Source organism: Clarias gariepinus, chromosome 3 (genome assembly GCF_024256425.1).
Source record: "Clarias gariepinus isolate MV-2021 ecotype Netherlands chromosome 3, CGAR_prim_01v2, whole genome shotgun sequence".
NCBI lineage: Eukaryota > Metazoa > Chordata > Actinopteri > Siluriformes > Clariidae > Clarias > Clarias gariepinus.
This window is the reverse complement of record NC_071102.1, coordinates 24,374,521-24,486,197: the sequence shown is the minus strand read 5'-3', so window position 1 is coordinate 24,486,197 and position 111,677 is coordinate 24,374,521. Positions and strand designations below refer to the sequence as shown.

Genomic DNA, 111,677 nt, shown 5'->3' with positions numbered 1-111,677 from the left:
TGAATACAGCATTTGTGTGTGTGTGTGTGTGGTGTTCAGTATGCATGAGTGTGTAATGGCAAGGCCCTTTATTTTTTTTATCCCTTTCGGCGCCTACATGGGAAGGAAGGCGTCTGTCCGGGAGACTTTATAAATATGGTTAAGAAAAGGCTTTTGGAGTGTGGAGCTGAGTGGATGTTAGTGTAGGACGAGTGTTTCCTTTGTGTCCAGACGGTGACCTTTTCCCAGCTGTTTAGTGCCATCTAGGATGAAGCCTGACAGCCATTATAGTGTAGTTTTATTTGCAAGTGTGTATTTTTGTACAAATGACAGAGAGCATTTAAAAAAAGAACAATTTCATGAGTAACCAATAAAAATAAGTGGTACAGTATCTCAGAAACAATAGAGGGACAGCTGGTCATGTTTGGATGTGACAAAGATTTCTACTTAATGTAATGTACTACTTTTTTATATTGTAGTTAGTTTTTTGTTTTTCCCAGATAGCCTTCAGCATCAGGAATGCTCTGGAGGCAATGGTGCACCAGGAAATGATACAATACACAGAACATTTCAAGGAACGCAGTCAAAGTGCAGTAACTACATGCACAACTCCAAATATGTTAGCACAAGGTCATATGAGTGGGAGAGACAACTCTGAGTTTTTTTTTTGTTTGTTTTTTTTCCCAAACAAAAGAAATCATGTTGATGATGTTTTATTCTGGTTTGCTAAAATTGTTAATTTCCCCAGTGTATGAAGACTGTATGTATTTTTTTTATATTGTGAATCATATTCTTTTTTTATAGGCTTTTTACCATATCTTTTAGTTTTTTTGTTCAGTTCATTTCCCTGTGTCTACTGGCTATATAAAACTGTAGTTATACAAGAGTAATTTGTGCTATCCTGTGTCACACAGATTGATTGGGATTCTTTTTTTTTTCTTTATATCTATATTTCTCCAAAGCTTCTTCATGTCAAGGTGGCATGGTGGCATTAATTATAGAATTAGAATATAATATATAAAAACGTAGCTGTAGAAAAAATAAGAAGACAAAATATAAAAGGATTTAGTGATTAGCACTGTCGCCTTCCAGGGTCAGGGTTCGATTCCCAGCCAGGTTCGATTCCTGCATGTGCTTGGTGGGTTTCCACTGGTTTTCTCCCGCAGTCCCAAAGACATGCAGGTTTGGCTAATTGCCATCCCAAACTGCCCGTACCATGTCCAGGGTGTACCCTGCCTTATGTCCTAACTCTCCTAGGATAGGCTCTAAATACAGGATAAAGCCGTATAGATGATGAGTGAGTGATTGCTTTATCCCAAGGTACTTTTTTAAAATTCCTATAGAAATCCAATTTATTTGAATTAGGCATCCACAGAGGCTGTTACAGTTGTTGTTGTTAGTCTTTCGGCTGCTTCCATCACAGGTCCACCACAGACAGACCGACCATCGATCCACACACAACTAGGCACAGGTTTTACATCCTAACTAAATCCTTCCATTTTATCCGGACTCAGGACCGGCACTACATCCAGTGGCTGGAGTTTGAGCATTAGGTAAGAATTGAATCCGGGCTCGGGTGAAAAACCTACCATTTCAGCCACGAATGCTCCACAGTGTCTATTAGTATTCATATCAAATTCCTTAAACCTAACATAGTATTGATGGCTGATAACTTTCTTACCTGTAATTTGGTCATTACATCTTACATGCATGCATACTTGCACACTCCCCGGACATTTCTATTTGAATTCTATATCAATTTCCACACCATATTTGTTTCCATATTTGTACAGTCATATTGCCTTTATTTTGTACAGCTAAGGTTTTTAAAATATTTTTTTCATATTTTATATTTTTTCTTCTTATTTTTTCTACAGCTACGTTTTTATATATTATATTCTAATTCTATAATTAATTTCCATTCATAATCTTGATTTCAATGCATATCATACTGTGTATGACTGTGTATGTGAAATATTTTATTTTATTTTATAATAATAATATTTATTATTTTATATTTATTTTTAATATTTGTAATTATTATTATTATTATTATTATTATTATTATTATTATTATAAAGTATGGTATCAATGCAGCCTGGGTTAAAAATAAATAAATAAATAAATAAATAAATAAATAAACAAACAGTTTATGGAGCTTCCTGAAATATATCTGACCGTTGGTGTAAATGGTTCATGAGCCAATGGTTTGTTAAACATGACAAACAATAGCTTTATTTAATTTTTTGACCCACATCTCAATCAGACCTTTTGTTCATGAGAATTAGTATAGACCGTTTCATAACCCAGCTATGGTTGCAGTATTCAGGTCACTGCAGTGGATATCCCCTGCACCTGTTCCTGTTTGATAATCTCGACTTGGCAGAAACAACATGGGATTTTTATTTTTATTTATTTATTTTTTATTCATAGTTTCCACAGCTGGTCCCAGGTTTTCTTGCAATTACATTGGAGACTCTGAATAATTAGAGGAATAATTAAATCCCACAATAATGTTAGCTGAAAATATGCACTGGGTGATTATCATCAAAGGATATGCACGCTAATGACCTGGAGCTGAGTGATTCCAATGAAAGTCGTACAGAATAAGGGGAACAGCAGTGCATTAACTTGTCAGGGCAACCAAAGTGCTGGCTGGTGTTCTTGTTCTGAGGACAAATATTTCATAGAAAACTAAATTATAGTTAAAACAAACACCATACAGTACCCATTGTGATCAATACAGTGATAATTTGTCATAACTTACAATTTGTCTTAATTATTATGTTCTGGAAATGTACTGTATGGATAATATTTTCTAATATTCTTATATAATACATAATATAGAAATAAAGATATATTCCATGTATGTGAATATTGGTTATTCTCTCCACATCCTCCATCTTGTTTTACAATGATTCCTATGACTTTATTCAAGTTGTGTCACTACCTTTTATCGCCAGTCAGGGTCTCACACTTGATATCAGAATTTCAGCCTTATTTATTCTTTGAAACAAATGATAAAACATAGTATTTTCATCTCTTAGTATACATAAAGTTAAACAGAATATATGATTCTATTAAAATAGTTTCTACATAAACAATGTTCTTATTTTATATTGTTCCATAATAATAATAATCCGTGTAAATGTAGATCTACAATTTTCCCTTTTACTGTAATAAAATATTTTCAAATTGATTCTATGCCCATTGGTTAAGAATAATACATTGTCAGGGTTTGATAAATATGCATTGGTCTGTATCATAATCCCCTAAGATTGATAAGCATTTTTCTCTTTTAACTTACAATAAAATATAAAAATATTCTTCTTCCTTTCAATAATACTCCTTACACCTTTTGCCTTGTACATTAGTGTGCATTGTTCTTAGTATCTATTGTCCAGTGTATTTTGTGTATACTTTGCACTCATCTCACAAGATGATGTACTGTATTTGCATTTAATGTGTACTTTGTCACACCATGAGCTTGAATTATTGTGTGTTACACCATATAACATTATGACCACAGTCAGGTGATCTGAACAACATCACCAGAATCATCGCCACTCAAGGCTCATGCATGCCCCATGCCTCATCCAGCCAATGAATACCCAGTGCATCAGAGCTGCCACACATGAGGCCCACCAGGCAAAGATGCCCAAGGCCACCACACACCTTGGTCTTCCCACATCCCAATCCGATTTAGAGCACCCATGGGATGCATGTACTATTCCAATCCACAGAGGCCCCACCCCACAAACCCTGGTACCTAACATCACAGCACACCATTGAAGGCCCGGCGGAAAGCCACTCTGGTGACAGAAGGGCAAGGGCAAGGGCAACCCAAAACCTAGGTGGTTTTACTGTTAATGTCTCATCAAATGTTATGGCTGATTTTGTGTATGTCGGAATGACATCAAATCCCTGGAGACTTGGCTTAAAATTTCTGAAATAAACTTTTTTTATATATAATAAAAAATTATGCCATTTCATTACAGTGATAGAAACCATAAACCACAATTAGTAACTCTATTATATTTACAGGGGTCTGGTGGTGCAGTGGGTCACTTTGCCATCTCATAGCTCCAGATTTACAGTATTAACCTAAGCACAGGTTACTGTCACACTGGTCCTGTGTCCACATGCCTCCATGCCTCTCTCCCAGTGTTCCCAGGATTGGCTTTAGATCCACTGCTACCTTTGACCAGCATAAAATGTTTCCTGAAGATGAGTGACTTTTTATAATTAGCCTGGACTTACCTGGACTATAAACTAACTAGTAGCAAACAAAATTTTTGAAAAGCTTTTAATGTAAAGAAATGTTCTGCTGCAAATCCCATGGACTGAAAAGAAGACCAAAGATGCTTTGAAAATAGTTGGGAGGTCAAGAGAATTCCTCGTCAATTACTGTATAAAAGAACAATGCTCTCTTTGAATAGATACTTATTGGAACAATTAATGGCAAAAGCTAATTGGTGTTTCCAAATTACCTGTAGTGTAATTGCCATAGTCAACAAATACAATGTTCCCTAGTTGGATTGCAGAAGTTCCTCGATAAAGGGATGGATGGATGCAAACAGCAGTGCAGAGACATGGTTAGAGAGTAATGACGTCCAATCTTCAATGAGGGAATTGAACCTGAAGAAGAAGAAAGAACAAATGTGTCATGTTGTTGGAAAGTACAGCAATAAAACACCTCACGGAAAAATAAAATAAAACATTGCCAGTAATTTATAAATACTAAAGAGTTTCTAGGAATATGTAGTTAAAAAGTTTAAGCTAAAAATAAGCTGATCAGCTTTACTGTAATAATTGATATTATTTCAGGGTAAAGCCCATGTACTGTACATGTCTGTCTGTCTCTCTGTACGGCAGAACTCGCTGTCTAACTTATTAATTCAAAGAAAATTCATTTTGTAAGGTTGAATATCTTAAACCATGTTTACGCCAAGTTGTACTTCTTTCATCGTCAGCCAAATACACTCCCTGTTCAGTAATCGGAGAGTGAATCACAGATGAGAATCCCAAAAAGTAAAGTTTTGTCTTAAAATGACTCCAGCGTGTTAAAATCTACTTACACCACTTTACTATTTCAGCAGTAAAAATATGAACTAATCCCAGTAGAAATATTCAGCTTAGCTTTTCTAATTAGTATCTATTGGTGCAGGTAGTTGTTTTTCATTGAGAAGGTAGCTTATTAGCAGCTCAGTTTAAAGTAGATTATTCAATCTGGCACATAACTGTTCATAACATCGCTTTTACTGTACATTTCGAGTTGACTTATGGTGCAGGTTAAACTTCAAGCAGATATCTAAGTACTGCAAATTAAGTTTCAATTAACTAGGATGTTCGGATTTAAGATCTGCCCACAGTTTGAAACATGCGCTGTCAAAACTTGTATTTTCCAATATGCCACAAAACTGCTCATAACTTTAGTTCTACTCTACATTTTTTATTTCCTTTATGGTGCAGATTTAACTTCAGGCAGATACCTAAGTACTGACAAGATTTCATTGAATTCTGGTCCTCTAATGTATGAAACATAAAGAGTTTTAAACCAATGTACAGACAAAACATTTCCTTTATTGTTATAGACTAATTGGCTCTACAAGGAGATCTGTGAGCACATGAGGTGAGCACATGAGGTGAGCTGCACAGTGGGGAACATCTCTCTCTGTGGTGCTGAGGTTCACCTGGGATTGTGCGCAGACTCCGTGGCGCTCCACATGGCAGAGCAGCGCTGCGCTGAACTACCTACAGTGTACCTTCTCCACACTCAGACTCGGCTCAGCACATCCCGACACCCTGACAGTCTGTATGCTTTTGTTGTTGTTTTTATTATTAATATTATTGTTTTGTTTTTTAGGTGTGTGTTTTGGATCTCGATGCACGTGGGAGCCTGCCAAACTTTTTCAGCGTTTCCACGCGCGCTCTCAGAGCGCGTCCGCTTTAATGTGTCTCACACACGCAACTTCTCTCGAGTGTTTTTTTTTTTTTTTTGTCCCAGTGTGGATAAGACTTTTGTCGGCTTCTGCGCCGCTGTGACTCGGATCTAACAGCTCAGAATGCACAGCCGCTGTTTGGATGGGATGTCCGAGATCAGACGGAGGTCCGAAGCCCTGATGATAGATTTCTTTCACTTTTGTTCCGGACAACTTTTGCTTCGCGCGCACGTGCGTCCGCGCTCGAGCATGCTCCGAAGATAGATAAGTCGCTTCAAAGCGAACCTGCTCTTCGGCCGTTTTATTCGTTGAAATCATTCAATTGAAATCAAATCAAATTCCACGCGACACTTAAACCGTCGCTTATGGCGCCGCTGTATCGGAGCTGAGGATCGCCGCGCTGTCCCGTGAGCCCAAGGCAAGGCAATGCTGGCCAACCCGTCCAACAACGGCGGCGTGAGGATGCTCGCTCCCTCCGCGAGCGACGACGACCGGCGCGTGGAGTTCGTGGCGCTGGCGGCGGTTAACACCGAGCCCCCGAGTCCCGAGCGCGCGCAGCCGTCACAGCGCACCGGCCTGCTCGGAACCCCGTTTCCCGCTCCACCCGGACCCCGAGCCGCCGCGTCCGCCTCCAGCAAGCGCTACCGCAAGATCCAGAACTGCCTCTACAACGTGCTGGAGAGACCCCGAGGATGCGCCTTCATCTACCACGCGTTCATGTGAGTCAACATCTGTTCACTGAAAATGGGGGAAAAAAATTATATATATATATATGTATAGTCGAGCTGATAAATAATACCAGTGCCGACAATAATGTGGAGCATCAATTTTGCTCCGGCAGCAAGAAAAAAAAAAGAAAAAAAAAAAAAAGCTGTTCGACTCAATTGCACACCTGCCGCGCTCTCACCTGGAGACACTGACACTTCTGGAATTGGAATATCCTCCCAGAAATCACCAGCACTCAGCTTATTAGCACTTCTTTCTGTCCCCAAAACACATAATCAAGTTTGCACAACCTTTTTTTTTTTTTTTTTTTACAGCAAAATGCATTCCCATGCTCACTGAGCAAGTATAATTACAGTCAGTTTATTATTATTAGATGCACAATTTATTTTCTGATATCAGTCAGAGTCTGAGTCTAAGTATACACAGCTGCACAACATTTAGGATTCCTTCAGCCAGAACACAGCACTGATGCTTTTAAAAAAAAATTTTTGTTCATGTTATACATGTAACAAATAATAATAAAAAATGTATATGCCAAAGAAGCTGCTTCTGAAGTTTATGCAGCATGGATCTTTTTTACATTTTATATATGTGCCAAATTTTTAGCTTTTTGTCTCGCTTCAAACAATGATCATTTAAAATTTTAATCATTCATATTTCTTTGAGTATTAATACTTAAATTGGTGCAAGCTTCAAGAAGCATATGACCTGTGAAAAGTTTTGCTTAAACAGTTTTCTGATATAAATGCCTATGCGTTTTTACAAATAAAAAGCATTAAGTGTTATGAAAAGCGGTTGTATATGATCATATCTAAAAATTCACTTTTTCACCTAGGTGAGACACTTTTTAGCACCGATCCCATGTTTTGGCCGTTACTGTACACCTGATCACTAAGATCATGTTGGCGTGACAGTGATGGACTTTGAGATCCTCTGCTTCCATGCAATATCCCTGTTGTTTCCCTCACTAATAGGATAAAACATCAGGAAATCACATCAACGTCTTTCAGGACAATATCGATCCCACACTCAGCCCTGAAAAACACATCTTACATCATTCACGTCAAACATACAGACATGTAGAGCTTTATTGTAAATTTGAGGTTTGTATGTGCTTTAGATTTATACAGTTTCTCTAGCCAATATATTACTGGCTGATGGAATTCACATCCACACCATGATGTCCTTTCATCCTCCACTTGGTTGTTTAGACTATATATTAGTCAGCAGTTATGGTACATTTCACTGGCCTATTAGGAGCACGTCCGCTGCAGTTAAGAGCATATCAATCCCGGATGGCATAAACAGACTGATGGGTGGCACGCACATGAGGGAGAGTGCACATCTACTCTACTTCAAACGAAGTCAGGTCCAAGGAAGCCGTCTTTATTGCTTGTAAAAGCAGATAACAGTATAGTGTGCTATAGGCCACCCATAGATTACTAACCTTATATAATATACAGTAAGGAAAATCAAATCTTGGTACACTTATAGCTGTGTGTGTGACCTTCAAACCATATATTATGCTGTTTTAATAGCATAAATATCATTTCCTTAATAAACGTAAAAAAAAAATTCCACTAGTAGAAAAGTAAATGTCTCCACAAGTTCAATTGTGTTCTGTTTTTTTTTATTTTTTATATCTCTCCGTAATCTCTCACACCTTTGTGCGAGTCTGCCCTTCACGCGAGGTGCTTCACTAAGCACAGCACGGCCTAAATAAAGGCTACTAAGGTCATCTCATGAGGACATTTATTTCCTGATCATATTTCATATGATGATTTTTTTTTCTCATCTCTGAGCTTTCAATTAATTTCATTTCGAGTACAAAATTAATAATGTTATGGCAGCCTACATATGATTTATTCCTAAGTAGATTCTAGAGATTTAAAAGTTCAAACATAACTATAGGATATATACAGTATAAATAATATAGGAGGGACAGAATGTACAGTACACTATATTATTTATCCTGTATATTCTGTACCACTCACTGTAGTGTAAAGATGGTAAAGAATGTACACTATATGGATCAGAGTTTGTGAACACCTGACTATCACAGCCTTTACCACATCATCGGAAGTAGACATGTTGTATAGGATTTCTTTATATACTGTATGATGGCATTACAGTTTTCCTTTCCATGCAGTGGAAGAATTCGAGTGTCCTGCATGCTTTCAGACCTTGACCCCAGTGACCACCGTGAGTCCCCACCTTTAATCTCAGCCTTCTAAGAAAAGCAAAGGTCATAATCACAGCGAAGAGATTTTTTAACAATCACATACAGTATGTTATGATGGTTAAAGGTCCTCCAATTATATATCATATAGTCTATTATCATTGGTACAGAAGGGAGGACAAAATCAGACACTGCAATTCTTTTGAATGAAGACCAGTTACCGCAGTACATCCGCTATTAGTCATAGTAAGCTATCTACAGGACAATTGTTGTACAATTGTTGTGATTACAATCCGTCCCCTCAAAGGGTCTTGCCATTTGTCCAGGAACAGAGAGGGTTCAGTCTGCAGTGGCTCACCTACTGGAGTTTAAACAAACCATGCTGTCTGTCACCATCTGTTTACATCTGTCCAAATCCAAGAGAGGACAGCATACAGCACTTCTCTCTCTCTCTCTCTCTCTCTCTCTCTCTCTCTCTCTCTCTCTCTCTCTCGTATCCTAAAGTTACAGTAAGTGAGTCATGCACTGGTCTAAAGCTTTAAACTAAAAATCCATTAATAGGTTTACTTAAAATTTAAATGTCTTGTGCCTTATTCTTTATCATGTCAGGGATGTTCAATAAAATCAAAATCAAATTTACCTTATAAAAAAAAAAGAAAGAAAAATCCAACCACAGGTATTAAAACATACATTTATACTTGTTCCAGGTGCTATTATCCAAAAGTGAGGCAGTAAGCAATCTAAACATCTAGTTATGTGAGACGCCATACAGCTAAGTACCCAAAGGAGAGAGATACTAGACACAGTAGTTAAAGTAGTTATTCGGGGTGCAGTTGAACTCCAAATCAAACACATTTGGTTGTCCTTAGTTAGGATTCAAACATGGCACGGTGTGTCGGCATAGGAAACCAATCAATGATTAGGAATGAAATCAATGACTCCAAGATGTTACAGCCTGACATCAAGCTAAATTCCTGTTACAACACTGATGTTTAGTCCCCATATACTGCTGCAGTTTGGTAGTTATATACATTTGAAATGTATTAAATAGTGTGCCATACTTGTTACTCACTCCCTCATCTTCTATACCGCTTTATCCTGCATTAAGGGTCGCGGGGGCCTGGAGCCTATCCCAGGAAGCTTAGGGCACAATGCGGGGTACACCCTGGACAGGGTGCCAATCCATCGCCAGGGCATCATACTTTTTATCTGTAATAAAAATGACAATAATATGGAAAAAAACAAACGACTACTGTGGTCAAAGCCCAGGGTATTTTAGCCATTAGTTTTTTAATTAATTAATTATTTATTTTTATATAATGATATATAGAGCTTTTTTTTTTTTTTTTTAGGATTTGTCAGTAAAGAGTGAGTTAACCTTTTCGTTTAGCACAAAATAGACAATATGGTAATCAGAATGTCAGTGCATTTTAACCAACTATACAGTACAAACATGACTGAGCAAAAATAATTAATAAAAAATTGGTCATATAGGCAAAAAAAAAGCACATGATCACATGGTTGTTTTTATTTGTTTCTATGACCAAATATATAATAATAATAATAATAATAATAATAATAATAATAATAATAAGCTTATTTTGGGAGTGTTAATTTTTGCAAAATTATTTAAATATTCCAGTACTGGTAAAATTTACATGCTATAAAAGTAACGATAACTTTTGTTTGACATGTCCTGAAAATTCAAAGACACAGTTAGATGTCTCCCTATTTACACCTGTTGTATGTCTAAGCACCTTTTTTTTTATTGTCCTATGCTGTGTTAGCCGGAACGTATCTGTTCCACTTGGGTTTTAAGGGTTAATTTTTTAGAATAAATTCAGTTTGATCCTGTGACATTATAAGAACAATAGTACAGTAAAGTACGGAAGACTCCCCAAATAGATGCTTGTAAAATGACTTACAAGTGAATTTTATGACATAACAAAATGTTTTTTTTTCTTTTGAGTTCATTTCTAATTTATTTGCATTACAGAATGGATTTCAAAATGGATTTTTTGAAAAGCAAAAACCACTGCATAAACACAATATCACAAAAAAAAAAAAAACCCGGCGTACTACAGAGTCGCTGTAACGCACTTGCTACCACATAGTGTATTTGTGTTCCGAAGAATATTTGGCAGGAATCGGCAGGAAGTGCTTTATTTATAACTGGTGTCTGAAGAGCAGCGCATTAAATCCGAGTGTATGCCTTCGTCTACCTGAGACGTTATTACAGCCGAGGATGTCCTAGCTTTGCTCAGCGGTGCGTGTTAATTGCTTGAATTAGCTCTTTAAATGTGAACTGTTATTTGTGTTCCAGAGCTCAGCACTGCACCCGCAAGCTTAAAAACCGAAGTGTCTTTCGCTCACTTAACCTAGTTTGCGATTAAGCAGCGGGTGTAAATGTCTCAGGCGCTTAATTAAGTCTGTGAGTGTGCAGCAGATGGAGGGAACGCTCTCTTACCGGGTAAAGAGTAGCTCAGAGGGGCTGTTTCCCCTACATGCGAGTGTGCTTTTTTGCTGTTCGGTTTCAGCTGTTGCACAAAAGACTCAACTATTTTGAGCATGTCCTTCCAGCGGACCCAACGCGGCACAGCCCCTGTTTTAATTACAAAGTCTGGCTGTAGAAATGTCACGTCGAAGAAGGACTAACGAAGCACTTTGGTGGAAGCAGATTAAGCAGCTGAAGATGATGTGCTGTGGTTGTGAAGCTGATCTGTTGATAGGACACCAAAGAAGGGAATTCGTGACTCATCATAAAGGTTTTTAAACAGAGTACGACTTCCTGTAAAGGTTGTTTAAAAAAAATCACAAAGGAGATTCCATGTTTGTTCAGCATAAAAGTCGGGGCCACTTTAGCTGTTTAGAAAGCGGGATGGGGTTTTTGCGCGGGGTGGGGGGGGGGTGGTGGTTGTGGGAAGGGGGCTACAGCAACATGCTTACCTGGTAAACCAATTAGACAGATTCCCCGTGATAAAACAGGAGCATGTTCAGACCTCATCGTGGGCCTCATCTGTTTTTCTTCACACCACATATAGAAAATCACATGGTGTTGTCAACTGACCCTTAACACACAAAGCTTTTGTAGGTCACGTTCTACTCCTGGCCTGAACTCCAACCAGAACAGAAAGCTGTAAACACAACCGGCCATCCTGAAGTCCACTCAACGGCATGCTTTGACAGAGATCAGGTTTCCATCTCAAGTATTTATTAGGAGGAAGGCGGCCTTATAGAGTCTACATGTTCTCTCCGTGCTTGGTGGGTTTCCTTTGCGTACTCCGTTTACCTCCACAGTCCAAAGACATGCAGATCAGGCTAATTGGCGTTCACAGATTGCCTGTAGTGTGTGAATGTTGACCGGAGGTCCTACAATGGTTGTACAAATGGGAATAAATACAATCGTCACTATTGGCCTTTACAGTCCCTTTTACAGACTTTGTAACAAACCAGCAAAACCAGTTATCCCAGTAGATCTGTACTTTACCAGATTTGTAGCTAAACAAAAAAACAGCTGTCCAAAAATAACTGTCTCCTAAAAAAACTGTCCCATGGTGGCGCGGTGACGTAGTGTTTAGCACCGTGGACTTGTAGCTTCAAGGTCGAGGGTTGGATTCCTGCTTCAGGTCTGTGTGTATGGAGGTTGCATGTTCTCCACATGTTTTTTACTTTCCAAAGACAGTAGACCAAAATTCCCATAGCGTGCGAGCGTGTGTGTGCTTGTGTGCCCTGCGATTTTATTGGCGCTCCGTCCAGGGTCTACCTTGGTGTAATGTAAATGTAAAACTTTAAATGTCTTACACTGTGAAACTTGCATCATTTGATTTTAAACTAATAAAGGTTTACATAAAAGTAAGCATGTTTCCCCGGGTACAAACAAAGCATCATACAGAACGGAGCTGCATGTATATGAGAAGCCTACAGGACGGGATCGCTGTGCTGTTATGCTCTTTAATAATGCATTGTTTGTGCTTTTAAAGACATTACTCAGCAATCAAGAATCAGATCAGCATAGGACCCTCTTCTTTTAGGAAGGTCATTGATTTTTCTCAATAGTGGCGAGCGTGTTGTTAGGTCTGGTCTTGAGCTTGATATTACCCAGAGATATAATGGCAGATGACTGGAGTCAGGCTTAATTACAGTAAGCATGGTTTGGGGAAAATGTTTACTTAAGCAAGACATGCTTAGCTTTATTTCACTTTTTGGACCGAGCTTTAAACAGATAACAGAGTCATATAAGCTAATGAGCTTAATCGCAACGCTTAAGGTTTGCTCAGGGTAATTTGGGTTATAAATATGTATATTAAAGTTACAGTATTAATAGTATATGCAGGAAGTGGAAAATATACCACATTTACATTATGGTATTGTGCAGACACTCTTATGCAGAGCAGCTTACATTTTTATCTCTTTTGCATCTGAGCAATTGAGGGTTAAGGGCCTTGTTTAAGGGCCCAAGTGGATCTTCCGATTAATTAAATAATATTTTGTTTGTGCATGTATAACCAGCCTAATTACTGTTTCTTATTTAAAGGCACTGCTATGCCTGAAGTATCAGGTATTTTTGATGATCCTGATTTGACATTTAACTAGAGCTGGACAGTTAATCACATGAAAGTTGAAATTGTGATTATGGACCTGTGCAATTATTTAATCGCATTTAGGCTGTGATTTATTACAGGCAATATATACGCATCAGGAATTTATGTACAGTTTGTCAATGAAAGTTATAAAAAAAAAAAAAACTGTGTGTGTGTATATATATATATATATATATATATATATATATATATATATATATATATATATACTGTATATATATATATATATAGTTATTATTATTATTATTATTTTATAACTTTTGATATACACTACCGTTCAAAAGTTTTAGAACCCTTTTTAACTCCATGATGGTTCCTGATTTTTATTTCTTTCTACATTGTAAAGGAATGCTGAAGGCGTCCAAAAAATGCATTAATCTCCTTTGAACAGATATTGAGATATTCCTGCTACTTATGCTCTGTAAAGACTTCATAACGCCTCTAATCTAAGAAGCTGTTAAATGGTAATTTTTTAGGCTGATAACTCTAAATGAACTTCTCGTCTGCGGCAGAGGTAGGTTTTGGTCTCGCCCTCCTGGCATGGCCTTCATGAGAGCCAGTTTCATTATGGTGTTTGACGGATTTTGCAAATGCACATGACAATACTGTTCTTGCAAGAACTATTACAGAAAGGCTGACCTTTGTGTCTTAAAATAACAACTATCACATCAAAAGTTATTTAAAAAAAATTATATATATAATAAAAAAAAATAACTTTTGATATATATATATATATATACTGTATATATATATATATACTGTATATATATATATATATATATATATATATATATATATATATATATATATATATAATTTTTATTCATTATTTTTTTTTAAATAACTTTTGATGTGATAATTAAATATGGGCAAACATCCTCTTAATGAGATCATTTGTGCCATTATATGCAGTTAGCCTAGATACACGTCTGAACACTACATTGTACAGTTAATAGTCCCTACAGTTTAAAATTCCAATTGTGATATGTGTATAAATAATCACAATGTGATTTTTTTTAAATCAAATCGTGCAGCCCTACATTCACCTCTCTTTCTGTGCAGATATACCACATGGTACAAGTCTTCTGATAAATGGTTATTCCAAAATGATTAATAATCCAGTCACTCCGCTCTCATTCTTTCTTTCGGTTTGGGGAGAAAGAACATTTGCACGTTGCATGTTTTTCGTGCCCTTCTTCCAGAGTGCCTTCTTTTAACTTTTTCTAATATACTCATGTCAGTCCAGCCGAGATGGATTCTGTTTATGAGAGCATCATCTTAAACCCTCATTATTAATACATGAAGAAGTAGATGGGCCACCACTCGTGCACAAGAGGAGATGATAATGTCTGTCAGATACAGGGATTGATCAGACTCCCAGCCGGACATGCTAATGAGCCTTGAATACTATGCTGGCCTAAAGAGTGGCCAAATTTCAGGTGTATATGTGTGTGTGTGTGTGTGTGTGGGGCACAATACAAAAATCTCAGGCCAGTTGAGTGAAATGTGTCACCCAAGAAGCCTATAAATAGAAAGAATGCTGTTAACCCGTGCAAGTGTGCTGACTCTATGGCTTTGTCCTGCTCAATCAGACCACAAATCCGTCTCAGCTAACAGAGGAATTTATTTTGCAGACGGGAGTATAATAGGTCCGAACAGCTCACGAACTGGCTGTTTGTCCCGTCGCCTTTAAAAATACACTAATAGAATATTATAGGTTTGGTTTGTCTTTAACAAATCTAGGAAAGAAAAACATTCTGATCTTGTATAGTGTTTACTTGTTATATTTTCCGTCCAAGCAGCTGCACAGACACATAGTGCTGTCTCGCAGTCAGTAAAAATAATAGACTAAGTTCGCGAGTAGACGTTTGATATGATAACGTAACTTTATATCAGGTTGTAAAGCACCAACACTTATACACACTCACTCGCTCACTTACTCACCTTCTATACCACTTACACCCCTATACAGGGTCATGGGGGGCAGGGAGCCTATCACAGGGGACTCAGGGCATGAGGTGAGGATACACCCTGGACAGGGTGCCTATCTATAGGAGGGCACACACGCACACACTCTTACACACTATGGGGAATTTGGAAATCCCTGTTAACCTACTTTGCATGGAGGAAACCAGAGTACCCGGAATGAAACCCACCAAGACCAGGGAGAACATGCAAACTCCAGGGACACAGATCTAAAGTAAAGAATATAAAAAAATGGATTAATAAATACAATTCATGGCATGTCATCTGTCTTTGCACAGGTTTATTTATTGTGTAAATATACTAGACAGCTAATTAGGTGTCCTAGTTAGTAGGTGCCCCCTACATGTCCCATGTCCTGTATGTACTGTTGTTCCACGGTCCTGAATTTCATTGTGTGTTGAACATCTCCGTTTAAACCCCATTGTTTTATTGCTCGCAGCGGTGAAGTGTGTAAATTACGAGCCGTTATGAAGCCCCATATTTCGTCATCATTCTGGCCTCCTTTGTCGGCTTTCCTCCCCGTTATCTCTTTCTCTCGTGCAGTTTTTAATTAAACCCTTTAATTGGAGATGCCGAGGATGTTACACTACAAGTCGCTTCGCGTCAGCAATCAAACAGCCTCTGGGGTCCTTCCGTCTGATCGGTAAATAGCAACGGTCGGGTCAAATGATGCCCAGGTTTAACATTACCGAGTACAACTTTAGCTTCCCATTCACTACACACAGGAGAGGAAGAAAAATGACCACTGGTTATCTGCAGACATCCTGCATCCAAAGTGTCATCTGATGCTCGTAAGGGATGTGATGATTATCTTTATCATTATCTCCAATCTGACATCAAACATGACTCTCTCTGTCTCGCTGTGTCATTATCAGAGATACAGGATCCCAGATTAGGTCAGGGGAAACGTCGCCGTCCACACTCGAGATGCACATACGAAGCTGAGGACTAACTGAGCAAGAAATGAGATTAGTGTCAGAGCAAATAGATTGAAATAATGCAGAGCAGATGATTTGGTGGGATTAGTGGAGCTGGAGCCGAGGCACCCGGGGGAAACGAGCGTAGCCTGGTACATGATCATGTGCAAAGCTCTCACATGACTACAGAGTGTAATCTCAGTGCATGTGATTCTGCAGTGATTCCTAAACAAGCTTGATGAATCTCAGTTCTATACATAATCCACGTCCTTATTTTTATTTGAGCATAAAATCAAACGCTCGACATTGGCTCCAGTATGTCTGCGTTTCCACGACTTTATAGGGTCTCAGTGGTTTTCTGATGAACTTAACCCTGCAATCCGCTTTCACCTTCCTGAATGACGATGCTTGTTCTCTGTTACGCCTTTCCTTGTGCCTATCCCCATTTCTGATTGAAATGTATTGTGTGTATTGTGCATGCTCGTTCTAATCCTTATTCTGAGCAGACTTGTGGAGCCACTTTCCCACCTTTATATCAGAGAATGAGCATTCTGTAAATTCAAATTCAAAGTTTATTTGTCACATACACAGTCATACACAGTACGATATGCAGTGGAATGCTTATACGACCGCCAGTGACCTTAAAAAATAAAAGCTTATAGATAAGAAATAAATATGAATAAAAAGAAATACAATAAAATATTAATGAAAAAAAAAATTCATACAAATAAGGTCATTTACAATATACACAATACACAATATAGCAAAAAATAGAATTTTTTTGTGTAATTAAAGAAAAAATGAAAGTAAAAATAACTGGGGGGGGGGGGGTGCAAATATGCATAAAAAGTGCAATGATCCAGAAATGAAAATATAAATATGTAAGTGTGCAGGAATGTGTCCATAAGTGTCCATGAATGTCCAGTCAATTTTGGATGTTTAAAAAGATGGTATTATTCCTGTGTGGCGTTGTGGTTGAGAGACCTTATCGCTCGCAGGAAGAAGCTCCTGTTTCTTCAGACTTTACGTTTGTTATGTTGATTTTTCTTTGTCTGTTTTAGCTTATTCAAGTTCATCTATCGAGAGGAACATGGGGTATAATGGGGTATAATGGCCCACCCGGGTCACATGGGCCAGCCATTGTTCTGTCATAGATGTCTTTTGTGGTCAGAGCAGACATCTGAATATAAGTGTACTTCACAGGGTGCTCCCTACTCCCTGCTCCGTTTATAGTAAATGTCGGTGAAGGGAACCTCCCTCGCCAAAACTCCACCCTGCAAAGTCACCAGCGCAGACGTCACTTCCTCCGTGCGTTACCTTGGTAACATAAGCATCTGTCGCTGCTGCTGTGGAAATTTCACACTACAGACATTAAATATTAAATATTTATTGAAAGAAAAACTGACATCATTATAAAACATAATATTTAAAAGTGTTTAACTTGTAAATTGATTACTAATCAATAATAATAATAATAATTGATTAAAGATGTACAGAGATTTTTTACAGATCAATAGCATATATAAAGAATATCTTGATTAAATTAAAATAGATATTTTTGTATCTTTTTAATATGATGTCGTCGGCATCGATAATAATGACAATAAATAAATAAATCGTTCTTCAAGCTCCATAGCGAACACATTCGAACACTTTCCTTCCATGCGGTTTGGGATCACACTTAACATGGCCAAAGTATACTTCGCAGGGTACTTTAGGCCAATTGGAACGCACTTTAAGTTTATTGATGATTAAGTGGAGTAAAATACAACGTAAAAGTTGTGGAGGTGTAAATAAATTTCCATCTTTATATCAGAGAAAACTGTTCCTGTAACTTTTGGGTAGTTATTCTATTATCTACCATTTAAACATGTGAGACAGGACATGTTGCATATGCATGATTTATGTGAGATCCACATGATCCAAAGCAAATTTCCTTAATAGTCTCACATCTTTATGAAAGTCTTAGGAAAAGAGTTTCACAGACCATAAAATGCATTACAGCACTGAGTCAACTCGTACAGAATATTAGGTAAAAGTGAAAGTGCAGTGGCAGCCGTATGGACACGCTGGATCGATATACACGGGTTTGTAGGGCAAAATCATTCAGAGGTCTATTTTGATGTATCCTTGCAAAACATTTCAATTATAAGCCTCTTGAGTTTGAACAGCACAGATTTCCCAAAGGTAGGGCGCATGGATTACACACCGCTCCGGTCCAGGGGTCGACACAGCGGACCACCTGATCGGACCTCAGATCCTCGAAAATCAACAACCTAGAGCCTTAGCCACCTGATCCACCACTTACAATGATTATGTGGATTAATGTTTTTTTTCCTTCTTTTTGTATGATGTTTTAAAGTTATTGCCTTGTGTTTAAAACATTCAAGAAGCAAGCTTGTTGTTGATCCCAGAAGGGCCCATTAATAACGTTCAGAAGCATTTCAGAACTGTTGACCCTTTCAGCCAATGTTGTACAACCCATGGGGCTCAAAAGTTTAAAACCAGTCTCAAAAACTATTTTTATGAGCTAAGTGTAAAAATTTTTTTTACATTTGTTCATAAAATGTTTCTCAGGTTGAACATAAGAACTTCTTTGTTTCACAACAGTACTAACCAAAATGTGCCTTTAAAGTGTAAGGTGGTCATTATAGCACACAGCTTCTATGGGTGAGGTTGAGGGTTTACTATAAAAACTCTACTGTAAACTTATACAAGCCCTGTACTTTACCCACGAGCAATATTTTCCCTAGAGGATCTGTACATTTACTTGACTTTTACAGGAATTTTTTGTCCAGTCTACTTCTCAACAAAAACAAAAATCTTTCCACTCCTACTCACCTTGTTCCACTGATCCCATGATCAATTAGGATTGAAGCTACAATTTTCCACAAGTTATTCAGTTTCACAAGTCACAAAAGAAAAAAATGTTTAGCCGGGGTATAATTAAGAAAAACTCAGATATACAGTCTAATTCATTCATCTACAGTAACTACTGCTAGTAGGAACACTCTGTATGCTTACTGTATGACTAACAAGAATTATATAAGAATTATACCAAAAATATCTCTGTTTTTCTAATTCCTTCCCCACATTTATAACATAAAGCACTGTTGTTGATGCATTTAATGAACCGATCATAATGTGACACACACACACACACACACACACACTCTGATCAAGGAAATTAAGAGACTATTCACTGCCTCTTTCATTAAATAAGAACACACTAAAATTGATTATTGATTATTTACCAGTAAGCGTGACAGGATCATGGGCACCCAAAGCTCGCCCACCCCTGTGGCGACCAAAAGCCGATCCCAAATGCAAATGAAAAACCAATGCAGCACAAATCAGCGAAAAAAAGTGACTGCTGGCCATGATAGAATGGCACCAGAATGCCCAGTGAACAAGCCCAAGGCCACCGACCCAGCCTCCAAACTCCCCAGAGATCCGATCAGCACCCAGCACCCAGGGGATGCACAGGATGAACAAGTATCAATCCATGGGGAGCCAAAAATCACAGCCCTCAATTTTTTTCGCTCTGCCAGACATAACAGCGTACCCCCAAAGGTCTAGAGGAGTCATGCCCCGAGGGGCCAGAGCTGCCCCGGTGGCACAAGGGGAACCCGTACAATATTGCTGTTGTAATGTACGGGCTGATCAGGGATCGAAAAGACTCTTTTCTGTTGTCTGTTCCGGCACTCAGGCGGTGGAGTGAACTTCCTCTAGATGTCCGTTACAGCTGAGTTATTGGACATGCAGACCTTCCTAAGAGTGTTTGAACTGATTGTACTTTGTTAGTAACCTAGTAACCCCGTGTGAGGATCTATCCAACAGTGATGGAAACTTCAAAGCACTTTCGTAAGTCGCTCTGGATAAGAGCGTCTGCCAAACGCCTAAATGTAAATGATTAAAGCCAGTGACGTTATTGCATCAGGAACTTTCTGAATGAACATTATTCTCTTAAGACTAAAGCTGAGATTGCCTTTGATATGATAACACGATATAACAACATGCTAACGATGTTTCCATTGTTTTAAATAGATGACGCACATACTTTACACCCTGTATTCGGAGTGGGCACCGTATAAGACAGACAGGCTTTGCCATGGGCATTGCCTTAAAACTCGCCTTGGCTGAATTTCGGTTCCTTGTAAACGAGCTCCTTTTGGCTGCTGGAAAAGTCCTGTCATGCACGGGAAGTGTTCAGTACGTCAGAGGCGCAGGTGCTCAGGCCTGCACTGTGTCGTCCCTCTGCTTTGATTTCTTGTAGAAGCACACAGGCGTTTGTCCTTATTACGTGATGAAACACGATGTCGCTTTTTGCCTCTGTTTATTTGGAGTGGCCTCCTGGCAACATTGATCACTGTGGTTTCCCTGAACAGGAATCTCTCACTCTCTCTCTCACACACACACACACACACACATAGACAGCATTAACCTACTCAGCTTGTTGAACCTGCATGGAATAAAGCTACAAATGGGGATAGCCTGACAGACAGTTAGCACCACTTCTGTGCGGAGCTTGAGCTGCTGAAAGATAAAGAAGAGCTGCATATAAGGGAAGGTCTGTAGAAAGACCAGCCACTTGACAAAGGGTTGGCAGCGAAGGACAGAGTAACACACGGATTTGTCCTTGTCGTGCCGCTGAAGTCCAGATGAGAGGTGATGAGGCAGATTCATTTCTCCTTTCCGAGCAGAAATGTTTCCTCTTGGGGCGTCCTGTCTCTCCCAAGATATACAGTGGCTGGTTTTAGGTTTCAAGAATAATGACGAGCGTAAGCTGTTCCCACACTCCGGGGCGTTCACGCTGTAATTTACACAAACTGTGTCTTGCATGTCATCTCTGCTCAGCCTTTTAATCCTCAAAAAAACAGAACTATTTGCTAATATGAGTAAGAGTGTAGGGGTTCTGGGTGCAGAGTTTTTTAGGGTTCTCCTGTTCCTAGAAATCCCTCTTCGTGATTAAATTGAGCGGCGTCCGGATTGTCAACGTCACCAGGGCACCAGTATGTACCCGGTCTCGTAGCAGCTTCTAATACTTTAGAATAAAGCAAGGACGTGAACGCAATTAGAATCGGCCTGACTGTATGGTTGCCATGTTTTGTAATATGACCCGCACCAGGGCGGACACCTCTAATCTGCAGTAATCTATGTTTACGTAAAGGCTATTTTAGTCCGTAAGACTCAGATACCAGCTCACTTTAGCACAAACATTGTGGCTTTGCTACGTTTATTTAAAGTCCACAGAGCCACCAGGTTACCTGCGGACACAAACCAAGGAACCATCACATGCTCGCGGATCGAGTGGCTTTTTTTGTTTTGTTTTTGTTCGAGTTTGAAAACAGCTAGCTTTGCGTTAACATTAACTTCAGTCCAAACCGCTGACTACACTTTCAAGCGGATTTATTTATTTATTTATTTATGTATGTACTTTTAAAATGTGAGTGCACATGCGATATTATTTCCAGCCTTCTTTTTTGATTAGCGAGTCGTCAGTGCTGAAACGGTTTTTCCTTCTCACTAACTTTGGATTTGCAGACTTGAGCAAATGTTTTGCTTTAGGTGACATGTTAGATTATGTAATGCACTTGATTATTATTATTATTATTATTATAAGCGCTACTGCTCACTCAGAGTTAGCCACTGCTCACGCAGGGTCAGCTCAGTGGTTAAGGCATTGGACTATGGTTTTGGAAGGTCCCAGGTTCAAATCCCATGACCACTGTTGGGCCCCTGAGCAAGGCCCTTAACCCTTAGCTACTCAGATGTGTAATGAAATGAAATAAAAAGGTAAGTCGCTCTGAATAAGGGCGTCTGCCGAATGCCTAGATGTAGATGTAGCGACAAACCACTGTAAATGAGTTACAGCCACAAATGATGCCTGTCAATACTCTGCATATTAAATAACACATTTATGACAAATGAACAACAACTTTTTTTTAAATGTGTGTTTATATCTACGCTGCTTTTATCAAAATATCAAAACATGTATATTTCTTCTATTTTTATATATTCATGTGTAAGTCATGGGCGGCTTATGGGTCGGCATTGTCGCCTTGTTCCCCCTGGGTCCGGGTTCGATTCCCGCTATGAGGTCCGTGTGCATGCAGTTTTTAAGTTCTCCCCGTTCTTGGTGGGTTTCCTCCCACAGTCCAAAGACTTGCTGATTAGGCAGTTTACTCCGCCTCATGCTCGAAGTCTCCTGGGATAGACTCCAGGCCCCCCCACGACGCTGTATACAGGATAAAGCGGTATAGATGATGAGTGAGTGTAAGTCATGTGATACTAAAATCTAAAGTTTATGGAAAAAATGTAACAAGCACATTTATTGAACTGGAAGGAACTAGTTTTTGCAACGTATTACAAATATGATATCTCCCGAAATAGTAAGCGTGATATCTATTGTATAAGCATTTTGTAATGTTTAAACAGGACTTGCGGGGATGAGACACAGAGTGAAATTATATACAGTGTCATGTGCTGCTGCACGGCCTGAGAGATCTGGACGGAATAGAAACTCTTCGGAGAATTCGGCATAATTGATGATTATTTGTATTCATCTGCTTTTTAATCACAAATTTAAACTTTGTTGATACATCTTGTAACGGATGATCTGATCAGAAAATATCTTCTGCTTTTGTGCATTTCTATTTTACCTGATTCGCTAATTGTATAATTGTACTATTAATATTGAATTTACTATTCATTACAATTATGTGGTTTTACTAGTTATGCTTATGCATTTTTAATATCATGAGATTTCAAGAGAGGTTATATGTTTGTAGGATTTATATAGAGTTTAATAGATTCCCTTATGTTTAAAGTAAACTCATCGAGCACTTTATTAGGTGCACCAACTCGTTTATCCAATGTTGTAGCAGAAAGTCAGAAGCTTTGGGTAAAATTTCACATCAACCATCAGATTGTGGAGTGAAATCTGTTGAGCGGTCAGCACAAAATGACTGGACTGGTTCAAGCTGATCGAAACCTTGTAGTAACTCAGAAAACCACAGAGGTGATGAGAATGAGGCATCTCCAAAAAACAAACCGTCTTGATTCTGTTGAAGACCGGAAAAACATAGCTGGGTCTGATGAGTCTTGGTTTCTTTTGAGGTACGTACACAGATGTTAGGGTCAGAATTTGGCACCAGCAACCTGAATCCATTAACATAACCTGCTGTGTGTCAACAGTCCGGGCTGGTGTGACGCTGTGTGGAATGTTTTATTCGCACAATTTGGGCTTGTTAATACCAAACAGCAGATTTGAGCATCTCTTCAATGCCAGGATTTAACATCTTCTAATAGCTACCTTCAGCATGATGATACACCATGTCACACAGCAAAAATCATATCAACCAGCTTTCAGGATCATGAGAATGAGTTCAGTGTACTGATCTCTGGATGTAGATTTAGGATGCGGGAAATTCACATGCACCTGAAAAATCTGCAGAAATTGTTGAAGACAGTCCTGCCAACAAGGACCAGAATTTGGATTTGATATTACAGTAGTACTATGGATGGGAATCACCAGGGACTACCTGATACTGTGAAATATCTCCATAGTTGTTCCCGGTTTTAATTTCTGTCTACATTGTAGAGCAATCCTGAAAAGTGCAATAATCCAAAATACACAATAATCTCCTTTGAAAGAGTTGATATTAAGATGTGTCTGCTCTGTCTTATGTTCTGTAAATCCTTTATAACGGCTCTAATCTGAGGTGCTGGTTGTTAATTGGTGATTTCTGAGGCTGGTGACTCTACATAAACTTCTCCTCTGCAGCAAAGGTAACGTTTTGATCTTGGGAAGGTCTCCATGAGAGCCAGTTTCATCATCATGGTGCTTAATGGGTTTTGCAAATGCACTCGACATAATACGGTTCTTGCAAGAACTGGTCCAGAAAGGCTGACCTCCATGTCTTAAAGAGAGAGAGATTCTTACAATACCCTGGTGCTGATACAGTTTCCATGGCAATTCACGACTTCATAGTATCACGACTTCATAAATACCCCCAATTCAATATTACATTTTTTCCAGATTCCGTTACAATTTGAAATAAACTCGGCAAATAATTTGCTTCTACCATTCCTGACGTTGTGCTGACTGCCTGCATATGAGTAGTTTAGAGTGCACCACCTTGGATGAAGGCACCCCTGGCACCGGGTACTCCCCACCATGGAGATGTATCTCTGCCAGTTGCTTACAGGATCGGGTTGCCAGCTCAACGGCCAACTTGGGAGTGAAAGGTCGAATGGTGCAGCCTGGCAGCATCAGGGCTAGAACCGGAAACCTTCTGGTCGGTGGTCCAACACCATAACTATCCCACCTGAAATGAAAACATATATCTAATATCCAATTTGACCCAAGACAAACGATAATACTTGGAGATACAGCGAGACTAGATTAGGTGTAATGGTTTTGCTGGTTGCTCTGATGCTTCTCCTTGTCTTCCAGCAAACCTCCAGATTTCCAGTGCATTCCTGTATTTCAGTATGATTTAAGAAGCAGACCACTTACCCTAATAGGGAACCCCTGTCAATAGGGAACTCTCCACTCAATCATACACACTACCACCGGTGTGTACCCGTCCTTTCCTTTCTTCCTTTTTGTCTTTCTCGCTCTGTAGCTTCCATTTGCTGGTAGGCTGCAGCTTCATGTATGGCCTAAGTGTTGTTAAGACCGCTTTAATTTATAATGGCAGGTTCTGTAAACATGTGGCAAAACCTCTCCATGGAGACGGCACTAAAACAAATCCATAATATAGAGGCGTATTTATAAGGGCCGACTTCCCTGCTCCTCACTCATGAGTCTGGCATTTGTGTGTGTGCGAGTGTGTATATGGTTGTGTCTACTATACACGAACACGCACTTGAACTCGGCTGATGTATGTCTCGTGTTTTGAAACGGCTATATTGCTTTCTGTGAACTGTAGTAGGAAGCTGATGAGCCTCGAGGGCCCACAATGAAATGATACGGAAACGCGATTCATCATTTTGATGCTCAGGTATTAAATTTGTTTGATGTTCATTATGTATTTTTCATTTTGTTCAGCGTAATTACTTACACCTGAATTACGTATAATTACGTACACCTGCGTCCATCTGTGCTGAACTGTACAGATACAGTGCGCTGCATACTGCAATGCTCGGGAAAAGCTTCAGATTTATTTGGGCACGCCCATGCTTATCCTCCAGAACGCCACTTCCTATGCATTTACTGATAATTAATTTGGGTATCGCGCCGAGGTGCATTCCTATCTCTCCGTGTCCCCTTTCCAGGAGCCGATCCTTTCGCTCTGTGTTAATAGTTTCCATTAGGAGAGAATAGAGAGCGAAAGCTTTGCCTAAAGGTCAGCCTGATTGGACCATAAATACCACATCAGCAGCTCATTCTCCATTAAAGCACACATGATTTTTGTACTGTGCACAGCACTTGGTGTCATCGAGCCATAAATTTCACACAGTTTCTGCGAATAAGCTTATATACCTTTATGAACCTTTATATAAACACACGGTTTGTCAGGCTAGCATTTCCGGAATTGTTATTAATCTTTTTTTTTTAATTTGCTGAAAGTTTTTTTTTTATTATATGCTATAAATCTGTGACATTTTCAGCCTAAAATTAAAGGATATGCTTACAAAATGCAAACAATAATAACTACAATAATAATTACTATTATTCTTATAGTTATTGATATTATTATTATTATTATAAATACTATTATTGTTTTAAATAATAATAATAATTATTATTATTATTATTATTTTATTAGTTTATTTATCAGTATTGAATTTTATTTAATATTTCTGTTACCTGTCAGCCAAAACCTGGTATCGGTGCTAAAAAATGTCTCACCTACTGTAGGTGACAAAAATTCATTTTCAGACAGCATTTTATATATATTTAAAACCATTTTTTATAATACTTAATGCTTCTTATGTCCTGATCCACACTTCTTTTTTTGTAAATATGCATGCCCTTTATATTTGTATCAGAGAAAAAGTAACACATTTGCTAAATAGAATGTCATTCCCTTTAATGTAGTGTCCATAATAATAATAATAATAATTATTATTATTTTTTTTTTTTTTTATTTATATAGCGCCTTTTCAGAGCTCAAGGACACTTTACAATGAATGTAATGTAACTTTAAAAAAAAATGCAAATCAAATTTAGATTTCACAGGAAAAGACCTAAACCTGAAAAAGTGCATTATTCTAAAATGCTAAATTATTAAGAAATTACAACATGAATTTGACATGGTTACAGACACTACAGATTTTTTTTGGAAATAATTTTGCACTAAATGCTTTAATTTAAGCAACATTTTTTTCTTCTAGAAGCTTACACTAATTTTAGCATTAATATTCATATAGAAATATAAATAATTTGCTATTTAAATGATTATTGTTTGAAGCTGAAAAATTGCCATTTTTGCAGCACATATAAAATCATCTATCCAAAACGACAAAACCTTTTAGGGAATTTTTTTTAGGGAAGCAAGAATGTTCACTTCCTTGTTTGAGAACTAAAGAAGTAACTTCTTCAACACACATTTTTCACCACCTGTAGGATTCTAGAGGAATGGCACCATTTTACCACCAGGAATACAAAGATATTTACAGTAAATGGAAAATATATGTAGAAAAAAACAATTTTGGAGTCGATACATGAATTGCAACACAAAAGAATCACGATACGTAACTGAATCGACTTGTTTCCCATCTCTAATGTATAATGTGTTGTAAAACTGTTTGTGTCCTGCAGTTCGTTAAACTGTAAAACCTGTTTGGCTCTGGGTTACAGTGTAACGAGTTTATGTTTTCGTCTCATAAATTTGGTTTGACACACAGAGACTGTTCTGTGTGCTCAGGATGTGTGTGCGTGTGTCTGGGGGTTTTTTAGAGTCTGACAGTCTGGATGGTTAGCCAACAGCTAGTACTCTTTCTTCCTTCTTCCATCTTTTAAGGTCTTTAAGGGAACGCTGTTGTTGCAGATATGCTCGACAATTAAATGTGCTTAAAAAATCGAGTTCTTGTTGTGTGCCTATAGTTCATGTTTATGGCTCTTACACTCAGGTGATAGTTCATTGATGGTGATGGTAACAAACCATAAGCACTACCTCTACTCACCATGCATGTACCATGATGTTTTATTCAAGGACCAACAGAACCCACCTCATGTGGTAGGAGCAAGAGGAAAAAAAAAAGAGGCACACTTTTGGAGTGGCTGGAGGTCATGCACCCAATGCAATTTTAGATGCAGGGTTACACAACCAATGCTCGAACCATCGCCCCCCTCACTACCTGCCCCAATAAGGATGTCAGTCTGCTTTGTTGCACTGCGGATGAAGTCCTTCTACCCTCTTTCATTTTTTTCATCAGCATCAGTATTCATTCGCCTGTCTTCACGCGTATATAAACTTGAGTAACATCCAATTTGTTGGCCCCACCCCCTTTTCAACTCTACTGGGAAATCTTTCCACAAGGCTTAGGAGTCATGTTAGACCAGGAAGGGGACATCCCCAAACTGTTTTTCCAATTTTCCAAATTGTCCATTAAGAGTTCCTTTCACTGGAAGTAAGGGGCCGAGCCCAACTCCTGAAGAACATCCCCACACCTGTTCCAACATGACTGCGCACCAGTGCACAAAGCAATGTCCATAAAGACATGGATGAGCAAGTTTGCTCTGAAAGAACTTGAATGACCTGCACAGAGTCCTGACCTCAACCTGGTAGAACACCTTTGGGATGAATTAGAGCGGAGACCTCGAACCAGACCTTCTCGTTTAACATCAGTGTCTGACCTCACTTATGCGCTTCTGGAAGAATGGTCAAACATTCCCATAAACACAATCCTATACCTTGTGGAAAGCCTTCCCAGAAGAGTTGAGATAGCCAACATTATATTAAACCCTATAGATTAAGAATTGGATGTGACCCAAGTTCATACTGTATGCATGTGAATGCAGGCGAGCGAATACTTCTGGCAATATAGTGTATGTGTAACCCTTATCAACAGTGACTGAGAAGGTAAATGTAAGATTTCATGAAGGTGAATAAAATTGGGCGGCACTGTGGTGTAGTGGTTAGCACTGTGTCGACTTGCACCTCCAGGGTCCGGGTTCGATTCTTGGCCAGGCTCGATTCCCGTCTCTGTGTTTTTGCATGTTCTTCCCGTGCTTGGTGGGTTTCCTCCGGGTACTCCGGTTTTCTCCCACAGTCCAAAGATATGCAGGTTAGGCTAATTGGCGTTCCCAAACTGCCCGTAGTGTGTGAATGGGTGTGTGTGCCCTGCGATGGATTGGCACTCGGTCCAGGGTGTCCCTTGCCTCGTGCCCTAAGTCTCCAGGGATAGGCTCCAGGACCCCCCCTGAATACAGGATAAAGCGGTATAGAAGATGAGTGAGTGAGTAAAATGGATCATCCAAGGTATCATCTTTATCCTTTAAAATAGCATTGTAGAAGAAACTACAAATAGCCAGACTAGGACCAAGAACATATTATTTAGATGACAGACAACAAAACAGGAAGTTGGAAATGGACTATTTTGAAGATTATTACAAACTTTCAGTCCACCACATTATGCTCACCACATTCTCCTTGTATATAGTATTATGTAGTCCTGTATAATGCATTATCAACTTTAATAGTTTAATTGTCAAGTCTCTGATCAATACTAGATTTTATCCTCTCTTCTAAATGACCAGCCATCACTTCTACAGCATGATAATAATGCTGCTTTCAATGTACCTTGGAAGTGCTGTTAGAGAGAGAAACTGGAGCTTCCAAATCCAAATCAAGTTGTGATGAGTAATGTATCCCAGAAGGAATTTTTGGTTGTCACAGTGTTGCGGTGATGTTAATTTGGCGATATAATGGACATTAGGACAATGTTGGAATTTGGTTATTTTGGAAAGTTTTAATTATTTTAATCAAATGATATTGGAACAGCATTGACTACATGACAATGGGCTCATCGGTATAAATGCTTCAAATAAAGTCACTAGAGGGCTCCCACATCAAGGCTACTACTACCACTCAGTCGGGAGTTTTCTCCGAACCATGTGACGCCAGCCGACCACATCTTTTCGAACTACTTACTTACGCACCGTTGGGAGTGGCGTAACACACTTGGAGGACAGCGCTATCCGCTCCTTCCGCTTGCGTGAGCTCACAGACGCCCTGATTGGCTGTAGAGCCGTGATTAATGTGGGAGCACCAAGTACCTCTCATCCCTCCCCCCTGAGAGAGCTCGGCCAATCAGATGAGACCTCCGGCTGTGAGAGGTTACAGCATCACCTGGAAACCTGAACCAGCAATCTCCGGATAATAGGGCGAGCACTTCACCACTGAAATTAAGGCTTTCATTTAACATTGTCTTGACGTCATGTCATGTCAACTTTCAAAAACAATGTTGTCCCGATGATAAACGCCATTGCACCGTTGTTCAACTATACTTCCTGACATGTTTCGTAAGGGTCAATTTATTGGGCTGCATCAAGCAAAGAAAACAACTAAGGAGACTTTAAATGACTGGAATCGGGTTAAGAGCTGTCTGGCACATTACTGATATTTGTAAGGACAGTTCTCACTTCGCTAGAGAAATCGGATCGGAAAAAAAATTGCGAAGGGAGATCGCGCTTGGTGATCCTGCAGTGTAAAAAATATACCATATATAATATACTAATATATTATACTGTAAATGTATATAATGTACAGTAACTCTGGCATCTTTAGTTAACATATTGTTCCTATAATTACGGTACACTATACATATACTTCTACTACACAATAAAAAGCAAGAAGAATGATCTGTCAAAAGCACACTGCGTTTCAAGTCATGGTCTTTGGAAACATCTCTGCGTTTCAATACCCTTCCAAGGTGCTTCATCAGTGCTGGGTGCTTGCTTTTCCCCCTCACTCAGCAGACGTTCTGAAGCCCCTCAGATAATTAGTGGAACATCACCAAGATCAACCTGCCTAGATTTATTCCAAAGGGTATTCTCCCGCCTGCAAATAATGTAATCTGGCTCTAATGTCCAGATGCTTCTGGAAGTCTTTTATTAGCCAAATGTGTGAGCTGAGTGTTGTGCCTAAACACTACAGATGCTTCAGGATACAAGGTCAACATCTGCTGGTGACTCAGAATTTTACATGATGGATTTTTTTAAACTGCAACATTCATTTTAATAGAGTAAAAAAAAAAAAGGAACAGTCACATCTAGGTTCTAGGCAGGTTCACACTGGAAACCTGAGTTCGTATGTGAAAAATTATAATTGGGAGTATTTTTGGGTGAAGAGTGGGTGTAGCTGTTCTAGATGTCATTGCAATTTTGATAATCACTGATTAGTCATAACGTTAGAGAATTTCCCACACATAGAGTATACGTGACACGGTCGCCCTGAGTATATTTGCCGACCCTTTTTAAAAATCTGTCCGGGTGAACGATGCCATCTGGGATCACTTAACTAGTGTGGTGAATGGTTCACTCTGGCACTAGCAGAATAAAGAGGTACGGGAGTGGTAGCGCGAGAGCGGTGTACTGAGAGGCAGAAAATGCAGTGGATGCCGGCTGCCGTAAAGGAATATGAATAGCCACATCTGGAATACGGGAAATACAATAAGTCAAAAAACAAAACAAAAAAACCCCACAAATTATTATTATTAGTCAAGACAATCACAAACACATGAGATTATGAATCTATTTCTTTGCCTATGTGACCCATATTTTTTTATTTTTTGCTCAGTCATAAAAAGTAAATAAAATTGAGTTAATCAAAAATTTCACTCCATATTGCACAGTCCTACCCCTATACACATTGTAATTTGTTGTATGTACATGTAATGCCAGCTCGTTCCATGGGCTACCAGCGCAACTATATTTCATTTACATTTGGAAGACACCCACATCCAGAGTGACTTACATTTTTATATAATTACACACCTGAGCAGTTGGGGGTTAAGGGCCTTGCTCAAGGGCCCAACAGTGGTAACATGGTGGTTATGGGGTTTGAACTTGCGACCTTCCAAACCGTAGTCCAATGCCTTAACCACTGAGCTACGCCTGACGCCAGATATTTCAGACCCGTGGGAAACAATGCGCTGCCTAATACTGTGTTGGTTCCCCTTCTGCCACCAAAACAGCCGACCTGGCAAGCCATGGTCTCGACAAGACCCCCCAAAGGTTGTGGTATGTTGCACAAAGACCCGTACGCTCCCAGGTGAAGTTTCAATGGAGAGAAAGCAAGAAAGGCAAGAAAGCAGCTCTGTTTATGTGATATGTTTTAAAGTAACACCAGGACCCAAGCTTTCCCAGAAGAACATTGCCCAGAACATCACTGCCTCCGCTGGCTTTGCCTTTTTTCCCATAGTGACTCTTGTTGCCATCTGTTTCCCAGACAAGTGACACACACACACACACACCCACAAACACACTCACACACACACACACACACACACTCACACCTGGCCCTCCACATGATGTAAAAGGAAAAATGATTCATTAGATCATCAAGATCATCTTCTCACACTGCTCCACGGTTTAGGTCCTCTGCTCACATGCTCATTGTCAGCATGGCCACTCTGACTGGTCTGCAGAACTGGTTGTTCTGATACCTTTCTACAGTAGCATAGCCAGCGCTAACTTTTTTTGCAGTATGTTGTGAAACAGTAACTCTTCTGGGAGATCAGACCAGACTGTCTACCCTAAACTCCACACGTGCATCACTGAGCCTTGCAATGTCACCAGTTCACCAGTTGTCCTTCCTCGAGCATTTTGGAGATGCTCTGACTCAGTCGTCTATTTGATCCTTGTCAGAGTTGTTTAGATACTTACAGTAGTTTTTCCTGTTTCGGGCACATCAACTTCAAGAACTTGAATGTTTACTCGCCGGCTAATATCGACAAGTGGCGTTTTAATTAAATAATCAATGCTATTTACTCCACCTCTCAGTGGTCGTAATGTAAACTCTAATGAAGTTACGCTAGAACTCTAATGGCGTTTCCTCAGAATTAATTTGTCATGAATTTTGCATGAGGTCAAGGCGGGGTGGCGTGCGATGCCTTTTAAATTAAATATTTGCCAAGATTTTTCCTTTTCAGTGAAGGATCTTAGGAAATCTGGTAGAAGATATACAAGTAAAAAAAGTATTTGCATTAGAATGCTTTTTACAAAGCAGTTTGTTAAATATGCATATATATCGACAATGCAGCCATTTCAATAAACTTAAGATTCATATTCTATTAGTATACCTGAATAATTTATCACGCCCTAAGTTGCTCTTTAAAATACCCAGATCAAACAAGTCATTTACATCACGAAAGCGAGTAAACTACATCAAGACACATTTATAAAAACACATTCGTAATGAACTGTGAAGTACATATAAAAGTGTAAAAACATTCCCAAATGCATTTTTCTTTTTATTGTGTATTTACTCGGTTGACTAATGCTTAAACTATAATTTACTTTTGATAGAGATAAAATAAACTTTATGGGTTTACAGTGTTAATATTTATTTTATATGTCATAAAAACACATTCTGTTTACACTTTTTTTTTAATACTTTTATAACGATGTGTTTTTAACACAGGTAGAAAGCTGCCAGGCTGGTAAAATATATTTTTTTCTCCTTCAAATATATTCTGATCTATATATTTAACAGTATTAATTATATATACATGCAATATTTCTTATTTGTCATTACTGCATCATTATTAAATAAAATCAAGGTCATTAATGGAAAATATCTAACTCTAGGATAATTACTTAAAAAACCACTGTAATAAAATAAAGATTTTTATTGATTTATTCACATACAGCATGGTTCATATACAGGATCAGAGTGTGGTCATTTTGCTTGTTACTTTATTTGAACTGGTTCTTCGCCACGTCCGTTGAATGAAGTCTGTTCATTAATTTTAGGAACTGCACTGTACATGCTTTTCTTGGAAAACTTTAGACATGATGTAGAATAAACAGCCGTGCATGAGGAGCGGTATTGCCGTAGTCATGTTTTGTAGAGACAGACATAACAAGCAGCGGGCTCGTTTCAGACAGCAGGCCGACTTTAGTAATGTGCTTTCTTTTGAACACTGACCGAAGAGTCGGTGTGTACGGGTGATGTAACTGTCTTAAATGCTCTGTGTTGTGTCTCCTAACAGCTGCTGTAGTGCTGACAGGCAGGCTAGTGTAGCCCTGACTGAACCCTGAATAGACACTGAAGCCTTTCATGTCAACCAGCGATACTCTGTTTGAAGTCTTGGGCGAACACATTTATCGAGTGTGCTTCTAGTAATACGCCGAACGATAACAGTAATGCGAAAAGAACACTGAGCATCCTCTCCAAATGTCTCCTGTGTGTTTGCAGATAAGCTTATCAAACGAGTGTTAAAAGGGCTACTTTTAAAAGGTCAGTCGTTCCCACCTGCTGGTTAGAGGGCACTGTTGTGGCATCCTCGGATCTACTGTTATGCGTTTTCTTTTCTTACGCCACATCATTTTTTTATAACAATTCTTTTATTCACAGATCAAATGAAAAATAATTTTTTTGTTTCGTTTTACTGACTGTAATTTCAATAGACCAGGCTGTTCTAAGCTCTGTATTTACCCGACATTCTTGCTAGATTAACCGGATTAATCTTTTGCTCCCCGGGAAAGCTTATTATAATTCCTGGTTTACGTAATAAAGAGAAAACTTTTGGGTATTTGTGCATTTTATGCACTTTAAACAGGCGCACTCAGTTTGCAAAGGCAAAACTATATTCAGAACCCAAAGAAGACCAAAATAACACTAAACACCATAAAAAGGGAATCTGGGGAAAAATTCTGAGGTTCACACTAGGGACCAGGAGGAAGCAAGGATAAGGTGGAACTAATTACAAGAAGTGAGATTGATGTTCAAATATGCAAAGTGAGAAACCAAGAGGGTCAAAAAATAGAAGCTTTGATGTAACAGGATGTATATTAAACTGCTAGCGCTGTGCTGACTCACAGCTCCAGGGTTCCAGGTTCATTGCTAAACTCAGATGATGATGATGATGATGTCTGTGTGGAGTTCCTGTGCATGCTCTCGTCATGTTTGCGTGGGTTCCCTTTTCTGGTCTCCTCCTTCCTCCCAAATGCATGCCAGAAGGGTGATTGTCTCGTCCCTGTGCCTGGGGTTGACCTTGATCAGAATAAAGGTCTTGTGTGTGAGTATGTTTATGCAGTTAACAATATAAGTAGTGGTATTCAGTATCGACTACTAATAAAGGAACAAAAATCTTTTTTTTTTAAATAAAGTGGTAAATAATTATCTAAAAATATGCTGATTAAAATATATAAACAGCTTAAATTACAATCATTTTCTGTCTTATTATTCAATTACGCATCTTAAAATACAGTACATCGGTCAGTAAAAAAATATAACTCACTCACTCATCACTTTTATCCCGCTGTACATAAAGGTACGGGCCTGAAGCCTATCCCAGGAGATTTAGGGCACGAGGCGGGGTACACCCTGGACGGGATGCCAATCCGTCACAGGGAACACACTTACACACTCATTCACACACTACAGGCAATTTGGGAATGCCAGTTACCCTAATTTGCATGTCTTTGGACTGTGGGAGGAAACCGGAGCACCTGGAGGAAACCCACCAAGCGCGGGGAGGACATGCAAAATCCGTGCACACAGACCTGAGGTTATAAGAGGTCAGAGGAGAAAAACTCAAAAAACTGCCTTTACCTTTAACTAAAGTAAACACAGTGTCAGCAAAAAAAAACAAAAAAGGGGGGAGGGGGATGCAGAAATGGTCTCCATACATACTGTAGGCGAAATTAACAATTTTTAACAAAACATCCGTCAGTATACAGTATATATACTGTATATATTGCCATTAAATAATAATAATAATAATAATACATTTTATTTAAATGGAGATTTAAGTGCAGCCTTACATCATGGAGGATAAGCGCTTTGGAATGAATGGGTCTTAAGTTGAGATTCGCATTTGGTTGGAGAATCTATGTCACGGATGTTTTCAGGAAGAGAATTCCAGAGACGAGGAGCAGTACGGCTACAGCCCTACATTCCTGCCTGTTCTTGGTTGACCAGATGTGGTTTTTAGCTGTTGTAATCTATCCACCTCAAGGTTTGACCTTTTGTGTATTCCAAGACAGTTTTTAGCTCAGTACAGTAAGTGTCCCTCTACTTATTGAGTGGCAGCATGGAAGTGAAGCGCAGCTGATTCAGGGCACATCTTATATCAGGACTAAAAAAAAACAAGTTCAGTAAAATGATCAGCTATTAGTAGCTTTGTTATTATTATTATTATTATTATTATTATTATTCTAGCAGCTCTAAAAAGGCATGAGGAAGTGGAGATTACGAAGAATAATCACAAAGTAATGGATAGATGTGAACCCGAGTCCAGGTAGCCTACAGTAGTGAAGTGCATTTGGATGCAAAGAACAAGGAAGGAGAAGGAACGAGCCAGCAATGCATTAGAGGCCAGTACAGCAAGAACCGATGCATTAGGAACACCAGGGTGTGTGATTCAACTCATAGCACTAAAAATGGGAAGCCAGCATCAACAACAGGACTAAACTGGCTGTCATACGATTTCACTGCCGTCCTACACCTCCAGGGTCCGGGTTCGATTTCCGTTTCTTTGTGCATGGAGCATGTTCTTCTCATGCTTGGTGTGTTTCTTTCTGGTACTCCGGAGGCCACAGTCCAAAGACATGCACATTAGGCTAATTGGCGTTCTCAAAAATTGCTTGTAGTGGGTGAGTGTGAGTGTGTGTGCGTGTGTGTGTGTGTGTGCCCTGCCTCATGCCCTAAGTCCTCTGGGATAGGCTTCAGGCCCCCCGCGACCCCGTATACATGATAAGCGGTATAGACAATAAGTAAGCGTGAGTTTGGATATGATACTCGCCATACTCGTTCATGGAGAATAATTTTATGGACAGCAGCTTCCAGAAGGCAGGCGTGTATTAATATACAAACCATATTGGGTGACTGGATCTCTGTTTAAAGAATGAAAGGAAAGGTGTACAGGACGGTGGTGGGACCAGCGATGCTCTATGGCTTAGAGACAGTGGCACTGAAGAAAAGACAGGAGGCAGAGTTTGAGGTAGCAGAGATGAAGATGTTGAGGTTCTCTTTGGGACTGACAAGGATGGATAGGATCAAGAATAGGTTCATCAGAGGGACAACCCACGTTAGATGTTTTGGAGATAAAGTCAGAGAGGCCAGATTGAGGTGGTTTGGACATGTTCAGAGGAGAGATTGTGAATATATCGGTAGAAGGATGCTGAGGTTGGAACTGCCAGGCAGGAGGTCTAGAGGAAGACCAAAGAGGAGATTTATGGATGTAATGAGGGAGGACATGAAGTTAGTTGGTGTGAGAGAAGAGGATGCAGAGGATAGGGTTAGATGGAGGCAGATGATTCGCTGTGGCAACCCCTGAAAGGGAACAACGAAAAGACAAAGAAGAAGGATCTCTGTTTAGGGAGGCCATGTGCTTCCAGACATAGGACATAGAGACAGCAGCTGGAGGTGGGAATCATCGTGGGTACTCTTGAATAAGCAGATGGATAAAACATCTCTCAGAAAGCCTGTGAAAACTAAAAAAGGAAAACTCCTTGGAAGATACAAAGTCTGATCCTACCAGCTGTACCACGAGGTGTGGTAGGCGATGGTCGCTCAGTGTGTTAAGGCTCTGAGTTACTAATGGGAAGGTCAGAGGTTCGAGCCCCAGCTCCACCTGGTTGCTTGAGCAAGGCCTTTAATCTTGCACTCTGACCAATGCCTACTAACAAGAAGCTGGGATACGTGAAGAATAAAGTGCAGTAATGTATAGCTGACAAATAAATGCTGAACTTATCAGTGTATAAGCAGTTGTGGAAAACATGTATGTGTTAAAAGGGGAGAATCATTTAACTCGACTCTCATCCAGTGAACCTGTAAAGTGGGGGTTGGGGGCGGGGGGGGGTTGGGGGTTTGGTGATGGGGGCAGAAGGAGAGAAGGAGAATGCGTTATAAACTAGTATGACTTAAATCAGCTCCCTCGCCTCTCACACAGAGGCCCTGACTTTACTTTTTCTTTTTGCCCCATGTGTAAATAAAAGCATTATATTTTGCAGTGGTTTGGATTTTTTTTTTTTTTTTTTTTTTGAAGAGTGAGGTTAGCGGTGCATTGAGTGGTGAAATGTCAGCACATAAATGCTTTAGCACGGGCAAACTGATAGAGAATATTTTGTGCATGGTCACAAGGGTGTTAAAAAAAAGCACAAATACCGAAATCAACATTGTTGTGTTCGTATCAGTGTGGATTTTGCGTGAGTTTGCAAAACACTATAAATCCAGCTCCTACAGTTGTGTCACAGTTAATACATCGTCAGGCAGTGGTGTTCGAACGGCAAACTCGGGCATTGATTCTGGTTTCGTATCGAGTCATACCGGCAGCAAATTTGAGCGAAGAAAAAACCTGAGCGTTGAATTTTCGGCTGCTCCTGTCCGATTTATTTGATTATCAGTGCTAAGGTTATTCAGTGTTGACCGTTGTACACACACACACACACACACACACACACACACACACACACACACACCGATCAACCTTATCATTATGAACAACCATCTAATACACTGCCTTGTACAGTTCAGTTTTGCACTGGTGCTACATTTGCAGGCCCATGACAGCTTGTTTGTGCTGATGGTGCTTATGGTGCCTGAGTTAAAGCTTGGTGATAATTGTCTGTGCGCAGTAATGATATTGTCTGGAAATGTCAAGCCTCTCAGCACCTTCCACGAAACAATTAACCACGCTTACAGCCCCTCTCCCACTCTACTCAGCCACCTCAGCAAATATCAATCGCACAACGCTGTGCCACAATAGCCTGCGTTAGTGCACATTGTCCTTTCCAACCAGAACTGGATACTGGGGAGAGTGAGAGCTCCCATCCTGCTCTAGAGCTCTGAAGAAGGCCACAGTCTTTTTGGAAATAATGGTATGTTAACACAATCCCAATTCCCCCAAAAAGTTGGGACAGTATGGAACTTGGCAATAAAACCAAAGTCATATGTAAAATCCCGTCACCTTGTACTTACATACTGTATATATTCAAAACTCTATTTATTGATTTACCGTGTGAATGTAATTGTGTGGAAAATACAGTATGCAGTCATTTAAAATCTGCTGACTGCAACATCCTCCAAAAAAGTTGGAACAGTGGACTGTATACCAGTGTGTAACATTCAAATAATTTAATAACCAGTTAATAATACATTTTAAGCATTTGGACACTGAAGACACCAGCTGGTTAAGTTCAGCTAGCAGAAGTGTCGCTTTCTTTCATTATGCAGGCTTTCACCTACACAGTTAGTTATATAGGGTCTTTGTTGCCAAATTGCACACTTATTCTCAAAGAATGCACGACATATTCCCAACAGGCCAGTCTAGCATGCATATTCTGTGTTGAAAAGCCATGCATGTTTTACTGTATCTGAGCAGAATGCAGCTTTGGCATTGGCCTGCTGGAAGATACGGGGATGTCCTAAAAAGATGGAAGGATATGTTGCTCCTATCTTTTTTCTGAATTAATGCAATTTAAGTTACTGGCACACCACCATACTGTACCATGACCGATGCTGGCTTTTGGACCTGACATGATAACAGCTTTCTATGAAAACAACAAAAACAAGTAGTATCTGATGGATGCATCTTCATTATGCTTCCCTTCTTACCCTGATGCCGATCTGAACTTATCAGATCACATGACCGTTTTTCATTGCAAGTCTAATCTTTATTCCCCCTAGCAAATTTTCTCATTTGTTCTGATTAGTCACCAAAAGTGGTTTTCTTATGGCTACACTGCTGTTTACCATGAGACTTTACCAAGCGTTTCCATTTATGATTTTTTTTTTCCAACCACATTTTTTTCATAAAGTTGACAGTCCAGCACTTTCCTTCCAGGTTTTCATAAGGTGTTGAAGAGATAAGTAAGGGGTAAAACACGAAAAGATGGCCTGTTCTCCCAAAGAGGATCATTTTAATCTAACAGTGTCTTAATAAATTGTCTTATTACTCTTCTATTACAACAATCTGCCAACAATTACATTTTCCATTTATTTAACTATTACGCATTGTTACGTGTTGAAGTGTCTTATTACACTTATAGTACCACAATCTGCCAACAACTTACTTTTTCTGTTTATTGAACATCTATTTATCCTATTTATGTCCATGAACCAGGTTAGTTCCTCTTGTATATTATAAGTTGTTTCTTCGCAAGACAAAAGAACAAAAAAAGCAGTTTCACTTATTGAGAACTTGTTAGGAATATTCTCTGTCTTTAGAGCTACTCAAGGCAGAAAACATTTCTTACGACTATAACAAAACATTGATGACGCTGACTCCTTCCATAAATATGTCTAGAAGTACATAAAGCTTCTATATCTCATAAAGCTATATGGTTTTCTTTAATTACATAACAACAGTTTAAAAATTCTTTTTTATTTGACTTAAATAATGTAGAGCATGACTTATTCAAATCCATATGAATTAGTCGTTATTATACCGTAGAAATAATGTATTAGGACAAGTGGATTAATACATACCTGTGATGTCAATTAAAGCTTGTGCATATGATAGAATTCAAATAATTCAACAGCAATCCAGTTTGAGAATTCTCCAGTACCAGGATATAATATAATATCTGGTACTTTATGATAAACAGATAAAACATATCTTATTTATCTTTTCTTTTCTTTTTTTTTTTTGCATACATGTGATTTTTTTAAAAGCTTGTCCAGGCCCTAAATTTCATGTATTGCTTTTTGCCTTTTTCTGTAATACAGACTTCTATGAACATGAGGCTTCCATCCTCTAACCCAATGACGACTGTTCAGCACTTTAATACTTACCTGCTTTATTAGGATGTAGTAATATTTGTTTTCTCTCATGGGTCCATGAAAGCCTTTAATAACAAATTCTGCCACTCTTTGCTATGGCATGCTCTTTATTTTTCTTCCTGTATTTTGGGTCTTGCTTGCCTTGGAGAAGTTGACAGTCCCTGAGGACTTTGCTCAGCAGGGATTAGTAAAGCAGGAGCTCCGGCGTGTGCCTGGATAAATTTGCTGGCTATCGCTATTTAAGGTCTGCAGGTGCTATTTATAGAACTTTCTACTGTTACCATCTTTTCCCTACCAAGACAAAACCTCTCTCTCTCTTACGTGTGTGTGTGTGTGTGTGTGTGTGTGGGTGCGTGCGTGCGTGCTTGTGTTAGGTGGGTGTGCGATCCTTGTACACCTTCCTGTAAAACACACGGTGAATACGTTTCAGCACATCTGTTTACCCCCTCATCGATCATGCCCGGATAAATTGTCCAGCTAAGCACTATGTAAAACCCTATTCATCATCCGGCATATTTAGACAAATGTCCCATGTCTCTCATCACACGTACAATGAGTTTTTGTACATTAATAATTGTTTGAGAGCCGAGAGCTACACTGCTTGCCAGAAACGAAACAACACAACAACCTTTAGATTAGATGAGAAAACAATACAGGTCTCAATGTGGACAAGCTGAACCATTTTTTTTTTTTTTTTCTGCAGGTAGTACATTCTAGTATACAGTACTTGAGACTTTTTTGGAAAGGAATATAAAGCAATTAAACCTGTCAAATAGCATAGCTTGCTAAGTCAACATAGTGTTATATAAAAAACTGAGTAGAGATGCTACATTTTGTTTAGGTGTAGATCATCCTGGCTCTGTCTTATACTTCGTGTCTACCTCTGGCAGATGAAACAGAAAAACTTAATCAGCTATGACGCAATCTTTATTTTGGAATAAAAAAAATTAAGGGAACGCTTAGTCCCGGTTTGACTTGAACGCCCCTCATATGTGTATATAAGATTCAAGTCTGCGCTTTATAAACTCTATAGATTACTGCATGAATACTGTATCAACCCTGCATAGGTCAATGATCACTCAATGATCACTCACCCCTATACTGCTTTATCCTGTATACAGTGTGGCAGGAGGTCTGGAGCCAAACCCAGGACTCTTACGGCGTGAGGCAGGGTATACAATGAACGGCGTGCCAATCCATTGGAGGGCACACACAAATACTCACAAACTACGGGTAATCTGGGAACGCCAATTAGACTAACCTGCATGTCTATGGACTGTGGAAGGAGACTGGAGTACCTGGAGGAAACCAAGTACTGGAAGAACATGCAAATGTTCTGTGTACAGACCCCATGCGGGACACTGGAGGTGCGAGGAGACAGTGCTAACCACTATGCCACCGTGCCGCCAACATGAATGATAACCTAAAAAAATATAGGAAAGCCCTGTCGGTGTATGTTAACGGTACTGTGTATTTGGGTTTTTGGGTATATATCAGGTAGAACGAAAATTATCATTATGTTTATAACATGTCAATTTTACCAGTACTGGAATATGGGAATGATGTCGCAAAAATGTACAACAAAAAAATGGATACATCACTCTATACTGCACAACCCTGAGCACTGTATATGTTTATTAAAATAAATAACTAAATAAAAACAGCATGGTTTCATGAAACATAGTTTCATAATAAATTACCCCAGAAAAATTACCCTAAGAAAGAAAAAATCCAGAACAAAGACAGAAAAACATTTTTATTATAATAAATGATTATATTAATTTTATTATAAATATCACTTATTTAATGAATTTTTTCTCTAAGTGTGTCCTTTTACATGTCAACGATCGCTAGTCAGAATTATTTGAGCACGTTCTCTGCCATTTATATACAGTCAGTGATTCATCTTCAGTGACTGTTTTATGTTGGTCTGGGATGCCACACAGGTCGAGAGCGTGATTAGGGGAATTTAGTAGGCCAAGTCAACACCAAGAACTCATTGTCACATTCCTCAAACCAATCCTGAACCATTTTTGCAGTGTAGCAATGTTTAGTAAGGTGATCTTAGACACACCAGGGGTGTGTACTGTATATTTGTCACTTACCTGGAAAAAATATTGCACATGGATGCACTATGGGAAGAAGGCAAGCCAATGATCCTTAAGGCAAAAAAAACCCTTTGGATTGTCTTCTTCCCATAGTCCAAGTGTGTTCTTTTTCTCAGGTAAGTGATGAATACTGTATATACACACCTGGACTCAGTTCACATGACGTAAAAAAACATGATCCATGATCATGTGCTCATGTCCACATTGTAGTTGTTTTCAGCAGTGGACAGGGCACCAGCATGGACATTCTGAACTGGTCAGAGACTTCACAGCTCCATACACAGCAATCTGCCATACACCATGTGTTCTTTCTTTCTTAGAAAGCATTAATGTTTTCAGCAATCGATGCTATTAAAGCTCTTCTATGGGACAAGCCTGTGTCTTGGGTGCCCATGACTGTATCTCTGGCTCCCAGTTGTCCTTTCTTGGACGCCTCTTGGGAGATACTAACCACTACATACCAGGAACATTCCACAAGAGCTGTCGTTTTGGAGATATACTGATGAAGTTGTCTAGTCATCACTTTTTCACCTGTGTGATAAAACCAAGGTGGTTTTAATGTTATACAAGCAAATTATAATTGGTTTGGGAAATGGCAGACCTGTCTCTGCTTATTACTCCCAAAGAGTAATTCAGGAGGATTCTGCACTCCAGGAATCCATGTTCACTGTGCCAAGCTGTGTGTGCCAAATCTCTCAAGCAATTAATCATCCTAATCAATCTTTAGACATATTTTTTTGTGATTTCCAGGTGACTACAGTCTAGCTTTAAATAGTGTGCTGGGATTTTCATAATAATTCAGTTCATTCAAATTAATAGGACATGCAACACATCGGCGATGACTTGTAGCTAAATATTTTATTTGGAATTTAAACAGGTTTTAGAAGTAAGATAAGCAAAGTTAATCTGAGGCATGTACCAAAAAAGACTTTTGCATACTATTATGCCACTACATTCTGTACTGTATATACACTGATCCACTATATACTGTACTTATGGACGTCCATCTAAAATTGAGTTAGTTCCCCTTTTCGCCCCCAAAACAGTTCTGATCCATTAAGGCATGAACTAGCTGACAAACAAACAAACCACCATCATCATCTTCATGATCATCATCATCATCATTGCAGCAGACCGAAAATTTAATATATAAGGTTCGTGGAATATTGATATCATCCTGATACTTACAGTCAGGCTGTGCTCTTAATGCTGGAATCTACTGTAAAAATCTTCTCACTTTGACCTCCAGAGACTGTCATTTTGCTGATTTTGTAGATTTAATTCCTGCTTCTTTTTTTTTCTTTTTTTTTTTTCCAATTGGCATGTTTTTCTTTCTGGAAAAAAAAGCTTGGGGAATATGACTGAAATTTGCCACTTAGTTGAAATGTGAACCTTATCAGAAACTGATCGGCTTTTGGGCCCTTCTTCCTCTATCTAGTCTGATTTCTGCTGATTCAGGGCTCCTATTGTCTTTCTTGGATCATTTTACCAAATATCTCTTAGGAACTAATGAGGGGGGAGGTGAAAGCCCAGCGGAAGAAAGGAGTGCGTGTAGAGCTGGGGCATGACCACCTAGTCTTGTGATGTGATCAGACACATACTCAAACACACATGGTGATGGTTAACAAATTTTTGCATTCTGTAGCATCATTGTTTTCTACATTGTTTCGTACATGTTGAATGATCCTGATGCTCCTATACTGTACATAAATCCGCAGTTTGACAAGCAATTTACGTGGCATGAAATATTAATTTCTATGAGGAACATACTGTACCGATGCATGTGTACCTAATATGTATAAATTATTCAGTACATTTGAGATGTCCTTTAATGATTTTTGGACTCGTAAGCCACTGGTTTTAAAATGGGAAGCATATCCAAGGGTCCTTAAAGCCAACCAGGTGGTCTGTGATTTTAGTGCTCAGATTTTTACATACACTTATCATGAACATGAATGTCATGCAATATCTTTGCTTGAAATTTCTTTTATTTTTCCGGGACAGCATGATTTTACGATACGCATTTATAATAGAAGAAAACCCGTTTCTATTCGTTTTGGATTTCCTGAAATCAGCACAGGGTCAAAATATAAATACTGGGTTAAATATATACATACGGCACACTTATATTTGATTGAATATCCATTATTAAGTTTCACCTTTTGGTAACCATCAAGAAGCTTCTGATATTCAAAACTGGTTTGATATTGGACCACATTCCTTGTCAGAATAAGTAGAGTTGGTTTTCTGGCTCGGACCTGATTTTGAAGCAGAGTCTATGAATTTCCAAACAAAAATTCTAAAATTTCTAAGTCTCCAAAGGCTTGTCTTGTATTCCTGTTTTTTTTGTTTTTTATCATTCCTTTTACAAAGCCCCAAAACATGATACTATCCTGAACTTTTGAACAGTATTCCAGGGATTAAATGCTTCACTTTTGCTACTCTACTGTAAATACACTTCTGGTCCAAACCTTCTTCCAAAGGGCATTTTCTTTGTCCATCTGGTCAGTGGCAAATTTTTTCCAGCTTGAAGGAACTGTGGCCTATTTTTTGAATGGAAACCTTTCAATCCATGGCAGTGTAAATCTCACTTGACTGTAGAAGGTCACACTGGTGTTCCAGCAGCTACCCTGTTCATGGAAGGCTGTGTCTTGGATGTTCATGGGTTAATTGTTCCTGTTGGTAAAGTAGATACATCTCTTAATGTTTATACCATTTGGCAGAAGTTACATTTGGATCTTATTATATATATACATGTTGGTAAGGGCCTTGATCAAGGACCCAACAGTGGCAACTTGGTGGTGCTGGGGTTTGAACCCAGGACCTTCAGAACTGTAGTCCAATGTTGAGAACCACTGAGCTACACCTGATCCCAGTGGACCCCTGTATTGAAACCTGTGTACTATTCTTTGATCTTGGACTCTGCAGCTGTTTAGAAATGGCCCTAAGAGACATTCATGTGTAAATTTACCATCGCCTTTCTCAGATCTGCACAGAAGTTTACTAGAAGTCATTAGCCTAATTAACTCATCTCTAGAATTAAATGGGCAAAATTCAAACATTCATTATTAACAGAAAAATAAGATTAAATTTGATATTTTTCTGTGTAAAGAAATCATAAGTAAGAAGATCTAAAGTTTCAATAAGTTTCCTTTGGGTGCTCCGGTTTCCTCCCACACTCCAAAGCCATGCAGATTAGGCTTAGGGTGTGTTAGGGTGTTAGTGTATAAATAATAATTTACAGCTTCCTGCTCCTTCAGAAGCTTCACGTATGTTAAGCACTGGATACATAAAGGTTATATAAATATTAGATGGTATTTTATTTCAATTACCTCAGGTGTGTCTTCATTTAGTGTCTTCTTCTGATTGAACTGTGTTTCTATGATTTGAGGAAGCAGGTAATTAAGGGTATGAATTGCCGTAGTATCCCAGATATTGTGACTTCTTAAACATATGATCCTTTAGTTAAAAATGAACACAAATATTTGGAAATGTGAATAAACAGCAACCTGAATCATACGTCTAGTCTTTTTCTTTCTTTGTACAGTCATATTACATACCCAGGAATGAAACCAGCTGTGGATGACATAAATGATAAATGGGTCGGATGTCTAAATAGAGCGTGTTTCTCCAGCAGTGAGGAGATGGTGTGCTGCTTAACGATAGTCTGGTCCTGGTGGATCTGGCATTGGACTCGTATGTGCCGCTGTGCAGCTTATGTGATCTAATTCCAAATGTTCCATCATGGACGGGGAGCGCTGATCCACCAGTGCAGTCTTTGTTTTAGGGGGCTACAGCTGGAAACAGCTGGAGCAGCCTGGGAACATCAGTGACATCCCAGAGATTCATGCAATGTTAAGCAGCTCCGCAATAAATTTTAGCATTTGCGCTAACTGATTAGTAAATCGTTATTTCATGTGTAAAAATCAGGAATCAAAGTTTGTGGTCAAACAAATCGTTTTTATTTAAATTTTAATCAAAATTGTAATAATTTCAAAATATGTTAATACTTGTAATAAGTTTATTTCTGTTTTTTTTTTATTATTAAATTTATTCCAACTTAATTAACAGCACTAACTAACTTTGGTTGATAACTTCATTTAACAGTTTTTATCTCTGCATATTAAATTGTATATATTCAGTATGTTTATTTACGAATGTATACGATAACGTGGTTTGTTTAAAAACATGTGCTTAATACTTTTTGTAGCACATCAAAGTGAATTTTGAAATATGTTTTCAAAGTAAATGCATAATTTACTTTGTGATTGATTGCTTTTTATTTTATTCATAAAAAAAGGCTCAAAAATATACACACCCTTAAGTACACACCACAGCTTTATCCAGGCTGTGGAGTTCTAATTTCTTCTGTTATCTATTTTCCCACACACGCACATTGGACATTTCCACTGAGGTCCATGGCCAGGGCGCTTGTGAGCACCTGTGTGTATGCGCGCGCGAGTGTGTGTGTGTGTGTGTGTGTATGTGGAGCTCAGTGCCAGCTCAGATTTAAGGGCTGAGCCAAATGCGCAGAATCAGTGCTGATGAATCATTTTTCTGGGTTTTATCCGAGTCCCTTTTATGCCTGTGTGTAATATGCTGGTTTATTTTACACCTTCATTTATTCATGTGAAGTTATCCAAGAGCCTTAAAAAGTAAAAAAAAAAAAAAGGCTATGTTGGCTGTGTTGATGTTTTAGAGTAGAAACCAGATCTTGCCCTTGCGGTCATTTGTAGGCATTAAACTGCCCTTGTCTTTGTGTGTGTGTGTGTGTGTGTGTGTGTGTTGCAGCTTCCTGCTTGTGTTCAGCTGCCTGGTGCTTTCCGTCTTCTCCACTATTCCCGCTCATCAGGAAACTGCCAACCAAGGCCTCTTCATCTTGGTAAGAAGTAGCGTACTTTAACATTGTCCGCTTTCATATGCATAGAATTAAAGAAACATAAGCAGCGTAATGTGTGTTTATCCTACACTTACCTGATTGGAAGGAAACTACCAAACAGACTAATTACTTAATTCATGTCTACCAACTGCTTTATCCTGGTCAGTTTCCGGAGTCTGTCCAGACACACACACACACACACACACAGGAGCTTTTTCATGTACTTAATCCTATGATATGTTTTTGGGAAGTGGAGGAAACCAGTGAACTTGGTGGAAACCATATAGACATATGAGATCATGTGAAACTCCACCCAAGCAGGAACTTGAGCTCAGTATTGAACCTGGAGCCGTGAAGCAGAAGCTTCACCGTGCCACCCATAGCTAACTGACAGACAGACAGACAGTCCAAATGTGATTAAATAATTAAAGAACCGTAGATGAATGGGTTTACTTTTTTTTCTTTCCTAAATAACCTTTTTTTTGATTGATGGCTCAATCTGTGGCATTGCGTAACAAAGCATTCAACAGAATATCTGTTAAAATATTATACTGGTAATCTATTGTATTTTGTATCGTCTTAAACCAGCAAAAATATTACACCTTATGTCATGACATTGCTAGTACTGTATCTTGCCTTACCTTAAGAAGTAATTTTTCTAAAGTAAAGATCTTGTTTTGTCTCCAAAGTTGGTCTCGGTCTAGTTGCTTTTTTTTCGCGTGCACACTGTCCCACTATGGCTTCCGAATCCAAAATGCAAACGAACACCGTTTTAAATATGCGAGAAAGCTTTTCTGCGGAACAATGTATATACCTTTAGCTTGTCGTTTTAGAGGTGTGTCCTAAACCGTGGTGAATACAAGGCAGTTTTAATTAGCAAGCAGTATAGAATATGCCTTGGTTGCATCTCCTTTTTGCAGCACATCATTTTTTACAAAGTGCATTAATATTTAGTTGACAATTTTTGTTACTCCGTAAGCATAAACAAGGCATTCATTAAAAGAATCGAAGTTTTTTTTTTAAATTTGTAAATGTTTTATTTATACTTTATTATTTGCAATAATGTCTAAAGCTTAAGACTGATTGGCAGGTTGCAGGATGCGCAAGTCTATCATGTTTTTCTTCTGCCTACAGTATGCTTAATTCTTGTTTTTCCTGCGGGCGTGTTGCACACAGAAAGAGCAGAGTAAGCACGGCGCAGGATTCAGGTGTCTTGAATTCGTAATCCTACCAGCAATAATATCCATTTAGCCATTATGAAGTGCTTTTGCAGGGGGTAATGGAAGCTTTTCTCCTGCTCTGTTCCCCTCTGATGATGATAAAAAAATAGAAAAAAATGTTGCCTGGCTTCTATATCAAAACAATTACCCTATGGGGTCAATAGGATGCCTATACAGCATGTGTCTGTGTATTTATATTTAACCTTTATTGTTTATAGTGCACTGTCAATCAAGCGTTTGTTTGATGTTGGATCGGAGAGACCTGGGCATATAAAATTGCAGTAAAGTGTTTTTATTAAAACACAAATCAAACAAATCCAATGAACAGGCAAGGTCAAAAAGATGACCGAACAAAACTAGAAGGAAAAAAAAAAACCTGGGAATAATATATATATATATATATATATATATATATATATATATATTTATATGAATATATATATATATGTGAATCTGGATCTCGCATACTGTATATTTGGTGCTGTAATCCATGCTGGTCATATTTCTATGGCCCTATGATGCATTGTGGGTTGTGAGTTCCTTATTCAGTAGGCGTCAGCTGAAACCAGCACTGATGTGACATGTACAGTATAAATACATTAATGCGCAACTAAATCCAGAAGGGTTTTCTTGCGCTTAAATTGGATTGCGCATGCATTCCAGAGCAGCCAGCTTCACAGTATCGCTGTTGTTCTTTCGATTGCTTTCGTTAAGGTGTTTGTAAAAAAGGACCATCTGATCCACACATTCAGCGTGGCACAGGATGTCCTTCCTGACATATCCCACTCATTAAATGGGATGCTCTGCATCCAGTGATAGAGTTTTAGGCATTGGCTGGGAATCGAACCCGGGCCTTCCACTAAGCCGCCAATACCCTGACCAACATCGTATGTTATTGTCAAAAAGAATTCAAATTCAAATTTTGTATTTGTCACGTACGCAACCATACATACTATGAGATGTGGTGAAATGCTTATAGGACTTTAAACAAGGAATAAAAAGATAAGAAGACGTAAATTGCTCTAGAAAGAAGATAACATATAAAATAGAAGTATATAAAATGTATAATGTAAAAAATATCAAATGTATAAATTATACACTGAATTACACATGGAATATAAAGTATAAGAAATTATCGATCACCACTAAAGCCAATAGTTCTTTTTGCTCCTTCTTGTTCTTCCTTGTTTAAGTGTCCTAAGTCCCTCATTGCCGCCTATATACTGTATAACACTCAGAACAGTCCATATGTTAAATTGTATACGAGAGGAGGAGGGAGGGAGCGTTTTTATAAACAGCATAAACATCCTATTACAAATAGTCGGTACAAGAACAAGCGTGGACAAATTAAAAATCTATCAGCTAGCACAGCGGGGAAGTCAAAGCTCAGTGTCAAGATGAGTTTTGAGACATTTGGAGGCGTTTGAGGAGGTAAAACGTCACCATTTCATTATGATCCTACAGGGGGCGCACTCAGAACCATTACACATTTTCATCACGCGTTGTAGGAGTGAATTATTGGCCAAGTTTGTTTAGAAATTATAATTATTGCGGTTGACAGAGATATGTGCTGCTCAGTAATAAAAATATTTGCTTAATTTAATTTAAAGTTAAATGTTAAACTTTTGTATTTAAATTTGTATTGTTTAAATGCTGTGCTATAAACGAATGTTATAAGGAACGGGCTATGTTAAATTACTCATTCAACTTTTTTTAAAGGTTTTAAATAAAAATCTTTAGAAGAGAATGTAATATTGAATCGGAATATTTATAAAATTGTGATTTGAATCGAATGGGCATTAAGGTATTGTGATAATATCGTATCAGTTGGTGACTTGTGATTCCCATCACTACTCTGTACAGTATAGGAATATGAATGGGAATAAGGGGATGGTGTAACCTTGGGGTAAAATAAAAAGGGGGTGGTAAAAGTTTTTGATGTATCGCATCATGCTCATCATCTCAACATAAAATCATCATATTATTGGAAAAGTTTTCAGTTCTAAGGTCAAATATTATTTGATTCTGGCGATGGTCAGTATTTTTTTTTAACATGTTTTGTGAGCAGGACAGTTATGTGATGGCTTGTTTGCTACCCACCTGCATAATACTAATTATGAAAAGATTATCTTTTATTTGTGCATGCCACATTAATAATTAATATTAATAATAATTAATTAATAAAACTAATAATTAATAATTCCATTAAAAAAATCTACCACTAGCCAGACCTTGTCTTTGCTGGTGTGTGTATTGTATAATTGATTAACGAAGCGAGATGAGGTTAAAAAGTAAGCGCTGTATTGCAAACATGTTTTTCATGATAATATTTCTGTAAATCATACAAGTGAAAAAATATCAGCTAACAGTAATTAATCATTGTTTGTATTTTTTGCTCCAGAACTAGAAGAAACTTTTCTGTAAATAATGATCGCATTGTAGTATCAATGTTTTTGGGTCTTTTTTTTTTTCATCATAATTCTTGATTTATTTATTTGTTTTTACATATTTTTAAAAAGATGAAAGAAAAAGCTTTGCACTATGGGTGTCTTCTTTGCCGTGTGTCCTGTAGGAGTTTGTGATGATCGTGGTGTTCGGCTTAGAGTACATTATCAGGGTTTGGGCCGCCGGCTGCTGCTGTCGCTACAGAGGATGGCAGGGCCGTCTCCGTTTCGCGAGGAAACCCTTCTGCGTTATAGGTAAAGCCTGGATTTACATCCGATTATGACCTTTCACACTTTACTCTGAAAAGTCTTGACCTTGCTCGCTGTCTATGTGCGTTTTCCCTCCACGTCTGTAGATTTTATAGTGTTCGTGGCGTCGTTGGCCGTGATAGCGGCGGGAACGCAAGGAAACATCTTTGCCACGTCGGCTCTACGCAGCATGCGCTTCCTACAGATTCTGCGCATGGTGCGCATGGACCGCCGAGGTGGCACCTGGAAACTACTCGGCTCTGTGGTGTACGCACACAGCAAGGTAAATACACACACACATGTACACACATAGGCAGTTAAACTTCCCTTAGCCCCGTTTCAGTTTCATTCGTTTCATTATGGAATTTGGCAGATGCCGTTATCCAAAGCGACTTACATTCTTCTCTTATTTGTACATTGTTACATTCTTATCTAATTGACCAGTTGAGGGTTAAGGGCCTTGCTCAAGGGCCCAACAGTGACACCTTGGTAGTGGTGGTGGGATTTGATCCTGACACCTTCCAAAATGAAGTCCAAAGCTTTTTTAGTATAGAAGAACCATTTTTTATTCCAAATGTTAACTGGGAAAACAACATAAGCGCTTCCACTTAATAGTTATATTAATATTGGGTTATTTTATGGATTTTTATGTGCTAGCAAATCAGGTTTTGATTTATTTCACCAATCAAATCTTTATTCCTAATACAGTCCACAGATTGCACACAGAATTCTAAGATAATAAAATTTCTCACTGCCATTTTTGTATTGAAATATTGTATCATCTGTTGTTTTAGGAGTTAGTCACAGCATGGTACATCGGCTTCCTGGTACTGATATTTGCCTCATTTCTGGTCTATTTGGCTGAAAAGGACATCAACACAGAGTTCTCTACCTATGCAGACTCCCTCTGGTGGGGAACTGTGAGTACACTGCGATGCCACGTTGTGTGCTTGAGTTCTTTCTTGGCACGTGTCTCTGAAGAAGCACCAGAACAAGAATAAATATCTGCTCGCTGACGTCTTATCCTGAGTGCCTGTTTTTTTCAGATTACCCTCACCACAATAGGCTACGGTGACAAGACTCCACACACGTGGCTCGGGCGGCTGCTAGCAGCCGGCTTCGCCCTGCTGGGGGTCTCTTTTTTCGCCCTGCCTGCAGTAAGTGCACCTGGACCTCCGATCTCAGCGTTTATATTATATATACTGTTTTAAAGCCTTAACCACTGAGACAGCTCAACTATACCACAACTAGCAACTTCTGATACAAACACTGAAATATCACCATTACAAAATTGCATCATTGTACCTTGCACCATCAAGTTTCGGGGTCTGATTCCCTGTGCTTGGTGGGTTTCCTCCGGGGAACTCCGGTTTCCTCCCGCAGTCCACAGACATAAAGATTAGGCTAATTGGCATAAATAAGCGTGTAAATGTTTGCATTATGCCATGTGAAGTATTGGCACCCCATACATGGTGGACTCAAGGGCTCAAGGCCCCCACGCGACCCTGTACACAGGATGAAGCTGTATTGTATCCGCTTACTGGTTATGGTTTCACCTTTATCCTTCAGCTCAGTTGTACCCTGTATTATACAACATTTATTGTAAATATGATTGAGTTGGTTAGTACAGTACTTTATTGGCAGCCCATTTGAAAGTCAAATGTTTTACATTTGTGTAATACCTCTGTGTCGTTCTTCTCAGGGGATCCTCGGTTCAGGTTTTGCCCTGAAGGTGCAGGAGCAGCACAGACAGAAACACTTTGAGAAGAGGAGAACTCCAGCAGCCACCCTCATACAGGTGAGGAGCAACAAACCCCTGCCTGGTCATTCTCACACAGAGATCAGGCCTTTACACATGTGTTTGTGTGTGCCTGTGTTTGTTAGGCTGCGTGGCGTCTCTATTCAACAGATGCTCGTCATTCATATCTCACAGCGACCTGGTACTTCTATGACAGTATGCTCCCTTCCTTCAGGTAAGTACAGTCTCAATACGCCAGCAGCCACCTGCAGTCAGGGCTTGCTGTTTGTTTGTTTGTTGTGCGATCTGAACCGTTTCTTGTAGAAGCCCGGTAAATGATTCACTATTAAATGATTCACTGATTCACTGATTCAAATGGTAAATGATTCACTGATTCACCTGAGCCCTCAAAATAAATATTAAAGCTTATCCAGTCATTTTTGTGTGTGATTTTGTTGTATTGATTTCATGCAGAATAAAATGAAAGTAAAACGGCCTGTTAATTATGTTTAAAGCCACTACATCAGGTGATATCCAGGGCTTCTTTAAGTTTTTTGAGTGTAAGACGAAAGATTTTTCAAAATTATTATTATTATTATTATTATTATTATTAATAATAATAATAATAATAATAATAATAATAATGTTAAAATGCAGTATATTATTATAATTATTATTATTATCATTATTGTTATGATTTATAATTACTTATAATAATAATAATAACAACAACAACAACGAGTAGGTTTTTAACAACTATTATTATTATTATTTTAAAATCAGAATAGCTCCGAAATAAGTTGTTTAAAACCTACTTGTTTTTATTATTATTATTATTATTATTATTATTATTATTATATACTTCTCAAATTTTAAACTTGAGAAAAGCCTCATAATCACTTTAGTTCTTTTATGCAGTGGCCCCAAAATGGTGACAGATTGTGTTTTTGGCAGTTAGAATATTAGAATATAATAAATATTATAAATAGTCAAATATTGATTTAACATTAATTCACCTAAAATCTAAGATCCTATAAAGCATCTAATCCATAAGTTATTAAAGGCAATACTTTGACCCAGCCATTTGCTGAATTTAAGTGTAAAAGGTTATTTATTCATACATCTTTATTTGATTAAAAATATATATTTATTCAATAATTAATGTCAATTGTTGTTGGATATCATCTGAAGATCACTGAATCAATTTAATTTTTATTTGTTTTATTTTATAAACCTATTTTATTGTAGGTTCGGTGCCTCAGTTTAATTTAACATGACACAGTGCCATTCTGTTCAGTCTAGCTGACTCCCTGAAAGGACCCGAACAGGCTTTATTTACAGTATTATAACACTTAATAAACTGCCATTTAATTTTAATTTCAAATAGCCTTGATGCTTTTACATAATTTTTTATATCCTTATTTTCACATTCATTTTTATCATTTATTAAAAGATTATTAAACCCCTAAATGAGCCACTATGAGCCACCCTCATTTATTCATATTTTGCATGCAAGGAGAAAAGGCTGAAAAATGCATTTTTAATGTAGTCTTGCGGAATACTGTAGTTCTCCAGGCTTAGTTCTCATTTTTGGCATGTTTTTGGCGCTTATTTTTTATTGATTCATTTTTGCTTGAAAAGAAAAACGATGCTTGTTTTTTTACTTTAATTTCATCTACATTATTTAATTTAATTAAATATAAAGAAATGAGCGGTGGCTTACAGTATATACTGTGAATATAAAATATGTCTCATACCCCTAAAATCAACATTTCTATCTCTTTAAGTATGTATTTGGTTAATCATTTTGCTTTGATTTTTGTTTTATTTTCGTTCGTCATGCTTTTTTTTGTTTGTTTGTTTCGTTTATGTTTGCTCATGGGTCAGAGAGTTGACGTTACTGTTCAGTCACCTTCAACGGCAGCGAAACTCCAAGAAGTTTCTCCACAACTACCAAACTCTGCTGTCAGGGCTTCGGCCCTACAGTTCCCTCTATGTGTCGGGGGACAGGTACGCTGCTGTCCATCTCCAAAATACACTCATACCGAACACACACTATGTTGAGCCCATTCATGCATACATACATGATATCACTAAAATAAAAATAACCTGTTTGATCACAAAGCAAAAATGTTTCAAGCGCTACATTATTCAACCTCAGAGCTATTCGGAACATTACATGTGTGTTACCATCGCTCAGTGTGAATGCTTTTAACATTTTACTTACATGACTAACAACTCTGGTATTCTGGCATTCTTTTAATCCTGGTATATATATATATATATATATATATATATATATATATATATATATAGATAGATAGATAGATATATAGTTGTTGTTGTTGTTGTTGTTGTTGTTTTTTTTGCTGTACTGTAATTTTTTGTACGCTGCTTAGTTTTTTTTTCTTTCCACTACCATATTTTATGTAGTATGTTTGTGATTGCTGTGCACACACAAAATGATTGACAGGCATGCAAGGACACCATTATGCCTTATTAATGCTGTTGGTCAGCAAAGTTGTGTAGCCGGGCTTTTTTTTTTTTATAGCTGTCAGAATGTAAAATGTCTAACTGTTTTAAATTGCACAATACAGATTTAAAAGAAAACTCCACCCTGAAACACAATATACATGTTCAGATTCAAATGATTAATGTATTTACCGTATTCATTTGGTTGATGCTTTTATTAAACTATGTTAGTAAACAGTGTCTTTTGAGCAATGTTCATGTTCAGAAGGTTCAGAATGCAGTCCTGTGATATGATTGATTTGCACATAACTATACATTCGTTTGAATACAGGGTGGGTGAAAAGTAACTAAGCTTTACAAAATTGCTAATAAAGTTTGCATATTTTAAATCTATTGAAACAAATTGTACATGTACTGCTGTTGGCTTTAAGCCCTTCAGTGTGCCAGGCTTTGTCCTGTACGCCTCTCCTGTTGCGTAGCCTCACAGGGGGAAAAAATAAATAAAAATCACATGGAGTTAGATCTGGACTTCACCAGCCAACATCCTGGAAAACGCTGGAGGACGACACACTGAAGGACATGGAGGTATGGATTCAGGAGGTTCCCAGCAATATCCCAAACCACTTCCTTTAGAAGACCTCGGCCGTTTGAGGAAACTGGTTGACTGATTTGCTTTCCTATGTAATACAGTACATGTACAATTTGTTTTAAAAAATGTGTTTTAGAAATATAAACTTTATTACCAATTTTAAATGCCTAGTTACTCTTTACCCACTCTGTAGTTAGTTTTACCCTTTTTTTTAAGCAGAGAAAACAAGTGAGGGCCAGTTTCATTGGGCATCACTATCGAACGGCATTATGGGTAGTGAAGTATTGTTTCACCAAAGTGAACATAAACCTACATGTACTGTAAATGCGAAAGTTTATACGCAAAAAGGGAACTTGGAATTTCATTATAAAACCGACCATAACTTTTTTTTTTTTTTTTTTTAAACACCATTTTTATTTAAATTATTTTTCAGGGTGGATTTTTCCTTTAATCTTGTAAATACAACGTGGCAAACATTAATTTCTCCATACATTACTCACCATTCTTCTTATCCATTTCCTTTTCTCTCTCTCATCTACTTGTCATCCTTCCCTTCCTCTACAGTATAAAGAATTCTGGAGTCACAAGGTTTGTGGTCAGATTTTGCGAGGATTTTGATTTCGTCTCCTGGATAAAGCTTGTTGGCTGTGCTTTGCTGTGCATTCTCAACTGTATTGTCTTTCTTTATGCTGATACAGGAGATGACTTTTCATTAACGGATATGATTTCGATCAGTTAGCGTTGTTATGCGTTGCAGGTGTTACATCTGGTCACTCAGTAAGACGTTTAACCTTCCGTAAACAGGCCTTGATATGACTCACTTTGACATGTGGAAGAACATGCATGCTATCCCTGCCTGCTAATGAGACCTGCCCTTTGTCCTCTTCTTGGTAATTGTATTACCTGTGCTTTAACCTAATCTTTTTACCCCACATTTATGCCAGCAGCTGATCCCTGGATAGTTTTACCGGGTTGAAACGTGTTTAGAAGCCTAATTAGATTTAGAATGATTGATCTGTGGACTACAGATTTACCCAACCTATTGGAATATTTATTAGTCACTCCTCTTTTAACAAAGCTGCACTTGGATGTCTGTTATCAGCTAATTACTTTGTTAAAGTGAAAGAAATCATAAAAACATTTCATTTTGTCTAATTTTGCTTAAATATAAAAAAAAATTTAAAAACAAGCCATACAAACAGCTTAAGGACACTGATTATATAAATGGCCGCACAGTGGCTTAGTGTTTAACACTGTCGCCTTGCACTTCCAGGTCCTGGGTTCGATTTTCGTGTCGGGTCTGTGTGCATGGAGTTTGCATGTTCTCCCTGTGCTTGGTGGGTTTGTACAAATGGGAATGAATTCAATGTTCACCATTGGCCTCCACAGCCCCTTATTGGACTACAGAGGTTCCTAGATGGATGAATGGATTGATGGATTATTCTGTATAAACACACATTCCTTCTCTAAACCTAACGCTCGTTAAATTGGCATCCACAACCGAATCAGTAGACTTCTAACAGTAATTACAGTCCTCCTGGAAGTTGCTGTAGGATTATTGAGAAGCTCTGACTCAACAAACGAAACATCTATTGTCAGATTTTGTATAGTACTTAACGATTTATAAGGAAGGCTGACATGCTACACCGCTGCTAAAGTGGCTACGACATTCAACTGCATTAATAAACATAAAATAAAATAAAAAACTAAATGTGTTTGGTTATTAGTGTGAGAAAATAATAAAATTATGCTTTTTAACTACTGTGAAAGAAGCCATTTTCCAGACTATGCCGGTTTATTTTTGTGAAGATTGCATATTTTTTTCCTGCATAATTTAAAATACATTTGAATTATTCTATACTTAAATGGTTGCTATTTCAATTAAATATACACTAGCTGATCACTTTAGGATGAACACCTACACAGTATACCATACAGTACGTCTGTTCATTTATGTAAATGTCCAGTCAGCCAATTATACAGGCAAAAGTCATAATACATGGGAACAATGTGTTGATTGATTAATAATCTTTATGTTTTCTTTCACTTTAAAATTATGGATGATTATTTCATATGATTATATGATGACTCATTTCTTTTGAATTAGCTGATAATAGATTTAGAAAAAGAAACAAGTGTAATTGTTGTGTCCTGCCTTGACCCACTTCCCCTCACAGCCCTCACGCTTTGCCCCTTTGCCTTGTGTGTCTCCTCAGTCAGCTCATATCTAAAAAGCGGGGTTTCTTCCGGATTCACGGTGGCTGCAAGCGGAGGTATCCAAGTCACTGTGCCTGCTACACACTAGGCACGTCTCGCCTTTGCCTGATAGTTTCAGGGCCTTACTGGTCCAGAGCTGCTTCGCTCACTGAGCCCAGAGACAAACAAGTGCTATGTTAACAAAGAATTTACGGTTTATATAGATTACATGCGAGTTCAATTATACTGTAGTTCAATCCCAGATTAGAGAAATACATCGGCTGCAGGGTTTCATCCCAGTCATAGGAAAGTCCTCAAAATACGGCAAATAAAGACCAAGAATAACTCCATACAGTAATTGGAATCCACAGTGACTTCTCTTTTGGTTGGAAGGAAAGCCCGCAGCCACAATGGGCCTTTTCTGATAAGATTGAACATCCCGTTGAGGTCCCATTGAAGATCAGACTGGCAAGCACCACATAGTAGCGTATAAAGTTCTAATTTTATTAGCAATATCATTATTAAAAATACACCAAAATGTGTGGACATTTCACCATCACATCTCAAATGTGGTTCTTTCCCAAACCGTTGCTCCAATTTTGGAGGCACACAACTGTATAGAATGTCTTTGTATACTTAAAAAATAAGATTTCCCTTCACTGGAACTATTCAGCCCAAACCTGTTTCAACATGACAGTGATCCCGTCCATTAAGCAAGCTCCATGAAGACGTGGTTTGCCAAGGATGGACTGGAAGCTCTTGAGTTCCTGCCTCACCACAAATTCTCACCACCAAATCCAGTGGAAAGCCTTCCCAAAAAAAGAAAAGGGGAGTTTAATATAACAGCAAACTCCTTATTAATTAATTTGGAATGGGATGCTCACCAAGCACATCCGGCTGTTATGGTCAGGTGTCCAGATACTTTTGGCCATTTGTTCCTCTGGAGGAACCTTCTGGAGGAAGGTTTTATGTACAACTGGTTTAGAAAGCTAAGGATCCTTGGAAGTCGTGAAGAAGCCTTATTTTTCCAGAATGTAGAGTGATTAATTATACATAGAGAACTATAAATTAAATCGAAATCATACTGTATGTCATTCATTGAGAGATGAGTAATAATACAGTATAAGGTGCTTGCTTGTTTTACCATTTCAATTAAATATACACTATATAATCACTATAGCATAAACACTTCTGTTAATGTCCAGTCAGTTAATTATGTAACATCAACGCAGTGCATGGAATCATGCAGATAGAGGCAAAGAGCCTCAGTTAATGTTAAAAATCACAACAGGAACAATGTGTACAGTAGATTCGTTAATAATCTTTAACTACGGATGAAATGTGGCTCTGGGTTAGTAATCTCTGAATGTGGCATGTAGTTGTGGGAGAAGCAGAGCGGAAATAACATAGTTCTGCTACTTCCCAGAGATTGAGGTTTGCCTCTGCTGAAAGGTTTGAGATAAACCATGAGTTCATACTGTATGCTTAACTTCTAGTGTTACCGATAAGATTACCAATCTCAGAGGAACTGTTGTTCTTTCATGGCATGTTTGAAGATTTTAATGATGATGGAATGTCTAGAAATTTGGGAGTACTTCCATATGCAGTTTGTATTTATGTGTGTCTGTCTGTGTATGTGTGTGTATGTACATATACAGTAATGTTCAAAAGACGGGATCTTAGAGGGTCTTTTTTTTTTTTACTGTGCAATTATTTATTTACCAAAAATGAAGCCAAAAAGAAAAATGATCAGACCTCAAATTAAATATTGATAATATTTATAATAATAATTATATATATATAACATTTATTTATAATAATTGAATTGATAATCAGCAGGTGTGCAGACCTCTATATAAGCAGAAGTTTGAGAAGTGGATGTCACCCTGATGTCAGACCGTGCAATACTTGGTGATAAAACAAAAAACCCAAGAGCTTCATCTCAGGACCTACAGGCCTCAATGAGGATGTGAAATGTTAAAGTCCACGACAATACAATTAGAAGAAGACTGAATGAGTTTGATTTGTTAGGAAAGCTGTGTGGACAAAGAGCTGTCTAAAAAGAGCTGGACAAAGTGGAGATACCCAGCACCATATTTGGCAAAAAATAAAATCAAACAGCATATTTGTAGAAACACCTCATACCTAGTCAAGCATGGCATTGGAGGGTGATGATTTGGGCATGTTTTGCAGCCATGGGACCTGGGCACCTTGGAGTCAATGAGTTGACCATGAACCTCTCTGTATACCAGACTATTCTAGAGGCAAATATGAGACCATCTGTCCAATCGCTAAAACTCAGTAAATCACCAGCACACCAGAAACATCAGAATGGCTGAAAAATAAAAGAATTAAGGTTTTGGAATGACCTGGTCAAAGTCCAGAGCTCAACCCAACTGAAATGCCACGGTGGGACCTAAACAGAGCTGTGCATAAGTGAATGCCCAAAAATCTCAATGAAGTTAAGCAATGTTGAAATTATTCAACATTGAAGGATGGGTAAAATTCCTCCACAACAATGTGAGAGACTGTTAAAGTTATACAGGAAGCTATTACATACATTTTCTACTGCTAAGGGTGGATCGACAAACTTTTTGGCTTCATTCTTGACGGTGAAATATTATACTATGCTGTTGTTCATCCGAGGTTGTATTTGTCTAATAAATTCGATCAGATGCTTTTTATTATGATTTTACACAATTAAAGAGAGTTAAAACAGGTGGTACAAACTTTTGAACATGACATATATGTATATGCATCTTTGACAGTGGTTGTCTTCTGAGAGCTGACCGTATGAGCCGCATGTGCAGCTAGGACATTCTGCATACCATTAATATTGTAATGCTTATAAGATGACCAGCATGTGACTGTAGCCTCCTGATAGCACTTGATAGAAGGTGTACTGTATAGTTTGAATCCCTGACACCATGACAGCGACCGTCACAATTTCGCCGCATGTTTGTTCTCTTGGTCTTAGGATTTAAAGCCACTGCTAGAAGGGGCGTTCAAGTCGAACTGGGACTAATTGTGCAAAAATAACAGAACACACTTATGAGAATAAGTCTTTTTTTTTCTCTATATAATCCCCTGCTACTCTAATGCACTTATCCCGCTGTTTCTCGCTGGATACCATCAAGATAGAAAGTTTTCTTAGTACGCCTCTACCATGATAGGACTGCCTGCTTCTTGTCTGAAATGCTGGCCACCTAGGAACTTCTAGTATAGGTGCTTTCTTTTAATGGGAGAAAACAACCTGGTTTAAGACTTCCATGTTAGAGGAACTCGGCTGGTAGTTATTGTTTACCGTCCTGAGCTCACTCAAAGCGATTTCCACATATACGGGCCATTAAAGGTGTTAGTTCCTGGAAGGGCAGCATTTCAGATGTGAAGCAGGCAGTCCTATGCTAGGAAAACCTTCTGCGTTTGTGATATCCAAGCACAAGAGAGCTCCTGGAATAGGTGCATTAGTTCAAAAGTCTCGGTTTCACTTGAACACCCCTCAGTTATAAAACAGGGACTACTTAAAGATATATATTTCTGACATATTTATATTAATACATAATTATATAGTAGTTTTTTAGAGAAAGAACATTGCGTTTGCAAACACTCTACTTAAAACAGCTTGGTTTTTAGTTGAAGCTTGGTCTCTGTGGTGTTTCAACTATCTGTAATGTGCATGTCTATGTTAAATAGCTTTAAGAATTAGAATGCATTGCTTTCAGTTTTTTATATTGCTTGTATAGCATGAAAAAGGATTCTTGTTATTTAAAATCTACGCTCTTCTTTGTTATTCTGTCTAACCAACCTGCAACATGAATCTGCTCCGCCTGCTAATATGCCTGCTGATGCTCTTTAAGTGATTTGCATATAAAATTAAATGGGTGTATATTGTTCTATTACTTTTTCTCATTTAATATTGTTTATTATAAAGTTGTAGATTCAAAGACACCACTGTCCAGCATAGTCCAAGTCATTTTAATCTTTCAGTGAATTAGACAATATAGACAATTTAATATATCACAATGATATACAGTATACAGTAATATATATATATTGTATATAAAAATATTAATGGATAATACAATAGTTAATTCTGACAAAGTAATCTGAGTGGCTGAAAGGCGTTCCATGAGTGGTGATAATAGAGCGTAACAGCATTGGGATGTTTAACCATGTGTATCACTATAGGTTTTCTAACAGTCATTAATTACACTAATTGTCAGTCATTGGCATTAAATCAAACTAGTTAAATAAACAAACAAATCATAATCGATTAATAAAAAAGGCTTTCGCCTACATCATACACCAATAAAAAAGGCTAAACACCTACATCCACAGCCATGCTGATATTCAGCATAACAGCACTTCCTCTCATGTGATATTGCTTAAGTATTAGATAAATTACAAATTTAAAGTTAGACAGACAGATAGATAGATTATTTAGATTAATCGACTCTTTTCTGTTTTTAACATTTTACTTACCTACTGACTACTTTTTAAACATTAATACTAGCTCTTTTTTCACTTGCTCTGTTTTTAGCTCTTTTTTCCTGCCTGTCTTTTTTTCTATTGCTACCTAAACACTTTTACTTCTAATAAAATTTTACATTTATTTGACATTTTAGACAATTTATCCACTAAGTTTTGCAATGATAATGAAAACATTTACATTAAACATTACACAATACATAGAGACTTGGCTCGTCTAATGAAACCAAGCTGTTGTTTGTGAATACAGTGTTGTAAATTTCCTGGCAGTGCGAAGATTGGATTCCGTGACCGCATTAAGATGAACAGTTCCCGCTCGACTCAGGCGCTCCGGAACAAGGCTTCTTCACCTGTACCACCGGGGAGCGTGCGACAATCACCGAGCAATGAGAACATGCCGGAAGCCACCAGTCCCTCGAAGGTGCAGAAGAGCTGGAGCTTCAATGATCGAACCCGCTTCCGCACTTCCTTACGGCTGAAACCACGTCCTTCCACAGATGGTACAATCCAGCGATCAGTCCTTTATGTAACCTTTATAAAAAGCCCTGAACTGAAAAACGTTTCTCTCATGATTTTCTTTTCTCTTGTAGTGGAGGGAGTAGGAGAAGAGAACACAGAGGACAAGTCATACTGTGATGTTGCTGTAGAGGATGTCATACCAGCAGTGAAGACGCTGATTCGAGCAGTTCGGTGAGTCCGACCCATGGAGGTTGGTTTTACCAAAGTTGTCACATGAGCTTTGAAATCTAGGTTACATTTCATTTGCCAGTTTCAAGCATTGTGTATGCCTTTCTCTCCTTAAGTCAACAATTAATTTACTAAAAGGCATACACGAGACTCAAATGTTCTCTCAATTACTAGACCAATTCACGATGTGTTGTTTCTGAAGTATGAAAGTGCGATTAGGGAGCGCTAGCTAGTGGGTGGAAATGACGGCAGTTTGGAAAGTTAAAAAAAATGAACATGTAATTTTTTTGGTTTTATATCAGCGGCAATTTGTTTCCTCAGCTCTGACATTTTACCACTATTATTAACACACGAATTATTGGTATAATTCTGTACAAAATGTAATGTACTGTAGTTGCCCAGCAGTAATCAGCCTGACTAACAGTGCATCCAGCCTCAAATGTATTATCCCCCTTAAAAAACATACTTTAAAAGGTACAGTATGTGCTGAATAATTTTAAAAGTAGGGCAATAAGGACGCATTAGAATACGTTGCATTTTCTTTCTCCTTTAGTCAACAGTAAGAAAGCAGTGATGCGTGGACTTATAATCATCCTGATGTACTTTACATTTTAAGCATCACAACAAAGGACGTTGTAGCTAGGACAACATTCCTCTAACCAATTGTTAAAGCTCTGCATCATTTTAATCTGGCTGTGTCATTTTCTTCTATGATAAATGAAGTATAGATGACAAACCCAGAGAAATCAGTATCACAGTGTGTATTCTACAGAGCATTATAATCCATTTTTTATTATTATTACTATGATTATTGCTATTAGTTTAATGATACATGTCAAATTAATGATAATCAGTTTACCTTGACCCTCATTGGACAAACTAAAGTGTCTACAAGTTGGTTTGATTTAATTATAAAGTTCATTACAGCTCTCGAATTGGATCCTTGTTATCTTATCCATTATTTAAGTCATTCATTTTGTCGCAGGTCTTCGCATAACCCATTTCTTTATTTTATATGCATTTCTGATGCTTGTTTCTTTACATAATCCTCCATTAACCGAGTCTGACTGAACTTCCTGGAAAGAATCAACTTCCTGGAAAGCCTATAATAAGCATGTCAAGCACATGTATCCTGCTAATCACTCAATTACTTAACTACAAATTAAGTGGAATGAGCACCAATATTATTAAACATTTTTTTTCCCGACACGCTCGAATTTTTTCCAGTGCACCAACACAGAGTACAAAGCGCCAGGTGTGTAATACTCACATGTCTATCCCTGCTGGTGATGCTGTACGATTTTTTGCAATTTATATCAAGACTTCCTGGAAAAGATTGATGTCTTTATTTTTTATTTTTTGAAAATATCTAATTTTAGTGTAACACAGTGCTGAGGTTTCACTTCGAGAAGAGTGTTGCAGGAGAAAGTCTAACACTAGAGTTTGTCCTTGAGTTCACCTTGCCATTTTTGCAGTGTACAATGGGTAATATCTAGATCTCATCGAAAGACATTTATCACTGACATTTGCGCTGGAATATGTTTTAATACCAGAGCGCTCAACTTGCAAGGTTTGTTTTCTGGCTATTATTAGCGGCAGCAGGTAAAATGTTGCTTCGGGCCGGGCTGACAGTATAACACGTTATACAGTGCCCTGCCATGGACTCAGAGAGAGTCAGCATTTTACGGAGACCCTTAGGGAGTCCGAATAAATGTTCTTTTTTTTTTCTTTCCCTCCTCTCCCACACTTTTTCCTTACCTCCTCTTTTATCCGCACCTGAGACCCACCCTAGCAAAATGTGCAGCTATCGGCAAAATTAAAGATGGGGACAATACAGGGTAAACTCAAGAGTCATCAAGAAACTTGGTTCTGGGAGGGTTGGGAGGGGGGGCTTGAAATGTTCAGAGGTACAGCTGTACAGTGCCGCTTGCATCCCCTCCTCCTCCCCCCCCCAGCAGAAACAGCACCATCAGACAAGCAAACATGCTCAGCTCCGCATTTGCCGCTCGCACACGCAAGCTTTTCCTACAAAACAATAGTTCTTTTTTTAAACACGCCTCTGCGCACAGACTTATTTTCACCCATGTTGGTCAGCACTGCAGACTTATTTTCACCCATGTTGGTCAGCAGATTTACTCACTTCCCCTGCTGGTCACTCATGGTTTTGCAGCTGAGCTGGTGATTCTGTCTTTCTCGTCTCTCCCTCCGATAAAAGATTGTTCTTGTTAACAGAGGATTATCCCAGGCCAAAATGCCTGCTGAAAGGGGGGAATAAAAGCGGCCTCTGCTCCCATGATCCACCCCGCTCTCATAGAGTAATTTATCATGTTGTGAGATGGCAGTTTGAGCGCAGCTGCTTAGTGATGCTAACATTAGGGGTGTTTTGTTTATTTTCGCCAAGTCAGCATCATGAGTAATATGAGCACAATAACTACCATCAGAGCAGGAGTTCTAGGGAGGGACCAGCCTGAAGTGGCACTGTTTCATTTCTTCCAGCTATGACAAGTTGCCTTGCAAAAGTATTCATACCCCTTGAACTTTTCCACATATCGTCATGTTGGGATTTTATGCGACAGACCAAGACAAAGTGGCACATAGTGGTAAAGTGGAAAAAAATGATAAACTCACACACCGTCTATACCACTTTATCCTGTATACAGGGTCACCGGGGCCCGGAGCCTATCCCAGACGCCATAGGGCACAAGGTGCAGAAAATCCTGGACAAAAGTGTTAGCAGGGCACACACACACACTGTAACATTCTCATTCACACACTATGGGCAAATTAGCCTAATCTGCATGTTTTTGGACTGAGGGGGGAATCCCACCAAGCACAGGGAGAACATGCAAACTTCATGCACACAGACCCAAGGCAGGATTTGAACCCAGATCCTAAAGGTGCAAAGCCACAGTGATAACTGCTACGCCACCAGAAACTGATAAATAGTTTTCTGAAAAAACTGATAAATGGTTTTCTGGTGTGGATTTGTATACACTCCTCTTTTACCCTGATGCCCCTAACTAAAATCCAGTGGAACCAACTGCCTCCAGAAGTTACCTAATTAGTAAATAGAGTCCACCTGCATGTAAGTAAATACAGCTGTGACGCTCTCAGGGTTTGTTAGAGGACATTAGTGAGCATACAGGCCAGTCATATAAAATCCCAATAAAACAAATTTACGTTTTTGGTTGTAACGTGGCAAAATGTGGTTATGTTAAGTTCAAGGGGTATGAATACTTTATTTTAATAAAGAATGTGTGATATAGAACACTCGGGTCATGAACAAGTATGAAAATAACTAAAACGTATGATATTGTTAGACCACACACACTAATTTATTTAATTACATTACTAGCAAAAAAGCACCTGCAATAACAATAACACCACCCATTATTTTAAAGATCAGTGATTTGAAATGGTTTGTGACATTTGTTACAATAAAAGCCTTTTGGGTTCTATTTTCTTCTACCATTGATTTTGGGCTAGCCTACTTAAACAACACTGAAATGTAAAATAAACATTTGGCATGGCATAATGTTTACCCATTCAGACATTTCCGTTAAGCTCTTTATCCTGGTCCGGGTCTCAGTAAAGCTGAAGCCTATGTCACGGAACACTGGAAGCAAGGCGGAATCAAACCACAAATGGTACTCAGCACAGCACATGCTCATACTCATTCTCACCTTGGAGAAAATTTAGCATAGTCAGTGCACCTACTGGCACTGTTGGGAGATGGAGAACTGGAGAGCCAAAGAGAATTCAGACAGAACTGCACAGAAACTCCACACAAACAGCAACCTGAGTTTAGGAATGACCCTCAGGGAACCCTGGAGCTGTGCGGTGGCATTTCTACCAACTGTGCCACCTTCATGCCCTTAGCCAATCACAATTAAAGAAAAAATGCTAGTGTTGCTTATGTCTGAGTGTGTGTATAGGCCAGAGATCGAAACAGAGCGAAAAACTGTCCAGCTGCACCAACACTCCCTTAACCTTTGTATTACCCACTCCCACATCTTTAGAGGGAGAGACCCTTTTGTCCCACCATGGAAAAAAGAATACATAATGTGTGTGTACTGTACCTGTACATTGTATCCCGTTTCTATCATTCATCCTGTACATTTTAATCTTGTGGATTTGTTTGCATGAATTTCTTGCACTTTTGCTCTTTACTTTACATGAAAAAAGGAATTCCACTGGAAATCTGTCTGTAATAATTTTTTTTGTGTGTGTTCATGCTTGACTTGTGTAGGATACTAAAGTTTTTGGTTGCCAAGCGCAAGTTTAAAGAAACACTACGACCGTATGATGTGAAGGACGTGATTGAGCAGTATTCAGCTGGGCACCTAGACATGCTCGGCAGAATTAAGAGCCTGCAGATGAGGTTAGATTTAATAAGAATCTAACAGTCGTGTCTTTGTTTTACTTTGCTTTGTATCATTACATTGCTAGTTGCACAAAAAAATTAAAAATAGTCTTTAATTTCATACCATGACCTGTTTTCTTCCAGTTAGAGCCCTAACCCTACAGTAATTCTTAACAGTTTGATTTAATGAATGAATGAACGAATAAAGGTTCAACATTTTGACAATTTAAAGATTATTTACTTATTTGTATAAAAACTTGTTTTACCTGTGTTTCGCTAATCTAAAAAATATGCAACATCCATGCATTTAGGGATTAATACCTATATGTCTAACTTTAATAACACTAACTTCACAAGAATCAAATAGAAAACTGAGTACTAAATTAAAAAGAATTTTAAAAAGTTTAGACTACACTGACTAATTCTTCTGCCTAAAGGGTAGATCAGATTATCGGCCGTGGTGCTGTTCCGTCTGATAAAAGGGGAAGGACAGAAAAAGTTGAAAAGCCTCTTCCTGAACTGGATCCTCTGGATGAGCTGAGCATGATGGGACGTGTAGTTAAGGTGGAGAAACAGGTAGGTCTTGCAGAAATTCTGAGCTAAAATGTAAGGTTTTTTAAAAAAAAAATTTAAAACAAATAATTCTCATGAATCAAATCTAATTTATTACCTATATATACACACATACATTATATATATATATATATATATATATACAGTATATGAAAGAAAAAATAAATATATATAGGTCAGTATATATATATATATATATATATATATATATATATACATATATATATATAAACTGCCCTTTCCTATGGTTTTCCTCACATGCTCCATGTTCGCTCAGCATTACCATCTTTCTTTCTCTGCCCTCCCAGGTGCAGTCCATTGAAAACAAGCTGGACCTGTTGCTGAACTTTTATTCTCAGTGCCTAAAAAAGGGCTCGTCCCATTTCACGCTGTCCTCCTTACTGGAGCCCGACCTCACCTCTGACTACCATAGTCCCACCGACCAGCGAGATCTCTTCCCTTCTGCCAATACACTCAACATCTCCCATTCAGACAGCGGCAACATGGAGTGAGTTTTGCAGAGAGCGGGAGGACGATGAGCCGTGACTGCAGCCAAGGGACATGCAGCCAGAAGCTTAACGTCTCACATAACAGATCCTGAAAAAAAACCCTTCTTACAGCCTTTCAAATGCTCCAGCCATTATCACATTCTGACATGGCGTTGCCTACCTCTACACTGACGTATGACTTTAAAACGTTTTATGACTTGAGTCTGCACCTTGTTACGACCCCATTAAGATGTATATGTCCATAAATATTTGAATGTTACGAATGTATAATATGTTTGTTCCTCATTATCAACCCTGGATCTTTGTTTATCTTTTTTTAAAAACAGTATTCATAACCTGCGTGTTTAATATTCTTTGTTATTCTCCATCACTTAAAGACCTTTTCTTTATCTGTTATTATTATTATTATTATTATTATTGTATGTGATGTTAAAATTCTTTCATTTGAAGGAAATCAAGCTTGTAAGATGTTATGAACTAAAAAGCAAATGGATTTTTTTTTTTTTTCATTTTATTTCATTATTATTTTTTTCCTTGCCCTGGTAACTCAGTCTTCCAAGGGAGAGTGAATGGAGAACTGTTACTTGACCACTAAATGCTGTTTCATTCATCACATCTCCCATCTCGTAAAAGACACACTCAAACATGTGTTCGTGGTATTTTTTTGTGCACTTTTCGTTTGTCCTATTTTTCATTTCTCAAAGTGACAGCATATTAACATGGAATAGCTATTTTTGTTGTTTTATTTTGTTAAAATCGGTAGACAACAATAAGAATTCTATTTTTCTGAGATTATGACTTTAATCTTGAATCTTAACAGAGTTTCAATTTTAGATTTTTGCTCTACAGTATGTTTCACTTTAAAGCTTTGAGCTGATGCAGCATCCTTTTTGCCACAAGGTGGCGCTGAGCTTCTATTGAATGTACTGCATACCTTTAACCTCATGATGTGGGAAGTTCAGCATTATACTCAAAAGCTGGACAAATCTCTTTCCTAAACTCTTGATCTGTTTGTTGCATGATCCAAACAAACATGCTGATGGTGAGAAGAATGAACCGGGTACGGTGCGGCACTCTCTTAGAACTGCTGTCACACACAGCTGCTTTTAGTGCTTCCTATGCTGCACAGATTAGGGTAAAGCTTTCTGTTTCTCTCAGATGATTCTCAAGAGCCCACTGTGCAAAACAACAAATAAATAAATAATTAATCAATAAATCATATATGGATAGAAATTGAAATGAAATATTCCTCCATGAATTGTAATGCATGTCTGGAGGCCTTATTAGGAGGACTAGTAGCATAAGTAGCATACCTTTCTTTTATAATTTAGACATAAACGTTTAAGGTTTATATACCCTGTTCTCATCCTTAGATACTCTTTCCTTTGTGCCTTGCCACCTGTTTTCATCATGCATGTACAAAATTTAGACCAAATGAGATGGTGCAGCCCTACTGGAATATAATGAGAAAAACCTAAGGTTCTGCGGTATGTGCTTTTCTACAATTATTATTGATAGTTTTTTATAAAGATCTCTAATTACACTTACTTTAAGAGGCATGTAATGACATACAGTATGTCATTAATGGGACATTATATCAGGAATGATCACATATTTGTGATAAACCTTCTGGGAATTTTTAACAAAAATGTGTTTCTCACGTTTTTCTCGTATTTTCCCCATTTAGACCTAAAAGCAATTTTTGAGCAGAAGCAAACAAAATGAAGTGACTGATCTAAGACTTTAGTCTTTATGCATGAGCTCCATGTCAGTATCTATGCATGTAATTTAGGCAGAAGAGGGAGTGGGGGTCCAGCTTTTTTTAAAAAAAAAAAAAACGATGAAGCCAGTAGGGTCAAACGAGCATGGCAGGAGAAGTAGAAAAAACAGCACTTCTATGCCTTATCTTCATAATTAGAGCACATTGGTGTGTTTACGTTATAAAGGTAGGCCTAAGCATTGTTTTGGCCTACTTGTCATGGCATTAATGAATCATTTGGAATGGAATGAACTGGAGTACACAATCCAAAATGAGTTTTCTACATAACCATGTTTGCACCTACACATGTTCTGATATTGTATGCTCTTGACAAAAAAAAAAAAAGAGAGAAAAGGTTTATCTTCCTCTCACAACCTACACTTATTTTCCTTTGTCCTATTCTTTAGTATCTTTTGTCTATTGTTAATTCTTTTAAATTCTTTTCCTTCCTTCTTCCTGTTTGGTATTCTTTGCATTTAGGTTTTTAATTCTTTTTTTTTTTTTTTTTTTGCCGTATCATTAATTTCTGCTCTTGTTAATTTTTAACCATTTATATTTTATTCATTGATTGTTTTTATGGACATTATTTTTCATCTGCTAATGTGAGAAATCATTTGCTCTACAATATGTATGTTTAATCTAGTATGATTCTAAAAGAAGAATGAATAAAACCAGATTTTGTCTAATAAAAAAACAGTATTATTATTATTATAAAAATAAATATATATAAATATTTTAAAATGTTATTATTAATAGTGGGGGCAGGGGTGGCTCTGTGGTTTACGTTTTTGACTGCTGACCAGGAGGTCCCCGGTTCGAACTCCGACATCGCAGAGTCGCCACTTTTGGACCCTTAAGCAACGTCCTTCACCTCCAAGTGCTCAGATACAACTGGGCGTTGAGCTGGCAACCCAAACCTGTAAATAACTGCCACAGAAACGGCGGATGTACATTTATCGCCTGATGTGCCAGGTGGCACCTTGACACCATCCATCCATTATTAATAGTAGTAGCCGTAGTAATGGCACTCCATCAGTCATCTTCTGAGCTCCTGGAGACTCAGTAACTGTACATGCATCAAATAAGTCCAGGAACCTTTTAAGATTTAAAATAAAACCTTTTTATAAACATTTGGACATACAGTGAAAACAGTGTTGTCTCCAGGTTTCTCCACTCTTTACTGGTAGTTGATGACAAGAATTCTTGATCTAACAAGAATATATATATATATATTTTTTTTTGTATTTTTAATGTATTCTTAAGAAATAGTAGTTCTCCTTGCTTCCTGAAGGCCTTTTTTGTCTTTCATTTTCAGTTCAGTCTTGTACCTGACCAGTTTCAGAGAAATATTTTGTTTATTAAATCACACAGTGACTTATGCACCATTTAACCACTTATGCAATCATTAAACATAAGACATGAACCAGTGAGAAACAGGTACAGATGATGACAGATGATCGGTCTGGTGATTAGTAAACTGATGATGCTAAATGCTGAGTGTTTGGAAAGTGGAAAAATGAGAGGGGAAATGAGGTTAATGCTGAGGTTGTTGCAAACTATTTTTTTTTTTATTTGTCTTTAGGCACTTTGCAGCCTGTTGCAGTAAATCATTTGTTCCCATTTCTTTTTTTTTTGTTTGTTTGTTTTTTATATAGGCTACATCATTTAACAGAATTTAATTGAATATAAAGAATTAGGGCTAAACTACTGTATCTGCACAACAAAACATAAAGGATAGAAATATGAAAATGGGATATTTTATTGTAAAAAGTATTTTTTAGATTTCTTTCAGTTTAGAAAGTAGATACTGTATATAAATACATATACACCCATACGTACTTGTGAGGAAAGTGGGGTGCAACAGACAGCCAGGTTCAGTTCTGAGCTTTGTGTGGGGTTTGAATTGTCATTCATTGAATGTGCTTCCTGTATCACTGGGAGTTTCCTCTGAGGTTCTCCTGTTTCCTCCTTCCTCCCACAGACATCCTGGTAGTTGGATTAGCTACACTACATTTACCTTAAGTGTGAATGAGTGTGTGAATACAGGGTTGCATTCACACCTTGTGTAAAATGTTCCTGGGATACAATCCAGATCAGAATGTTTCTTCTTTTTCTTCTTCTTCTACTGAATACAGTGAATGAATGAATGAATGAATGAAAGAATGAGTATTTGATATATTTGATTTTATGTATTTGATATATTTAAAATATCTACAGCTATAAATTCAACACAGTAATCTTGTATTGCAGAATATATTCTAAAAATGCTCCATATGTCCAGAACCTGACCATCAAAAAATGTTTTTAGGGCACCCCATTTCAAAATTCCAAACTCTCTTTGCCTTTTTCCCTGTGTAGTCAGGCAGTGATTGGGGTTCAGTCTGTATTTCAGTTTAACCCAAAGGTGTTAACACTGTAGTGTTAGGGCTCTATGTAGGAGGACCTCACCATTAGTGAGTTGTCAGGGGGTTTTCCGCGTCCGGTCGCTAGGCGGAAGTGTTGCTTTTGTGGAAAAACTCCACGTTATATAATGGGATGACGTCATAAAGACTCTCATTCAAGATGGCGGACAGTCAGCGATTCACTTCTGTCTAAATGTAGCATTAGGCTAAACGACGTCCAAGCTAAGCTATGGGATGCTACGCGACTGTGTGACAGTTTTTAGTGGAGAATCTTCTGGAAACATAGTGATATTACAACGAGTGACTGAGAATGGAAATATAGCCAAGGTAAGGTCATGGAGGTGAATAGAATGTTTTAGCCGTTTCTTTCTTTCTTAAGTACAGTATGTTGATAGCTTTAGCTAGCAACCAAGTTGGCTTGAAATATCAAAATAACGTGAAGTATCTCTTTCTATTTACAAAACTGTCCTCGTATATTATGTATGGATCAGTTGAACTAGTGAGCTACATGTGGCGGTGTAATGTGACATGGTCCCTCACAGCTGCTCAAAGATAACGTTTGTTTTTTTGAGTAAACAAAGCAATCATTTCGACAGGAGAACAATTAACGCCATGGTGATGTTTTATTCCTCTTCCACCAGCAATGACAATTTTCAGTGTGTTAATGAACTACACACACTGCTCTTTATTCATAAACAGTTATGTTTAATATTGTGTCATTCAGCTGTTGCTGCTTTTACTCACATTACAGCAACTGTGAACAGTAATTTTCTCTTTTTAATATTAGTAAGATAATAACACACACACAGCTCCTGTTACTGAATAAGTGCAAAGCTCAAAGTCCTTAGTCCTAATGTTCCTCTGAGAGAAAATGACTGTTACAGTGCTGACACTGGAGACTCCTTCCATGAATGTAAACTAACTCCTCTTTAGAAAAATCTATAAATTAATAGAAGAAGTGTATGCTTTTCTGTTTTAATAATATATTTTTAAATACTCCTAATTGTCTTGTTGTTTAATACAACAAGTGCTTTACGAAAAAAAAAAAATTAAGCCCACATATTGTACTATTTAAACTTTTAGGTTTAACTATTAAATTAACATTTACCAACCAAACATGAAAAACATTATTTAGGCTAACACAAAATAATTAACTAAACTAATGATCCATTTTCCATTAAGAGGATGTCTCCCAAAATGTATTTATCAACTCAATAATAATAATAATAATAATAATTAAACTTAAGTGCTTTTTAAATAGAGAAAACAGTCTTTGTCTTTATAAATAAGCTAATAATTTACAAGAAAAAAAAATATATATATATATTAATTAGTTTTTCTTGTCAATTATTAGCTTCACATGGGGGGGTAGTAATAATATATTTTTATTTCTGTAGGAAAGCGATTGTTAGAATGAGCAAACTAATGTAACCCAATCATTTAAATTACACCTGGTAAAACTATCATTGTTCATTTAAAAGTTATTAAAGTTTTAATCATGTTAATGTCTATATATCACTGCTTTACTGAATTGTTTCTCTGTGGTTCAGTTCGCTTGTTATACTCCCTTCTCATTTTATGTTTGTAGGATTTGTTGATGTTTAGTGTCTTGTCTGTTTGAAACTCTGAGTGCTGTTTTTTCTCACAGCTGAGCTAAGGGATGGAGAGTGACTGCAGGATTCCCATGTCATGTTTAAGACCCAGAGTTCTGGTCCTGCATGCGCTTTTCTGGGGACTGGTTTCTCTCAGGTTAGTGGACAAGATTTCAGCATCATACAGTATAATGTACAGTAGATTGATAAATGTAAACATGTTACACAAAGTTTTAAAGTGACATGATGTTAGTTTATGGTACATGAGTATTTTTATTCTGTATCTTTTATTTTGACTTAACATACGATGTTAATGTCTTATTATTATTATTATTATTATTAATTATTTTACACACTGTCTTAATTAGATTTCACTTTCTGTGCATTTCCTTGTTACTGGGGTCATACTGTCAAGCGTACATTTTTTTTTATTATTATTATTTTTTATAAGATAATGACATCGCATTTCAGTGTTGTAATCTTTAGTATATTTTGTGTTTTCAGAGTGTTTGGGGCAGCATTTCTTGGTGAGGAGAAGGGTACCATAGGTCTGTACTGCAGATATGCTTACATCACACATATTACCACAATTTTTATGACGTTGCCTATATTGACATCAAAGCGATGTATGTCGGCACTGATATTCCCCTATGATGATATCACTGATGTCACAGCACAAGGATAAATTTAATTTTGCACAAATGACAAATCTACAATACTCGTGTGATATAGCTGTTTATCAAAATAAATACTTCAATCAGTTGCTAACAGATGTTTTTAAAAAAATCATTAGTTATAATTTATATTGCATAATCTTTTTTAAATTTCTAACTCAAAGCAGAGATTGAACATTTTTGAACTGTCAGATTAAACATAAAGTGGATGTTAAATAGTGTGGCAGTAGCTTTAACATTTTGGTTTTGTTTATTCCTTTGAATTGCAGTAACAAAGTCACTGACCATGCCATGTTGGCAGATGGAAGAGTTTGTAGTCGCGACAGAATGCTCTCTGTGTAGTGCTTTTCAAACGGTAAGAGGTGACTATGGACATCTAGATAAATTAGGTATTTTGCTGTCATCGTTATTATATCACAGCAATGTTAAATTCTTACATGTGATTGCGCACAAGGTGTTGATTGATTGCCTACAGCATCGGCTCCGGCAGTAGTGCTAAAAAGAGGAGTGAATATTAGTTTTGATTTTTCCCCATTTGTCTCCTTGTCTCCCTAATTTGGTCATTTGCCAGTTCCCACCCTCCAACCAGTTCTTGTCTGTTAATCTAGGGGGTTACAAAGGCTAAACCATTCAGTCATTATATGTTGTTTATTAACAAAGTAACAATTGTAATCCTCTGTAAATCACTGAGTTACAAGATGAACAACACACTTTGGGGATCGCTGTTATTTTAAAGGTCATTAACTTAAAGATAGTAGCACATTACACCATTCTTTTCCCTATTAGTATTCCTTAACAGCAAGCCCTGTTGTGTTTTATACCTTAGATGTTTTTTTTTCTTTTGGCTACTCCTGTGGAAAAAATAAAATAATTATAGTAATCGACAGCGGACCATCCGAGCCACACGCTTGACTTGACATAATCTTTATTCCTTAGATATTCTCATAAACGGTTGTCATGCTATAGGGTTTGGGAGTTTATTTAACGTGTGCTCTGAAAGCCATGGAACTTTACTAAAGCTTCTTTGAGCTTGAATTAAATCCCCTCTATAATCTGTGCAGAAGACAGTAATATCCTGCTCCCAGACAGGATACGTGGAGAGGATTAACTGTACCAAGTCCAACAAAGATGAGTACAAAAGGTGAGCGTAATTTCTCCACGTTATTCATTGAACTATTCTCATTCTCATCTATCTTGCTCTGGCAGTGAAATGACTTAAATGGTGTTTTCTTATTTCATCCAAGCGTTTCCCAAATGTCATTTTTTTTATTGTGTTTAAATTTGAACTATATAAAGAGCTTCAGTAAGATTACATAATCAAAAGAGATCATTCAAACACAGAATCACAGACTACGTCAAGCAATTGCACTAACTGCATTACAAAGAGCGCCTAGACAGATAGCCACTTGTTAGAGGAACCTTTTTAGTAAGCAGTGCTGGTTTACTTGTTAAGACTTTCAAAGCCACAGTTAGGTTAGTTATCACTTGTCACATTTGTAGCTGAAATACAGTCAGGTCCGGAATTACTGGCACCATTTATAACGATGAGACATTTGGGGGGGGAGTTACTGTATCTAGGTCATCATTTACTTAAGCAGCATCACATGGGAGGAAGTGCTGTTGTGCTTGAATATCAGCAGGGATGTGGTGCAGTCGTAGGTTGTGATGTTCAGCTCAACAGCACAATCTTGGTATAAGATTGATTATATACAATACAATTTATTATCATCAGATTAGATTTTTTTTTTTCTTCCAGTTATTTTGCTCCCCAACACACATCCTTCCGTAGGTAGCTGCTCTCTTCTCAGTACTGCAGAGTTTGTAATTGTTGGTTTATACTGTAACTCTTGGGACGTTAAGTGATGCATATAGCTAAATGTCCCAGTGCTGTTACCATCTGTTATCACCTGTTTCAGTATAACACCTGTATGTATAAAACGCACAACTAGAAACGTCACCGTTTAACTCTGTTATTAAGTTTTTCACCTGTTCAGTTATTAATAAAATGTTAAATTATCATCTTTTTTGTGTGTGTGTGTGCTCTCTAGTTGCCGCTCAGCAGTAATGGAGGAGCATCTATTTTGGAAATTTGAGGGTGCTACGTTAGGCCTTACTGTTCTCTTTGCACTAGTAGTGATCGGGCGGCAGAGGTCTTTAGACCGGCAAGCCTCAGAAAAGGTCCGGAGGCAGATTGAATCTATTTAATACTCAGAACTGTATTGAGAAGTATTGTACTTTTACAGAGAGCATCATTTTGTCAGTGTTCGATCACTGCTGTAGTAGCCAGTTTAACTGGCCTGGACTGTGATTGCTGGACAAGCGTAAACAAAGCTCATCATATCTGGATGGATGGATGGACACACTTTTTGTTTCTTTTCTTTTTTTAACTGCTTCCATGCAGCGTCTTTTCACACAAGTTCCATTAGTGAACTTTTAACTGTGAACCCTCCAGGTTTTAATAAGGTGATCGTAACATAAATCAACAGATATTATAATACAGTATAATACATTAGAAAAGATTAACAATTTGCTTATTTGTGAGATTTTTGTACTTAAGATTTTTAGTTCCCTATCAGACAATGAACAGTTCTCTACTACACGTTCTCGCTAACAATGAACTGACTTTATGTGAAAAGTTTTTGACATTTGCGTTCTATCGTGTTTAGAATTCTGCTTTATATTATTTGTCCTGAAACTGTTGTTCTGAGATGTTTTAATGACTAAATTAATGCAACCTGCTTTACTGTGTGCTTTGACATGTGTGTTGCAAATCAACTTGCCGGGAACGTAAACATAGACAGAGGAATCAGGTTGTTGTGGCCACAGTTTCATTATTTTTCTTTTAAATTTTGAATAAAACAAGGATTATATTCCCCAGAAAAACCTGAGAAATATTCTAGTTTGCTCTAATTTTACTGATCGTGTTTAGGCATTAATGCAGTATATTCCCATTTCTTGCAAAAAAGTTCATTTATAAAAAATTTTTTTTTTTTTTTGGTTTTGTTTAATTTTTTTTTTCTTTCTTGGTTCTGAAACCAGCTCAAAGTGTTTGCTTCTCATGTTGTAAACAGTTTCCAGCGTATCTCAGCACCAGATTCAGGTTTCATCGATGCCAGGCACTGCACGTATTTTGCTGCTGTCTAAAACATAACTAAACTCTATAATGTAGGTTAATGTGCATAGGTTACTTTTTAAATGGGCTAATTGCTAAGTGTTGGGTATGTGATATCCTTTTTCTGGTGTTTAATTATTATTATTTTGTTTTATTATTGGCACAAGCAGGAGGAGCCTTTGGTTTCAGGTACTCAGCTGATCATCTTATACTATGCTATGCTTGTCTGATTATGGTGCGTGTGCTGGCATTGTAAAGCAAGTTTTCAAGAGTTGAGTTTTCTCGAGTTCATTGATGCAATGGAGAGACAAATGGCTGCATGCTGTTCTTTGTTTAACCAGATTTACTGGTCCACCTGACTGTAGATAATGTATTTTTATTAAAGAAGGGAGATGTTTCTTATTCTCTGTATTTAAAAGGGAAACTGGGGAATAAACCAAAAAGAAAGGAAAATGCATTTTTTTTGTTTTTCTTTTTTGTTTTGTTTTCCTTTAATGAGGGCTACTTTGCAAGCCTTATATACCACTGTAATGTGAATTAAAGACAGCAATTTTGACAGCAACAGTAATAGAGTCTCTCCATGAAGAGAGAATGTGATTGTAAACATGCAAAAATGAGTAGCCTAGTGTTATGTCTAATAACAAACAGAAGTGTTCACATGCCTGAAAATTCCATATAGTAATTAAATCTTTTCTCAACAATACCATGCCATCTGTGCTCATTTTGATCATGGCTCTAGTGCACAAACTTTCTACCTTAATGACATCCAAGCATTCGTGAAACGCTGGGATAAGTGCATTAGTGTTGCAGAGGATTATAAAGAGAAATATAATTACAAATATAATATAATTGGAAACAATTACTCTCAATTGTGTTCTCTTATTCTGCACAATCACAAGTCCCGGTCCAACCAGAGCCCTCCTTGTAAAATACTTAATCTTCATATAAGGAAAAAAAGTGCCAGTGGATGTTTTCACTTCAACTCTAAATCACACTGCACTCTGTAAAATAAAATTATGCCACATATCCTGTGGATTGAAATATTAAACCTTGTTACCACTTGGTGGTGCTATGACAATAAATTACATTTGGAATGTGCATGTGATTATTACTCATCATTGAACATGTGTGTGTGGTTTGAGCTCATTACATCATCTAAAGGTTGGCAGAATAAGTGCCACACTTCCTTTCTGCACTGTGTAACCTGTTGGTTGATTGTCTCATTATGGCATTATCATTTAATGTATCATTAATCCGTTTGCCAATTTACATCATAGACATCATCACGTCATGCTGACCAAATTCGCTTTGAGTTTGGTGAATGTGAAAATTGTTTGTCTTAAGGAGACATTTAAATAGATTTAAATCGGTGCATGTTGGTGAAACTGGATGCATTTAGACAAAAAATAATGAGGTGCTTAATAGCTTGAAATTCTCGTACCCTCCGGCTCAATAATCACCAGGGATGATGGTTGTTGCCATTTTAAGTTTTTAAGCATATAAGCATCTCAAAAATGTCCAAAGTTTTGGGAAAACAATAAACAGGCCAAAAACAATGAGCTTCCTTTGTTCCATTGGTGGTTGGACCCTTACTATGGTCGGTCATACAATGAGTTGCTTGTCCTGAGACATTATTTCGTACTTGCCAATTCTGTGCTTCAGTGGAAATTTGTCTGGTAGTCTCGCTCGCATCCACACATAATAAAATTTAAAGCTATATGAACCTAAGTAACCTGTAAAGTCTAGCTTGGAATAGTACGTTAAGCTAAATGAGGACTATAAAGGAGTCCTAAGCTTCTTCTACTGATAACTTGAAGGATTTTTTATTAAAAGATTCAAACACAATGTATTGTGATAGAAATTAAGAGCACTGTGCTGCACCATAAATGTAATGATCTACTCACGTAAATCATTTGGACGTCTGTGTAGCGCAGCCACATACTGTACGTGTGTATGCTGCAAATGTCTGTAGAACCGAACTAAAATGGTCCGGGTCATAATTTAACCAAACAGCAGATTCCAATCAGGATCATTCCATATTCCATTTTAGTTGGTTCATTCAGTGCCTTATTCAAATAAATGTCATGTCAATGTTGAGATGACGAACTTCACAGATGTGAATGCAGTCTGTATTATCTTGTTTGGCTACCGGTGAAAGGTCCAGAAAAGGGCACAATGTCATTAATTCTCGGTGTGCTGAGCTTTAGGAGATGTATTTAAAGCTGCTCTTTAAAGTTCAGCAATGAGTCAAAAACCTTTGAAGGGGACATCAGACGCCAAAAACCTATTATTGCAAATCAGATAAAAACCTATTGGTCAGTATAGCCGGATTGAGTTGTCTGTAATTGGTATTGCACTGGCCCATCTGTTGCATTTGTGGCATGAAATAAAAAACTCTCACCTTTGCGCCCTTTAATATGTGTCTTTTAATCATATGACTGATAGTATTCTTTTAATAATCCATGCACGATATATGGTCACATTTTACATAAATAAATAAATAAATACAATTTATCATTTCACCGTCTACCGTCACAGTCCAATGCTTGATATTCTACTACAATGCTTTTACCATGTGTTTTTAAAAAAATTTGGATTGTATTAACATTCATACAGCTCTACCTTTATAACATACTGTATTGTATCTCTTTAAATGCATCTCACAATAAACACAGAATTAAACACTAATTATACAGGATCAATGTGTCTTAAAGACATTTTATTAAACAAAAATAGTACATGTATCTTTATCAAACATTCATGATACTTTTAACTAGACAACGATTTTAAGACATCAGCAATATAATATTCCACCAGAGCTACACCTGCTGGAAAGTGGAGTTCTTAAGGCTCAGTCAGTAGCAGCGCAGGAAGAAGGTGTTGCAGGCACTGCCTCTCATACAGTCACACAAACGGCCAATGCGTGGTCCATGCTTCAGGGCACACCGCTCTCCTACGTCACACTAAACACAAACATGTGCACATAAACATTAAAAATTTGAATAACTGTGCCATGTCGTTGTGTAGAATAAAGTTTGCATTTGCAGAATGGTCACATCATATTACTGTACTGGTTTTACTGGTATAATATTCCAAATATCTATAAGGGTTTAGGAAACCATATAGTGTGAATTCAGACATTATAGGACATTAAGTTTTTGAAATTCCATTTGGACTTTTCTGCCATTTATAAAACAAAATCACCCAAAACATTATACATTTCTGAATGCATTTTAACAACATATTTTAAAAGCTTAAAATGAATGCATTATAAAATATGTTTATTCATGTTTTTATATTATATATGTAATAAAATTAATTATCATACTATTGCGACCTTATACAATAAAGCCACGGCAGATGTAATTTTTCTCCTTTTTTGGTGTCAATATCTGGCCTAATGCTTATTAAGCTCTGACTCTGGTTTATCAGCAAATGAATTCTTAGTCTTAGGTTAAAGTGTCCAAGTTTACCTGATGCCTCAGTAGGGTCAAGGGGTTCTGGAGCCTGTCCTAAGGAACTCAGGGCACAAAGCAAAAGACACCCTGGATGGGGTGCCAGCCCAAAACAGGGCACACATACACACTTCAGACAATTTGGAAATGGCAATCAGTCTACAGTGCATGTCTTTAGACTATGGGTGAAAACTGGGGTACCCGAAGGAAACCCAATAAGTACAGAGAGCATGCAAACTCCACATATAGGGAGGGACCAGAGGAAAGATTCAAACCCCTTTTGAAACCTCTGGTGATGGTGCTAAACTCTAAGCTACTGTGCTGCCTACCTGATGCCCCAAATACCTGAATTTACTCTGTACCAAGCAACAGGTAATATATACTATAAAATATACATATTTGGCGTAATTCGCCAAATATGGATGATATGAGGAGTGGCTTATAATATCTGGATCAATATGAATGCCACTCTGTAACAGCCAAGTGTCCACGTCTCTACAAATCTTATTTTAACTAAATCTAAAATCGAATTTTTTTTCTACATTATTTATAAAAAAATAAAAAAAAGGAGTCTGGACATTAGGGATCAGTAATGTAATCCTGCAGGATAGGTATGGTATGCCATATGTAACATATTCATTATTTTACACAGAGCAAAATACATGTGTGTAAAGTGATCTTAAATTTCACTTTACAGTTTTACTATCCAGAAAAAATAAAGCAAAATTCAATAAGTTTTTTTTTTTTTTTTTTTTGCTGAAACATTATTTCTCAAGATGAAAAGGTGTGTAAGGGATTAGGGAGTATTTAGAGATGCCTTAGTTAATAAATAGGTTTTACCCTTGGAATGATGCTGGCTCTTTTATCCAGTGCTATCTGATTCTCTCCATCTCCTTCCAGAAGGCTTTCCAGTGCTTCAGCCTGAGGAAAAAAAAAACAAGGAAAGGTATATAACTGTATATAGACTATATATACTGTCAATATACTGTAACTGTAACGACACCATTGTTCAGATAGTTACCTGATAGTTGTTGTTATTGGTGTTAGTTTTTTTAGTTGTTGTTTTTGTTTATTTTAATTGTTTACCTAATATGTTATTTTTTTATGATTTTATATGTTTACAATGTTTATAAATCAGATTGATGTTATTTATAATGTAACCGATCTTGCATAATTGCTTTGGCAACAATGTATTTCATTTTGTTAATATTTATGACAGTAAAGCCCTTCTGAACTAAAAGTATATTTAAACAAAAACAAACAAGCAAACAAAAACAAACAAACAAAAAGCAAGATAAAAGACTTTAATTAATAGACGTTAATTATATATGTTTACAGAGTCAGACAAAAACATGTATATACACTTCAGGAAAGGAGAAATAGTATGATGTATATTATATTAATATAATATTGATAATATTATCATATTACCATAATATTATCATACACACACACACACACATATATGTATATATACATACGTGTGTGTGTGTGTGTGTGTGTGTGTGTGTGTTGGTTGGTTTTATTTATTAGTCTTTTTCTTTACCATGTCTCTGGTGACCAGCTGCTCCTCGGACACAGACAGTCGGTTGTCCAGAGCCGTGTGAGCCTGACACACAGTGCTGATCAGTAACACACACACACCCAGGTACACCGCCGTCCTGATGCTGTCCATGCTGCTGGAGAAAGAGTTTAGAACACACAGTTTCACCAACAAACAACTGATTTCCGCGCGTCTCCGTGTGTAGTCTCACTGAGTCTCACCAAACTTTCTCTATTTATACAGCGCGAGCGCCTGACTGACAGACGCGCCCCCAATGACGTCATCGCTCCTGTCACTTTCCCTTATATCCGCAGGAGTGGGAAAAAAAGTGTCCGAAATGCTAAGTGGAAAATAAGATAAGAGGGGAATGAATGATGGAGACTGTTGATATGTCGAGTCAGATTCTCTGTGTGCAGAGAGAGAGAGAAAAAAAGAGAGAGAGAGAGAAAAAAAAGAGAGAGAGAGATCCCTATAGGTGGAGTTTTCTTGTAAAAAATGAATCTTAGCTTGTAGCGATGGTCAGTATAAAAGTTTTTAGCCTAAAGTTCTTTATATTTCCTTATTGTTCCCTTTATTTCATATTCCTAGTGGTTACCACCAGGTTCGATTCCCACCCCTGTGTGCATGGAGTTTGTATGTTCTCTCTCCATGCTTGGTGGGTTTCCTCCGGGTTCTCTGGTTTCCTCCCACAGTCCAAAGACATGCAGATTAGGCTTTAGAACTGGTGTTCCCAAATTTCCCATAGTGTGTGACTGAATGTGTATGTGCACCCTGTCCAGGGTGTACCCCTGCCTCGTGCCCCAAGTCTCCCGGGATAGGCTCAGACCCCCCACACTCCTGTATACATGATTAAGCGGTATATACAATGAGTGAGTGAGAGTCTCTCTAGTACAAATGATTTCTCCATGTCCCAGGTATTCAAATAACAGTGACCCTTAATCCTTTTTTAGGTCCCTGACAGTCGTATAAGCATTTCACTCCATATTATAGGCTTATATAATTTGCATGTCTTTGGAAGGTACAAGGAAACCGGAATACCCGGAGGAAACCAACCAAGCATGAGGAGAACATGCAAACTCCATTCACACAGACCCAGAGGCGAGAATTAAAATCCGGAACCTGAAGGTGCAAGGTCAACAACATGAAGGATAGATCATTAACGGCTTGCTAATTTCTTTGCTGACTTCGTGATGTTCCTTCTGTTCCTGGATCATCAACCTGGGGATGAACTTGGCAGAGACATGGCACATGTTCAAATCACACTTGATGATTGCCTGGATTGTTCTCCATGACATAACGACAATGACAGCAGGGTTGTGGGCCAGACAATCATGATGCACAAATTGCAGAATGGTTTCGGTATTTTCATGGGTTGAGCTCATTCAAGGTTTTCCTGATCTCTCGTTGTCTTTAGAGGATGTTCTTTTGCTCTTGGAGTGTGTCTCATTCAAAACACCCTAAATGACTTCGCCATACACTTGCCAAATCAAGATTTGTCCAGTTTCATGCAGAATTTAATGTTTGCTCTTTGTGTTGTCCATGAAATAACAGACATGTAATGCACATGTTCAGAATAGCACCAGTTGCAAAGCTCCCGATACACACAGTACAATGTCTTTTGGCACACTGACTTATGAAGGTCGGTGCTCCCTGTGACTGTATGTACAGCCTTGTGCTGACATCTATTGGCATGTTACAAAACTAGTCTCAAAACTTTTTGATACTACCTTACAGAAACACTCCCAACCATAAACCATGGGCAATTTGAAAACCCCTAATCAGCTTTAAAAGCATGTTCTCCTACTATGGGGCTCATTAGAATACCTGAATGAAACACGCTTAGCACTGAGAAGAAGAAAAAACTAAATCCAGGAGCACTGATCAGAGGAAAGATTTGAACTTCTAAACACTAAAGGTATGACGCAACCATGCGACCCACTATACCATGTGTATAGAGGAGTTACCATCATATCATTGCAAAAGCAAGTACATATCCAAATAGCAGGTGGTGAAGTAATCAGGGTTTTTTGTCGTTTCATGATTCATGCAGACTATTAGTGAGAGTTGCATCTAGTGAAGTGCTGCCTAGATTTTCTATAGATTTGTGCTAATTTTTTTTTTATGTTTGCTTTACCGAGACATCTGTAAGACATCAACAGTAATTAAAGAGGTCCTATTATGTTTTTTCAAATATGATCTTTCATGCAGTGTGTCATGTAGCTGTATGTGAACATAAACTATCTGCACTATCTGTGACGCTGACAGTGCACAATAAATGGAGTTTCTGTCTTTAAAAAAAAGAGTCGGCTCACATTCCCCTAAACGAGTTAGCAAATCTATTTTTACTCTGTTTCGGATCCACATCACTCCGTGACATATTTGCATAATGTCCGCCCATGTTCTACGTCACGAACAACTTGTCCGCCATCTTACAATTAACGTTACCACACTCTTGTTAATGTGACGAATCATGCCAGGTTCGCTTAAACAGTTTGTAATATAAAAAAACAATAAAGACGAGAGCACACAAAATACTTTTTAACTGTTTATTCTCCACCATTTACCACAACTAAACTTAAAACTCGAGTAGTGGCCACCTGTTTTAAGAGACTCATTAAGCAATATTAGCAACCTTAAAAATGGCATAATAGGACCTCTTTAAGAATGTGCTATGAAATGCAGTTATTGGTACATATTAGTACTTATTATACAGTTCAGACTAAGCAATCTGCTCGGACGAGTGGCGTTTCACAAATGGTGATAATAGACGTGAAAAACCACTGGAACGGTTAACTAGATCAATCACTCCGTGTCCCAGGTATTCAAATAACGGTTATTTAATAGCTGTCTGTCACAGCATGAAAGTACAGGTCTGTACAGTCTGTCATACTGAGAAGAGAGCAACTGCCTGGATAAAAACACATTCAAAACCAGGCAGCAAAAAATCACATCTGATAACTTTGTCATTTTGGAAACAACACTCCTTAATAATTGCTTCCAAGTCTCATCTAAACCACCCGTAAAGCAATTTCACACTCATGGTTGAGTAGCTGCGCATCATGTCTACAACCGCATCACAGTTGTGTTACTGTATATCCAGCAATACAGGGCTCCCTTTTGTGTGATAGTGTTTAAATATACATAGGCTAAGCGGCAGGTGTTAGAGATGTTTTAACGTGTAAGAGACCTACAGTATAGCGGGGCTTCTGAGGGAGTGAATAAAAACAGAGTGCTTATGATACGCACGGGAAGATCTCTCCGTGGGGTTATTAATTAGGAACTTATAAGGAAATAAAAGAAAACTGAAAACACAAAATAAAGGCGATCTACGTGAGAACGAACGGGGCACTGGAAACTAAAACTAAAACTTAGATCCTCTCGGGGCTTATTCCCTTACCAAGGATTTATGGGAGAGAGTTTGTGTTTTGTTAAATTTTTTGGTGTAAACTTTATATTTAACCTGAGAGTCCACGCTACACGGATGCGTGTCGCTCTCTCTTTTTTTTTTTCCCCGGCGTCTTAAGAAGACAGCGGCTCCTGAGTCTGAAAGGTCTTTGTCCCTGATACCTTTACCGGTGCTACCTAATGATCGCACGAAGTGCCGCGGTATCAGGACCCTTAAATACATAAGGGTGCGGCATATCCAGGATGATTGCGGTGTTGCCTGGCAACCGCGTGTCTATAAATGGCCGCGCCTTTGCCTGTTCAGAGTTGCACGCCGTAGCAGCATGTGGATCTGCTCGTTCTGAACAATTTATGTATTTTTACATTTATTAACCCTAGACTTTGCCTAATCTAGATGTTGGCTTATTGGTATTCTACAAGGCTTGATCTTAGGACCCATAGCCTTCTGTTGAAGTAATTAATTTAATCTGTCAACATAATAATAACAAAATAGACCTTAATGTGCAGTTTTCAAATTTCCTCCTGACATCCATATTTTAAACAGTTTATAGTAGAGTTAAATTTTTTTTATAACTTTACGCTTTATTCTTGGTTATTTGATTTCTAGTCTTAATCTTCTTTTTTTTTACCTTGTTGCTTGTATGTTGTTTTATAATCTGTCTGTCAGATATATATATATATATATATATATATATATATATATATATATATATATATATGTGTGTGTGTGTCTATGTGTGTGTATGTATATATATATATATATATATATATATATATATATATATATATATATGTGTGTGTGTGTGTGTGTGTGTGTGTGTGTGTGTGTGTGTGTGTATATATATATATATTCTTGTTAGAACCCAGTAATCATATTTACAGCCTTTTTAATAATCCAGTTTAAGCTTTTCCATGTCTTCTCTTATATTATGATGAAATATATGATGAGAAAATAATTTAAACATTTACAATATTTCTTCATGCACTGCTTGCAGTAACTCACTGCAATACGGTTCATTAGTTCCTATTGTTTACAGTTGTAAAACCTATAAAGTCATGTTATTTGTTTGAGGACACTTAGATGTAAACGAAATTGCATTTTGCCGATGAGCATGTTGTAGACCTTTATATGCAGAGCCGTGTCAGTTTGGGTTTGAGTTAATGCTTAATAATGCATTAAGACTTGAAAGTATAGGCATTATTAATTAACTTTGTTCTTAATTACCAGACCATAATTATAATTTGTGTCAAATTATATTTCATTAGACTCTATTATGATGCAGTTTCCTTTTGGGATGAATAAAAATGTAATTTATTTAAACAAAATATACATTTGTATTAAACTGAGAATATTAGGGACCTGCTGTCAGGTCCTGGGCTTGGGCATTAAGCCCAGAAAATCCATTGCCTTGTTTTATAGGTCTGAGTGATTAAATCATTTTGGTTGAAAATTTAGGTTTGCCACATGTTTACTGATTATTAAACAGGACTGTGTTCATCTAGCTTGTGATTTGTGATTTTAAATGCTGAAAATGTAAATGTAAAAAAATGCTAAAAATGGTTTTATGTTTAAATGCACCTCTGGTGTCAACTGTTAAGTCTTTATTTGTCACATAAACATTACTGTAATGTGAAACTCATTTCTTCGCATATTGTTAGGAAGTTAGGGACAGGGTTGTGTCTTCTTTGTGCTTTAAAAGAAATCTCATTTTTAGTCTAATTTTTTTTCACATCAGAAAACGTGGATTTTTGTGAAGCATGATTCATGCAATCATCCTGACAAGGCTTGATAATGAGGGCAGATTCTAATAACCATGACACATGGTACAAATATCCAAGATTAACAGGTGGGAAAAAAATAACCTGATATGAATCCAAGATATTTTCACCCAGAATTTATTGTTTGTTCTGGCAGCACCATTGCTCTTTTTGATAATAAATGCAAAAATAAATAGTAAGTGATAAGGAAATGTGTTTGGGGCATTTCTTTAAACAATAGCTAGATTTAAGATTTGAATTTAAATGTTTGAGACAGAGATGAAAATTTTGCACTAAAACGTACAAATAATTACACATGCTTTTCAATATGACACACTACTGTACATACTCAAATAAAATATCATTAAATATTAAAATATTAGTCTTGTTTATCTTAGAGGGTGCTGGCTTCCTTTGGGGTTTTTTATTTTGAGTTGTAAAATTAATTAATTAATTAATTAATTAATTAATTAATATATGTATAACTTTGCTTAGTAGAGAGTTTTTCTCGGCTTTTACAGAAAACCTTGGACTTTTGTGTCAAATGATATTTCCTCCTACCATGATGCACTGTCATACATTTTTTATAATGCTTAGCTCGATTCTGTTGTGTTCTACAAGGTTAATGTAATACCCAGTTGAATAGTTGAATAATGGCTTGATAGATGAGATGGAGAGAGATTGTAGACCCTGAAGCACTGAATAATGCACGATCCACACAAATAAACAACATCAATAAACATTCACATGTCCTAAAAACCCTCACTGCTAGAACATAGAGCATGTTTCCCTCTTTACAGCCCTGATATTAAAGGCACAAATGGGTGGAGGCCAGGAGGTGCTGTGTTTCATATAAGACAATACTTTGACAATACTTATGCAAATCTAATTATAGACCCCCTCGCACAAAAAGAGAATTTGTGTGCAATATATGACACACTTTTTTAACTTTTTAATGATTTTAATCATAATAATAATAATAATAATAATAATAATAATAATAATAACAACAACACATTTTATTTATATAGGTGCCATTCTGGTCATCCAAAGCCGCCTTTCAGATGAAAAATAAAAAAAGATAACACTGATTAAGATAATTTTGAGTGTAAGTGATTAAAACAATATTAAATGAAATAAAAGACTGTCATAATTTAAGACATTTAAAAACAAATGATAATTTAAAAGGAGATTTAATTTAAGTGCAGCCTTTCTGTACATCATGTAGGATAAGCAGCTTCTGAATAAATGGGTCTTAAGGTGAGATTCTTTCTAACCTTTAATAGACTTTAATTTCACTAAACAAATTTTTACCATAGTACCAGAAAAATAGTTACTACTACTAACCAGAAATCAAATTCTTCACTGACTTATGTACAGTAGATATATTTTAAAGGATAGAAAGAATGTATGTCTATTGGAAAATAAAAAAAATACCAAAAAATTATAATTAAGATCTCCAGGTGCCCCTTGGCCACCCAAGTAACATGTCATGAATCTTAAGTGTGATCTGAGTCACTTCTAGCAAGTCTACCCATTACCTGCATGTCCTTCTTATGTTTTGGCACCTTTAGGAGATAGCTAATGTCAGATAGCCTGCAGACTGAGATGAAATGTGGTTTAATTAAATCTTCAGTTGATGAGATGTGAGAGAAGAAATGAGACAGGTTCGGGTGCCGAGAATGTCAGGGATCTGTACTTGCAAAAATGTTTGTTATTAATGATCTGGATTTGTTCCACGTCATCGAAAAACATTCAAAAAATAAAGACTTAGATAGATTTAAGCAAAAAAAAAAAAAAAAATTCTTTTAAAAAACATTTAAAAGTCATACATCTGGATATACAGATGCATGGATGGATGAATGGATAGAGACTTTATCGATTCTAAAGGAAATTCCAGATATCCAGCAGGCAATAGACAAACAAAAGATAGGTTTGTAGATGTGATTGCACACCGTATATCTGTATATCCATGCATAGTTAGTAGGTTACAGTAGTACACAGGTTAATATGTGAGATGACCGAAGTTAGTAGTGCAAGGCTAAGAACAAAAAAAAACTACTGGATATTATACACCCACCTAAAGGATTATTAGGAACACCATACTAATACGGTGCTTGACCCCCTTTCGCCTTCAGAACTGCCTTAATTCTACGTGGCATTGATTTAACAAGGTGCTGAAAGCATTCTTTAGTAATGTTGGCCCATATTGATAGGATAGCATCTTGCAGTTGATGAAGATTTGTGGGATGCATATCCAGGGCACGAAACTCCCGTTCCACCACATCCCAAAGATGCTCTATTGGGTTGAGATCTGGTGACTCTGGGGGCCATTTTAGTACAGTGAACTCATTGTCATGTTCAAGAAACCAATTTGAAATGATTCGAGCTTTGTGACATGGTGCCTTATCCTGCTGGAAGTAGCCATCAGAGGATGGGTACATGGTGGTCATAAAGGGATAGACATGGTCAGAAACAATGCTCAGGTAGCCCGTGGCATTTAAACAATGCCCAATTGGCACTAAGGGGCCTAAAGTGTGCCAAGAAAACATCCCCCACACCATTACACCACCACCACCAGCGTGGTGGGGTCTCCTGCTGTTGTAGCCCATCCGCCTCAAAGTTGTGCGTGTTGTGGCTTCACAAATGCTTTGCTGCATACCTCGGTTGTAACGAGTGGTTATTTCAGTCAAAGTTGCTCTTCTATCAGCTTGAACCAGTCGGCCCATTCTCCTCTGACCTCTAGCATCAACAAGGCATTTTCGCCCACAGGACTGCCACATACTGGATGTTTTTCCCTTTTCACACCATTCTTTGTAAACCCTAGAAATGGTTGTGCATGAAAATCCCAGTAACTGAGCAGATTGTGAAATACTCAGACCGGCCCGTCTGGCACCAACAACCATGCCACGCTCAAAACTGCTTAAATCACCTTTCTTTCCCATTCTGACATTCAGTTTGGAGTTCAGGAGATTGTCTTGACCAGGACCACACCCATAAATGCGTTGAAGCAACTGCCATGTTTGGATTTGATAATTGCATTAATGAGAAATTGAACAGGTGTTCCTAATAATCCTTTGGGTGATATATAAAGAATATAAATGAAGCATATAAGTTACACTTAATATGTGTAAAAATGAAAAACATAATAAATTAATAATACTAATGAATTATTGATGTGCTTCTGTTTTAATAATAATTTTTTTTTTAAATGCATGAAAATGACACTGACTGAGTCTATCTATGTGTAATAATGAAATACTATGTAATAATAAGAGTAGTGAGCAGAACATGAAGCTAACAAAAGAGAGAGTTAAACAGTAGCAATGGATGTAAGATTAATGTAGTTTATTAATTTTTTAATGATTTGTTTCCTTCTGCAATAGCAGAAGATAAAGGTTAGCCCTGACTTCTCTACATTTAACTACATCACTATGGTCACTGCATGTGATCTAATAATAAAAGAAAGATACGTTCCAGCCCCAGAAAAATAAACTGGTCCATCATCCAGGCTGGAGTTGGAGAGGTCTCAATTAATATTCCACCATTACACCAGAATTTTAAGTTTCATAACAGCTAGTTAAAATCTCTGACCATATCTTTACTGTAAGTACAGTACACACACACACAATGCAAGAGGAATCTGATTAATGTTAGCGAACATACAGTACAGCAATCAGCTCCTAAGTTGTTAGTTACATTAATAGTTTATTATAATTAATTAATAATTTCTATAGGGTATATGCTATATTTTGTAGGTTTTTCATATATATGTGGATTCAATACTTACTGGGGTCAGCATGCTTTCAGTCTTTGTTTGAAAAGTGGCAGTGATTCATTCAGGTGGCCAGGTGGAGCTCATTCCACCACCTGGGGCCCAGACAAAAGCATCTCGTTGACCCCATTCAAAAACTCTTTGTGTGGGCCCTCGGGTGATTTGCTACACTAGTAATGACTTTGTACTGAATAGTGAGCAGTAAAATTAGCAATGTTTTTGTCATGCAGTAGTATTCTCTGAAGCATTAAAGTAGTCCTATAGTCAGCATCTCCATATTATTTATTGACCTGTAGTAGTTTGTCAATGGATTGTTTGGGATCTACAGCTTTCTCTGTTAATTTTATAGATTAGAATAAATTTTTTCATATTGTGAGAAGGTCAAGAAAGCTTTGAGTGTGCGAATTAAACAAAAGTTATGAGGTTTAGGAATTCAAACTATTTCTTTCGTAAGCAAAAGCTCAGGTCTGAATCACTGCACCAGAAGCTTTAATGCTTTATTCATTTTAATGACTGATTTTAATATCCTTATCCTGCAAATTAATGTCCATAAAAAACATAATAGCTTGCAAGGTAAATAGACGTTCAGATAAATGTTATTATTTAAGTCTAACAGTTTGCTGTTTGTAATTAAATGCCTTATTGTTAATAGATGTTTAAATATGTGAATATCTTACAACGATTATAATGTTTAAACGTGTTTTCAGTATTAGGTACCCTTGCATTCTTCAAAAGGTCATCCTTTAAAGTCATTTTCTCTGTTGAGTTTCTTCCAGGAATATTATTATTAGCAATATTATATATCCAATTATTTATTAACTTGTCCAGGTTGTGTTATAATAGTCTATATAAATACATACAGTATATAGATTATGATATGAAGTTTTATTGTTAGCAGTGTTAAAAAGAAAATGTTTAACATTTGAATCTGCAATAACAACTCAGCTGGAATAAAAACACTTTATTTAGCCTGCTTGCTTGATTATTAAAAAGTAAGGTGTTGCAGATGTTACTCTATCTATATATCTATAGTATATACTGTATATAAATATCAGATATTATATATGTCAGCAAAAAAATGATAATAAAAATAAACACACTTCAGGAAAAGAAAGAATAATATGGTGTATATTACATTAATATAATATGATTTTTTATATTATAATATTATCACATATATATTTATCTCAGAACCAGTGGTACAGGTTCTGGTTCTGTTCTAATCTAATCTATTCTATTCTAATCTAATCTAATCTAATCTAATCTAATCTAATATAATAAAATATAATATAACATCCTCTTAGTGTAAATAAACTGTACAGAAATGCCTTTGAAAACAGAACCAGAACAGAACCTGTATCACTGGTTCTGAGTCAAATAAACTAAAATTGTAAGTAATGTGATTACACAGAGGTATCGTAACACAAACTGAAGTTACAAATATTCCACAATATCCTTCTGTTTTGTTTTTTTCTATACATACAGACTGATTTCAGTTATATTCAAAGCATGAGTTTTCCTTAAGCTTATTGCTCATGTCCCTTTATTTATCCCTTGCATGCACTTGATTTATAGTTTACATGTTTGTTCTGTGGAAATTTCTGCCATTTATTGTGTTGTGCAGCGCTTAAAGGCAGAAAATTCTAATAATGTATTCAGCATGTTATCTCTATGTCTTGTTGCTCATCAAGGTTCACCACAAACACAGAATTCAAATAGCTGGGTCTCTATTATCAGTATGACACCTTATGTTAACTTCCTTTGTTTTGTTTTTTTTCTGTTCTCCTTCAATTTTCTTGCAGGCTTTTAGATTTATTATTATTTATTATCTAACCTGAATGTGGCCAAACAGCCAAACATCTGCCTCATTAACAGCTTGTAAATGCTGTAACGTTTCATTAAGCCCTAACGGAGCAACCACAAATAACTGACATTGACACAATGTGAGAACCATAAAGCAGCTTTGTACTTGTCAAGTGGTTTACCAGAAATTTCTCTAAATTCTAGCAATTTGTGAGCACCTTTTGTTACATTTCATTAAAAGTCAGAGATTAATTATTAATATAGTTTGTAAAAAAAATTCACACGGTTCTTAATCTTGTTCGAAAAACATTTCTTTATTGTTTTAAGTAAAAAAATATTTAGAATTACACCAATCAACTGTAACATTACAACTCTAAACATTATTCCCAGTATCGTATATGACTATCGATCTGACTTGTTTGTCCGATGCATCTCATTGGAGATCGATCAGATTAAGTTTTGGAGAATTTGGAGGTCGGGATTTGCAGCTTTGCGCAGTTTGCCTGCCGGGCCCCATGCACTGGATGTTCTGGTGCCTTTCTGTTATATCCAGCAGTGACTTTTTTTGTGCTAAAATTGCTTTTGTTTGGGATTGGACTGGACAGGCTGGACTTTACTCCCTACAGGCATCGGTGAGCCTTGGGAGCCCATAATCTGGTCACCGACTTGCTGGTACTGAACATAATTGCTAATCAATACTGAATTATTAATGTTATGTGACGTTAATGTTATGGCTGATCAGTGTATTAACAACATACTGTAGATGTTAGCTCACAATAACTAAAGATTCATTTATCTTTGAGTGGAATATTTGTGCCAGGTTTATAAAACACAAATGCAAATTTCAGCATTTAAAGCAAAAAAAAAAAATCTTTAATTATTACCCTTACAGTCTTTCACATATGAATAATGACATTATACATGTGTTTTTATTATTTTCTTTTAGCAAATGCCATGTGATTATTGTGTTATTTTGTTTTCCTTTTTTTTTTTAAAAAAAAAAGATTTTTCACATATTAGGTTACATGTTTTTTTTTCTAATTTATTGTTTTGTTGTTATTTCTGTTTAAAAAAAAAATTCATTTATTTTCCCATGCTACTTGTTTTTTACTTGCGAATGCATCATTCACATTGGACGACATGGACCTGAGGTCAAATGTGCAATTCCAGTGTATGTGTGAAATGCATCTTATTGTTTTGTTTAGTTTTTCGCATGTGGTCACATAAAGTATTACTTACATGGGAAAAATTATTCATGGTTGTGTGTAACATGTATGTGATTTTTTTCAGTAAGGATACATCCACTCAGGAGCTCTGAGAAAGTGGTGCTAATAAAAGAAGTGCATTTACTTAGGAAAGTGCCTGTGTGTACGCTATGTATTATATAAGACTCATCAGCACCTGTTCTTTCTGCTCCGACATTCACAGTGTGGCCATGTTTTTAAGCATATAAATTCGGAGTCCGTTTAGGGTATAATAAGTGGTTTAAAGAAGTCATATAATGCAGTAGAGTAATGCATTTTAGTGAAGCGATCAAAAATGTTAAATGGTGTTAATATGATCAAATAAGATTTGGAAATTTGATTGTGCCCTGATAATATTTTTCCCATGTCAGATGACATGGGAGAAACAGACTGGATTCTGAGCGAATGTTAAAGGATGCAAAATGTGGAGGCAACACATGTGCACACACAGTCACAGATCCTTGTTTCATTATTTGCAGCATTTTCTTATTAAAATGGCATATACTATATAGGTCTACTATATACTATAAAGTTCCCTTAAAATAGCACCAGAAATTTCATTCATAACTAACATTCTTTTTTTTTTTTTACATTCATAAATCCATAATGCATTTTTTCATCCCTGGATGCCCAAGTCTTTTGATTCTCTTTTGCATCATCATAAGGCACACGTGTAAAGGTAATAAAAGCCTATTTGGCTTGATTAAGCTAATTTTGACATCCCCGAGTCAAAACTGTTCAGTTAGGCGCAGTGTGTCTTATAAATCCTGTTTTTGAATGTGTTTTGGCTTTGTCCGGAAGACGGGGGTCTTGTGGTATCTCCTGTTTACATCATTACATCTTTGGAAGTCTAGAACAGGTTATAGCTGCTTTTCAGATGACCGCTTTGCTTGTTGATTAAATCTGTGTGCCTCTTTTTTCTCAGAGTCTACGTTTGCCAAGTCGCTAGTCCTCCGTTGAGGTTGTTTGTCCATTTCTGTCTTTGTATTTCTTTTTTTTTTTCCTGGGGAAAGAAGTAACACAGTCAAACTCAGTCACACAACTCATATCATCCTGTATGTACATTATATGGCCAAATTGTCTAAAAATGAATGCACAACATTCCAAGCTCCTCTCATATGGGAAAGCGTCCACTAGATTTTAGAGCTTGGCCCTGAGGAATTGGTTTACCCAGCCACAAGACCATTAATGTGGTCAAGCCCTGATGTTGGGTAAGGAGGCCTGCGGTTAGCATTCCAGTTTATCCCGAAGGTGTTCAGTCGGGTTGAGGTCAGGGCTCGGTGCAGGACACTTGAGATTTTCCACTCCAGCCTTATCAAAGCATGCTTTCATGCAGCTCACCTTGTACACATGGGCCATTTTACTGCCTGACCTCTCAAGTGACTCGTCAAGCAGGGTAATAATAATAAGAACTTTCTTTATAGGCACTTTTTCCTATTTTTTCCCTTTCTCATGGTTACCACATCAAATTATTCAATCTGTAAGTTATTTGAACAGTTTTTATACCCTTTTATCGCCTGCTGCAACCCACCCACCTTCTCCAGTGCCCTGTATCTAAAGTGGCTGGGTATTCAACTGAGCATCCCAGCCTTTATAATCGGCCCCACAGTGGAAACAGGGATTTGAACCCATTACCCTCTGATCAGTGGCATAACATCCTAACCACAGGGCTATTCTACCCCCTTACAGTCTCTTGAATTTTAGTCTTTTGACTGCTCCTCTCATGGGGTCAACCCTCCCCTTATATTCAGGCTTGGGACCAGCACTGCATCCAACGGCCGGGCGTTTAGGCATCGGTGGTTAGGTGGTAGATTTCTCACCCTCCATGTAGAATTCCCCGCCTATGCCTAAACGCCCGGCCGTTGGATGGAGTGCTGGTCCCAAGCCTGAATATAAAGGGAGGGTTGCCCCTCCTATAGTCCCTTAAATATGGTTTTATACTTCTATTAAAAAGATAAAAAAGGTTGTTATAGAACATTCTGAACATCGCTAATATACAGAACACTTTTTCACTATTTCACTATGAATCCAGATAACGAACATATATTGATTCCCTTTTAAATCTGGGCGCTTAGATACCTTTCTTATTTAGTCTAGGTTTTTATCGCCCTCTGTTGACAGTAAAAAGAGTTACTTGGATGGACTTAAATGCATACAGTATTTTACCTCTACTAAGTCAGATAAGCATGATTGATTTGCCATAAAACCAAATAGATTGACTGTACATTTGCATATCTATAATAATAATTCCACTCACCTTGTGTGTTTGTGTGTGATGGTGTCTTCTGATGTGCAGTGCGTGTTCTATGAGAGTCTAAGCAGCTGATAAACAGCCAGGATCGGTGTGAGCAGTAAGCTTGGATATACTGTCCTAAAGCCCTGAGATGATCAGAGAAAAGCAGTTATATTAAAAGATGTCCCCGTTACCAGCAAAACATAAACTAGTGTGTGATGAACATGTACTGTGTATGCTGGGTAGATTTTCACATCATCTTATTTCCACCTCCTGGTCTTTTGTAAACTTGGAAGACTGATAAAAACCTCCAAAATAGAAACTGCCCTCCTCCTTACGTTTAAGGGATCCCCTGTTTAAACAAAGACAACCCCAACAGGCTTTTCACTAGCAAAGCTTAGTGTATTTAATTCTATTATCATCAAGCTTGTAAATGGGTATAAATCATATATCTTAAATCCACCTAAGGCTAGAAAAATACAGGATTTCTAAAAAGCTTAATGCTGTTAATGGAGCGCTGCACAATGCAAACCATTACATCTGAAAGCATGACTTAAAGCAGTGAAAGTATTCGGTGCCTGACAGCAAACAAATGAGTTGTTTATACTGGCAAACAGGATCAGCAGAGGCATTTTCGCTATAGATAATTCTCCTGTACTCCCCTACATGCTGGCTCAAGTACATGAAGAAGCCCTTACTGGCAAAGTAAATACTTTAAGTGTGTGATTTGCTTGGCGAGACTGTTGTTTCAATAGTTACTCTATGAGCTGGACGTAAAACCGACCGTTGTCAGACTAATCATGATCATGATCACATAATATAAAAGGAATGTGACCCTCACAAAGTGTGATTCTGACCTTTATGGTAATTGCAACATGCTCAAACTTATTCTGTAGCGTTTTAGCTTGAATTTACCTTCAGGGGTCTTTCTTTCCAACCTCAGTCCGAAGACATTAGATTAGATTCCCAGAGTAAAAAAAACAATGACGCTAAGGGAATTTTACCCTGAGGATCTTTCTTTTGAGAACTGATCGGCCCATTGTCATAATTCAGAGGCATTATCTAGTTTCCCGGTCTAATCGAGGCTATAAAGCTTGTGAAACAATGAAAATACTGTAGGCCAACTTTAATGAGAGTCATGTGTTAACGCTAATGTTTCCATTCAGCACAACATGTCAGTAGTATCTGTACTGCCACTCCCACAAAATCTAAAAAACAATTTGTAAGACAACAATATTATAGATTTATTGCTACATTTGTTACTTTAGCTACATTTTTTTGCTCTCTACAGACATGCATATCAGTAGGTCAATATGTTTAAGCTTACCCTGGTGCTCTGCAAATGTCTAAGTATTTCACAACTTTAGTTTTTCTGTGGTTTTTCCACATAAAGCCATGACACATAAAAAAAGACTGAGCATGCATTTCTGACACTAACCACATTACTTGGCTCACTGGTAACTCAATTTAATATTAAGCTTAACCGACAAGTTTTCTCTTAGTCAACCTTTACAAATCAAAGAGACTTCTGCTATCCTTTTCCAACGAAAGTTATTTTGGATCCCAGAGGGAGAAAATGCTTTTTTTTTTTTTTACATTTGAGATAGAAAGCCAGTATTTTCATTACACTGGTAGTATAAACTAGTGGAATGCTTTCGTACCTTGTTTCGGGGAGAGGTCGCTGTGGATACTGGATCTTCGTGGCTTATATCCAATTCTTCATTTTCTATACGGTTAAAAAACGTAGCCAGGTCTTCAGTGCTGCTGTTGCCTAGTTAGACATAATAAGTGTAACATATTGTCTATATTGTCATACAGTACAAAGTATACATGATATAAAAAATCAAACATATCAGTTACTCATTGTCTATACCACTTTATCCTGTGTACAGGTTCGTGCAGCCTGGAGCCCATCCCAGGAGTTTTAGGCCGGGGCACATGCACATACACACACTTACTCAATACGGGTAACTTGGGAATGCCAATTAGTCTAATCTGCATGTTTTTGGACTGTGGGAGGAAACCGGAGTACCCGGAGGAAACCCACCAAGGACAGGGAGAATATGCAAACTCCATGCACACAGACCACGAGGCGGGAATCAAACCCGGACCCTGGCGGGGCAAGGCGACAGTGCTAAGCACTAAGCCATCGTACGGCCTAGTAATCAATTTATGTTTATTTAAAAAAAAACAATATGATCAAAGTGAAAGATGGGACAGTAGTAGATAAAAAATATATACATACTGTAGAAACTGTATTCAAATGTAGCATTGTAGTCATAGTCTGGTAAAGAAGTTGGATTATAGTCATACTCAGCTGTGGAGATAAAAAATAAAGTGTTACTGTATGTAGTAACAATGATTAAATAACACAGTAAAGGACAATTTATTATAGAATTTCACATCAACATCATGTGGATTTCCTTATCCTAACAGCTTAAACTCTCCAGTACCATCTTATATTTGTCTTAAAGCATATTTAAAAAGAAGGTAAGATACATAGTTAAAAAACAGGACATATCTGGACCTGTTTAAACATCGCAAACATTATTTTTAGTTGGAAGATCTTTAGTTAACCAGACGCAGCTGATCAGAATCTCATGATATGCCTCCAAAGTTGTAGAGAAACTCTATAATTGGTAACATGAGGCTCTCTGCATCATCCCACCTACTTATGTCTTTTGTCAGTTATGTGAGTCTGATACATCCTGACATGATATTTGTGCAGGTGTAGAATTACCATTCTGCTAGAGAATGAATGGATGGAAAACAATGGCAGCTGTCAAGAGTGTTTGTGTCAGCTCTCACAGTAAGCATGCTATATCTCATCATCTCATATCCTCTAAAGCAAAGGCTCTCAATCTCTTTATGTAGTTTGAGTTCATGTAGCGATGTTCAGTGTAACAGCACACACTATATGAAACACTGTTTAACAGGTTATTTGGAATTTGCAAACCAGAAGGTTGAATCTGAAGCTGCTCTGGAAGTTCTTTTTAGGAAGTGTTTAAGCACAACCCAACCCCCACGTCCAGATGTTCTCAAGTTAAATACACTTGGAATGGAAGTTTTTGTGGGATGTTACATTATATGACACAAATGGGTCACCTCAGGGTAAAGCGAGTTTGGTAATTCACAAAAAGACTGGGAAAGACTAATGTGTAAGTATATTGAGCATTCTACTGAAGTGGTTAGTCTGTGGCATTGAGATGTGGAGTATTTGTGCAGTTAGTGCTAAACCGTCTCTGTGCTTGATTTCAGAATTAAAGAGAGATCTTTTCTACCAATGGCCATAAAATGAACTCTTTTCTGTAACACTTACACTATGCAGGTAGTAACTGTCTGTAATGATACAATATTACATTAATACAATACTGTACTTTTTTCAACAGTCATTTACCAAGGCTATTGAGCCTTACCACTCTCCGAGAGCAATATTGGTAACTGTATTATTTATGCAATGCATTTTCCTCTTTTCCATTCAAAGTGCAATCAATATGTGTATTCAGTCATGACTCATGTGCTAGTCTACAATAACATGTAGCCTCCATATGCATGAGCCTCCAGTAACTACCTGGACTCCATATTAACATCAATTAAAATAATCTGTTATACTGAACTTCCTGCCACCTAACACACAGTATGAATGCAGATCAACTCCTGCTCTCTGTTTCACCCAGATGAGGATGGGTTCCCTGTTGAGTCCGGTTCCTCTCAAGATTTCTTCCTATTACCATCTCAGGGAGTTTTTCCTTGCCACTGTCACCCTCGGCTTGCTCATCAGGGACCATTTTGATTCATACACATTCACAATTTATACAAACTTACATAATTCTTTTGATTGTGTAAAGCTGCTTTGCGACAATGACAACTATTAAAAGCGCTATACAAATAAAATTCAATTGAATGTGCTGCGCCTATACTTTAGCGTGATATGTTTTTCTGCTTTTTACTTATTTTTATGTTTATTATTTATTTTATTTACCCCACTTCAACCCGACCCCATCTAATTTACTACTCTTTTAAAACGGCTATAAGCAACTGTAACCAAGACAAAGCAATTTCCCTCTGGGATTAATAAAGTTCTTTGAATCTTGAAGAAAAGAAAATAAGAACTGATTCTGAGAAAGCACTTCCTCGTCCAGGGAAGGACTTGAATAAATAATCTTTCAGGCCTGTCTTTAAGATCTAATTCATTTACACAGCTGCATGGTTGGTTGAAAGCAATGACATTGAAGAACAGTTCTTCAGGGAATACGGTTCATATTATAAGTATATAGTATATATAGTATAACACTATGAACTACAGGAGCTTGTGCAGTTAAAGCAGGTCATATATCTTAAAAAGTGGGCTGCAATACAGACCCTAGTATGTGTCGTTGACCAGAACTGGAGTTACAACAGATGTTTTTGCATAACAGACCTCTAAGACATTATTCTGTCATGTGCTAAGAAAAGGCCCATACTGTACTGTATGTTTTCCTTCATGGCAGTTTGCCATGACCATTTGAGATTCTCCTCAGCCTGACTTAACTTTCTGATTATAAAACAGCCCTCGAGGAACTCATGATGAATGGGAACCTCTGAATGGTTGCTCATTTTTTTCTGCTAATAATATATCTGTTTAGCATGAGCCAGAGGGTGTTTTACACAATGTTTTGGTGTGACATCTGATAAGACTCGCTACAAGCTATGAGCTACAAGATACTGTAGTCTTATGTGCTAGCCCATGCCATGACTCAGTCATTATACACTATAACAGCATGAAAGCCAAGGGTGAAACAGGGCTGAGTGCTATTACCTGGATCTATAGCAATATACAAGGATAATAAACAGCGTGGCAGTAATTGCTCTAAGATGTCTAGCCATTCTACAAGCATGTGGTAGATATTTAAGGATAGCAGGCTAAGACAGTCACCTGTTGTTAATTTTTGTCACAATGTATGAGGCAGCGTTGGCAATAGGGTATGGTACTCCTACGTTCATGAACTCAGTAAAGTTTCGAAACTTTTCCTACTTAAACAATGGGGTTACAATATCAAGGTCATGTTGGGGTGAACGCACTTGCGAGAACTTTCCTAACCGGGTGAAATAATTGAGTAGGACTACATCCTTTACTCTGGTCACAGTGGTATCCAACCAGCAACATAAGCAGTTATTCTATCCTATGTGTAAGCTTGAACCCTCCCCTTCCCCTTCCCTCCTTCAACGCGAACCATTAGGGCCGACCGAAATTTGCGGGAATTTGAGAAAAATTCCACAGTCTTCCAGTTCCACATATTGTTCAGCCTCTGGATGTGAAACCACATGCTGGGCGAATAAATCAAAAACGGAGACAGTCACAATTACCAGGCGAACAGCTGAAACATGGTGAAATCTAAAAAAAGGAGAAGGAAGCCATCCCCTGAGAAACACATTTAAACTTACTGTAGAGGAAAGAATGCAAATACATCTTCATAATATCCTCCCAAAACTGCAGGGTCTTTCCTTCTTAAATGGGAATTAAGAGTAAAAACACGATCAGCTACAGAGCTGATGTAACTTGATTCCAGTAAAGTTTTCCAGACTTTACCAGGTTATCTCCTAAACGTGTCAAAACAAGCAAGGGAGGTTATGAACGTGACGATAAGATGAGATCACATCTCTCGAATACGGATTTCTGACTTATCTCTTCATGCACGACTGCACGTCTTAGGAGGCCTCCTTTAAAAGGTTTCATCTGAAAGAGATGACATTTGTACTAATTACAGACATTATATACGTATTATATTAGCTCAAATGTGAAGTTTTTCCTAGTTACGCGATTACATTTCTTTTGAAAGCATGATGTCATGTCCCATACTGAATGCTTTAAGTTCATCAGGGGTGTTTGTCAAACCGAGGCGATCGTTAGTTACCTGCTGCTGAGGTAGCACATGCCAAGACACGTCATTATGAGAAATGTAAAGTCATCCAAAAGTGGCTAGACAACAGCAAAATCTCTCACAGGTTAAAACCTGCCTCCAAAAGACTCTGGCATTTTGCACGTTATATTTAAGGATGTTTTATAAATGGTGCAAAAAAAAAAACAATTCTGCAAAAAGTTTGGTCGAAAAAGACATTTTAAGTGGTATAAAACCTTCAAATATGGAATGTAATCAGGTTATACATACAAAGACTGAAAGGAAATAGTTGGAATTCACAGATTTTAATAAAAATCCTTTTTTTTTTTATAAAATCACTCTAATTCTGGCACAACTTTTATCTAAACATAAACTATAAACTATACACCTTAAAAACCAACATCCAAGAACACATTACTCGGTTTCTATAAACACAGACTTGTCTCAAAGATGAAAGCATACCAGCTTCCTCATCTAATCCCAGTCTGAGTCAAATAGACTGTCTGAGAGTGACAGTCTGACATATAAGTTCAGGGCTCGATTAAAGTTTCACATCCCATAGTGTAGTCATGCACGAGGGCGCTGTGGTGCAGATGACAGACTAGAGCCCTTCTGCTTTTTTTCCTGGGGTCCTGTGACTAAGAATAGGAAGACCTGCCAAAGCAGTGAACGACAGAGACGTTCGATGAAAAGCAGCTGTGCGTCGGGATTACATTGCCCCCCATGATTGTTTTAACCCCAGGGCAGTCTCTCATGCCTCAGAAACCACATTACACAAATAGACAACACGCTTTTCTCCAATCTGTCTGAGTGATCTGGACTTTGTGTCTTTTTCTCCCGGTATTTGCACATCTATAGAGCATTCGAGTGTTTGAATGAAAGCAAACAAAATTACTCATCATCAGATGCTTGGTTGGCAGTCATATGCAAAACATTTTCCCCTTATTGTGTGTTCGTTCTTTATTTTTAATTAAAATCTTCATTTTCTTTTTTAAATGATGATTTCCAGGAAGTGACTTAATCACAATTCTTCCCTTTTTTTATATTTTCCTCTGGCGGTAAACTTCCTTATGCTACTGCTCTTCCAAATATACCTCACTATTGTTTGCTGAGAACACAAAATGTATATACCGTCTCCATGTTTCCCATGCAGATCTTTCTGTTTCACTTCCAAGATAAAAAAACAAAACATGGTAGTCCATATAATTTTGATAATTAACCAGTTAATTAAAGGAAAAAACTCTAAAAGCAAACAATCTCTCCTTGGGCATTGGGGATCTGTCCCATTCAATGCCCTCACTTGTTAAACAGCTCTGTCCTAAACTGACACATGTGCAACCAATTGCTCTAATCCATAACCCAGATCATATTGTCCATTTCCTAGTGCACTTCCCAAACATGCACTTGTCCTCTGGTGAGTACCTTCAGCATGCACACATGGACTAAACTATGCATTAATCTTATCCTTTTAAAGCACCCAACAATACCTTAGAAAAATATGCATGACATGTAACCTTCACTTCTCTCTCTCTCTCTCTCTCAGAATTACTTTCTCTCTCTGAATACAAATACACACGTCACTTTGTCAAAACACTCACCACAGTCGAATGGCAGGAGCATCAAGGATGCTGCCAAGAACGCAGCTATCAAGCAGTGATGAAGTAACCTGAACATGTTGCTCTTCCTGTAGTCTGTATATGTGTAGCAGCCTCCACGGTGTTCCTCTGAATTACTGCACCCTGTGAGCATGTAAGTGGGGAGGAAACGGCCAAGTGAAGGGGGTGGGAGAAAGAGAGAAGGGGAGGGAACTCATCTTTCCCTCAGCTTTGTCTGGATGCCATAGTTATAGCCAAAATCATGCTTTTCCTTTAAAAAACAAATTATCTTACTTTAACCAACAAGAAAAGTGTATGGATCTGGAGTAAAAACAGATATTCTAATCTTATGCATTTAGGCAAACATCACTGCAGATAAGATAAGCGTCTACAGATTTGGAGGGGGGGGGTGTTCAGTTAGATTTGATGAGCTGACCTTGGATCAGGACCGAAGGTCTCGGGTCCCACGTACTGTAGAGGTCACTGGGACTTTCATCAGGTCGGTGTATTAAAATGGTTTGGAAAACATTCAAGACATATTGTAGCTGTTGTTTGACAAATGACCTTGATTATGGCATGCCTGTTTGTGAGCAGAGTGTGGGAAAGTCTTTCAAACATACTACTGGAACCAGGGCAGATGTTGAGTAGATATGACTCACTGGCAAGAAAATACTGAAAATGAAACACATCGAGTGTGATACTGTACCTTGTTATTGTAAATGCTTTATGATTGGTGAAACAAGTGATACACACTCATGTACCCTTTAAAAAACTTTATTTCCAGGTTGTGTTTTTTGGAAAGAATAAAAGCTACATACTTTGAGGATTGATGACTTTTTTATACACCAAGGACCAGATGTTTTTCAGTCCTAGAAAGAAAAGGAAAAACTTTGAGCTTCCCATTCTCTCTTCTCCGCATGGGGCTGAAAGAGAAGTAAAAAGGTATTAAGATGTATTTCATGCAGCAGGACAGGACAGGGGGTGAGCTGGGGGTGTGGGAGAGTGGAAGTGAATTCAATCAATGAATATTCCTCCCCCTGACTCAGCCTTTCTCAATCTCTTGCAGCTCTGACCGGGCTTATTCCCTACTGCATGTTTTGAGACAGAGAGACTTGGCCATGTTCCCCTCCTCCGTAGCCCCCAGCTGTGTGAACTGGACCATGGGAGTGTGTGTGGGTGATTGGCAAAGGCAGTGCACACTTTAGGCAGAGCGTGTGCCTTGTATGTCTAGATTTCCTGCCTTACTATCCATAGTCTCTCACTACATCCTTGAGTTTTAGCGAAATCAGAAAGACTTCCAGAACTAACAGGAGTAAAACATTAGCGAATCCACAGAGGACGGCCGCTGCCCACAAGGGTCACGTAGGGTAAATGGTCATGCTACCAGCTTCCACCGTGGTGCTGCCAAATCAAATAAATCTGTGTATGCGTAATGTCTATGTATTTTTTTTTTGTGTGAAATAGCCCGCGGTTTGTTTGGGAAGGAGAGCTCTCCAGTGACATCACTCATCATAATACACTCTTCTTAGGCTGTATTATCTGTGTGCAGAATATACAGTACCTTAGCACCAGGGATTAGATATGATTCCATGTGGTTTGCCCTGAGAAAGCATGATCTTCTTAAAAGCATACTGTTGTTGTACAACCCGCTTTTCCCTTTTCACTAGGAACATTTTATACGTGTGTATACTGTAGCTATTTTGAAGCTGAGAGAGGATTATATTATTAAATGGTGGGCCACATGATTTAGTATTTTCATAGTGTTTAATAGGCATTTAAATCTCACTGCTGTCCTTCTGACTAGCTAAAAGGAGTGAATTTAAAGTGGGGTACAGTCTGTGTCTGCGCTACCCACCTGATTGGCAATTTATAGTCAATTTTTAAAATGAGCCACAAGTTGATGGTTAACAATTATGGTATGTGTGAATTTTAAGAAAATTTAATCTTTATCCAATCTACCTTTTACATTTCTGAATGTGATTCTCTCTCCGATTACCAAACAGGGAGTGTATTTGGCTGACAATAAAAGAAGTGCAACTTAGCGTAAACAAGGTGTAAGATACTCAACCTTACAAAAGTTTATTTCTCTGTATTAATGAGTTGAACAGTTCTGCCGTACAGAAATACAGGGAAATGTGTATGTGAGGCTTCAACCTGGAATAATAATATCAAGGCTAATTACATTGAAGATTGATTTATACTATACAACACAATAAACAAAAAGAATTTTCATCAAAATTATGAGTTCTTGTCTTGGCCTTGAACATCTATCTATAAAAAAAAAAATTTTTTTTTAAATAACATTTTTGTGCAACCTGTACTTTTAATATGCTAATTAGGCCCAACCTCTATTCCGTGGCACTGAGATCACATGACCAGAGACCTAATTATAATTTTCATCATGGTGGACAATTAAGGTGCATGCTTTTTACGCAATCTGCCAAGAAAAATCTTCACTTGTTTGGGTTTCCGACATCATGTTTGTTTTGATACCTTGTCACCTGACCCTTGTGTTTGCATACTCATTAATATTCATTAGTATCTGCCAAAGAGGGGCGTGTGCAGAAGCTCAGCCTTGTCCGTGTTCCATTATTTCACTGTTTATACAACACATTGTATTTGCTATAGTGACTTGTTTATTTCCCTTCATTTTAATATGCATTCTTACAAAAAAATTTTTTTTACTTTTAACCTTTAAACCCCTTTTACAAACTCTTTTCCAGGCAACGACGAGTAGTAACGCTAGTTAGATATACAAGCCCATATCGAATAAAGCACATTACAGTCTGCAATTCTAAGGCATAACTAAACTAAGCTGCAGTCATTACGTAGTCTTTCTCCCACATGTATTCACATGAACTAGGCTTTACAGTCACTGGAGAGTGTTTTGTGTTTTTTCAGCATTTCCTTTTTTTTAACACTGTTTTCTTATGCACAGATAAAATATTTATGCTTAATTTAAACTCATTTACACTGGGGTCCTATGGAAGAAAAAAAACTGGTCCTAGTATACACAAATATCATTTACACAGTTTGCATTACAAGTTATTGAGATTTTGACATTTTTCTATTAAAAATGTCTATTTTCCATTTACTCAAATTATTTCCACTGAGGATGTTTATGCTACTTAGAGGGTTTCCTATTTCCTTCAAGTCATAAATGCTGCTGTCCAGCTGTGAAACCCATAGGTAAGCTCTAGACACAAACATGAGAAACAAAAGCAATATTTGTAAAAACAATCATTTGTAAGGACAAAGAAGGAAACCCTAACACAATGTAGCATCATCTATGTGTAATGCGCAAAGTTAACGTAAGGAACAAAATGAACAGAGTTAACAGGATTAGTGACTATAAATATAATTAGAATCCAACCCCAAATTGTAGATACATATACATTTTCTTCATTGTGGTAATTGAGTTCAAGATCTAAAAATAAGCATAGGGACAATGGGACGACCAGAAATTATGGAGGCTTTCACTGATAATATATCATATTCCCTTCTCTCCAGAGGTGCATGTGAGTGAGATCTGAGTAACTCTCCCACTGCCTCTGCTTGAGCAAGTGAGCAGATTTAGCCGGGTGAGTGGATGTGAGAACAGGGACAGGATGCGTACTCGGGTCCCATGAGGCCGATGGGATGCACCCAGGGTAGAAAAGGATGAATCTGCCACAGTGACTATGAGGCTCCTACTACACAGACCAGTGGAGGAGTGTTTGTGAATGTTCGCTGCACACGATCTGCATGGAATCTTGGTTCGCATCCAGAAGCTGCTTTTTTATAAGTACAATGTGAGCACAGAGCTCTACAGTTTTCCAACTCATGAGCATTGAGCAGAAATACACTTCCACATGTTTTCAGTATGTGGTCAATATGTAATTTCAGTAAAAGATTAAAGAACATGTGTTCTCCTTCTAAAGGATTAAACACGAGAGGCTTGCAAGCTATGGAATAATTATACAAAAATCGATGTCAAGCCCATCTCACACCTGCTATTTGTTAAAACAACATTAAATGGAAGGATTAAATCGAGCGGTCTAGCAAGACAGGCAGGCTGAGTTCAGGCCAGCATCTGCATACAGTACACCACATCTAATATTGTTACTGTGGGATGTTTTCAAGTAATAAGAATAGTCCTTTTATTGCGTCTCGGTTTAACAGTCGAGGCAACCACCAATCCGTCAGGCTGTGAGGTTTAAAAGATGTCGCTCAACCTTTGTATCTGCTAAACATATGTGATTGAACAGATTTTATCATGATTTCTTAGATGATAAATGATGACAACATTCAATTTTACTTCATTGTGTTTTCACTTGTAATATTATGTATCTGGTTTGGTTTTGGGAGTTTTTATTACTTATCTGTATTATTAAACCTTTAGTTATTTAAATCAGAAAACTAAAGATCCATCTGTTTTTAGACATTTGAGTCAATCCTCCCAAACAAACAAACAATTAAATAAATAAATAAAAACCTTCACAAAAGTGGTTGACTGATGGTACTGTATTTAGTAACCTAGTAATCAGTATCTGTATCTAACAAGTATCTATCTAATAATGAAAATTTTAAAACACTTTTGTAAAACGCTCTGAATAACAGCGTTTGCCAATTGCCTAAATGGAAATGAAAATTGTCCCTATTATATCAGTTTATGAGTCTATAGGGAGGTAAAGTGTAGGAGGCGCCACAGTCAGGGGCCCATGTTCCTCTACCTGTAGGATCACTGGTTCAAAGAATTAAAAAGATTCAATGCATTTGTGCAACCAAGAAACAAGTTTCCCTGTACAATGAAATTCTTCCTTAACCATCCACTCACTAAAAATGACATTTTTACAGTAAACCTATGGGAATAAGATAAGAGTAAAAGACGGTCTTTTAGCATAGGTCTTACCTCCTGTGCCAGTTAGAGATTACAATGAAATGCTCTACATTGCCTGGTTCATGTAAGAAAGGTGGTTTGAATGGCGAGCACTTAAGCTCCTTCTCCTGCTTGTTCACAGGGAAACACTATTAAGACGCTTTGAATACCCTCAAATTTGACTGCCTATTATGGCGCACTACAGAGAAGCAGGTTTTAAACTTTCCAAAATCTACTGTACTATATTATACATTCTATCCTTTCCTCAACCTAATACAATGTAATTTAAAAATCTTAATCCAATATAAATCTTTGATAGGAAACTTTGTAAAAGCTCCCATTCTTCTTGTCCCCATAGGAGCAATATGTCCCATCCATGTGCTTAATAGCTGTGAGCCAATCCACGGTCCCCTGCTATTTCTAAATCATGGATGCTATGAGAATAACCATCCTGAGCATCCTGAGAATCCTAAGAAAACTAAAGGACGATGTCTTCTGAGAATGCTTTATGCGTGACCCTGACTCCGTGCTCCCATAGCCTGGAGTCTATACTAATGAAATGTAAATGTATGGGTGTGTATTGTGTGTGTGTGTGTGTAATGGTTGTATTCACATGTCTCTTTGGAATTCTTTCTGATTCTTTTATAGCCTGCAAAAGGGTGAGGGTTTTATGATGTTCATACAAAGTATGAAACAATTATTTTTATTATTATTATTATTGTTGTGATCGCTTATAAAATACAACAAACACAGCAAGTAGAATCAGTATAATCCTGAAATGATATGCTTTTTGTAAATCTAAATATTATTTAATAAAAATCTAACCAACTTTTTAAATACTCAGTTTAATAATTGAGTTGGTCCCTGCAACTGTGTTTACACCCCAAAAATATTTCAGGCTTACAATTTGTTTCATCGTGCTCCAACGGGGAAAATCCAACATAATGCAACTCTTTTGTTCAGTGTTGTCCAGTCTGAGACTTTCCATGTTGCCTTAAGGCAGCTTTAGCAGATGAATGAAACTTATTCGAAGGACGATTGATTAGATTTGATTTATTTGAATATCTTGAGGGGGAAAATAGCCTTTGAACAAGACAGGACATTTTAATCAGTGCTCATTTTATGTGGAGGAGGCATTTTCCTCCAATAGCAGGACATCAAAAAAGACAGGGGGGGTGGAAGAAAAAAAGAAAAACTATGCAATTCCTTTACGAAGCGATCAATTCTAACAGCAGAATTCTTCAACCCTCAGCTATTTGTAAAAAGATCACAGAGGGTTCCAAAGGGTTTCGGGTGCATACTGTATATAATGTGCATAAAAAAGATATTATTTTGTAACTAGGCCCTTTTTTTAATATGTGTGCATAATATGTCTACATATTTCTATGCTCGTTGCTAGGGTACATGGTATGTAACATCATTACTTTGACACATCGTCCATTAAAAGACCCTGGCTCTGATCTTATCAGGATAACTCGCCCTCATCTCTGGCTAAAGATTGAATTTACAGGTTGTGAAGCATTTACATGAGGATGTAATACAAGCTTGGATTAGGCAGAGGATGTGTGGGTTTACTCCCTAAATGGAAAGATTCTGATCTTCCAAAACTGTCACGCCCATGCAAGCCTTGATAAATGATCCAGTGCTGGATGTAAAGCAATGCTTTATCCCCATGTTTAGTTATGCAACAATGAAAATTATCCTTTGTTTCTACTGCTTTTCAGTGAAGCTCTGATCTGGGAAGAATCAGATACAGTTTGTCTTGGCAACCTGATTGCAACGAATTTTCTATTTCAAAAACATACCATTAGCATGGAAAAACGGGGCAATAGTGAAAAA

The 111,677-nt window shown here is 37.6% G+C and overlaps 4 protein-coding genes across 6 annotated transcripts; 2 read left to right on the top strand and 2 right to left on the bottom strand.

Moving 5' to 3' along the window:
- The first annotated feature begins 5,915 nt into the window (after positions 1-5,915).
- Positions 5,916-70,562, top strand: LOC128519678 (potassium voltage-gated channel subfamily KQT member 4). Its single transcript, XM_053493498.1, has 14 exons — positions 5,916-6,640; positions 47,136-47,226; positions 51,016-51,142; positions 51,244-51,419; positions 51,931-52,056; positions 52,183-52,293; positions 52,839-52,934; positions 53,021-53,109; positions 54,762-54,884; positions 62,890-63,119; positions 63,210-63,309; positions 67,556-67,687; positions 68,107-68,245; positions 68,551-70,562. Exons 1-14 carry the CDS (start codon positions 6,348-6,350, stop codon positions 68,752-68,754), a joined length of 2,037 nt encoding a protein of 678 aa, XP_053349473.1. The 5' UTR covers positions 5,916-6,347; the 3' UTR covers positions 68,755-70,562.
- Positions 70,563-73,066: 2,504 nt separating this feature from the next.
- On the top strand, positions 73,067-79,388 carry jtb (jumping translocation breakpoint). 2 transcript variants are annotated; one of them, XM_053493502.1, is made up of 6 exons: positions 73,067-73,239; positions 74,561-74,661; positions 75,009-75,052; positions 75,448-75,533; positions 76,243-76,319; positions 77,227-79,388. In XM_053493502.1, exons 2-6 carry the CDS (start codon positions 74,573-74,575, stop codon positions 77,381-77,383), a joined length of 453 nt encoding a protein of 150 aa, XP_053349477.1. In that variant the 5' UTR covers positions 73,067-73,239; positions 74,561-74,572; the 3' UTR covers positions 77,384-79,388. The 2 variants fall into 2 exon arrangements, with proteins under 2 accessions (XP_053349477.1, XP_053349476.1); XM_053493501.1 differs by having other exon boundaries at positions 76,240-76,319.
- A 1,315-nt stretch (positions 79,389-80,703) lies between these two features.
- cart4 (cocaine- and amphetamine-regulated transcript 4) lies at positions 80,704-83,486 on the bottom strand. The gene is made up of 3 exons (XM_053493155.1): positions 83,292-83,486; positions 82,586-82,666; positions 80,704-81,253 (listed from the first exon to the last, which is right to left on the bottom strand). The coding sequence occupies exons 1-3, from the start codon at positions 83,418-83,420 to the stop codon at positions 81,146-81,148; spliced, it is 318 nt and encodes a 105-aa protein (XP_053349130.1). The 5' UTR covers positions 83,421-83,486; the 3' UTR covers positions 80,704-81,145.
- An 11,553-nt stretch (positions 83,487-95,039) lies between these two features.
- Positions 95,040-105,112, bottom strand: si:ch211-191i18.2 (uncharacterized protein LOC564095 homolog). 2 transcript variants are annotated; one of them, XM_053491884.1, is made up of 5 exons: positions 104,984-105,112; positions 99,752-99,823; positions 99,168-99,277; positions 97,531-97,652; positions 95,040-96,276 (listed from the first exon to the last, which is right to left on the bottom strand). In XM_053491884.1, exons 1-4 carry the CDS (start codon positions 105,057-105,059, stop codon positions 97,578-97,580), a joined length of 333 nt encoding a protein of 110 aa, XP_053347859.1. In that variant the 5' UTR covers positions 105,060-105,112; the 3' UTR covers positions 95,040-96,276; positions 97,531-97,577. The 2 variants fall into 2 exon arrangements, with proteins under 2 accessions (XP_053347859.1, XP_053347860.1); XM_053491885.1 differs by lacking the exon at positions 95,040-96,276 and having other exon boundaries at positions 97,530-97,652; positions 104,984-105,109.
- Positions 105,113-111,677: the final 6,565 nt, after the last annotated feature.

What these genes read in the sequence shown, in the direction of transcription:
- jtb (XM_053493501.1), top strand. Translation starts at nt 74,573, where the DNA reads ATGGAGAGTGACTGCAGGATTCCCATGTCATGTTTAAGACCCAGAGTT. An exon ending in TGAGGAGAAGGGTACCATAG is followed by an intron (nt 75,053 to 75,447) that starts GTCTGTACTGCA and finishes TTTGAATTGCAG; the next exon opens with TAACAAAGTCACTGACCATG. An exon ending in TGTGTAGTGCTTTTCAAACG is followed by an intron (nt 75,534 to 76,239) that starts GTAAGAGGTGAC and finishes TAATCTGTGCAG; the next exon opens with AAGACAGTAATATCCTGCTC.
- si:ch211-191i18.2 (XM_053491884.1), bottom strand. Translation starts at nt 105,059, where the DNA reads ATGTTCAGGTTACTTCATCACTGCTTGATAGCTGCGTTCTTGGCAGCA. An exon ending in GCTCCTGCCATTCGACTGTG is followed by an intron (nt 99,824 to 104,983) that starts GTGAGTGTTTTG and finishes TTATCTCCACAG; the next exon opens with CTGAGTATGACTATAATCCA. An exon ending in CGACCTCTCCCCGAAACAAG is followed by an intron (nt 97,653 to 99,167) that starts GTACGAAAGCAT and finishes TGATCATCTCAG; the next exon opens with GGCTTTAGGACAGTATATCC.
- cart4 (XM_053493155.1), bottom strand. Translation starts at nt 83,420, where the DNA reads ATGGACAGCATCAGGACGGCGGTGTACCTGGGTGTGTGTGTGTTACTG. An exon ending in AGCTGGTCACCAGAGACATG is followed by an intron (nt 82,667 to 83,291) that starts GTAAAGAAAAAG and finishes TTTTTTCCTCAG; the next exon opens with GCTGAAGCACTGGAAAGCCT. An exon ending in GAGCCAGCATCATTCCAAGG is followed by an intron (nt 81,254 to 82,585) that starts GTAAAACCTATT and finishes GTTTGTGTTTAG; the next exon opens with TGTGACGTAGGAGAGCGGTG.
- LOC128519678 (XM_053493498.1), top strand. Translation starts at nt 6,348, where the DNA reads ATGCTGGCCAACCCGTCCAACAACGGCGGCGTGAGGATGCTCGCTCCC. An exon ending in AGTATGCTCCCTTCCTTCAG is followed by an intron (nt 53,110 to 54,761) that starts GTAAGTACAGTC and finishes CTCATGGGTCAG; the next exon opens with AGAGTTGACGTTACTGTTCA. An exon ending in TAGTTAAGGTGGAGAAACAG is followed by an intron (nt 68,246 to 68,550) that starts GTAGGTCTTGCA and finishes CTGCCCTCCCAG; the next exon opens with GTGCAGTCCATTGAAAACAA.